Source organism: Hippocampus zosterae, chromosome 11 (genome assembly GCF_025434085.1).
Source record: "Hippocampus zosterae strain Florida chromosome 11, ASM2543408v3, whole genome shotgun sequence".
Lineage (NCBI taxonomy): Eukaryota > Metazoa > Chordata > Actinopteri > Syngnathiformes > Syngnathidae > Hippocampus > Hippocampus zosterae.
In genome coordinates this window covers 14,705,840-14,833,840 of record NC_067461.1, presented here as the reverse complement: position 1 = coordinate 14,833,840, position 128,001 = coordinate 14,705,840, and the positions used below count along the sequence as shown (strand labels likewise).

General features: G+C 41.1%; 2 protein-coding genes across 3 annotated transcripts; both read right to left on the bottom strand.

Moving 5' to 3' along the window:
* Window positions 1–12,947: 12,947 nt before the first annotated feature.
* npas4l (neuronal PAS domain protein 4 like) lies at window positions 12,948–23,087 on the bottom strand. The gene is made up of 8 exons (XM_052080465.1): window positions 18,772–23,087; window positions 18,559–18,704; window positions 18,363–18,468; window positions 17,308–17,566; window positions 17,104–17,213; window positions 16,109–16,250; window positions 13,768–14,951; window positions 12,948–13,685 (listed from the first exon to the last, which is right to left on the bottom strand). The coding sequence occupies exons 1-8, from the start codon at window positions 18,947–18,949 to the stop codon at window positions 13,657–13,659; spliced, it is 2,154 nt and encodes a 717-aa protein (XP_051936425.1). The 5' UTR covers window positions 18,950–23,087; the 3' UTR covers window positions 12,948–13,656.
* A 155-nt stretch (window positions 23,088–23,242) lies between these two features.
* klhdc3 (kelch domain containing 3) lies at window positions 23,243–52,633 on the bottom strand. Of its 2 annotated transcripts, XM_052080487.1 has the most exons (12): window positions 52,496–52,633; window positions 50,338–50,427; window positions 47,513–47,733; window positions 46,095–46,271; window positions 45,003–45,118; window positions 44,785–44,856; window positions 43,622–43,835; window positions 43,411–43,497; window positions 41,028–41,136; window positions 30,633–30,706; window positions 27,570–27,648; window positions 23,243–25,934 (listed from the first exon to the last, which is right to left on the bottom strand). In XM_052080487.1, the coding sequence occupies exons 3-12, from the start codon at window positions 47,664–47,666 to the stop codon at window positions 25,868–25,870; spliced, it is 1,149 nt and encodes a 382-aa protein (XP_051936447.1). In that variant the 5' UTR covers window positions 47,667–47,733; window positions 50,338–50,427; window positions 52,496–52,633; the 3' UTR covers window positions 23,243–25,867. The 2 variants fall into 2 exon arrangements, with proteins under 2 accessions (XP_051936447.1, XP_051936449.1); XM_052080489.1 differs by lacking the exon at window positions 27,570–27,648.
* Between the last annotated feature and the right edge of the window lie 75,368 nt (window positions 52,634–128,001).

Below are 128,001 nucleotides of genomic sequence, written 5' to 3'. Positions count from 1 at the left end.
ACACATGTAGACTGGTTAGGCGAATTCCCACATACCCTCAAGGACCCTGCTAAGGGTGTAGAGCTGGTCCACTGTTCCACGGCCGGGACGAAAACCACACTGCTCCTCCTCAATCTGAGGCTCGACTTCCCGACGGACCCTCCTCTCCAGCACCCCTGAATAGACCTTACCAGGGAGGCTGAGGAGTGTGATCCCTCTGTAGTTGGAACACACCCTCCGGTCCCCCTTTTTAAAAAGAGGGACTACCACCCCGGTCTGCCAATCCAGAGGCACTCTCCCTGTTGACCATGCGATGTTGCAGAGGCGTGTCAACCAGGACAGCCCCACAACATAGCCCCAGAGCCTTGAGGAACTCCGGGCGGATCTCATCCACCCCTGGGGCCTTGCCACCGAGGAGCTTTTTAACCACATCGGTGACTTCAACCACAGAGATAGGAGAGCCCACCTCAGAGTCCTCGGGCTCTGCTTCCTCCAAGGAAGGCGTGTTGGTGGAGTTGAGGAGGTCTTCGAAGTACTCTGCCCACCGGTTCACAACGTCCCGAGTCGAAGTCATCAGCGCCCCATCCCCACTGTACACAGTGTTAGTGGTGCACTGCTTCCCCCTCCTGAGCCGTCGGATGGTGGACCAGAATTTCCTCGAAGCCGTCCGGAAGTCGGCTTCCATGGCCTCACCGAACTCTTCCCACGCTCGGGTTTTTGCCTCGGCGACCACCGAAGCCACGGTCCGCTTGGCCAGTCGATACCCGTCAGCTGCCTCTGGGGTCCCACAGGCCATAAAGGCTCGATAGGACTCCTTCTTCAGCTTGACGGCATCCCTTACTGCTGGTGTCCACCAGCGAGTACGGGGATTGCCGCCACGACAGGCACCAACCACCTTACGGCCACAACTCAGATTGGCCGCCTCAACAATAGAGGCACGGAACATGGTCCACTCGGGCTCAATGTCCCCCGCCTCCCCCGGAACATGGGAAAAGCTCTGTCGAAGGTGGGAGTTGAAACTCCTTCTGACAGGGGATTCCGCCAGACGCTCCCAACAAACCCTCACGATACGTTTGGGTCTGCCAGGACGGACTGGCATCTTCCCCACCATCGGAGCCTACTCACCACCAGGTGGTGATCAGTTGACAGCTCCCCCCCTCTCTTCACCCGAGTGTCCAGAACATGCGGCCGCAAATCCGATGATACAACTACAAAGTCGATCATCGAACTGCGGCCTAGGGTGTCCTGGTGCCAAGTGCACATATGGACACCCTTATGTTTGAACAAGGTGTTCGTTATGGACAATCCGTGGCGAGCACAGAAGTCCAATAACAAAACACCACTCGAGTTCTGATCGGGGGGGCCGTTCCTCCCAATCACGCCCCTCCAAGTCTCACTGTCATTGCCCACGTGAGCATTGAAGTCTCCCAGCAGAACAAGGGAGTCCCCAGCAGGAGTACTCTCCAGCACACCCTCCAAGGACTCCAAAAAGGGTGGGTATGCTGAGCTGCTGTTTGGTGCATATGCACAAACAACAGTAGGGACCCGTCCACCCACCCGAAGGCGGAGGGAGGCAACCCTCTCGTCTACCGGTGTGAACCCCAATGTACAGGCACTGAGCCGGGGGGCAATGAGTATGCCCACACCTGCTCTGCGCCTCTCACCGTGAGCAACTCCAGAGTGGAAGAGAGTCCAACCCCTCTCGAGAGAACTGGTACCAGAACCCAGGCTGTGTGTGGAGGCAAGTCCGACTATATCCAGTCGGAAATTCTCTGCCTCACACACCAGCTCGGGCTCCTTCCCTGCCAGAGAGGTGACATTCCATGTCCCAAGAGCTAGCTTCTGCAGCCGAGGATCGGACCGCCAGGGTCCCCGTCTTTGGCTGCCGCCCAGCTCACATAGCACCCGACCCCTTTGGCCCCTCTCATGGGTGGTGAGCCCATGGGAAGGGGGACCCACGTTGCCTCTTCGGGCTGTGCCCGGCCGGGCCCCATGGGTGTAGGCACGGCCACCAGGCGCTTGCCAACGAGCCCCACCTCCAGGCCTGGCTCCAGAGTGGGGCCCCGGTGACCCGCGTCCGGGCAAGGGAAACCTTGGTCCATATATTGTAGTCATCATAAGGGTCTATGAGCCATGCTTTGTCTGGTCCCTCACCTAGAACCTGTTTGCCATGGGTGACCCTGCCAGGGGCATAAAGCCCCAGAAAACTTAGCTCCTCGGATCATTGGGACACGCAAACCCCTCCACCACGGTAAGGTGACGGCTCACGGAGGGGCAGTTAGAACTAACACTTGAGAAATAAAAAATATAGAGGGTCAATCAGTGGGAGGATGGAACATTGTGACGCCTACTGAGTCGATTCATTTGCCGCTTTTTTACCTTTTATCCCTCTGTATGAGCATCTGACGATAAATTTGTGGTCATCGGATCTACTATGTATTAAATGAAGCAACAACAACAACAACAAAAAAATCAAAATCTATATCTACACTCTGATTTGTGAGAGGGTCCACAGATTTGTTTTTGCAACAAAGTTGTGCAAAACTCCAAGAGGCAATATATCTCAATACAAATCGTAACAAAGACGACCCCCTGTTTTTCAAGACTCAAGTTTGAAGAAAGACTTTTTGAACACCAAATTAATTTTTATACAGAAAATAATTACAGGACATCTGAAACAAATGATTATAACAATATATTTGAGAGAAAAAGCATGTTATTTTGCCTCAGTCAAATCTAAAGTCTAATCACATTCGAAAATGAATGGCTTCTGTTTTTTGAAATGTAAATGACATCATAACTTCTCCTCAGCTGCCGGTTCACCTGGCCGATCTTCGACCCACTTTTTTCCAGATTGTCACTACGTTTCTCCATTTTCTGTTATCTCTCCTCTTATTTTGTTCTCTTTTCCTTCTTACCGCTATTTTTCATTTTTCTTCTTCGTGCTACCGCTATTTTTATTCTTCGTGGCAGGGGTTCACTTTGGCCTGGGGAGTCAAGTTCAGCATTCGGTTCAATGATATCTGGCGCTATCTAGCATTGTAAATGGGTATAATGTCTTGACCCCGAGTATATGACGACCCCCACTTTTTCAGTCTTATTTCAATGCAAAAAACACCATCTTATATTCGGGCCAATAGGGTATTTTCCACGTTTCCACATTTTTTTCCCATTGTCTCAAAACAATTGATTAAAAAACAGGAAACGCCTGAATGGTTTGGACAGCTTTTCCAAAATGCCCCACCCCAAGTTCTGTTTCTTACTTGTCCTTAAATGTTCACAATTCGCATTGTCTCAAAACAAGTGTTAGTATCCGTGACCTGAACTAAACTGTGACGTTCGCCTACCTTTCTGTGGGTTTTGTAATGACAAATGACAATTGAACTTGCCGTCGTGTCTTCATTCCGCAACTTATTCGACATTGTTGCAAAATCTTTGCACTATGACATCAACAGAATTCGGAAACCACAGAACCTACATGGGGAACCCTTTCATGCCCCCTGAAACCGGATAACATGAGAAGCTGTCCACTGTTGTAACCGCTGCCCCTGAAAGGGTTAAAGTAGAATTGCTCAATACTGCACTTAGTGGATATAAGCTCAGTGATTTCGCTAGTGACCAGTTCGGAGTGTACCAAGATCCACTCAAATTCAGATGGGATAGTCTCAAGCTCAGCCAAGTTCTGTAGCTCAAAGCTCTACACAATGACACAAGCAATTAACCAATGATCATCAATTCATGAGCTGTGTTTTTTCACATCTCATATTGGAATTAGTCGTGTATTGTATAACTAGTGTTTTGACCCAAACACTGATAAACAGTTCGAGCCACTAAAATGTACGCACGAAAGATATATATCTTTAGTATCGCACCACTATTCCCTTTACAAAGTTCTAGTCGTGATTTGCAAAAGAAAAAAAAGGCATGTCATTGAAGCGTGCAGTGACATTCTCGTGTCGCACGTCATTCATCATTTCACATCCTCATCCTCCAAACAGCAACTGGGTCATCCTCACGGTGACCCCATCAGGCTGAGTGTTTCACCCGACTCGAACGACTCTCAGAGTGACATGTTTGTCTTTGAAGTACACGGTCCCAAAGCACCTACGGTAGCTGCCATTCCACATCATCCATATGAGACGGATGTACTCAGAAGTATTTAAATCATCATCTAGATATACGTAGAAACAATACGATATGTTTTCGTTTCACACATTTGAATCATTTGCAACCAAAAATCAAGAACTTTTTTTTTTCAGCAGAATCGATCAATTTGTTGGGTATATGTTGTCATTTGATGAGACAATTATACATCGATATTGTTTCACAGTCATAACGGTCCTTTGAGGGAAACCATAACTACAATGTGGCCTGCAGCAAAAAAAATGAGTTTGACACCCCTGGAATCACAACACCATGCGTAGAGCATTTTGCAGCACCAGATCTGTCTGCTCAAGAGTGCCATTAAATTAATTAATCAAATGATAATTTTCTCCCTCTTGTGATTGTTTCTCATCATTGATCAATGGGACATTTTCAAGTTGCATTCAGCTGCTGAGCTGGTTTTTTGCAAAATTGGACGGTGAAATTGACTGTAGAATTCGGCTAATTTGATAACTCTTAATTTGTTCTTTTATGAGCCCTTTAAAGTGGACTGGGGAAATCAGTTTTTCTATTGAGGCCCAACTGGGTTTGTGTTCTTCCATTTTGACCAAAATGTTTCTGTGCATGTGATTGTGCGGAACTGATGAGGTCACTAAGTTCTCCTGCTAATATGCATCGTATGTATGCATGAGCTCTTAAACACCCAGACCAATATCGCCATATAAGTGTAGGACGTTGACGCATACGTAATTTTGATTGGACATGCGAAATGCAGTCGTATGTATACATGCCCGCGCAGTGATCAAGAGTAGTTTCCTCACAACCAGTGGGGGATTGTGAAAAGTAATAAAAAAGACGGCGTTTCCGTCAGCAAAGCCGAATTAAGTCTGTTTGAGAAAGAACTTGTTTGTGGGGTGTCATGGAAGGGAAGTCAACCACTGGCCATGATAAAGAGAAGTTTGCTCAGTGATCTCTGGCCTCTCGCTTGTTCAAAGGTCTCCATCTGAGACCAGTGATGTCAACAGCTTTGGAAAGAGTTTATCGATCCTTTTGGTGTCCCTGACATTGATGCTGCTCTCCCAGCAGGCAACAGCATAGTAGAAGGCACTTGCTAAAACGTATCCAACATCTTGCTGCACACATTGAAGGACCCGAGCTTCCTTGGGAAGTAGTTTGCTGATTCTCCTAAACAGTGTCCATGTTGGTGCACCATTAAGTGGACTTTCAGGTAGAGGTAAGATCGGGCCAAAAAAAATCCAGCCCGACCTGACCCGGCCCACGGGTATTAAAACCCGACCCGGCCCGAGCCCGACCAATTAGCTTGATTTGCAGGCCGGAGCCCGAAGCAAACACGAAATTTCATATTTTATTTGTCAGGACTCGGGAGGAGGGGATGATTTTTGATAACAAATTAAAGCCTGTCTTTAGTAACGAAATCAAAGTTAAACAAGACTGTATAAACATTTACATCTTTTATATTTCTGTTTCTGCAGAGGGTAGATTAACCGACAATTTTCCATCATTGACGGATTTTTTAAAGAATTGACGGGAAAAATTTAAGGCCGTCGGCCATTGTGACGGGTTGAAAATTGGGCCATTTACCGCAGTATCAGTACGTCCTTGAGAATCTAGCGCGGCACTTTAAGAGAGAGAAGAGAGACAAAGAAGAACAATGACGGGTGGATCATAGACAGAGACAGGAAGGAGTTCTTTGAATTGTCATTGCAAGAGTTTAGTATAGGATGTGTTGTGATGAGGCGACTGCTGTTTTGTTTTTGTTTTTTTTTGCAAACCACGGTCTCTCGTGGCCAAAACTATTCACGGCCTTGAAACGCCTCAGTGCACTGTGTGATGTTTGGGTAGCAACATCACAGTGCATTGTTATATATTTATTAAAAAATGTCAGCGAGTGAGAAACCCCGGCCCGACCCGAAGCAATGATTGACATTTTAGGCCCGACCCGGCCCGAACGGGTCAGGTTCGAGCTTCAGAGATTACCTCTACATCCAAGTAATCCCATTGATCCCCCCCACGACAGTGGTCCTCTTAAAGTCCACAACCAGTGTCTTTAGTTTTCCTATTGTTCCAGCTGAAATTCCTTTCTTTGGTATTGGTACTAGGGAGGAGGGTTTTTACTTCATAAAGCTTAGGTGTATTTTCTCCAGCTGTTTTCTCACCTGGACAGCTGTCACTGTGAGGGTTTGCCACTCTGGTGGAGGGGGACTGAGATGGGGAGGCTCAAGGATGGTTTAATTGTTACTTTGGAGAATGGGCGAGGAGGGATGAAGGTAATGTGTGTGTGTGTGTGGAGGGGGGGGGGGCACATGAACAGCAGGGGAGCCGAACTATTGAAAGTAATTCAACCGATTAGCCCTCTCCAGAGTGCTTCCCTGCTGCAGCTGGCCTTTACAATCACAGCAATGCATTCACCCCTGGAGGTGAAATTAAAGAAGATAGGATGTATTTTTGGGACTCATGGATCAACAATTACACAACACTTTACACACTCTATTTCTTGTCTTTCTGTCCTTTTTATGAAACCATCCTGTTTCAAGGGGTCAGCCTTGTCATCCGCAATTAAACCAGTCATCATTCCGCCACGTATGCTGCTGTTTCTAATGGCAAGTCCAGCTTTCATTTCCATTAGGCTCAGAGACAGAGGCAGAGTTCTACGACTGCTGAGGTGTTGCAGGCTGCCTCTCGTCATCTTGCCAGCGACTGTATTTATGACAGTGGTCTGTATTTTCCCCAAAAAATGTCTGCAATTTGGTCCCCTCTACCTCGTCACCCAACAAGCTGGCTCCCACCGGCATGTGTGCGCTGCGGCTCGCTGCTTCTACTTGTGGAAGCAGAGGCCAATGTGTGTATTCACACTTGATGGGTGGGCAGGCATTCTAGAGAGACCTAAATATTTTTGTTTAAACCAGTTGTCACCAAACTACGGCCAGCGGGCCGCATCCGGCCCACCTCCACATTTGGTCCGGCCCCCCTGAACAATACTAGAGTCTTTTGATTTATTTTTCATCTATGTATATTTGTATTTTATCATAAAATGTGGCTTTCGCCAAATACAATAAATTATTCTTTAGTTATGAACTATTTTCATGATTAACTATTAGCTAGTAACAATTTCATAAACACATATAACGTGACATTTGTTCCATCCTTCGGCGGTCTGTGCCGTTATCTGGCAACGCCAGAAAAAAAAAATCCTAAACCCGTCCCTCTCAAAGAGAACGTAATCATGGCGAAAAGGTGAGGTAAGAGAAAAACAATTATTCAGAATACAGGGAATTTAACCCAAAATGGAGAAACAATTTTTTTTTCAATGCAAAGAAAAGATTGTCTATCTCATCTGTGGCGGTATTCCAAGAATACAATCTGCGGAGACACTATGAATCCCGTCACGACAACAAGTACGATTTTTTGCATGGCCAAATGATAGCAGACAAACTGTCAACGCTAAAAAGAGGAACGTTAGCTCAGCAAAATACATTTGTACGCCAAGCTCAGCTGAACCAGCCATCTGTTGGGGCTAGCTTTCGGTTTGCTCAACTGATAGCAAGCAGCGGTAAGGAGAGTTTGTCAAGAAATGCATGAATGCTGTCGCGGAGGTGGTGTGTCCCGAGAAGAAAGACGTCTTTAGTACCGCGAGTGTATCAAAAAAAGTTATTTGATTTTGTGTGGGTTTCTGGGAAACAATACATTTTTACGTGTAGGTACTCTTGCAGTCACACTTTTGCTGTTACAAACTGACCCCGGCCCCTCCATTAGAGAAGCAAAAAGTTATGTGGCCCTCACAGGAAAAAGTTTGGGGACCACTGATTTAAACGATAAAAAGTTCAATGCCCATCATGTTGCCTTAAAATGAACACTACATGGACACATTGGCAAAGAACAGTAGCCGAACCATTTTCAGCGCATGAATACAACACCGACTCCTGATGTCTCTCACTCGGGCACGCCCATTCCAAGCGCTCATCCAACAAACGAAAACTACATATATATAGTATATGAATTACATTTTATACAATGAGTTTGTTCATTATAATTCACTTTAATTGTTTTATTGTTTTGATATAGTACAGTGGTGAGATAGGAGTTTAATTTGCTCCGTGACCATGCTTATGAATTAAGACTTGCATCTCAAATTCTATCGCTTGTCAATAACCTGTTCCGACCTCCACCCAATAAACAATCAAAATGTTTCTCACTCTATCATATTGTAGACTAAATAATTTTTTTGACGGAACATATATTTTATGAAAAGCTTTTGCATCGAGCTGATTGCCGGCTATAGACATCAAACATTAATGTGCAGGTAAGAAGCACTCTAGGGCTGTTTGTTTTCATCTCCCTCCCGCAAACGTGAAGTGTTGATTCTGCACGACTGGAATCCGGTGTTAAATGGGAGCTGCGCTTTCAGGCATGGTGACAAGAGGAACTCGCAGGATCCTGCAGGAAGAGGCTGTAGCCTATTTTGGGTCTTTGTGTTTAACCCAATTAGAGCGTCTACATGCACCGGCTGAATCGACAGCAGCCACGCGACTTGAGAAGTGGGACAGAAGCATAATAGGCACGTGATTGAGCCAAGACAATGGCTTGATGTTTGTGGAAACACATGCGCCGACTGTTGTCTTATGAGAAGCGCGAAGAGGCAAATCGTGCAATAACACCAAGGGACGGCATGCCGTACTGCGCCGCGACCTTGGCGTCACGCGCACCGGTCCTACGATCCCACAGCAATTCCCTTTTGCAGCAAAGCTGTCAATAAGGCCCGCAGGCTTCGATGAAACCCCAATAAAAAACATGAAGCCGCTAAATAAACGAAGCGACGTGAAGGAACACTGGGGCACTGCTGCGTGGGAGCTTGTCCAAACACAATAAAGTACATGTTTGTGAACGGACAGCAGGGAGGTGGCTGATCAAAACCGGACTGATCTTAGTAAAGAAAACTCATTCGTTGAGCACCTTTGTTTTAAGTCAGTGTAAAGTGAAATCATGGATTTGGATAATAATACATTTTGTATACTTACTGAAAACTATGTAGGAGTGAATTGTGGAAATATAGGCTTAAACAGCATTAGTCGACCCTTCCCTGCTAAAGACGAGCTTGAGGTGCCCAGTGACGTAGTTGGTCAACCAGTCAGCAGTCAAACTGTCCCAACGAATGTGCACGGTGACTTGCATGTCTATTTGATTGACTATCTTCCACAGAAACTATTCAATGTTGAATCGTTGTGTGATCATCTTTTAAGCTGCAATCGTTACCAAATTGCATGCTTGCACTGCTATTTACAGTAATTGCACAGTGAAGTTAGCAAGATTTGTGTTTCTGAACAATTTGAGTAACGTACGCACAAATTTTCCATTAAAAAAAAAAAACAACAAAACTACTGCATCTTGCTAAGTGCTAGTTTTGGTGTCTATTTGTGGAAGGAAGAAGAATGATCATCTTTTAGTGTCTTATCTTAAGCTTTTTTGAGTGGTTACCCTGTGGTGGCCCTGTCAGAATTGTTACAGGCCCCGTATAGTCACGATATACATTTCATATTTTGTGTATTTGTCATTCAAAACAATGCCAGTTTTGCCTGTCTTCCTTTTTATTCCATTTCCCTGGGATAGTGGCAAAAGTTAACAAAAGAAATATTTTTTCTTGCTTTCAGTGGGCCAACCCCATCCATTCAACACATTCAGTGGAACATGTACGTGCCCGTACTGCATGTCCAGTACATTTAAAAAGTGTAAAGCATTGACATGAAACACAGGGTTTGAAATGAATGGTGGCCTCTGCCAACAAACACACGTGAAACATGCGCTGCGCATTTCTGTCAGTCGTCAGAGAAACGGAAGTCCGCCAGTGATGGACTTAGAAGGTCGATACCAACCCGGTTAGTGACAATTACAGTGACTGACACTTCCGCCGGTGCTTAGGCCGTTACTTTTTCATAGTTTCCCGTCATTTGTCATTTTTGCCAGCAAAACGAGCAGCCGTCAATGACGGATTGATGGACCTTTTGTCAAAACTTACGGAATGCCCAACTCTGTTGAATACATCTCTGGCAGTATCAGTCGTAAGTGAGCAGAATGTTTGATGCACTCCTGAATTCGTTTGATCTTCTCTGTTTTTCAGAATTTTCGATCAAACCACTGCCCGCACTATCCAAAACTAATGCACTCGTCTTTTCATGCCAGTTTAGCGGGAAAACAAACACCATGGAGACACACGGTAATGGCAGTTGTAATTTTCCTCCTAGTATCTTTTCTTTTGTGGTGTCTAATCTTACACCTGGCAGGTGGAGAGAGCGCGTGTGTGAGATGATGTGTATATATGCGTGTGTGCCGAGCTGCGTCGATTAAGAGTGAGTCCCGGTGCCTCGGAGAAATCCCTGCAGTGACTGAAGCAACAGATGTGGATGCTCGTTGGGAAGTTTATTTGCTATTTTACCCTTCACAGAACATCACTCCTAATTAGCTCTCCATGGATGCGAGTGGGCTGCTGGACTGTTGCCTCATCAATTGAATCAATGGCGTGCCTTCATGCGGAATGCTCATCCACACACACTATAAACACACCCAAAATCAGATGTGAGCGGCTTCAGCTCAAACATGACCCCAATGAGGAAAAGCAGTCGCCCTAAAGCAAATGGATGACATATTTCAATCGCACCTTCATAAATGGTAAACTGAAGACAGATTCACCATCAAACTAAATTTTTTGCACTTTACGCCATCTGGTGGTCATTTCATCTTGACTCATGGGGGAAGTCCTTGTTTTGTATCAATATCTGGCCAATTCCTGCTTTTGTTTGACCGTGTGTTGCTAACCGAGGGGTAAATCATGCTGCCAAGTCAACTGAGGCTGTTTTAGGTGTTTTGTTGGAAAATTGCACACTCTCTTAAATTTAATCTAACGTGCTTGTTCATTGAATTTTGGAGGAAGCCATAGATAGCATCCAGAGAAAATCCACAGAAGCACAGGAAGAACTAGCAAACTCCATACAGGAAGGCCTGAGCCTAGATTGCAAACCCTAATCACAGAAGTGTGTGGAAGATGCATGCTAATGTCTCTTCCATTCTCATTAAATCCATGCCTCTGAGACTGCGGGCTGTTTAAATAAAAAAAAAAAGGCCAGAGATTGTGTTGACGTCTTCTTTTTCATGATTCCAACAATGTTTCCTACTTGGGGTTTCTTTCCTCAACATTTTTTAAAATTATTGCAGTGTAAATAAAGCTTTTCTCCTTCTATGCTGACAAATGAGTCTTTTTGTGTGTGCACTCCTGTCAGGTGTCCGTAAAGAATCCGGACAGAACAAGGATTCCACAAGCATACATGGAGATAAGAGGCTTTGAACAAAAACATCTTTATAAAAACGCAAGACCGACAAAATACAACTAAGGACGCTGGTAACAAAGAACGAGGAAAAGGTGAGAACAAACCAAAAATGCTTGAGCAAGAAAAACGTAATTGATTGTGAACTCAAAGGACAAGAAATCCAATACACAGAGAACATACATCAAGAATACATAATGAGAAAAATAGAACAACAACAAAATTATTGGCAAGAACATCATTCACACTTGGCAACAGATTCATGTTCGTCAGTGAAGCTGGCTTTTTAAAGGCAGTCGATAACGACGCCTGACATGGAACAGGTGTGACTTGTATGACGCCTTACCTCCAATTGAAGACTGAAGAAAAAAAAAACAAGGTAGAAGTATGACAACTCCTCTGTCATGACAGCACTCTGTTCACGGTTTGTTGATCGTGGATACAATTGGACACGATATAACTGCTGCATAGAAGCACTGTGCCATCATTTTGACAAATGTCCCGTTTGCTAATCCTGATTCAAAATCAGTGCCGTTAAATGGGACTTTGTTCCTCCAACTACACCTCTGTTGTTGCAGTCAAACACCGCATAGCAACTCATCATTCTTTTGGGCTCAGATATAGGTCATCTATTCAAACACTCAATAAGCACATGAACAAAAGATTGAACGCACTGCGGCTGCGGCCATGTCCAGAGGTCTGTGATGTCGTGGGAAAACAATCATGAGGGGATTGTTTCACAACTCTCTGCAGCATTTCTACAGTTTCTTACCTTCTGACCCACACCAAACAAGAATGAAGAGCTGTCAAAACAAATCAGGGACAAGACTGTAGAACAATCAGCAAAAGATTTTCTGAAAAGTCAAGTCAAGTCAACAGTATTTATAGATCACTTTCAAACAGCCATCGCTGCATACAAAGTGCTGTACATAAGGGCGATTTAACATACACAATAAACAGTAAGACGAAATGGTAATAAAGGCGGTAGAAAGCACCAAGCAGTAAAATCATGCTGAGTCGAACGCCAAAGAATACAAGTGGGTTTTGAGGAGGGCTTTAAAGATGGGCAGCGAGGAGGCTTGCCGAATGTTCAGTGGGAGGTCATTCCAGAGAGAGGGACCAGCAACAGAAAAGGCTCGATCCCCTCTGAGCCTCAGTTTAGTTCTTGGTACTTCTAACAAAGACTGGTCCAAAGACCTGAGGCGCCGGGCAGGTGTGTAGGGGCGGATGAGTTGAAAATGATTGTCTCCATATCCTCAAAGTACGAAGCAGGAACTTGTAAATGAGCCGACGGCAATTGAGATAGATGTCAGCCACCAAGAAAACAGGAACAGAAACATACTCCTCCGTATTAGACGGAAATATTTCAGTGGCTGCAAAGAACAAGAAGGCACATGGACAGACTTGCCTTAAATTTGCTAGTGAACCTCTAAATTACTTAAAGAAGACACGGGGGAAAAATTGTGGTCAAAGCAACACCTTGTCAAAGAGTCGTAGAACAATGACATTTGTTTTCGTCTTGTTTTATTTACATTTAAAAACACAAAGCACGAACAAAGGGTGAGCATTTATTTATAGTACCGTTTAAGATGTGAAACAAGATACACCAATCACAGTTTGCTTTGCTTTAAACAGTTAAGGGGTTCAACTAAATGAATACAATTCAGTTTTGGGGGAAATCCAGAATTGGAATGCAATGAGACGTACCGCTGAGGTAGGTTGTAGAAACAATCGTTATTTTGATCACGGCATGAAAAATGAAAGATATTCTTATCTCCCAGTTTCACACAAACATAATGACAATAAATGCTCTCCGCTAAAAGGTTTAATATAAAAATAAATTAAAAAATACATTGAAATGAGCACTGTTTTCTTTCGAACCCTCTCGTGGCAATGACAGTGATAAAGTGCTCAATAGTGAAGCGTGGCCACTTAGGAGACAATATTTCCTTTCTGATGTTTTGTTTTCACTGTGGTCAGACATTTTAAAGTACCTTTTTCATTAAAAAAAATAAAGACATTAGTTGGAAGAGAAAGAAGACAGCATTTTGCAGAAATTAAGACAAATCTCAAACTGTGGAGATACTTGACATTCAGACATGCACATTGGGGAAAAATGATCTTTTAGTACAACATGTCCTTCAAACATCTTTGCGGTGCTTTTCTAAGAATCCGCCGAAGGACAATTTTCCTGACAATATGTCATACAAAGGGCAGCGTCGTAAGTCACAGACTTATTTCAGTACAGGTTTTCCTCAGCAAGTCTGTCTGAAATAAAAAAAAAAAGGTAGAAAACAACATTAGCCAAGATTAACAATGAGTCTTCATGAGTGCCCCTGACAGAACTTACCTTGCTGCAGGTTACTCTGCAATGAGCAATTGAGTTGATGCAACTCAGTGTTTTGGTCATGACATCCCAACTGCAAAGTGAAAGGATCTAAAGCGACGTTTGGAGCCAGTGAATTCTCTGAGGTCGTCAGGCTGGGACCTCGCAGATCAAAGTGTTGTGAGGCGCACGCGGTATCCCGAGGGCAGTTGAAGTCGGGAATAGCAGAGCCTATCTTTGCGACCATATCCAGATCATCGAGGAGGCTCTCTAAAACGCCGTCATTCAGCAATTTGTTATGTAGGGTAGAGGGGATAGCAGCCTGGATAGGCCACTGATGTGAGCAGGAAGAGGAGGAGGAGGAGGAGGAGGAGGAGGAAGAGGATGGCAGGCAGTCAGCGCTTTGGAGCAGATCGAGGGGACCAACCATGTCAAAAGTAGAAGCCAACGAGGAGATCTGCTGAGCCAGAATGCTGATCTCCGCCTGCTCCATCTGGCTGTACTGCTCAGATGTCATGGACAGAGGGGACTGGCTGGGGGTTGGAAGACTGGCAGGTAACATGTACTGGGGAACAAGGTGCACTTGTTGGAGGCTGCCCTCTTGTGGCTGCTCCAATAGGCTAAAGTCATCTTGATGCAGGGCGCAATCCCCGGAGCTCTCACTCATGTCTGACGTTGCCAAGCCGTCTGGAACTAATCTGGCATCGGATGCGCAAGCCGGGAAATCATAGCCTGTGGATGAGGGGGAGGCCAGAGACAGAGGATTGAAAGTGAGGAAGACTCCCTGATCAAAGGTGTGCTGCGAGGGGAGGGAGCCGTGAGGTGAAAGGTGACAGGCAAGCGCAGCTTCCGGGTAGGAGTAGGAGGAAGGGGAAGCCTCCGGGCAGGACAGCAGCTGATCGGCGTATGTGTGCACATCCATGTGGAAGACGAGGTTCAGTTCCTCCAGCTGCACAGGAGAGCTCGAGGACGCGGGGCTGTACGGAGGGGTGAAGAACGCAGGGCTGCCCCCTAAAGGAAGGGGTGAAATATCGCCATGGTGGATCTCTTCATCAGACTCCGCCCTGACTTTCAAACACGTCTCCTGGCTTTGGCTGTTGGGAGAGCCCTGCTTCTTACAGCTTCTGGGAGGATAACTGTCTGTCGGGGATGATGGCCTTAAAGCATCGTCACTCATTCTCCTCTCCAGAAATTTGGCCTCTGTTTCACTAAAAGATGGCAGGATGAATTTTAGAAAAACAACTAACAAAATTACAAACACAATTACAAAAGACAAACAAACCAGGCAAGAATAGCACCGAACCTCATCTGATTTTGTTGCGACGCACTATAGAAAATCCTTTCCTAATGTCACATCTGCATGAAAATACTATTCAAGTTCCCTGCGGTCTTGCAGAAGCGAAATTCCAGTGCCACTATCACTGTGATGTGAAACGACCACAAGGCCGCAGCAATTTGAATGAATAATTGTGCTGTTCGATCACTGTTTTCTTTTATTTTATTTTCTGCTAATTTATTACTCTATTGCATATATGTTCAATAAAAAACCAAACATTACTTAATGTTATTAATTATTTAGTAATTAATTTAGGGTCAGTGTGCAATTTGTCTTTTTGATTGATCTGAGTAGTTCTTGGCTTCCTCAATGACGTTTTAGAGTTAGCCTTTAAATTTGTCTTCCCCCTCGTATTTGGCCCCAAAAATAAACCTTGGGCTAAAGAAAATGGCACTAAATTGGTTTAACATGGTATGAATGATAAAGGCCTATTTTGATCTCCTACACGCGACAGAACATGGAAAAACATTTTCATGCAAACAATAAAATGGATGCCGGTTAATAACTCCAACTATATTCAAAGACGTTGTATGTCATGTATTTTCTGTTTGTGTTTACACAGGTATTTTCTATGTAGTTAGCAGACACTTGAAGCTAGTTTGCGTAGCAGTTTGAACACCCTAGGTCAGGCATGTCCAGCTGCGGGCCTGGAGGGCCACTGTCCTGCCTGTTTTCCAGCTCTCCCGGCTGCAACACACCTTATTCAGATGATCAGCTCATCAGCCAGCTCTGACGCAGCTTGAGAACATTCTTGATGATTTGAATCAGGTGTGTTGCTCTTGGGAGAGCTGGAAAACAGGCAGGACAGCGGCCCTTGAGGACCGACTTTGAACACCCCTGCCCTAGGTCAATAGAATTCAAAGTTAGAGACACAAAAATGTTGCAATTGTCACCGGTCCCCTCAATGTCAAAATATTGCTTTACTGGAAGCCAGAGCCCAAAACCAAAAAAAAAAAAAAAAAAAGGTCTGAGGATTGTTGTTTTTAACAACACATTGACTTTTAATAACAGTGGAAACATTTGCCACACCTGATGAGGACGTTAGTGCAGCAAATATGTGCAGTCTGGCACTGAGACTCTTTGGTAGCACAAATGTAGCTCCAGGCCCATGAAAGATCTTTGCACTGAAGCCTCATAACCATCTGCACCTTCAGGCTCTCGTCTGCTTGTACTGGAAAAAAAAGCACATATACTGTATTTATTATTGTGCACAGTCACAAACACAAATCTGCTCCAAATCACAATTGAGGGGTTTGGATGAAGGACGCAAGAGCCTAGCAGGCAAACTTGATGTAATTCCATCACTTATCCAAAACAAATTAAATCTGAATTCATTCTTGAAGTGTTTGACAAGTATGTAACAATGCTTTGTCATGTAGACTCGAAAGGGAGTACCGTGCAAAAGAATATTGCTCTATTCCTAATGCACACATATGCTGTCGCAGAGATTCTAAATTGTGGCTCGTTGAAAAACAACCAAATCAGAAATTTTGTAACCCAAGTAACCCACTGGTGTTGATGCACTTACAGTATGTGCATCACTTTTTAGCAAAATCATTGAATTTGATTACAAAAATATGTGAATGTACATTGTTGCATTTTTTTAATGTCATGTTTGTTTGTTTTTTTGTTTTTTACATTTTACATTTTTTACATACATTTTTTTCAGGAATAAATGTACAGGTGTACCTCACTACATATGAATATTGGGAATTTATTATTAATATTATTTTACTACATACAGAGTGAAATATTTTTCTTTTTATTTTAAATATAATTTTGATGATTATAGTGTTAGAATATTTTATGAAAATTTTATGTGACTAATGAAAGCAACGTAGCCTCTGATTGTCTTTGATTAGCTTACCGGTACATTCCTGCCGGGCCAAAACTGTTGGAGAAATACAGATTTCAAATAGGACCCTAACGCAAAGAACTGTTTGCTGAACAAGAACGCTGACACTGTTTTCCTCCTTAGAGCATGATGAATAATTAATAATAACGCATTAGGCCTTGTCACTTACATAAACGTCTGTGATGGTTCACACTTAAAGATAGATCTTCAGGGTGGACAAGGCTGTACCATGAGCGGCCAACCATTTCTTCCGCCGAGTACCCCATAAAATACAAAACACTGAAAGAAATAAGCACAATATTTTTTTGTAAAAAAATAAAAATATCATGACTTGATATTATTCATTCCTCGAATAGACGTGGCCCGCTTGTACCTGTCTGACAGCCGAGTGAAGCTCATATCAAGTTCATGCACACTGTGGAAACTGGGGCACAAGTGTGACTCAACACCCCCGAGACGGTCCACTGTGGGGGTGCACAGGGCCAGAAAGAGGGTCTTGCCAGCGGTACTGATGGAGGAGAATGGAAAAGGCTCCGGAAAGGATTGGAAGCTGCCTCGAACCAGCATTGAGCAGCTTCTTTGCTGCTGTTTGAAGGTCTTGGAGGTCTGCATGCTGCATACAAAACTCCTCTCTACGGGAATAAATAGACCAGTTGGAAGTAGTAGTGTGCAGTATTTGCTACACGGTGTTACTTTTTTTTTCTTTTTATGACCTTTTAGCTGTTTTTCCTCCACAAATTGTGGCTATTTTATATTGGGGGGGGGGGGCGGGGAGAGGGTGAGAGGGGGGACATGATAAGTCATACCATTGCTGTCAAATCAAAAACATGTAAAGTGGATTTCGAAATTGTCTTTACACCCCTGCTCAAATGCCAGGATTTTGCGATATTAAAAATAAGATCCAAAAATACAGTTTGTGGTTACTTTGTTGTTTACTTCAAACTTTTTGTTGTAGGGTTCAGAGAGTGGCACTTCTATCCAAACATTGTGAAATACTTAATGAAAAATCTAATATGGTAGGAGCACCTATGCATGTATTATGTCCCTATTTGAAGTGGCATTTTTGTCATTCATCTGGTTCAGAAGTGGGTGGTCCTATGTGCCCACCCCCACCCCAGTAGCACTGATGAAAAATTGTGGCCGAATTCAGCATTAAAGTTGGTCCTCCGCAATGTACATTTTTGATATTCATCAAAAAGCAACATTGATAAGTAGGTTTCATGTTAAAATGTAATTAAAATGTAAACAGTTCATTGTTACATTACATCTTTCAATTATCTGGATGTAGAGTCTTGAGTCATTTTTTGGGTCCATAGTAGGTTTGCGAGCTTTGTTATACACACGCAAAATGTGAACGTCGTAAATATCTGTGTTAAGCATGTACACAAATCTCTCTGATGGACAAGGAGTTCAGTTTTCCTCAATTACCTGATGATGACGTCTTTTCATCGTGCCCCTTCAGGATGGGCTCAATAATATCAATGTCCTCACATTCCACCATGTCGTATATGGTGTCTCCTTGAAGCACGTCGACCTGAGAATAGAATGAAACGTTTTACCAATTCAGGAATAAAAGGGAATCATTCTGTTTATAACACGACACCCTATTGAAGCTCAGACTCACCATGGAAAGGCCCAGATATTCCGATACATTTTCCGACACGTAGACCAGCTTCCCTTGGACAGTAGTGACGAGGATGAAACCATGCAAGGCTTGGAGAAAGGCCTCATAAGCGAATGAGCAGGGGAGGGCATCTCCGCTGGGAAGCCCTAAAGGAAGAAACGTCTGAGTTCATCCTCAACACTTTATGAAAGAAGGGAGCTCTTCTCCACTCACCCTGCAAGAGAACCGACTTCCTGATGTAAGTGCACACGGCAGCCATTGAGTGCAGGTAGGAGAGGCGCTTCTGGTCTACCAAGGGGATGGGGAGCAGGGCTCGCATATTCCTGATCTCATGATTGATGTGGTCCCGCCGTGCTTTGGATGCGCCTTTGGTGGATCTGTGAGGAACCATGCTGGCCAAGTTGAAGGAAACTAAAATGGGCAAACTCACCAGTGCCTCCCTTGCATCCCAAAAATGATGTGAGCGTTCATCATTGGCTTGCGTCAAAAGAGAAAAAGACCACCAATTGCCTCAACCAACCCACTTTTAAAAAAGAAGCAAGCTGAGTGAGAGTGCTCGGGTCTCTTTTCCCTCCATACGACGGCAGAATTTGAACATGAATGGTTCCTATGGAAACTACGGTGATGAGAAGCCGTCACGTCTGTAGTGGAGGATGAGGGCTCTCAGCAGAGTTGGTGCGTGTGTTGTGTGTGCGTGTGTGATCGGTATCTGTCCTGAGCCTTTTTATAGCTGCCAAGGGACTTCAGTGTGGGGGCGTCAACACTCAAAAGTGGAGGCTGGGCTTGTGCTGAACCAAGTGGCCACAATGGGGAGAGGGCACCCCGCGTCACGAGGATACGTACAAAAAGGAGAATCATGTTTTTTTTTTTTTTTAAATCCGACGCCTCACGATAAAAAGAGAAATAATTACTTAATTCATGGCAAATTGCTTGAGGAAGCATTGTATAAGGAACAGGATAATGGCTCTTTTATGTACTGTACTCCACAGTATGCCTTGAATGGATTCTTTTTCATTTGGCGGGATGCCCCAGATTACTTAATAAATGAATGAAATGAACTAATCAATGCTTTCGATAATGTCCACTCTCACACCTCATAATCTCATCAATTGCGATCCGGGGCTGTCAAATACACCTTTAGAAAGTGAAAGAAAAGAACGCTCAGTTTTGAATGATACTTTCATTTAACAATGTGTTTATGGTTTATTTGTAAATGTGTAGTTGCTATTCACAATATTTTTTTCAGTCTCTCGTGTCACTATTTTGTACCACTTGGAATACATAACACGGCTCTCATGACGATGCAGCGCCAACAACAAAAAACAACAAACAAAAAAACTGAGCACAAGCAACTTTGTTAATGTGAACATTTGATACAGTTCATATTATGGAAGTCATTACAGGTATATTGCAAGCAGTAAAGAAAATGGATGGCTGGTTGGGGTATATTCATTATAATGCCTGAATTAGAACTGGCCAGCACCACATGGAGAACTGTTTGACTATTTTGGATACCTCATTTAACTACGAGAGGTGAGTAAAATAGCAACTCGCTTCGATTACTACTTTTCTATTGTCAAGCACAATTAAATGAATTCATATTTGGACATTATCAGATTCTACGGATGTAAATCACAAAGTCAACAAACGTGCAGACGTGTCGTTTTGTGAACATCTTTTAACAACCAAAAAAATCATTAAGTTGTATTCAGTGTTTGGGTAACAATACAAGCTGTTTGGTAACAAGTCAAATGAATGTTATTGTTGTTCCGCCAATTTGCAACACAAGTTATCTCAAGTCACTTTCCATAGGGAGCAGCTACAAGTAGGATCGCGCTCCCCACACTTTGAAGGAGCCCAGCTGAAGACGACCTCAGCAAGTACTTTGGAGACAATGAAAAACTTCCCTTGACAGGAAGAACGGAAATAGAGGACGGAGAACCCCTTTTTTCCAAGATTTAATAAACCACTATAAGTCATTTGAGAAAAACAACAAGTCTCACCTCCTGCCTGCCAAATACTGAGTGCGGAATTGACTTTGTCTTTGTTAAAACTGTTGTACCTGCACTAATTATACAGAGGGCCAACTACAGCTGATCCCTTTTGCCATTTATAGTATAATTGGTAGATGTTCATCGTGATAACAGTCAGGCGTGGCGGAAACGAATACATTGTCTTACAAATCGTTTATTGAGAATTCATAAGGTCATCTGAGATTTACAAGCACTTTTCTAAAGTGGTACCAGTATTTGCCTGAGCCTGATTCCTTTAAAGTTGTTTGTTTTCAACCCTGTGTCATCATATTCTACATTGAATCATTGTCATACGCGATAAACCTTTTTGGTGTTAGACTAAAATAGAAGTGTTTGAAATAGTCCAGCAATACTGTATTGTTGAAGAGTCTGCAGTACACAACGTGTGTATGCATCACTGATTTGTGAGGAGTCGTGTGAGCCAATCAGCTGTTTCAGTTTGGCTTCACAGGGTGCATTAGTCACTCAATTAATCCCCCGATGCAAGCTAACGGGTTTGAATCCGGAACACACCGAGCCTAGTTACTTTAAATGAGATCCTTTAGCAGATGAAGAGATTATGGGCATCACACCCCATGGCAATATGACTAAAGCACCTTCACACGCAGGAAGCATGTTGTTCTCGACATTGAAACGTGCTCTCTATCAACTGCAGCCATGGCAGTACATGTGGCCCTTCCTTGAAATGTCAGATGTTTTTTCAGGCTCCAGCTTCTATCCCCTTGGGGCTCTTTAAATGCCTCTTTTCACAAATCCCCAAATTTAGCGGCCGCGCGCCGAAAACTAGAACTTGAGTGATGGAATCGGAGCGGGACGCGGCGAGACAAGACAAAACAAACCACTCTGAACAAATCCTCAGTCTGATTCTCAAGGACCGATGGGATCGTCTGAGTCCTAAAGGGAAATTAGAGAGTCATTTGGCCGAGGCTTTCCCCGCATTAACGCCTGCGTCGTGGAGCGAGGAGGGCTCCGGGGCCAGACAAGGGACCCGGCGCTGTCCCGCTTCCTGTGTTCCGTGGGGCCAGGCGGGACAGGGTGTCTCTACTGCCTCACTTTGAGCTCACCCTCCGTCTGTGGCCCGCACTTAACTGTGGAGATAACAGTGACTTTATAGCTGAGGGCTGGTGACAGACAGGAACACACTGCCAGGACACTCCTACTGGTGGCGTAGGCAACGACTGCAGCTGGGTTTCACGCACTCATAACGGGGACGCCTCAGTGCAGCCGCACGCGTCCCAATGAAAGTCGTTTGGCGTGTGAGGTTGGGGGTGCTCGATGTTGTAGACATTGAGGGCTATCAGACAGGGTGACCGGGGGAAGATACAACGCTCCCAAGTTGAACAGGAAACATTAAATTGAGAGGCCAGGGCTTCAACGTCTCAAAGTGATACAAATGGAGTTGAAACAGGAATAGCCAGTCATGAGTTAAAGCTTCCACAAGATGCGAGGTTCATTACCTAAATGGAAGTGATGTATATTTTCAAAATTGTTAAGCTGTCATGTGTTCCATTAGTGTAACCTTGACAGTGACAATAACTACTGGAAATTATATTCAAGAGCGCAACTGGAAATTTTCAGGCAATTTCCAGTTTGGCAGTGAATACAGGAAGACTATGGGCCAAGATTTCTGCCAGTACATGAACAAAATCTGACCGCATTATACATATTTAGGTGCATGGTCCCTTCTCCACTCTCTGACACATTCAAATTATTGATGGCGCTGCTAACCAATTAAAATTTTGCAAAATTCTTGGAAGAATTTAATTTTTGATGTTAAGGTGTTCAAACTTGGTCACCTAGGGCAGTATAACACGGTCATGAAAACACACACAAGGAAGACTTTAACAAATACCTGAAGTGACTAACTGCAGTAATGTGTCACTTTTTGCAGAGGATAAAGAAAACACGCCTGTGAGTGTTATTGTATTGTCTTCTTACGTGTGTTCATGCACCATTTCAAATATCCATTGCCTAAGTTAGAACACTAGACTAATGACGCGTTTCACTTGCCTGTAAGGCGTTTTGTATTGTGTTAGCATTAAGCTGGTGGAAGATAAATTCTGAGTTTGGTTACTTCGACTGGGAGTAGCATTAAACAGCCGAAGCTTCTTTTTTGAAGAATTGTTCAATATCTGGCAAACGTTTGCGTGTTGTGAAGTGACTGGAGTCAAGTGAATGGGGTCAGTCACATCCCAAGGAACCACTATATTGCAAGTGCAGTGCAGTTGCTACGCAAAGAATGATATGCAGGAAATTAAGGAAAAATAGAAAAAGACCCAATGACATCAGTGAAACATGCTTCAAATGGTATGTTGCGTTTCATTGTGCACTCATGCACTGAGCTTATGTAAATATATGGTATACTTATCAAAATTTCTACGGGGTAGCTGTCATACAATATTTGAAAAGGTTTGAAATTAGTTCTTTGCATCAGAAAAGTGTAATACTTTAACACTGGTGTGATCTCCTTATACGGATAAGGAGGAAAAGGTTGCAGTAAACCTTTAGCACCAACAAAAAATGGTTGTAAGGCTTTTGTAGAAAGTGAGAGGAGCTATTGTCATTGTGATACGGTATTTAGGTCGCATTACTATTTTTAAGTAAAGTGAGAGAGGTGCAATTTTTCTCCCCTCACAAAAACACAACTGGAGTCAAATTGTATCAGATTTATTACTAAATCATATTGCACAGTAAGTCCTGACCAAATTTTACAATCTCCACTCAAACAGTAATACCCCCAAAAAAGAAAAAGGTGAGCATGTACGTGGATAATTGAACATTGAATACACTTTGCTCAGTTATCTTAGAAGGTTGAATAAGTAACAAATTGATACAATAAACTACGATACCATGTCACTGGCCACAATGCAGTCGCTGGTACCACAGTCTGACAGCGTTAGCCATTTGGGAAAGCAAGGCACACCCCTTTATCGTCTTTTCAAATGATACCTTAAAGGGTGGGTGAAATCACAGCCATTAAAAAAGATTAGGTCAAAATATTCAAACAAACACACCTGTAGCATCATTAGCGTTGCCTTACTGGAGGTGTAAGCATCATTATCAGAGAAAATGTGTTGCCCGACAGTGTCCTTAACGATGTATTTTTGTCCCTGAAGAGTTCCATCACCCATAGTCTTTACACACACACACACACACACAAAGGAAAAAAACACCCATCGCCGCACAATAGAGTTAGAAATAATATCGAATCACTGATGGCCATTTGGTGTGACATCAGTTTGACATGCTTTCAGTGGCTAGTGTGCACGGATTGGGTGACTGAGTATTGTGTGTGACTTGTCCATGTGAGTGTGTGTGTGAATGTGTGTGTGTGTGTGTGTGAGAGAGAGAGAGCATTAGAATGCATCTGTGCTCGGTGGTAGATCAGCACGTTGTCTCCTCTCGGACTGTCCTGATATGCTTTAGTGCCGTAGTCTGTCGTCTTGAACCTGCAATTTAACATACTACGCTCATTTGTAAACATTTACGGTACAGGCCAGTTAAGTCTGCACTGCGAGGGCCCAGGTTGCCGCAGGTTCCATTTTGTTGCCGTTATTTCTTCTTATAAAGAAAACAACACAAAGATCAATATCAAGATCCTATTGCCCTTGATGCAAAAGCCTCACAGCACTTCTTGCCCGCCATTCAAAGGTAACACAGTGAGTTGAGGCTGTAAATATAGACCTGACAACTGAAAATAGTCTTCAATAAATGGATTTTAGTTCAAATTAGGTGACACAAAAGGAGAGTGAGGCAGTGATCCCCTTCCTTAATACATACAGTACTGTGCCAAAGTCTTTGTAATGACAATCATGCATGAAAAGAAGTCTGTGCTTGGCCATGTTTGCTTAAAATGTGTGACAATAACTACTTCCCGTTAGGGGGTAGATCACATAGCCAGGAGGTGCCATTGTAATTCATAACATCATTGTAAATAACATAATAATAATTATGACGTAATAAAAATACCATCACACCAAAAGCACCACCCTTTTATATTTCCTTTTTAATGGAAATGGGGTTTGTGGTATTCATGTAATCATTCTAAATGTAGCTGTCACACTATGTACTGGTTTACAATGTCAAAATGAGCGCTGTGACAAAGGTTTGTGATCAAGCAAAGTGATTGACAGCCCAAGATATTTGTCCTGTATATCTTGAGAACAAATAGGCTTGGGACTTCTGTGAGTTATTATTTATTTATTTTTAAAAGAGCAGCTGTTTAATGATTTCAAGTGACTTGTTAAAACATAAAGGGTATTAGAATATACTATTAAACATGAAGAAAGTTTGTTCAAGAAAGTGGAAATTTAAGGCAGCCCTTATGCATTTGTATCCGGTCACTCGTAGTGGCGCAGAAGACGTGCATGCACGCTCTCCTGGAGTCAATAAGCAAGTCATGAGGAAAGTTGTCTTGACACCACGTGGATTGTCTAAAGGAGCAGGAGCTTGGTGATGCATATTCAACAAAAGTGTCTGTAGATGGCAAATTATACAATGATTCATTTCTTGAATTTGGCACAACAAAGCACACTGGCGGTTGGGGGCGGGGAGGCTAGTTCAGCAGGTGAGCAACAGCACAGCCACAGAATTTCATGAAGTAAGATGGGTAAGTCTTATTCAAAACATTGAGACAAACTATGGGGGAGGGAGATGGACAAAGTGATCACAACTGCCTAGTACAGAAGCGGTGCGTCACTGTGGGGCACTGGGGTGCGCCTTGGGTGGTGATGAAGCAAGACCAAAAAGTTAAGCGTCTCAAATAGTCTTTTTTTAAGCCAGTACAGCACCCAATAATCAATGTTCCTGAACATCAGAATGTAAAGTCTATTGACCCCATTAGCTGCAAACGGACATGGTATGCGTTTACATAAATGTACATTCTAATTCGAGATTGTGTTCAGATTTGTCTCTTAAAGCTTAGTTGTGTTTAATGACATCAACATCAGCTTTTGTTTTTTTCCCCCTCTTGTTCATCCTGTGCTTCAAAGTCTATGATTATCATAGGCTGATTGAAATTTCAACAAACAAACGAACAAAATAATAAAAATAATAATACAGAGAGAGGGTGAGCGGGTCGAACCCATTTTTCTTTTCCTCCTGTGAAACACCCTGAGCATGAGAAAGTCCACTGAGTCCAAACAAGTCCTTTGTGGGACATTTTGGATAAATGAGATTAAATCCAGCACATATTTGTATTTGACAAAACAGTCCCTCCATGCTCAGCTGGATCTGGCAGAAAAAAAATAATAATCAGCTTCATATTCAGCTAAATGTCAGCCATGGGGCGAGACGATAGGCCTGCTGATGTTGCTGTTGGTGGTCATGGCAGACAATTCCCACCTGGACGGAGGAGGAAGAGAGTTGAATGGTTCTGTCATCATCATGAAAGTTTGAATACATCTTTTAAAAATCTTATTATACAGCAGTTTTACTTGAACATGTTTACAGTTGAGCGGTTAAACACGAGCCTGTAAAATTCCCAAAGGTTTTGTTTTTACTTTATTTGGAAGAAATTGATTTTATTTACTTATTTTTAGAATTAAAACAGGTTGGACGTCAACCAGTGTCACAGAAAGGATGTTTACACTGTATTCAACAGATTACAATCCAAGTCACTTTTCATCCAACCTGACACAGTTGACCGCCACACTCTTTTCCACATTTTTATGTTTCAATGAGACCACTTAAAGTTCCCAAAAATATTGAACTCGTGTATCATCCCTCAATCAAGAAACTGTGTGACATAAGCGAGATGAGGATGAGGGGAAGGCTGTGATGTAACTTGAGAACCAGGAGCAGGGGCTGACAACGGGGTCTAGTACTGACCTGATGACAGGTCAGAGGTTGAGCTCCAGATTGTTATCACTGGCTCTGGTTTCAACACTCAGTCCCTCTCAATGGCTTTGTTCGTTTTTTTGTGTAGTGAGTACGTGTGTGCCGCAGAGCGGAGATTGGCACAGCGACAGAAGATGGCGAAGAAGATGCTAACAGGAGTTAACCAGACTCTTGTGACTTCACAATTTCTCTCCCACTCACCCAACATGTACACGCAAAACACTTGATAAGTTATAAACACGACTCAAAAGACTAAAAGGGATCTGATGCAAGGTGGCAGTGATGATTCGAGACAAATGAGGCTCATAGTCAAGTTACACATAATTGCAAAAATAATTTATGTTTATGTAGTGTTATGAAAAATACGATTTGAAAGATGTGCCATGAAAATTATGGATGGTTATTTTACTGTATCAAATACATCAGCCACAACATGAACAATTTCCAATGCAAGAGCTGCCATTCTATTTATATATCAGAGTCATAAAGAAGTGGTTAACAATGTTGCGACTTGCTCCAATGTTTTCTGTATTTTTAAATTTTGGCTCTTTGTGGGCCAGGCTGGTCCGCAAGAAGTTGTAATTAACTCTTGACTAAATTGATTTGATAAAACGCTCCATCTTTTGATCGGATTGATTTTCACTCGCGGTTGGGTTCCAAAATCCTGATCGCGTAAAGCCGAGTGATTAACCACAGCTGACCCAAAACGAAAGGGTCACCCAGAGGTTTTTTTTTCTGTTTTATTAACATTCATGTAACTCTACCATTCTCTTTCTCAACACTTTTGTCAACTTGTAACTAATGCCTGTTTAATTAGTCGCTCAGGGAAAAAGATCATAGCTTTAATGCATGGATCGTTCATCAAACAAGTATTCTTGTAATATTTTTGTCTTACGTACATAGATTAATTACTTCCATCATTCAAATTAAGAAGAGCTTCAAGACAACAGTGACAGAAAAACTTGGGCAAAACCTTCAGAACCCACAGGAGGTGTCACTATTTTTGGAAGTCCCTACGATTAAATAGTGCTAAAAGCACAGAACAACAGCACGGACAAGTTTATCTCAATTTAATGAACACACACACACACAAAAAAAAAAAAACAGAGCCCATGTTTTCGAAAAGGATGTTTGTCAGACCTGATATCATGCGGAAGGCCCGACTGCTCCAGACGGTACTGAATTACAGCTATTTTGCATAATGTCTTCAAATTAGGACCTGAAATAAAGAAAGTGGGTGACTCATAGGGATAGGGACATTAGTGAATCACAATTTACAACAGCGCCACGTCACAAAATGAAAAGCAGTCACATTTATGTCATGAAAATCACCATATTCAAGTGTCACTATAAACATAATATGAGGCTTCTGTGACTGAATGATTCATTAACATGATAAAAACGTACCTATCTACGCAGAAATCGCCCACGCCATCCATTCTCGAAAAATGTGCATCGGAGCTGAATTTGTTGCGATATTTCACCAAAAACGATCATGACCAATGACACAACTGAACTGAATGGATCAATGAGCGCTATCGTTATTGAATTTAATCAAAGCCTTTCACCTGGGAACTGGAAGAAAGTATTACTGTAGCTTTGTTTTTCATTCTAAGAGCACAAGGTCAAGTGAAGCATTTTCCTCATTATGTACAGACAGAACTTTCCTCAATATTATTTGATATTCATTGGAGAATCGTTCAAATGTACTGAGAAGTCCCTGGCGATCAAAGCCTTCATCTGACACTACAATATCGAATATATCAACGCCCAATCTACAGTCTGGCGAAGACCAGCAAACAACTGCGTAGTGGTTTCTTGTGGAACTCTCTACTTGGTTATAAAAAGATACTACGCCGACACACCTAACCACTTCGAAAACAATCTCAAGTCAACTTTATTGTCAAATGTGCTCAATGTGCAACATACAGCACAGATGAAATTTCTTTCCTCTCAACCACAGGAGACAGAGAGGAGCCGCTGCGGGTGCCCGCGCCGCCATCAACAGAACAGTTTAACATAAAATGACAAAATAATACAACACGACATATGAGACACAGACAGTCGTGCAATCTTAACCACTTTTTCTGCATACACATTGTTGTTTGAAGCAGTTATAGACGAAAGGGCAAACCGTAAGAGCTACAGCCACAATCAAACCAAAATATGCAACAAATGCACTTCAAACGCTTCACTTCACACAAGGCCAAATGAGCTAGGACACATCCGCGTGACGTTCACAAAGTACAACAATGATGGGAATGAGCAGAGTAAGGAAAATGAAAGGAACAGCACTTGATCCAAAGCATTATCTGTCACCCACGGCGAAGGCGTCTGTAAGTGCATGGCTGACAACGGAAAAGCCTTGAGTGGCCAGATGAATGCGATCTAAGTATACAATGTTCAACCAAATCCATTTCGAGTGATGCAGACGAGTTTGAGCCAAGTTTGAGGTATAAAGCGAAAGGTAGCATTGAGCTGGGAGATGGATTATACTTCAGTCAATGGCCACGTCAGTCCTCAGGCTTCAAACGGCAAACAAAAAGGGTACACAGAAGGGGTGTTCACACAGCACCCATCCATTTGCATCGGTGCTGTACTGATGTATTTTGTTGCAATATATCCTACACCGGTGTAAACCATGTGGAGCGTTCACACGTAAAAAGCTGCTCACTAAAGAGATGCATGTTAACCCCGGTGCAGCCCCATTTGCGTTCACACGGCAGTTTCTACGGCCGTGCAATCCGATAGTAATAATACGGAAATAAAACGTGTGCATGCATAAAGTGTACTTCCTTTTCCCCGCCTTGTTTATAACATATTGAAAAACCATGGTTTATACTTCTCCGGACAAATCAAAGCCGTGATCTAACAGACATCGTAAAAGGATGAGAGAAGAGAGAAAGGAAAGATGACGGAAGTCCAACACAGCACGAAAGCAACGCATTCAATACCCGTATGTAATCAACTCTTCTCACGCGCCGTAGCGAGTCTATTAGCGTTCACACGTCCAATTTTATATTGGTGCTGCCCCGCAAACTAGCATTTATTCGGGAGTAAATTTTTAAACCACCTCTTGAGCAGGGTTAAATTTGCTCCAGTTTAAGCTATTTTCAGGTGCTACACCGGTATAACGTACGTGTGAACGCTCTATGGGGGCAGCCTCGGTACTTCACCGGGGTAAAAGTTGCAGTGTGTACACCCTTATAGACATAAAAAAACATTCACGCATACACTCACACCTAGGGACAATTTAGAGTGTCCGATCAACCTACCTTGATGTTTTTGGACTGTGGGAGGCAACCGGAGTACTCGGAGAAAACCCACGCCGTTACGGGGAAAACGTGCAAAGTCCACACAGGAAGTCCGGATCCTGCACCTCTGCACTGTGAGTCGGACGTGCTAAGCAGTCAACCAAAAGTCAACTGCGTGTGTATAATGTAATAATGTATGGCATAGAAGCCTTTATTCTTAACATTTTAAGACATAACCCCCTTTTTGTATTCCATATCTTGTATGTATTTTTTGAAATGTCTTCTATGGAGATCCGACAATGTTATGAGAAAATAAGTTGAAAAATCAAGGCAAAGTCTCAATCAAAATGCATCACCAAATGGAATCAGATTGTTCCACCCAATTGAGAAATGGGATCAGTTTACAGTTGTTGCCTCGGAAATTGTCTTGCATAATTCCACCATCAAAACTTTAAATCCATAGCCATTCGCTCTTACAGTTCACTAATTTGAGTGACAGCGTAAAAGCATAAGCAATCGGCACATGGCAATGTAAGCCACACGGGACTCCAATGGGCATTGCCAGATGCCAGGGAAATATAAATGGCTTGTGTCCCACTCCAGACCAAAGTTTTGTCCCCCGACAAGGTTTCTCATTCACACTGCGACTGCCTGGGCAAATTCGGGCTGAGAATCCCTGGCAAGCACATCCTTGCTCTCGTCACATTTGCTCATCTGGTCTCCCTGCATTCTGTTAAGGCCATCCCGTTTTGTTCAAGGTGGCCCAATATATGAGTGCAGAGGAATGTAAACAGCAGGTAGGTGTTCTTTTAAGGATGGTCTTAAGACTACATTCATCAGCCATCATTTCTGCTAATAGCCAGACAATGCCCATGTACAGTTGTTACAATATTACATGTTATTTACAATTATTTCACAAAAACAGATAATTGAGCTCAGGGATACTCACTAAAATCCAAGATGTAGAGGTCCGAATGATCCATGAGGTCAAATTCATCACCCATCCCTTGCTCAGGACAGGGACTGCAAAAAAAAAAGAACAAAGACAAGAGTTGGTAGTTATCAACAAAAATAACATAGTTCAACATCCTCTCCTACTTTATATCTCCACAAGCCTGTACTACAAACACCAGATTTTAACATCATTAATCCCCATGTTATCCAAAAAAAGCACAACTGATTAAAAAAATAATAATGAAAAAAAAAACCTGCAAAAAAAAGAAAAGGCGTGCCAGTCACACAACATCATTCAGCTCTCCTTATCACGGCCAACTTGATTTAAGCCCACAGGAAGTCGAGCAATGCAGTAAGACAAGCTGGCCCATACAGATAGCCACCCAGACATGTGCTGCCGTTTATATCACTTCACATCTGTTTCCTGCCATGGAAAGATGCACACACACAAGAACAGGCAGAGACACCTGTGACACATGATTTATTGAATTAAAAGTTAGCATTCCCTGGTGCTATTAAAATAGTCCAACCCCCTAAAATAAAACTGCTGATATTTTTAATGAAAACAGCACAACTGGCTTTTCAGGTGCGTTTTCAGTGATTCATTTAAATAACTATGTATATGACTTGATTAGCATATTCCGATTCTGTTTTCAAGCGCAAAAAAAAAAAAAAAGAAAGCAAGTGCATTCATTTCAATTTATCAGATCTCAGAAGTCAAAATTAACATACAGCCATTTCCTATCATTTTTTTCTGTAATACAAATGAGCCCAAATGTGAATAGCAATCGCTCACTTCTTCAAGAACACAAAAATGAAGCGGATATTGCAAACATTTCACAGAGGTCTTTTTCGTTTTGTGTTGGTGCTGATCGCAGGTCTATAATTTAGGCATTTTTGTCACACAGAACAGTAAACATGGAGGGAGGGAGATAAATCATGCACAAAGAGGTAATCAAAATGCAGGACTGCAATTAGCTGGTAGGGTCCAAGTTTTTACCTTTGGGCAAAGTCATGCCTTCTAGTGAATGTACCGTTCTTACCGCACACCCCAACATTGAAGTGTGTGTATTGCGATAGAAAAAGTGGAATGCCTGTATCCCTACTTGGGAGTTGATGAAATTGTTTCAGGATTCCCCCCCCCCCCCCACCCCTTCTACTCATCAATCTCTATTTCTCTTTCCCGCTGTCTCCACCATCGAGTCTCCCTCTCGCTGCGTGTTCAGGATGTTGTAAGGGGTTTACGTTGCTAATCTTCCCCAAACAAACATGTTTGAGTCTTAAAGCGGCCAGGAGATGTGCAGAGCACGAGCACGGTCGTCCCAGAGGGCCAGCTGTGGAAGTCATTACGCCCCCAGCCCCCAGGAGGTGATCCACCCGGGCTTATAGGGAGCTGTCAACCGAATACCCTCAACCACCCAGTACCATCATCGGAAGACCGGTGACTCTTATCTCTGCTTCCCGTCCTTCATATAGGCCTACTGGCAGTGCCATCACTCAAAGTCATGCATAAAACGTTGAGGGCTGGTGGCAATGTTAGTGTCGAAAATGGCACGGAAAACTAGATTGAGGGAATGCATGTTGACACACCGAAACCAAGTCAGGGAAATATTTGCATACCTGTCAACTCATACGGTTTAGCCATAGTTCATACGGATTTTGTAGTGAATATTACGTATATGGCCGTATCGCACAGATCATACGTATTCTGAAACTTTCCGTTTGTTTTTTTTTCCCCCCTAACAGGTAGTTCCGTTTGCTTTTGTCTACTCGAATGCTTTCATTTCCGGTTACTTGCCAGTAAATTACGTGGTTCCTAGTTTAAAATATTCATTGCATACTTCGGTAGTGTACAAGCAAGTTCTACAAGGAAACAAATATATCGTTCATATTGCGCAATGGAACCAACAAGAAAGAGACGTAAAACGAAGCACAGTGGAAGGTTTCTTCAAGAATGTATATCGCAGTTCAATGGCGCAATAATGCCTCGTAAGACAGAAGAATATACTCATTGCACAATTTGCAAACGCGAAGTAAAAGTTCTTCCGTCTGGAGTTCATGATGTGAAAGAATATTTGAAGTCTAACTTGTACCAAAGGAATGCCCGAGAATCAGCCAAGTATGATGCAATTCACGGAGGATAACACAACCAGTGCTCCAAAGGTTATACTTAGTAAATATCATTAAAAATGTTGTGGTTTTTTTGACATATAAAATGCTTTGGTATGTTATATGGAGTTTTTGCTCTTTATAAGGATTTTTTTGGTAGTTTATACAGATTGGCGCTCCGAAAAGTTGACAGGTATGTATTTGGCATACTTGTTGCCCTAATAATTGTTATACTTTTAATTAGGTTTACAGTAAACAGAGTAAGATGGAAACTGCTTCTTTTGCCTGTTAGTGCAGTGAGGCATGTAACACGTGCAGTGAGGCATGCAACAAGCAAAATTTGCAACAAGTGACAAATTTCACAAGGAATGTTAGAAGAGAGTCTACTTTTTTTCTTTTTAAAAGGGTCACAACAATGCACTGATATGGCCACTATGGAACACTTAAGCATCCAACACACAAATATAAAGTGCATACATGATACATGAAAAACAAACTTGGTATTGTGTCGATGTAACAATAAAAATCAACCTACTTTTTTATGCATCTATTTGCAGTGTACCCCTGAAATGTGCCAAGTTAAGACACCACAGAACTAATATAAAGTCCATGAATTATTCACCACAAGCCGCTCACCAGATATTGTGCAGAGAAATCTATATTTCAATAGGTCTCCTGCTACTGTCTGTCAAATCCACCTTTCTTTTCTTCTTGGTCAGATGCTCTTGTATTGTTTCACCATTCACCACTTGCCCCGTTGCAAAGAAACTCTCCAAATACATCTTTTACTCATTTTGCTAGCTTGTGGGTTCAATATTAGTGCTATGCGACCAAGATTTGATATGTGTCAAGAGTCTTATATGGATGCAACAGAGAGAATCCGGTAGCTTTTCCAATGAAAATATGTTTCGGTCTCGGCTAATAAATCAGCCAGAAGTGCTATCAGTCATTTATTTAGACCACTTCCCTAAGGTCATACATGCCCTATGGTAGAAAACAGAAGGGCCCAATCGATAGCCTGTTTAACTTTAAAGGGTACACTAATTCTATCCTTGAGGGTACTGCCCCAGTGACAAGCCACAGGACGCTTAAAGATATAGATTTATCACCCTTTTTATGACAATGTATCCAGGATTCAAGAGCTGCAGAGAGAAGTAAAGGAAGTGGAATAGGTCAAAAAACAAAAAACACATTTGAGCCAGCAACCTTAGCTTTCAGCAGATCAGGAAGCAAAACCAATTAATGTGACATAATCCTCAATGTGCTCTTGGCACTTTCTTTCTAACCATCAACTTAATGTCTTTAATTCTTACCACTGCCTCAAATCTGTTGCTGAAGGTTATGAAAAGTTGAATTCGTGGGAATAACAGCATTAGTAGTAACTCCGCTATCTTGACAACACAATGCAGTACGGTCGCTGTCAACAACTCACATGGCGAGAGTCTCGGCCTTGGATGCTGATGCGAGAAAAAGCCAGAGATAAGGAGATGCTTTCAGGAGAGCAGCAAGAGAAATGACAATTTTCTCGCATACTCATGGACAATATTAGCCTGGGTGTGAAATCCAGCAGCACATTAATGTTTTATTGGTCTTTGTAAAACGAGCCGAAAAAGATCTTAGAAGCAGGGGAAGGAAAAGGGGGGTTGATGGAAGCGGGAAAGTCACAGTGTTTGACTTTATGTGGCGTCCTGGTGTTTGATGGTTCACTTTGTCACTACGTGTGAAAGAGGTTCCCCCAACCCTGCAGCTTTGGTGGTTCCCAATCTAAAAGAAGCCCGAGTGATACTCCCCCCCCCCCTAAAAAAACAGTGCTTGCTATTTGAAACAACACTCAATGAAGGTGTCTAATCACCCCATTGCCACCCTCTCTAGTAATGCACTGACTTTTCCCCCTAATTAGCTTTGAAAGTAGGCCGCTGAAACAGTAGAAAATCAACTACTGTCCTAAAACTAATGAGGGAAACCCCGAGAGCCGAGGAGCAGACCAAATTGGGAATTCGCATGTGAACACCAAAACATTCAGCAAATACATCAGCAAGACAAGCAAGTGTTCAATGGGAAAGTTACAGATGAGGTTCTTAGAAATGTTGTGAGCAGTGGACATATCGATCGGAGCATTTTGAGTAATTTCATTGCCGATATCCTCATTCTTGGAGTGATACGATGTGCATCCTGTTCCTTTCGCTGCATCCTATTGAACTTTGCTCCTTCAGGACCATCTACCTCACAGGAACTTATCACACACTACAACTTCCTGTAAAAGACCTTATCATATTGAGCAGAAACATGTAATTATTTTTGTTTGCTTTTCAAGGAAGGCAAAAACAGAAAACTAATTGAATTGACCGGGCAAACGGACAACTCGAGCAAAAAAACATTGGAGATTATTTCAATTAAAACACAATCTGGATTACATATTCCGCCATATAGTATAAAACTGCATTTTGAGCCTCAGTTTTTGACATTTATGCACGGCATCCTGGCGGCAAGTACAACTTTGTGCGTGTGAACCCGTATTTAAATCTTATATTCAATGGCCTACTGGACTGATGAGCAATGGTTAGTGAAGGTATTAACAGATTCTTTTACTTACCTATTTAAAATGGCATACTGTATTGTTAACAATTCATTTGTTATCACTGCTTCTCAGATTCTCGTCCATTCTTTTTTCTGCCTTAATCTTTTCTGTCTCACCTAGTCTAACCAACATATCTGTGCCCCCTCCTGAGCAGTGGCTGGAAGGTGGATTAAGGCCTGCAGCCCCATGATGAGAGTGAGACACCAATTTCTGCTGGCTCCTGAAGATGCCTGTCTTCAGATTAGACTAAAATACCAGGTGCTAATTAAACCTAAATCTCAAATTCCATGCCTTTTGTACAAAAAGTAATTCACATCGGTAATGGAACTAAGGCATAGATTGGCACTTGTACATACAGTATATACTCTGCTAATTTTGCAGGTTTTCTTTTTTTAAATAATATGCTGACAGAAACCTAGAGCTGATGAAAAGAAGGAAGACGTGAATTAGTCTTGTGGGCCTTGAACACAGCTGGCTAACGTCTATAGGAGACAAGAGAGATGGCATATTAATTTTTTTTTTTTTTTAAAACTGTTGCCACACTCTCCAGCCGCACTTTATAAAATGGTTGTCAAGGCCAAATGCGTTGGACACTCAATGATGATAGTGTAAGACTGAATAATGCACAGCGGTAAGAAGCTGTTCTTTTCATGGTTCTTATCACTGACCATATTATGGTACGTCTTTAAACCCCGAGTTTTATAAAGTCACAATCGGTTAAAAACAAAATCTGTCAATACGGAATACATTAAGCATTGTTCTAGAGAGTGCATCTAGAATCAATACAATTAAATTCTTGGCCCACTTGTGACAAGTACATGAAATCAAATGTTGGACTTCTATTTCACACAATTTTTACTAGAACAACATTACATGGTGTCACCTATGCAGGGTGTTTATTTGAGCTGCCGTGGAGCACTCACCCCTATGACACCAGAATGTATACAGGCTGTTGGTGGGTTAAGGAGGGTTAAGATGCAGATGAAATACTAGCATGCTAATGTCTTTGAAGGGTAAATCACAGAGTTGCTGTGCTGTCCAAAGGTCTCGTGCCGCACGCGCGAGATGCCCCAAATCCATCTCAGGTCACCTCGCTGTTTGACAAGTTTTATCTCAGACATATGAAACACACACACAAGCGGAGTGACAATTCTGAAAAGGAAACCTCTGCAACCTACCCTTTGACACCAATGACAACATGTGCATAACTGAAGACTTGATAATTGTGTTTGCATGGAGCCAAGTGTCTTCGGCAACATCTCTTAAAACTGCAAGCAACAAGTGCAGCTGGAATGGCCAATGATGTAGTTTGACCGTCAATTCAGTTAAACTTTACGGCAAGTCTTTTGCGTTTCATTAAATACATTGGGAAAGGAAAACCAAAAAGCGCTCGATAGTCGACTGACTGAATGCCATGTTGTGTTTAGTCTAAAAATTGAACTATCGGGTTCAATGGTGATAAGATACGCTTTGGCCAGCTGGGCTATCATAACAGCAGCCCCTTCAGCCATTGATAAGGTGCTAAATGGCATTATATGTGATATCGAGGCACCAGGCTTTTGACCTCCTGATCAGCAAAACAAGATCACTTGACAAGACAGAAAATCACTGGCTGAGCAAATTGCTGTTTTAAATTCATTAGTAAAATTCCAGCCAGATTAAATATCAGGGTGAGATTTGGGTGGAATAAACAAGAGGTTTTGTGCTGGGATGTTTTGGCTACCAGTGAGATTACCTGCTATGTGGTCTCCCTTGAGCTGAGTCTGAAGCAACCATATAGTCTCTCGAACTGGAAGCATGGGCCAACAACTTGAAAACCATGTACAGATTTTGATACCAATCAAAGATCTTGTTTCTGTTTTACTGCTTGCCCTATGACATGACGACAATTAATTGCTTTAAGAATAAATATGTCAAAATCTGTTTGAAATCTATTCTTGTTCTCATCCGACAATTAAAGGCTCTGTTAGTTAAGCCCCTGTCCGACTGAGGGGTGAACAATTGCAACTGTTGGTGAAGGTAGCAAAATATGCGCTCATGTCAGATTGCATCAGGGTTCATTCAAGGTTGCAAATGTTTGCTAACAGTTTTAGCAGGGGGGTTCTTGTCACATGGGGATGTTGAATATGTTCAGCCCTCTTTTGCAACAAGAAAAATAGAGGCAAACGCCTGGCGACCGTTTGGCGAACATTTGTGACCTTGAAAGAATCCTGATGAGAACGCAGCATCGGCTGCCTTTATAAAAACTCACAATTGTTGTTGTACAGGATCAGGACTTTGGAATGAAAAAATCAGTGGGCACCACCAAGGTGTAGAGACAAAGAACAAAAAATCGTAACTTACCACACTTGGGATGAGTCACGTCTTAAAGTTAAATAAGACACAAGATATATTTTTATTTCACTTCAATCATCATTATTGCAATCTTGAAGGCATTAATTGCACTAATAATAATTTATATTTGATGTCAACCAAACTCATAATATTTATGGCACCAGATTCTCCTTCACAGCTTGGAATCTGTCTGCTCAAAGCATGCCAATCTGCCATGCCCTTTTCCCACTGTACGGCACAGATGATGCCCAATTCTGAGCCTTAAAATAATTTGCAATTTAGCCATACCATAACATGTGGTTCGTTCATCTTAGCTGTGACACTCAAAGTCCAGCAAGATATCGATATAAAGCTGGACTACATACATTAATTCGCATGGATGTAGATTTTTTTTTTTTAACGGACATTTTAGTTTGCAGGGTATGCGGTTAATTGCTTTCGTAGGTGAAGGTCAGTGCAGGTGGACTTAGTCATGCATGGGTCGTCCTTCGTGGGGCAATGAGCAGGTCTCAGCAAATGAGTGTAACAGAGGTGGAGAGGGCAGATCAAATTGCACTCCGTGAGAAAGAATACTCCCTCAGGTCATAAATCAGAGATGGGGCAGAATTACGCGCCTCTCTGGAGCTCAGCATGCCTGTTTACACTGACGTAAGTGGCACTACATATAATACCGCGAATAACCGGCCAGTCAGTTCACTCACAGACAAACTGCACATTTTTCCAAAGTAATGTGTACCGGTCCACCCCATTTGTGAAGCATGCTCTAAATTGGGTCAATTCTTGTGTGAAAATTGTAATCAGAGTAACCTGAATTGAGGATTCCTCTTTTTTGGTCTAAAATCTTTGTTTTCTTTTTATTATTATTATTGACAGCCTATATACACGTAGTTACTCTCCTGCTGCATTTAGGGCAAACTGATCATTTCACACATTAAAATGCCTTTGAAAGCTGGGCAATTTGGAAGTTTCTGAGTTTTATTGTAGCTCACGGAAGTAATAAATAATGCCCACACAAATCTAGGACTGAGAATAAATATCAACAGAAGGGTTCTGTTTAAGATCAGTGTGAAAGGACAACCAACCCGGGAAAACAAAATGTGTGCCATAAATTTGAACACAATTTCCTTGGGCCGACCTACCAAATGAGCAGACTCCCAAAAAACACAAGCAAGTGTCAATAATTCATGGGGCCTGTGGAAGCATTCGTCAGCAGCGTAGAGACAGATCCCAATAACTTTTTAGGCCTGTTAACTGCCCTCCTGTTGTTAGGTCGTGTTAAAACAAACACACGGTCCAAGTCGCTTGAAAATAGATTGGTCTTAAACAGAAAAGGACCTTTTCATTACCATGTAGTACAAATTAAAAAAAATGATGGTAGTAATAAGGGAAAGAAAACAAATGGATGACTTCGAAGTCACTTAGTGTTCATTTGTGCGTCTTACTACGTGTGCGCTCGTGCTTATGGGAGTTCCTGTGCGTAAGAAGCTTACAGGCACCCATTTAAAAAAACATTCAATGCCAGTCAATAGAACTGTGTGGTCAACTTGTTTCCGGACTATTGAGATCACACTTATTTGTACAGTAACAACAACAACAACAACAACAGCTTGGGCTAGACATTAGATCAAGTAAATGTGGACCAAAATGAGAACCTTCCTGATTTGAAGAACAAATTAATAATGATTTAATTCACTTATAATTGTGGTGTTTGATCGCTTTCCAGGCTCGATCAACATCTTTGATTGTTCAGGTGATTCCAACCACACTGACCAACAAATTGTGACCCATCCAAGGCCTATCTGGTCTCGACAGGAAATAAAGACTCTTGTGAAATCCAACTTGGGCTAATCCAAAGGGGCATGGACATCCAGGGGAATCAAAGCAGTGCTTAACCATTTTCTACAACACAAATTGCAGGCTTGCATTTCTAACTTCGCAAGATGCAACACCACAATTGATTATCTCTGGTCAAATGTCTTACAGTGGTGATCAGTACTTCTGGTTCAATTAAAAATTATATTGCTGTGACACACATCTTCACTGTTGTTACAGCACGGCTTTATATCAATTTAACACATTCCACTACACTCACTGGTAGTTCATTTAATTGTGCACTTGCGAAAGTTACTGTAAAAAAAAAAGATGTGTGAAGTGCATCAAAGACGTGATTACATCCTACACACTTGCTGTTAAAGTTAAGTCTTTTACTGTTGAATAAATGCATAAAAGTAAAATGGTGAGACCTTATTTGTAGACTTGCATCACCATTAATAATATGAAAATGTTTTTCCAAACATGGACTGTACAATTAATATATTTTTTATCATGGAAAGTTTAACTCTCCATTCACTCTTTTAAAGTTAAAGGAAAATGTTTGATTGCAGGGATTGCCGCAAAAAGTTGCGCAACGACATATGAAGTCAAGGGTGCCATCACCATTTTTTCCAAGTATTGAACCACAATTCAAAAGAAATGTCTAATTTTCATTAGTTGATTTTCACTCAATTTATAGTTTCACGTTAATTATGTGACAATTGTGGGATTTTAACAAGAGGGTTCCCAACAATTTTATCCATGTATCTAGGTGATGTAAGTTGTACCATAATTAAAGCGATGATACTACGGCAATGTAGACGGAGTTATCATGATTTGAAGTCTGAAGGACTTTGGGCCTGTAGACGTAGTGGGCCTGAGAGGACTCTTATCCACAACCTTCCCATCTGCACTATCAAGTTATCCCAGTGGGGTTTTGACTGATAACTCAGGCTCGTGATAACAATAGCCCAGGTCCCGACTACGCTGGGCCATCTAAAAGCCGTTAGCTACCTCATTACTCCACTGGCTACTGCCCTACATAAAGCACAGTGGCACCTTAGTAGGCACCAGTTATCATTACTGCCTTATGACCACCAATGAAATTATCCCAGGCTACCGTCTACAGGAACCAGACCGTCACATTGGCATGTCGGGCGGAGAGAGCAGTCATTCCACCCAGAAAAGAAAACAAAAAACCTATTCAAACACAATTCACAAATATCCAGTGGAAATATTCTTATTCTTCATACAGTATTTAACAAGTATTTTGATGACTGTGTAGAACAGCGACTTCTGGCAAGCTTCCCTCTCTAAATTGTATTGCCGTTACGCACCATCTAATCCCACTAAATGGGATAAAATTTAAATTAGAAATGAATCTAATCTATGCATCACATGAGAATAATAAGAGGGTGAGTAGTTGTATATCCAGGCTGATATATATATATATATATATATATATACACACACACACGATTAGTGATAACTAACAGTGAAAAGCTGTATCGACTGTACTGTGTATGGAGCAAAATATTTCAGTATTTTTTGCTTTACCTGGTTCCTCCAAAGAGGATGATTCGATCCCCAACCATGCAGCAGCACTGTCGTCTTCGAGGACATGGGCCTTTTCCCTTGGGTTCTACTTTCGTCCATGAAAAGGCTTCTGCACAGTTTGAATGTAAATAACAGAACACACTGATGATGATGTTAATTATTTGGGAATACAACATGTACAATACAGTATTGACACATTACACATGCAAACCCGAAGACTGAGCTTCACTGCTTTCTGCACTAGATTAATCATGAAGAGTTGACTTTCTTTAGTGCAACTTCCAACATTTACCTCAATGTACAGGTGCACCGATTAATCATCAACTAATGGATTATCAAATCAAACAATAGCTCATTTGATAATAAAATAAACATTTAGATGAGTTAATTTAAAAGTGTCCGAATTCTCTGAATTTTAGCCTCTCAGGGGTAAATATCAGATTTCTGAAGCCTTCCGTGGAATCAGACTGCAACCAGCTTACATTTGTGTTTTTTCAAACCAAGACATTTTACTTTGGAAAACAACGACCTTCAGATTCCTCAATTAATAATCGAGAGATGAGTCCATTATTGAACTATTCATTACTTGTCCTACTTAGGTGTCCAAAGATGAAAATAAATAAAGAAACACAAATATCACCAGGCGTACCCACAAGTCAGCCCTTTGAATTGCAAAATTCTATACAAGAGTGAGAGGGGTGTTCAGAATTCATTCGAAATCGGTTCCCTTTGATTTAGAGGATAGTTATAGTTAAGAGGCATCACGAATAAATCAAAATATGTCCATAAATATATTCTTAAATTAGTTTGATATGTCTTTTTTATTGAATATTTTAACATATTTAATATATTACCCCCTACACTGCCCGCAAACTTTTCACCATCCTGGTACATAGGGATGAAATAATTCCCGTGGGAGACTGTGCTTTGAGAGATAGAACATACACACATGCTCAGCAAAACATCCGATTTACTGCATTAAGTATCTTTACATGCAGACTTTTAGCACGACTTGACATTGAAATAAAATAAAACAAAAACATAGGCCCTCGCCTTAATAGCACCGCACTCTGCCCCATGTTTCCGGTGCTTGGTTGTGTCTGTGTTGTGCAATATTTTCTCCACTTTATAATGAGTGTCTTCACTGTGTTACATGGTATATTTAACGCAAGGTAAATTCTTTGACACCCTTCTCCTGAGTGATACCTCTGAACAATGAGCTGACCCCGATGCTGTGGAAGCTCTCTGCGGACCATGACTTGTGCTATAAGATGTGACTATAAAAATGTCAGGAAAAGCCCACTTCAGTAGCCCTACTTTATTTGGGATTAATGAGAGACACTTTAAAGTGTTCCAGGTATCTGTAACATTTGTTTAAAGGTGGTCGGCTTATTCTGAACACAGTCATATCCATAGACATTAGAGGGTGAGCACACTTGTAAAACCACATGAGCCTCGGTTATGTGTATTTCCCCTTTCTAGACGTTTTCTGTTTTTGTTTTATCCAAATGAGTTGGAGATGTGATAGTTTACATTGGCGGTAGAAAAGGTTTTGAAATTCTTTAGCTTGGTCTAATTTTTCTTAACATAGACACTTGGCATTTGAACAGGAGTGTGAAGTCTTAATATGCAGTGTAAGGTTGCGCATGTCAAACAAATGCACTGAACGGTATCATGCCATCGCTATGGTAACAGGCCCTTAAAACCTGTAGAGAGAATTGGGATTGGAACTAAGATGCTGCCATCTAGCGGCTATGACTTCCAAAGCAGACTTGTAATTCAGCCGACAAAGTTGGTTAGCGGTTTTATTCATACTGTACAACCCGACCGCTAGTGTATGTAGTACAGCACGTCGAATATGACCTTTTGTGCATTGCACAGCTAAGTGCAATGAAATTATTGGTTTAATATGAAGGAGAGGCTTGAAGAAATAAGAAAGTTGGTTAATACAATCTTAAAGGCTCAATCAAATCAAGCATTTTCTTTACAACAATACGTTATATACAGCCCCACTAGCCCAGCATGGTATTCAAATTAGTGTTGCATTTGTGGAATATGAATTAAACATCAGCATGTACTTGTTTTTATCCATCCCAAGGTGAAGATAACCTATGTCATTTTCAGTTAATAAAAAGTGACGAAATGGCTGCCCCCTAGGATGGGTGGATTTTACTGCTTGATTCATTTTCCACACATGCAAGATTAATCAGAATCTTGTGTTTAGTATAGCGGAGGTGCATAGAGCATAATATTGTCGAGAACATTTTTGACTTGACACTTTAAAGTGACACTATTGAACGCCATCGCTGAAAATGGGTCACAATTATATAGAACTATAGGAAATGCAAACATGACCCCAAGTGAAAAAAAGCAACTGAGATACCTGGAGTGAATTTCCAGAGATCATTGAAGTGCTGGTCCAAATCTGCGTTGTAGCCTCCAAATATGTACAGCTCCCCCTTGTAGCAAACTACACGTTCACGGAGACAAGAGAGAGACATTTACATTAATAACATAACGCCCCGCCAAGATGAACTTCAAGAATTGTAGCTAAACAGCAGTACAGTGCTCTGCAAGTTGAAAGAGTTCCTTACAAGCTGAGTGACTCCTGCGTCCATCGGGTAAGAGCTGTGTTGCTGGAGAGCTCAACCAGGTATTGGTCTGTGTATCAAACACTTCTATTTTGTTGCAGTAGATCTCATTATTGGAGTGGAATGGACCAAAGTGGTCCCCCCGTCCTCCAAATACAAACATTTTTGTCCCGATGATGGTTGCTGAGTGGAAGTCCCGCCAGCTTGCTGGAATGCCCTGAAATGCAAAAAATAAAATTAAAAAAATAGAGCACATTTGTTAAAAATAAAATAATCATTTAATAGGGACAATTTTGATTTCCTATCTTTGAACACCACATCACAGTTAATTGGCCTCGACACTGAGATGAAACTGGAAGGGAAGTTCTGCCACCTAGTGGACATTACTAAGTCAAGTCAAGTCAACAGTATTTATAGAGCACTTTCAAACAGCCATCGCTGCATACAAAGTGCTGTACATGGAGCGATTTAACATACACAATGAAGAGTAAGACGAATCCGTAATAAAAGGCGGTAGAAAGCACCAAGCAGTAAAATCAAGAACAAATCTAAGTCATGCTGAATCAAACGCCAAAAAATACAAGTGAGTTTTGAGGAGGGCTTTAAAGATGGGCAGCGAGGAGGCTTGCCGAATGTTCAGTGGGAGGTCATTCCAGAGAGCGGGACCAGCAACAGAAAAGGCTCGATCCCCTCTGAGCCTCAGTTTAGTTCTTGGTACTTCTAACAAAGACTGGTCCACAGACCTGAGGCGCCCGGCAGGTGTGTAGGGGCGGATGAGCTCAGAGAGGTAAGGTGGCGCGAGATTATTCAGAGATTTGAAAACAAAGAGGAGGATCTTGAAAATAACTCTAAAATGAATGGGGAATTAAAGGAAACTAAACCTGCATAACGAGACTTGGGGAAAAATATCTGACGGCGCGACTATTGTGAACTACAAAAAGGTCGTGTAGCTTGAGAAGGCCATAACTGAGGCGCGCAAACATTGCACCTCATGAGCCAGAGGGTGGAGTTTGTGCCTTGCTCAAGTGCATCTCAAAAGTAGTCAGGAAGAAGACCAGTATCACTCCAACATTTATTTATTTTTTCTTTCTGCGGCAGGACTTGACCCATGAAACTCCTGATTTTCAATTACTGATCGAAAAATAGAAACTTGTTTTTAAACTCACCATGACATCAATCAAAGACCAATGCATGGTAGTGGTGTCCAGCTTGTGGATATCATTAGAGAAGCAGTCAGCCTAAAGCGCAGGAGAGGAAATGAATTAAATACCTTAATTTTCACGTGTGACAGTGTGTTTACCCAAAATTCATACTGAACTCAATTTGCCAACTTTCACAACAGATATATTTCCATGACTGAAAAGGAAGCTAGTCAAAGACTTACCAGCTGCTCGTATCCTCCAAATATATACATTGCCTTGAACAGAACGCAGGCTGAGTGACCATCTCTTGCCCCTGGAACTGTCCCAGAAATTCTTGGTGTGAACCATCTGTGGGTATCTGCAGCGCAAGGAGAACTTACATTAATTCCCACCACTATGCGTCAAACTGCTGGTAACAAGTAAGATATTTAGTGAGCGTTTTACACTATGCCATTTTGGTCCGTTTCTGTACAGGCAGCCAAAATGTCTCTATTTGCGTAAAATAGTTTATCCGATTAAAAGGGTAGCATACAAAACGTTTGTTTTACAAACAGCACAACTCAACATTGACAAAACACGCAAACTCCATCCGTAGGTCCATTTTCTGTAATGCTTACCGGTCGTCCCATGAGGATCCAGGGCGAGATGGACACTACTCCTGCTGTTTTATTTTGATACAACATAATCAATCTGCTTCCATGGAGGACTACAGAAATCTGAGAATATTTACTGTTGAGAAGCTGAAATTCTGGGGATTTCTACAACGATCGATTTGACAACTGGTTCATTGTTGACCAATTGTTGCACCTCTAAATTATTTGTTTTTAACATTTGTCAAAGAAAACTTTCTGTGCCAAATAAATGAAAAGCATGTTGACAGCATTAGCTCTTACAACCACAACCTTACCTAGTTTTAACCTCAGACTGTCAGAATCATGTGTCGTGAAATGTCTGAAATGTCATGTGACATTTCAGACTGCCTCTTAGTTTTAATTTTAACCTGCCCATACAAGAAATAATTGATTTTCCTCACAGTCAACATAGACCGAACCCAATTGAAAACTGTGGTATGAAATAAACTGGGGATTTTCTGAACCACGCCACCCCTAATTCATAGCTATGGACACTTTGGTATGTTCAAATCAACCAATATACTACATCTCTCTCTTTCTCTTGAAATAGAGAGCGAGAGACAGAGAGACAGAGAGACAGATAGACAGATAGCTAGTAAAGGAAACTGCTAAGATTTGTGATCTTCATTATTACCCTGATGGAATTTGCATTACATTCCCTATGGACAGTTCGCAGACATATTGTGAGTCGTATCTACTTACTGACATCGAACGCATACAGCACATTGCAGGCTCCTTCAGTGTCATTGCGTCCCCCCCACAAGTAGATGGTCTCATCCAGTAGCACTGCCGTGTGACCATAACGCATGTATGGCACTTCTCGTGCACGCTCATGTCCAACGGGCCTCACCGGGGGCAAGTTCATCCAGCGCATTGACACTATGGAAAAAAATGGTAGAGAAATAATATCGTAAAACAGTGTGGGAGAGTTTAGACTTCTCTTGTGCTCCAAGAGGATGAAGTTGATACATTTTACTAAAATGTGTTTTTTATGTTTGCAATGCTGTTTCATTCTTGTATAATATTTTACCAATTACTGTACTCATTTGCATATGTCTACGACAGAAGGTGGAAACACATTTTAAAAATCAATCACAAGGTAGAGCGGTGTGACAGCAGGCAATGCTGCAGAACAGACATCAAAGGGAAGAATTACAGAGCAAGCAAACTGATGAAATAATGAAACAATAGCTGAGATGCTCTCATTTCCATTTCAAATGAGCCAACTGCATCTTCATGAACGTTTGCTTGCGCCGATCTTTTGGCACTCACCAAATAAGGCGGCTCAAATTACTCAACCTACAGATGATAATGGACAAGTATTGTGGAAAGACTTCATTAATACTCAAGCAATTTGGAATTCAAACCAAAACAGGCTTTCAAGTAAAAAAAATTGAGGTCACAAAAGTCAGCATATCACGCAAGACTTGAGTACCTGTAAATCTTGCAAGACCTCACCAAACAACTGCTATTGTTAGCTGTTAGTGAATCACTGACTGGCTCGCTGCACTCACCATTGCCACGAGTTAACATTTTAGAGTGAATAACTTTTACTTTACAGAAACGGTTACTGAAATCTTCCATTCACGAGGTACCTCAGGGTTGTGCCTTTTATTAAGACCTCCTTTTAGGGATTCAAGTTAGGAGAGTGCTTATGTGTCTTTTTTAAAGGGATATGGTCTTGCTTTCTAAGTGTCCTTGGGTGCATTGAAAGGTGCTATGCAAATCAAATTTAAACTTATTATTATTATTATTTATTTTTACCTTATTTACACAACTGTTTAGCTATTAATAAGTTATGTATGCAAATTATTGCCTGTGCAGGTAAAAGGACATATCATATCAATTTATTATTTAGGGGGAAACTGCTTAGAAATCCCAACTGAATTTACACTTAGCATTTTAATTAAATGGACATTAAAAAAAAAATTTCATCAAGCACATTCTTGAGCATGACTTTTGACTCTTCAGCCGGGCTTTTTTCGAATTGGCTTTAAAAGTCAAAAGAAGCTTCCATATAGCCGCAACAGTAGACATTTCAAATACTATTTGACAACTTGATAGCTGTCAAAGTGCAACCCATGGAAACACAGAGTGTATGGTTATCCATTCTAACTTACCAGTGTTGAAAACATGCACGTCAATCTGACGTAGCGTCTCATAGTCCTCCCCGGAGCAGTAGCCCCCAAAGGTGTACACCTTGTGCCCCACGGCCACAGCGGCATGATTGACTCTCCGTGGCCCTCCTTCAAGGTGGACAGACCAACGCAACATTCCACTTGGCTGCACCTCTGCAGAGTTGATCACTTCGCCTCCATTAGGCCAATTTCCACCATTTAACCTGTGAACACAATAAGAGGAGTTCAGGAAAAAAATACTCCTGGCAATGGCGGTGACAATAAAAGAACTGGTCCTGGACTAGCTTAGCCTTGCTGACAAGAACGAGAACATAAAAAGAGCAAGAAAAAATTCAAAAGTGGGCATCACATCCTGCAGTGTGAACGCTACCCATCTGATCGCCACAACCAGCTGCCGGAATTAAAACTAAATGTGAATGTAAAATTCTCACCCTTATCTCAGCGAACTGCTTTCAATTCCGCTGAGAGCTTTGAAATCCGCAGCAAATTCCGCGATCGGGGGATCACAAATTATTTAACTTTGGAGGTTTCTCTGTATATGCATAAAAGCCAGGATAAAATTGAAGGTTGCCTTCCAAAGAAAGAAAATAGCCATAACTGATATAACTGGAATTTGACAAAATGTATGTATGACAGGCCACAATGCTTCTGAAAAAAATGTTGCTTTTTGGTCACATCAGCTCTAATGTATGTTTACAGACACAAAACTGTGGCATACAAAGAAACTAACACAATACTGTAAACCAGGGGTGCCCAAACTTTTTGGACCGAAGATCTACTTTTCGATCAACTAACCTTACGGGATCTACCCTTACCGGCGCGCGCACACGCACACGCGCACACACACGCACATACACGCACACAAACACACACACACACCATGATGAGAAACAGCCTGAAACTGAGGCAGGCGATGCACTTTTTCAGCCTGTTAACTGTCGTAGCTCACACGTACCGTTTTAAAGTGTTTCCCTGGGCCCTCCTAGGTTCCTATTCTTTGCCCGTGCCCTCGGTGAATTGTGCACGAAGCAAACCCTGAATGAGAATAATGTCGATAAAAGATAGATCGCAACAGCTTTGGTCAGAAGCTGCAATTGCAGAGTGCTGAGCGCAAACAACCTCCGTCATCACGCGCCACCATAAGATTTACCTGCTTTATTTTATTTTTTAGATATTTATTTTGTGAAAAGGAGACTGATAGGATGATTGTGGTGCAGCGTACATTAACACAAAAAATATATTACTAACATGTACAAAGACACACAAATGGTTGATTAGTTTTTTTCTCCTCGACACTCTTGGGATCTACTTGGGACCTGTTTTAGATCTACCGGTAGATCAGGATCGACGTAATGGGCACCCCTGCTGTAAACCATGGAGGTGGCCCGATTATGTTGGAATGGGTCTAGCATTGGGTGCCTTGGATCGGTGAAGGCTAAAATGAAATGTGAAGATCAACTGGAGCTGGGCATTATACTGTATGTAGAACACCCAAAAAATCACAACTATTTTTTTCATATCCTCTGATATAGAATATCATCATATTAATTGCCAGTTTGAAAGCATTTGTACTATATTTGAAAACTATATGCAAAAGATGAACACAGAAAAACGTGAAAATATTTTTACTCAACAGAACAACAAATGTTGAACACTAAAATAACACAATGAACTACTTTACTGTCTTGTGTGTTTTAGCAGGTTGGAAAAATAAACAATGTTACCCTGCGGAAGTAATAAAAACGTAGGCGAAGGTCAACTAATTGGCTATTGTAGCAAACATTTCCACCGTGTTGGACAAAGGGAATTCGCTTGCAGTGATTTCCGTAATCATTCTGAAACTGATCACGGTCTCAAATGTTGATCATATCATTGCCCAGTTCTACTATCAAAACAATCAAGTCAAGTCAAGTCAACAGTATTTATAGAGCACTTTCAAACAGCCATCGCTGCATACAAAGTGCTGTACATGGAGCGATTTAACATATACAATAAACAGTAAGACGAATCAGTAATAAGTAATAAGTAATAAGGCGGTAGAAAGCACCAAGCAGTAAAATCAAGAGCAAATCTAAGTCATGCTGAGTCAAACGCCAAAGAATACAAGTGAGTTTTGAGGAGGGCTTTAAAGATGGGCAGCGAGGAGGCTTGCCGAATGTTCAGTGGGAGGTCATTCCAGAGAGATGGACCAGCAACAGAAAAGGCTCGATCCCCTCCAAAAGCAAAGCATCCTGCCCAGTGTCAGAAAGCTTTGTCTCAGTCTTAGTTTGTGGGTTATTCAACATAATGACCCAAAATACACAGCTAAAAACACCCACGTATAGCGAAGAACACAGAGGAACACATCAGACTATTCTGAAGTGACTTCCCATGAGCCCACATCTAAATCTTACTGAACGTCTGTGAAAGGTGCCGAAAGTTGCAGTCAGGAAAAGACACCCTTCAAATGTTTGCTCATGAGAAGTGGGCCAAAATACTTTACTCACATTGCAAGTCTCTGTGAGTTACAGAACCCGTTTGATCGCAGTGTTTGGCTGAAAAGGCTTGCAGTGTTTTTCTGAAAACCAAAATATTAAGTTGAGGGTAAAATCATTTTTGTCCAGATCAGTTTCATTGGTGCGTTTTTGACCCATTATTCCCATTTTAAAACAGTTATCATGTTCCTTAACAGGTCTCTGACAGTCTTTGGTGTCAATACACAAACGACAAAGGATTGCATCAACCCTAACTGGTAACGCCACCCTGGGTGAATGGTTTTGGGGTGGAGTTGGATCTCATGCAAATGAGGCACGGCACATTCCACCTACCTGTACGATTCCTTGGTCAGAATGCCATTGGGAGGCAGAGCTAGAAGCGACAACTGGGTGAGAGGCTAAATGTTCTCTGCAGCTCGGAGTCTAAAAAGAAAAGTGTGCATAAAACTCGCATTAAGATTTTCACTCGTGGTGGAAGGACTTCATCATCAAGCAGTCAAATCACACAACTGATGTGTCAATTCATGCGTGTGTTACACGGATTGATAAACACAACTACCAAAACCCACAAGCAACACCGTGACAACTTCACCAAATATTTGAGTATGTGCCAGTTATTAGAAGTTGATGCTGATCCTGCTCTTGAGCTACTAGTAGAAAGTGGTAACGCAACATTTTGCTTATTATACAAGAAACCTTCTGTGTACCGGTATTTTGGTGGCTGGATTCTGACCATCTCTTGACAATGGCAGAAATATCCAAAGGTCACATCAAACCTCTTCCACCGCAGAAATATCAATCCAAAGGTCACATCAAACCTCTTCCACCTAGTGGAAAATGGGAAAGTCAACCCCCCCCCCCCCAAAATGTGTTACAATAAATTGTATGCAACCCTATTAGTTTAAACACTGCATTCTGATTGATTCTGATCTGTTCAGACTAGTGAAAGCACATCAAACCTAATACTGTAAAAAAAATTGAGGGGTTGACTTCCCCTTTAAAATTGCATTATCCATATACTGGAATGGAGAGTATGATTTTTTTAAGTGGCTGCCTTGATTGCCTGTACTTACGTGCATTTTGGCAACAGAGAGTACAGGCTTCACTATTTCATCCACATGTCGGCCTGTTCTAAGCAGGGCGACCAAAACTTAGCACCACCCAAAGCTTAATGTGGGACCCTGCTCTAGGTACAATGCAATGCCGTTCTACCCCACTGTAAACAACAACCACAAAAAAAATAAAAAAAATTGAAACTTAAGGCCAAAAACAAACCGAAATTGAATTTATCAAATGAATATTGACTTCTTACTAATCCAAGGAGGAACCATCCATTCATCCATCCTTTCACTACCACTTGGGTCGCAAATGTGTTAGAGCCTATCTCAGCTGACCAGAGACAGCGGACACCCTGGATTGGTCGACATTTGCAAGGCACAAACAAAGATTTCCACTCACATTTATGGACGATTTGGAGTTGAACAAGGACAGTCTTGGAATGTTGGAGGCAACTGGAGTACCAGGAGAAAACCCACACAAGCAGAACATGCAAACGCTACACAGGAAGACCATAGCCTGGATTCGAACCCTCCCTCAGAACTCCAAGGGGAGACCCAGTTACAGCAAAACAGTTTGCAGCCCCCACTCTCCCCATTCTGTTCAATGACCCACTTTCTTGTTGACCTCCAACCTTTGTTTGCACTTAAAAATACATCCCCAAGGGACCTCATCTATTTTGAGGGGAGCACCAGATCTTGGCGACGATTCTTTTATTTCATCACACATACTGTTTATGCGTGCCTGTGTACAATGCACATCCACCTTTGCACAAAGTACAATACAATACATGCTGATTTATATAGCGCTATCACAACAGCGGTAACTGTAACAAAGCGCTTAACAAGACAGTTACATAAAATAAAATAACAAACACAACACTTAACATAAGGCATTAAGTAGAAGCAAGTCAAGGCAATATCGGGTTTGCACAACAGCATGCGTAAACTATGTGTCGTCACCTTCACTATGTTTATGTACAACGACCTCTTGAGAGGCGGTGAAAAAGATCCACATACCAAGGTGTCATAGGAGATCATGTGTCCGATTTAGGAACATGAACATTATTAGCTAATTAGAGTCATTGGAACAGAGCAAAAAGCAGCAACACCTTCCCACAGCCTCGTCCTGCACCTCGTTATCGTTAACAGTACCTTTTCACTGTCGTATCTGTGAAGGACAGTTAGGTGGTCACAAACAACTTAGACGAGGTTATCGCTATCTTGTTCCACATTCATGCGATAGTGTGGGACTCTTGCCGACTTGGCTAGGCTAAAGCTAAACTACGCTACCATAGTGAGCGCATGGCCCTAAGCCGACAATAGAATGACACGATTTACAACAGCGACATTTATTTGCATATGAGGCAAGGCTGGTCAGTGGACACCGCAACAACCATTGTGTTCACAGTGTTAATAAGTATCGTATAGCTTACCTTGGAGCAGAGACGTAGGCGGTTCTCCGATGTTTTTGGACGCAGGCAGGCAGACAGGGACGTTGTGACGTGTCAGTGGGTGAGGGAGCGCGCCCCCTAGCGCCCGAGTCACGACAAATCTGTCACGCGCATCTCATAGGAGTCATGTGACAGACACTGCAATAAACTGCCTACTTACTGTTCCGGTTTTACAGTTCAGTAATCTGGTCCAGGCACTGCCACTGAGAATGTTAATTGTTCAGAGTCAACCTGCATTGCCGGACAAACTTGATCACTTTCATAGAAGGTGAAACAGGCCGTCTACTGCTTGCCGGTGTGGATAACGTCGTCAGGCCTCATGTTTGTATACAATGTGGATATGTCCAAGTCATGTATCAGGGGTCCCCCGACAGGGAAGATTTTTATTCCTAATTAAACATCACCACTCGCAGGTCTCTGGGTTGTGCAGTGCATGTAATTTAATTACTTTTGGATTACATCAAATACCAGATGGTAGAAGGTATTGTGGTTGACCTCACAGTGCTGAGGTTGTGGGTTCGATCGTTTGCATGTTCTCCCAGCGCCTGTGTGGGTTTTCCTCGAGTCCTCCGGTTTCCTCCCACATTCCAAAAACATGCATGACAGAATCAGAATTAGAATCAGAATCATCTTTATTGGCCAAGTATGTAGAACACACAAGGAATTTGTCTCCGGTATAACACGTTGCATTAGTAACAGGCTGATTGAACACTCAAAATTGTCCCGTGGTGTTAGTGTGCGCAGATGGTTGTTCATCAATGTGTGCCCTGCCTACTGCCCGCAGTGAGGATAAAGCGGATCAGATATCTATATCTATATATATATTGTGCGTCGTCCCGCACGCGGGCTGTCCTTCCGTCTGTCCCTTTTCAAAACGTACCTACTTCACCGCGCCGCTGCGCGCCGCCACTGCGCCGCTCAGGCAGTGGCTCACTACGATCGCGCGGGCATCTTAGCGAAAAAATGTTGTCTACCCACAAGCATTGCAATGAAATTGTTAGCTATTTAGTAGAGCTAAACATCTCTTTATTTTCGCGATAAGCAATGAAGATGAACAAAAAGTTGAACCAAGCAACAACACTTTTGTGGGCCGAAGGCCCACCTTACCAGCCTTCCGCAGGAACTAGCTGATGAGCAGCCCTGAGGGCGGCGAACCAGCTAGTATATTTATATACATTATATTTGTCAGAGGGTGGCACGGTGTCGACTGATTAGCACATCTGACTCACATTGCAGATGGGTAGGGTCCAGCTGCGGCCTTCCTTTGTGGCGTTTGTATGTTTTCCTTGTGCCTGTGTGGGCTTTCTCCGAGTACCCCGGTTTCCTCCCACGTTCCAAATCATGCATGGCAGTTTAATGAACACTCAAAATTGTCCCTAGGTGTGATTGTGAGCGTGAATGGTTGTTGGTCTATGTGTGACTTTCGGTTGGCTGCCGGAAGACAGCTGGGATAGGCTCCAGCACGCCCACAGCACTTGAGAACAGAGATGGGCATTCATAATTGCACCATATAATTTTATTCAAAATTGCGCCATATAATTGCTGATGCAAATGAAGGTGCTCAAATTCTTATGTAATAGGGGAGCGTCGACTCAGAACAGATTCCAAAATAGCCAAACACAAAAAAATTTCGAAAACTGAAATGATAAAAAACCTTTTCATATGTCACCACAAATGAGTTGTACATATATCTCAGTCTTTGCAAATCTTTTCAGAAATTATCTTCAAACATGTACTGGATAAGGCATTTATAAACTATTTGTGAATTCACTTTACAGGGTCTTTTATACAAAGATGAAGCACTTGATTAAATTGTAATTCTAAACAAAAAAGCTTGTATTTGGATAGTAAAATAATTATGAAAAAGTGACAAAAGGTGTTGGTGAGAAGAAGTGGTCTCTCATTACCATCAACAGAGGGCGCCCACCAATTCATCCTTGCTCCTAGGTTTTGTAGAAGAGCAGCGGTTCCACTGTTACCGAGTAGATGTAACATAACACCTCATCTAGTTTCGGGCAAATAACATGAGCAGAAGCTCCAGTTGGCTCGGATACACTTTTGAGCATTCCAATTTAACTATTCATTTTAAAAAAGAAAGAAAGAAATAAAAAAACCTGGAATAAAAAATATGCCAGGCATAAGTCATGAAGCTGTCAGGAATAGAGTACAGTTCATTCTAGACTTTACAACCATTTGGGAACCTTAAAGAAGGTTCATATTAGATGTGCTGCATTTATTCCCCTCTGTTTGGTAGCTTTTTCTAACACTGCTCTCAATGTTTAGCATTACATTAAATTTTCCTTTCTCTAATGGCTATGGTAATTAAATGAACAACTGACTTTATTAAGTTTGGTATTCATATCTGCCTTTTCTTTTCTTTTTTTGCTTGTGGTTTAAGGAATTCATCATAATTAACACTTAGGAAACAGTTTTATTGACAATTAACATGGTTTTATGCATTAAAACATTAAAATCACCTGAAACATACATGACACACCCTAAATTCAGGGTGATTCGCGCTTTAATTTTACAAAGCATGACATTGCCAAGGGGTTGGGTTGGTTGAAGGTACATCAACCTGGTTTCAAATGCAGGGAAGTAGAGACTTGTCCAAAGATTGTGGCACTAAGAAAACATATTACAACTGCCATGGGACTGCCTGCATCACTATTGAGTTTGATCCTCTGTCGCGGCGCTTTGATTGATACGTTGTGTGCAGGCATTTTGTCCCGATGCTAGTTGCATGTCATGGACAATAGCCAGACTGCAAACTCTCTTAACCCTCATATTATGTTGAAAAAAAATCACATTGATTATGTTGTGGGTCATTTTGACCCGCACTGTAAAAATCCACACAAAATAGTCAAAAAACAGGTTACACCAGTAACAACTTTGTTTAAGATGATGTAAACATTCAGATAAGAGACAGACAACAGATTTTAATCCCAAAAGTATATTTAAACTCTTTATAGGTGATTGATTACATACAAAAGATGGACATGAGCGAAAAAGCTGGAGACCCGTACAGATCTTAGGTGGATGAGACTGAGTCTGCATAAATAAAGAGGCTTCTCACGCCTGACGGCTAAAATACACACAAAGAAGCTTATGCAAACCGTGATCACTCAAACTTTCCAAAACCTGTCCACACAGCAGAACTTTTCACACTGTTGATATTACACAATTGCAGTTAGATGATATTATTGTCTGGAAGACGTCCCGAAAATTTGGGGATGTGGCAAGTACAACAATCTCGTCTGGGTCGATTGCTTTGCGTTTGAGCTGTTACATGTAAGCCTCATTTATCTTCATGATACTGATACTGAGGTGTTCACACGCTGTTAGCGTGAACATTCATCTTAAGTGTGTTAAGAAACTTGGAGGGTCATGGAGAACCACAATGTATTCCTGCAGACATTGTAACCCCCATTTTGAGTGTTTCTCTTTGTTGTATTTTTGAATGGCTGTATTTGTTTTCTTCTCATGCATCCTTGCTTTGAAAGGGACAAATCCTTTTTGACCAATTACATATGCATGGACAACAGCAAACTTTAGTCAGAGATGCCTCGATGTGTCCCTAAATGTATTTTTGACAATGATTTTAAAAATGCCTCGACTTATTTCGTTGCACATCACGATTTTGAGGTAATTATTGTTTTGTGTGTTTAAGTGTGAATTGCAAAATACAGATTTGACCATGTGTTCCAAGTTATGACATTGTGGTATAGAAAATGGATGCTGGCTTTTTCGATTGATAAAATGTCACACTTCTGCTATTGTACTATCTCAAAAAAAGACAATGTCAAGAATGCCTCAGTAAGTTCTTCTTGAGGTGCTCAGCGAATGTTTTGTTTCAAAACGGTCTGTGGTGCCTCCTTTTTTAAAAGGCTAGCCTGATCGTCACACCTGTCAGCGTTTGCACACATTGCGTCATCCATCTGATCCCGCAGTGTCCACATTTGCTTAGTGGTGTGTTTCACAGCTTTAATAGCCAGCACATGTGGTGTCTGTCTGTTGTTGGGACTGACACGGAGAACAGGAGTTGTCCAACTGCAGAATGACTCTGCGTTAACAACAACTGCTACAAACCAACTGCCGTTTGGTATTTTGTGGGCAGGAATAGCGATGGAAGAGCTTTACAATGTTTGTCTGCCATGAAATCGATAGCACGTAGCCATTTTCCTTATCGGTTCACATCAAAACCATCCATCTGTTGAGATGACAAGCAGCACAACCACCATTGTACGAAATAAAGTACTAAGTGAAAGGAGAAGTGTGTGTTGGTATTCTCTTGAAATATCAAGTATCAAGTACAACTTTATTGTCAAATGTCAAATGAAATTTCTTCTCTCACAAGACAACATATAAGGGGAGCCACTGCGGGTGCCCGCGTCGCCATCAAACTGTATGCACAGTAGAATTGCTGGAATGAGGCACACTCTTGGAATTGATTGATCTCCAAATTCTGCATTATTATTGACCCTCTCCTGAAATGACTCTCCAACATGCAGGCTTTCCATTGCATAATCTCAAAATAAAGTAAGCAGTCCTGCCGTGAAACACAGTCAGGCTTGTATCAGTCAAGGCCACGATCTGTTTATACGATCACACGAAAGGACAAGGAGCTGCAGAATGGGAATGTGCAGACATATTCCCAGGATGTTAAATACTCTGATTTGACTTCCGCAATAGCTGGATAAAGTCAACAGCTACATGCAGTCCAGCATGATGTCATAGTACATGATCTAATTCTGCGGCCAGATGATTGAATCATGCATTTTCCTTTAATTTGTTGCTTATTTAATGAACAGAGCTCTTTGTGAGTTTCTTAAGATGAAGATTGGTATGCACATGTGCTGATTTTCTTGCTTGTGGTTCACTGAAATAGCGCAGCATTAAGAGAAATTAGGACTTGTATAGCAGCTTTTATTGACCAATTACGTGTGAACCAACAAGCGATGCTTTGTAAGGAAATTCTTTCAGCGGGGCTATGGATTGAACAAAAATTAGTAATTCCACATCTTGCTTATGGGGTATAAAAAGTTGGGATCAGACTGGGTGAAAGCTACCCAAATTCAATTTTAAAATATTACGCGGTATTTGGACTGAGACTGAAAGCTTAGTTCAGTGAAAACAAAAACTAATGGACCAAGACCAAGCTCCAGGCATTCGTCCCCAAAATGTCCCTGTCAGTGTATGAATACAGTATGTGTGACGTAACATTGTAAGGCATTCAAAAGCACCGCTGTGGTGAAAATAGACTTCATAAATGCAGTCCATTTAATATTAACCATACAAATGTAGCTCTGTGGTTTGTCATCTTTGTAGTTTATTCCGAGTGCCTTTAATGCACATACCAGTTGTTTAGTGTATGCGGTGCGCTTGTGGCTTTGTGTGTCAATTGGCCTTGTGTGTTCATTTGAATGAGCAAATGTGTCCAGGAAAGTGCTTCGAAGTTAAGTTAAAGATAATGTGTGCATTATCATTATGCTGGACTCGTTATGCTTTCTTTCAGGCCGTGACACCTTTTTTTCCGTGTAGTAATCTTTTTTACATTTCCCGTACTTTTCAAGCGCTATTTAATTTTTACAATCCTAATATACCCCGCATAGCGTACGTGTAAAGCCCAGTGTGTACAAGTCTCGCCCGAGTTGCTCAGATTGACTGCAACAGGAGAGACAACTGGTAGCATTTTGTCCTGAATGACTTTAATTATGTGGCTTACTTTCTATTTTTGCCGAAAGGCAGCCGCACTTCTCCCTCCTTCCTCTAAAACAGTTGGGACATTGCTTCGTGATTGCATGACAACTGTTTGAAAGCCAATTGTTTTTTTCACGTGCCGTTGAACGACACTTGCCTATAAACACGCGTATGATGCTCCGTCTCTATATGCGTCATACTTTATCTCTCCAGTGTTATATGCACTGCTTATTCTTGCGCTGACTCATCCAACTGCCTTTCCTTGACTGGTAACATTTATGATCAACAACACACACCTGTTGTTGGCGATATTGCACCTTGCCATCTAATCACCAGGAAATATTTTGATACTGTCAATAGTTAGGTGCATCCACATTGCCTTCAATTATACATATTCGCAATTACCGGTAGTGGAAGTAGTGCTTTAAAATAGCTTGTAACAACATTCCATTGCCTGTACTGTACTTGTACAATACAAAAAAAGTGATCCTAATCTCTTTGTCATGATGTTGCTAAACAATGAACTCGTTGTTGAAACACTAGAAAAAAAAGGTAAACTGTAAAATATTGGCATAGCCTCCTGACTACCAGTAGTTCAAATTTGTCCTCTGTAGAGGACATTTTTTAACCTAAATATCTCCCACCCAGTGCCTCCAATCGCATTAACTCCTTTTGTTACTCGAAAGAGAACATTCAGTGCTTTCCAATGATACCAAATTTGTAGGGGTTCGAAAGAGTAAGAAAATGGCTTCCCTCAATGCAAGCACTTTTTTATGGGAATAGGAAAAGTAATACTTTTTATCAAGCACATTTTGTCTTGAAATGCTGTTGTCATTTTAATTATAAGACTCTTATTAACACGTTAAAGTGTTGTTTGAGTTCTTTTAAGTGTATTTGAGCCTGTTTAAAAAATGTAGTGAGATTTCAAAAAATTCTTTTGGAGTAGTCCAATTACTTCACATAGATTGGGGAATTTCCAAATAAGTGTGATTGGAAAACATATTTTTTTCCTGGTAGTCAGGAGGAGAGGCTAATTAGGCTCACTTATAACCCTTTCCCACTGCCGCAAAACCACGGGTAAACACGCATTTTTGGGCAGTGGGAATGACTCACTGGCCAGTGTCAATCCGTGTCCACCAGCACGCCATGGGAGGTGGGTTGTGATTGCCTCCGCTCCGTATCGCTTGCAGTTTAAAAGACTGACACGGTAGATGCCCGGTAATTACGTGATGACATAGGGCGGTACGTGATGCGTCATAACATCGCTCGCCATCGCCCTCGTATATAGCACGCACCCCCGCAATTTCGGCCAAATATTCACGTCGTCTACGTTGTCTCAGTAGTAGCAAAGAGTTGATCCTCTGCTGATTTTCGACCATTTTAAGGACGGTAAAAAGCATGATAAGAGAAAGAAGACTCGCTTCCATGTTACTTTGTTTACCACCAAGAAATCTGCCGCACTATCATCTACGCAATCAAAGTGTGGTGACGTAACCAGACACAAAGTGGTGGAGGGGGGCGCAGAATCACCTTGTGTTGGTCAGTGGGAAAGAGACAATATGCCAATTGGTTGCGTGTCGCCACGGATCACTACTATCCACTAGTTTCAGTGGGAAAAGGGTTCCTATGACGTTAACCAGTAAATGCACGGAACACATATATTTTTTCATAGCACTTGCACTCATTAGATGAGCTAACTCTGGACCTGTCACCCGCCAATCACAGGGCACATAGACAAACCATCATTCGCACTGACATTTACGCAGAATTTTAACAATTAGCATGTGGGTGGAAGCGAGTGTACCTGGAGAAAACCCACTCTCGGCCGGGGAGAACATCAAAACTTCATAAAGGTACCGAGATTCAAATGCTGAAACTCGAACCTTTAAGTGCGAACCACATGCTGCCCTCATGGGATAAATGTAAATGTTTATTCATTGAAATTCTAAACAAGTTAAAACTCAATGTGCTTCGTCACGTTTTTGTCACAGTGACAACTTATTTGTCATCTTATTGTCATCTGAGGTTACACATTTACAAGCACGCATTGCTCAGCGTGTTGTCAACAATGAGCTCATCCATTCCTCTAATGGGAGGTGACATGAGTGAGACGAACAATAAAGCCCAACTCTCAGGTGGGTCCAAGGTGTTACGTAATGCCCCTGAGGCTACTTTGAATTTTAAAGGAGAAACCATTTATTTGCCTGTCTTCAATTAAACCCATGCTGTGATGAGATATCAAGTGTTGACCAAAGTTCATTTCAAAAGGGTCTGCTAATTATTGCTCATTTCTTATTCACCCCATGCACAGAAGATGACAGGGAAGAATTACCTCATCTAAAACATTAAGCTAATGTTGAAAATGAAGTCAAGATGTAGATTGTCTCACTTATTATTATTTACTTACTTTATTTATTTACTTTACTTATATAAAGTTATTTTTAACAGAGCAGCCCCAAGTATGTAAATGTACAAATGCTTGTCAATGTAAATGTATTCAACTTCAAACCTTTCTTGTTTGTTTCTGTATGTTTTTTGCATTAAAAATGCTCTATCCTTGGGAAAGTGGAGTGACTCAGATGTGCAGTAATGCGCCCCAGGCAGACCGCAGCACCAGATAAGAATCTGTTCATGTGATTAATTCATCGCACTACACCGGGTCAACACAACTTCCACAATAAGACTCGAAGGCAGCCAACCTTCCGCTGGAATAACACCACAGGTTAAAGGTTAAGACTCTCTCGAGGTGATTGATACCTTTAGGGGAGTAAAAATAAGACACACGACATTTTCTGTTATACGGGCCTTTGATATGACTAGATTGCTTCCTGCTGCTGTTGCACCATCACCATGGGAACCAACGCTGTTATACATGACTGTGTGACCTCATCCCGGCAGCCTAACTGCCACCTGAGGGTTTCTTGGAACCAAACTCAAAGAAAAGTATGTGCGTGTCCCTGATCTGAACACCGATTTGGAACACCAGCACCAACCATAGTCTTGCACCAAAAACAAAATATTAGTTCCTATTTGATGTTTCAACCTACAAATTACTTTTGGGCAACAAATTAAGGACATAAAAGGAATGATTCATTTTACAGTAACAAGAAGAAAAAAAACAAGATGACAGCCTGCTCATTTAATATTCATTTCGCGAACAATTTTGCAGTCAAAGATGGTGGAATGGTTGCCTTCCACTGACTACAGTGCAGGCAGCATGAGTTCAGTTCCCTCTCAGTGACGGTGTCAATGTGAGTGTAAATTCTTGTCATGTGTCCTGCGCCTGACTGATGAGCTGTAGTCTGCCTTTCACCACAAATCAACTGGAATAGGCTCCAACTGCCCTGAACAGTATAAACACTAATAGAATGAATAGATGGAAGTCCATGAGCACTATGGGAATGGTTGAACGTCGACTATCGTAACCCGCCTTTAGTTGTGTATTAACTCTATGTCATCATAGGATTATATTTTTACATTTGCCTCAGGAGAACAGGTTAGATGTATGCTTCAGGGCAAAATATTCCTTTGTCGCTGCTTGCCTTTTTCTGCTATGTGAGGATCCTGGCAGTCTTCCTTTAAAAACAGTGACTAATTTGGTATTTAATTTCATATGATGTCATTCAACACTTGAGTTTTTGTGCGATAAGAATGGACGTGTTTTTAAGAAATGTGAATCAGGACTCAGACGATAATCAAAGTAACGCTGGTGTTAGTGTGCATAGGTGTGTGCGTGTGCGTGTGTGTGTGTGTGTGTGTGTGTGTGTGTGTGTGTGTGTGTGTGTGTGTGTGCGTGTGCGTGAGAGCGAGCATGTGTGCATGTGTTAGCGAGAGAGAGCGGAGACTCTGTTCTCTTTGAACTGCTTCCCAGTCTGAACGGGTTGACACAATAAAGCCCTTTCAAAACAGGAAATGTTGAAGGCCATAAATCTGGCATCGATGGTAAGATCTTTTTCATTTGTGTTTTGCAGGAACTCTTAAATGGGTGGGTACAAAATGGTAGAAGAGTAGTAAGCAAGTTGCAGTTTTTATTATATTGTAGCTTTGTATTTTGTGGTGCAGTATGTCAATACTTGATTGAGGATTCTCATCATAAAATCTCATCAGACTGAGGGGGCTCTCCAATTATGTTGCTCACCGAGAGGTTTGGTGCCTTCTTTTTGGGTACCTCAACGTTTGCTCATGTTTTAAAAACTATGACGGGCTTCAAGAAGTCTCCATCAAACAACATGCCACCATTATAGATCACACAACTGCTGTTAACATTTCTTAGGAATGATACAAAATAAATAAATACATGTAAAAAAAATACCCTCATGATGGAACAATATTTTTTTTTCTTTTCCCCAAATCTTAGCACCTCTGTTTGGGGTTTTCAAGTTCTCCTTTTGCTTGTGTGTGTCTCTCTCACATTTTTTTAAACGTGCATGCTCATCTGAAGACTGATTTACAAGGCCAGATTTATTTATTTTTTGGCAGACTTCCATAACTTTAGAGACCCCAAACATTAAGATAAAAATTTTAAAAAATCACGGTTACAACAGTTTTGAACATGCGGTGTGTGATGTGCAGCCACATGGCAAAATGAACACATCATGGACAAACCAATTTCACTCATGAATATTCAAAGTCAGACGTCAAAACCTCTCAAGACTAAATGTTACTTCAGAGTAAACGAACATGTGTATTTTATTCGGGGGGGGGGGGGGGGGGTTCCACAGGGAGAAAAAAAATGTGACATAAAAATAAAAGGTGTTGGTGAAAGCAGTGGAGACAGCATGAGCACAGACTTTCTGTTGTTTTGATTTTGGATTCCCCACCGTGCTTCCTCGCTGTCTTATCAACTCACTTTCTGACTGGCTGCACGTCACTGTCAACAGGCTGTGTGCTCCTTTTTCCCCCAGGCACACCATGCATGGGGAGATGTGGGGCCAAAAGAATCCAGCATGTTGAATATCCCCGATATGAGATTTGAACCGCCCTAAAACATCCCTCTGAGTGGTCGAGATCAGCCTGAACACACCACACGTTACAGGGATATGTGATATTATCTTTGGAGCCATTGCAAGAATTAGAGGATCTTTACGATTGTCAGGAGAGAACAATCAGGACTAAAGTCAGCCGAAGTATTCTGCCATTTAAACCAGGCTTTAATGAAAAACTCAAATTTGCCCAGGTTGTGAAAGTGCCTGCATGATTGTTGTTGTTGTCGTTTTAGGCCTGTGACTGATTGGGAACCAATCGTGAATGTAACCTGCCTCTTCTCTCTTGATCAGGATAAGCAGTAGAAAATGGATGGATGGCTCGATGATCAATGTATAAATCTTCAACTCAAATTGAGTGTCAAAATTGACATTAAGCAGAAAAAGTATTCTGATTTAAATGTGACAAAAAATGTAATCTGTCCTCGGTGAAGTCTGCCTGTTGTTCAAAAAAAATTCTGGAATAGGCTTCAACACTCCACTATGCTGAAAAAAGTGGGACAACAAAACGGTATGATGGATCTTAGTCTCATGCCTCAACACCACTGATATTCCCACCTACCTATGATAATTTTAAAATGCTAGAAACCATTTGTAATAGAATAATAAAAAATATATACAGTATAGCATATAACAGAAATGAACCCCCCCCTCATATTTTTGTAATTAATTATTCAGTTTCGTGGGACAATGTTCCACTGAAGAAATGACACCCTACCACAGCGTTAAATAGTCAGTGCACACCGACAGCAGTATGACTGCATAAATTTACTGTCCTCTCAAAGTAACTCAATACATGGACTTTATTGTCTAAATTGGTGGCAACAAAAGTGAGTACACCCCGAGATGAAACTATCCAAACTGTGTTTTTCACACAGGGTTAGATTTTTTTTCCTTTTTTCAGAAAAAGCCTTAATTTAAAAATTGCATTCCATCTTTTCTGGAATGTGTTGCAGTCATGAAATTCAAAGTTAATGATTATTTGCTATAACAAAGTATATTCGTTTGAATATTAAATATATAAATATATTTGAAGTGTATTCAACTAAATATAGGTTGAACATCATTTGCAAATGAGCAGCCTGGTGGTTGACTGGTGAGAGTGTCCGCCTGACGGTGCAGAGGTGCAGTGTTTGATTCTTATCGCAAGCCATTTGAGCACTTATTCCAAATCCCTGATATCAAACATAAGTGTGTGTCACTAGTTCGATATCTTTCAGCACTAGTTCGACACTTGGCCACACTAGTGACACACTTTGACGAACTAGTTGCATACAAACTCCAACTAGTCATTCATTTTCAGCAACATGTCAACTTGTCAATCATGGATTATTCTAACGTGAACTTGTGACACGTGATTTCCTGCACTAGTAAACAAGTGAGAGCTAAAATACTCACTAGTTTACTAGTGGTGGATACAACAGTAGCTAGTTCACTAGTTAAAGCCCCTTGACGCCTTGATATCTAACTAGTGAATGTCAAAAATGTTACTTGTTCACTGGTGATGCCCCAAATATTTACTAGTTGCACTAATGTGACATTTAATGTCGCACTAGTTTAACTAGTGAGGTCTAAAATGTTCACTAGTAGAACTAGTGGATGCCAACCTGCTCACTAGTAATCTAGTTGCACAAAATATAATGAGGAGGTGGGGCAGAAATGTGGCTGCAGGATTCCTATTGGATCTGCAGCTAAAATACACCAATCGGGATTCAGATTTTGTCATAATCACACCCACTTCATTTGCATGTTTTACACTAGTTTACAAGTTGTCCTGAGGATGTGCAGCTAGTTCACTAGAGGATGCCCATTATTGGTTACATGTCGACGAGTGAATCCAGGAATACAAACTAGTAAACTAGGTGAAATCAATTTGACCTTACACGTTAACTAGATGGTTTCAAAATGTGAACATGTTCACAGGTCAATGTAAAGATATCCACTAGTTACACTAGTTGGGCTCATTTTCACTGTACCTGTTAACTAGTGATACACATGTTTCCTCACTAGTAAACTAGTTGGGTTCAGTGTGACACACTAGTAAGCCAGTGACACAGATTTTCGTATCACTAGATAACTAGTGGAACGTATTTTGTCTCACTTGTCAGGCTCAATACTGAACATGTATAGACTTTGACTGAACATGTTTGACAAAACAGGGCACTAGGTGACATGTGCACACATCAAGTTTACTAGTGAAATAATCACATTTGGCTAGTTTACATGTTTGGCAGTTACAAAACTTTACAAGTTCACTAGTTGTGCACACATTAATTATCCAGCCATCCATTTTGTGATCCGCTTTAACCTCACAAGGGTTGCCGGAGGGGGGTGATGGAGTCTATCCCAGCAGTCTTCGGGCAGTTGGCGGGGGACACCCTGAACCGGTTGCAAGCCAATTTCAAGGCACAGAGGGACGAACAACCATCCGCACTCACACCCTGGGACAATTTAGAGTGCTCAATCAATCTGCCATTCATGTTTTTGGAATGTGGGAGGAAACCGGAGTACCTGGAGATTTTGCACTTGTAATTATTACGATTAACACTGTGTGGATACTATACAGCATACGTGTCAAAGTCAAGGGCCCAGATCTGACCTGCCACATTATTTTATGTGGCCCGTGAAAGCAAATCAAACATGGCAACATTCATGATGATTGCTAAAATATATACCAACATTTAAAATTCTCACATATAATAAATAAAAGAGACACTGTAAGCATTTTGTTGTGATTTTTCATTTGCAATTTCCCTTGCCGTTTGCAAGAACTTTTTGTTACCCTCATTCTTATCCTGGTAATTTTGTTACCAGCGTTTTATGTGGTACTTTATTGGTCGTGTTACCTTATTTTGTAACTAAAGAATTTTTATAATACAATTTCTTTTGGTATACGTTTGAGGGATCCGCTCCTATTCCGGATTAGTCAGGCACCCAAATCGGCTGAAAGTAGACGTCTCATACGCAGCGAAGTTATTTGGCAGGCCTCTTGCAGATATGAGTGGCAATTCAGCTGAATCTGCCACCGAAAGTGGTGTCAGTGAAGTTCTTAATCGCGTCTGGAACGCTCTTAACGTTGCAAAACGAGCATTGTCGGTGCAGATGGACGACAATAATCTATTGCGAGCCACAAGAAGCACTTTTCGGAGACGAAGAAGAGCACGCCCGACGGCAGGTAGGCTAACTTTGACAAATCTTATTGGCTCTATAAATGTTGCTATTGCATGAGTTTCAATCAATGTTATGAATAATACGATAAAAATGAAATAGTTTGGGCCATATGCCTTTTATTTGGTACTGTGAAACTGAGTGTAAGTATATAATAATGAGAGGGGAATCGAAGATTATATGCCCGAACGTCTTTGGCTATTTTGAGATTAGAATACCTGTACCCAATTTGCTGAAGGTACTATTGACAGTTGCATATTCTGTTCCTGTATACAGAAACGCAAACACTTGTTCATGGGATACACGGAGTCTGGAGAGTAAGGCTATTCCTGTTGCCGAATTCCGATCATCTTGTACTCCCGCCTCATTCGGAATGCTGCAAACCGACCAGAATTGGTTTGGGTAATGCATAAATGGCAGTTTTTCACAGTGAGATTATATTTTTACCCCCGACCCCCATTTGTTACTGTTATTGCTTCATTGGATGTGTAGTCCTGAACTGGTTGCCAGCCATATCACTAATGTTCAAAAGTTCGGGGTCACTCAGAAAATCCTCATGCTTTAAAGAAAAGCAATGTTTGTTTGTATTGTTTTAAAAAAACACTAGCGATGTCAAGATTGGTATTTCCAATTAACTTAATGTTATTGTCATGGATAAAACGGTGGGTAAGGGTATAAGTGACCTCAAACGTAGGAACAGTACATACCCTTCTGCTTTTATTGTAAAAATTATGCTCATATGTTTGATTTTTCTTTTTTTCTGGGGATGGGTATTTATTTTCCAGGGATCCCAAGTCATGATCTGCAAGGGACAAACTCCCCCGAGTGTTATGCACAACTTTCATGGAGTCTCGCAGAGTTTAATAATTACATCTGTCAAAGCTTCCCATCAGTTAGCCTAAATGTTTTTGGATTTCATCTCGCAAGAGCTGATAAGTCGAGGCGTCTGACTAGAATTCAGGCAAACACTTTAAAGGACCTCAAAACAGCAGTTGGCAGAAGCAGAATATATATTCTTCCCCAGACCAATATTACACTGCCGTTAGAGGTTAGTCTTTGTATTGATCAAACATTCCTTTTGGATATTAGCACTCTGACTGATTAATAAGACTTTGTCTTGACAACATAGATCACTGAATTTGAAAATACTCACGCTGTACCAGAGAGATCCTAACCAACTGAACACGAGAGCATTCCCCAGTATTTTCCTCCTCCACCATCCACAACATTGATGGCTTCACCTACTGCTACCTCAACAGCCACCAGACCTGAGGTCTCACGCAGTACCCAATCTCGACCCCCTGCATCATCAGGTATCATATCTCTGCCCTCACCTGCAGTCCCTCAGGTCATGCCCTCTGCTCCTGCAGTACCAGTTCACTTGTCATTTGTCACATCTAACAACAATTCCGATGCAAGTTCTCAGTCTTTGAAATCTGAAAAAACTGCATTTTTTTATGCAGGTATGAAGAGGAACAACCCAACATCCCCGTGACGGCTCTCACTGTAAAGCCCTGAGTGAGGAGCAGTTCAATTTGATCCCTTGCAATGTCAAGTGCTGGTCTTGCTCGTCAACCTAAAGTATGGAAATAAAAGGATTAAGGAATTCAAGCAAATGAATCACTACGTGTTTTTTATATACTGTATACAGTACAGGCATATAGACACAGATGTACATAAAAGTATATGCAGCTTCAACACCACGAGCAGCTATTTTCTCTAACCATTTTACTCAAGAAAAAAATAATTCAAACTTATAATTGAATAACTAAAAGATCACTAGTTATTGCTTAAAAGTGTATAGCCATAGCGTTACTTAATAGTCTACTGATTTGCAGGAAAACCACTGGTATAAAACGACGTTTGACAGGGTGATAGAAGGTAAGTCACAGCAAGTCATCAGTAAAACCCGTGTGTAGTTCGAATAAAAATACATACAAAAAAGCAATGACAAAAAATGGTAGCCATTTTACCTGTGTGCAAACGATGTGCCACATGGGAACAAACATGTCCACCATTAGGAGCGGGTCCCGCAATGATGACAGATCGGAGATCTATTAAACTTTGAATCAAATTTTGAATAGTATCAACGCTAAACTGGTCACTAACTCTTCTTAAATTAGCAATTGAAATGTTTATCGCGCGTGCTTCACTTTCACCGGCAGACCCTTTACGACAGGCACTCTCTATTGCCCTGCACCTTCGCCGAATACGTCTCAGGACGCTGTCCGCCATTGTTGTTCTAAAAAACTAAGTGGGCACAGAAGTTCCAAAATCATGAGCCCTGACTGGTGGGATGATACTATTTTGAAACGTACAGCCAATAGGATACCGTTACATGTTTTCGTAGTCATCCTTATTTGCATGTAATGCTAGTAGAGTGTAATGTCACCAGCACTACAAGTGGGCCCATTACGGCCTTATATGTTCACTAGTAAGCGTCAAAATGATCTTACTAGTGAACTAGTGGGCACATTTATGGCCTTACATGTTCACTAGTAAGCGTCAAAATGATCTTACTAGTGAACTAGTGGGCGTATTGCGGCTTACATGTCAACTAGTAAGCCTCAAAATGATCTTACTGGTGAACTAGTGGGCGTTTTGCTGCTTACATGTCAACTAGTAAGCCTCAAAATGATCTTACGAGTGAACTAGTGGGCGTTTTGCAGATTACATGTCAACTAGTAAGCCTCAAAATGATCTTACGAGTGAACTAGTGGGCGTTTTGCGGGTTACATGTCAACTAGTAAGCCTCAAAATGATCTTACTAGTGAACTAGTGGGCGTTTGTGGCTTACATGTTCACTAGTAAGCGTCAAAATGACCTTACTAGTGAACTAGTGAGCGTTTTGTGGCTTACATATTCACTAGTAAGCGTCAAAATGATCTTACTAGTGAACTAGTGGGCGTTTTGCGGCTTACATGTTCACTAGTAAGCGTCAAAATGATCTTACTAGTGAACTAGTGGGCGTTTTGTGGCTTACATGTCAACTAGTAAGCCTCAAAATGATCTTACTAGTGAACTAGTGGGCACATTTATGACTTTACATGTTCACTAGTAAGCGTCAAAATGATCTTACTAGTGAAATATTGGGCACATTTATGGCCTTACATGTTCACTAGTAAGCGTCAAAATCATCTTACTAGTGAACTAGTGAGCGTTTTGTGGCTTACATGTTCACTAGTAAGCGTCAAAATGATCTTACTAGTGAACTAGTGGGCGTTTTGTGGCTTATAGGTCAACTAGTAAGCCTCAAAATGATCTTACTAGTGAACTAGTGGGCACATTTATGGCCTTACATTTTCACTAGTAAGTGTCAAAATGACCTTACTAGTGAACTAGTGAGCGTTTTGTGGCTTACATGTTCACTAGTAAGCGTCAAAATGATCTTACTAGTGAACTAGTGGGCGTTTTGCGGCTTACATGTCAACTAGTAAGCCTCAAAATGATCTTACTAGTGAACTGGTGGGCGTTTTGCGGCTTACATGTCGACTAGTAAGCCTCAAAATGATCTTACGAGTGAACTGGTGGGCGTTTTGCGGCTTACATGTCAACTAGTAAGCCTCAAAATGATCTTACTAGTGAACTAGTGGGCGTTTTGCGGCTTACATGTCAACGAGTAAGCCTCAAAATGATCTTACGAGTGAACTAGTGGGCGTTTTGCGGCTTACATGTCAACTAGTAAGCCTCAAAATGATCTTATTAGTGAACTAGTGGGCGTTTTGTGGCTTACATGTCCACTAGTAAGCGTAAAAATGACCTTACTAGTGAACTAATGAGCGTTTTGTGGCTTACATGTTCACTAGTAAGTGTCAAAATGACCTTACTAGTGAACTAGTGAGCGTTTTGTGGCTTACATGTTCACTAGTAAGCCTCAAAAAGATCTTACTGGTGAACTAGTGGGCGTTTTGTGGCTTACATGTCAACTAGTAAGCCTCAAAATGATCTTACTAGTGAAGTAGTGGGCACATTTATGACTTTACATGTTCACTAGTAAGCGTCAAAATGTTCTTACTAGTGAAATATTGGGCACATTTATGGCCTTACATGCTCATTAGTAAGCGTCAAAATGATTTTAATAGTGGACGTTTTGTGGCTTACATATTCACTAGCAAGCCTCAAAATGAGCTTACTAGTGAACTAGTGGGTGTTTTGTGGCTCGCATGTTCACTAGTAAGCCTCAAAATGATCTTACTATTGAACTAGTGGGCATTTTGTGGCTTACATGTCAACTAGTAAGCCTCAAAATGAACTTACTAGTGAACTAGTGGGCACATTTATGGCCTTACATGTTCACTAGTAAGCGTCAAAATGATCTTACTAGTGAACTAGTGGGCACATTTATGGCCTTACATGCTCATTAGTAAGCGTCAAAATGATTTTAATAGTGGACGTTTTGTGGCTTACATATTCACTAGTAAGCCTCAAAATGATCTTACTAGTGAACTAGTGGGCATTTTGTGGCTTACATGTCAACTAGTAAGCCTCAAAATGATCTTACTAGTGAACTAGTGGGCACATTTATGACTTTATATGTTCACTAGTAAGCGTTAAAATGATCTTACTTGTAAACTAGTGGGCAAATTTATGGCCTTCCGTGTTCACTAGGAGGCGTCAAAATGATCTTACTATTGAACTAGTGGGCGTTTTGCGGCTTACATGTCAACTAGTAAGCCTCAAAATGATCTTACTAGTGAACTAGTGGGCGTTTTGCGGCTTACATGTCAACTAGTAAGTCTCAAAATGATCTTACTAGTGAACTAGTGAGCATTTTGTGGCTATCATGTTCACTAGAAAGCGTCAAAATGACCTTACTAGAGAACTAGTGAGCGTCTTGTGGCTTACATGTTCACTAGTAAGCGTCAAAATGACCTTACTAGTGAACTAGTGGGCGTTTTGTGGCTTACATGTCAACTAGTAAGCCTCAAAATGATCTTACTAGTGAACTAGTGGGCAAATTAATGGCGTTACATGTTCACTACTAAGCGTCAAAATTATCTTACGAGTGAACTAGTGGGCGTTTTGCTGCTTACATGTCAACTAGTAAGCCTCAAAATGATCTTACGAGTGAACTAGTGGGCGTTTTGCAGATTACATGTCAACTAGTAAGCCTCAAAATGATCTTACGAGTGAACTAGTGGGCGTTTTGCGGGTTACATGTCAACTAGTAAGCCTCAAAATGATCTTACTAGTGAACTAGTGGGCGTTTGTGGCTTACATGTTCACTAGTAAGCGTCAAAATGACCTTACTAGTGAACTAGTGAGCGTTTTGTGGCTTACATATTCACTAGTAAGCGTCAAAATGATCTTACTAGTGAACTAGTGGGCGTTTTGCGGCTTACATGTTCACTAGTAAGCGTCAAAATGATCTTACTAGTGAACTAGTGGGCGTTTTGTGGCTTACATGTCAACTAGTAAGCCTCAAAATGATCTTACTAGTGAACTAGTGGGCACATTTATGACTTTACATGTTCACTAGTAAGCGTCAAAATGATCTTACTAGTGAAATATTGGGCACATTTATGGCCTTACATGTTCACTAGTAAGCGTCAAAATCATCTTACTAGTGAACTAGTGAGCGTTTTGTGGCTTACATGTTCACTAGTAAGCGTCAAAATGATCATACTAGTGAACTAGTGGGCGTTTTTTGGCTTATAGGTCAACTAGTAAGCCTCAAAATGATCTTACTAGTGAACTAGTGGGCACATTTATGGCCTTACATTTTCACTAGTAAGTGTCAAAATGACCTTACTAGTGAACTAGTGAGCGTTTTGTGGCTTACATGTTCACTAGTAAGCGTCAAAATGATCTTACTAGTGAACTAGTGGGCGTTTTGCGGCTTACATGTCAACTAGTAAGCCTCAAAATGATCTTACTAGTGAACTGGTGGGCGTTTTGCGGCTTACATGTCGACTAGTAAGCCTCAAAATGATCTTACGAGTGAACTGGTGGGCGTTTTGCGGCTTACATGTCAACTAGTAAGCCTCAAAATGATCTTACTAGTGAACTAGTGGGCGTTTTGCGGCTTACATGTCAACGAGTAAGTCTCAAAATGATCTTACTAGTGAACTAGTGAGCATTTTGTGGCTATCATGTTCACTAGAAAGCGTCAAAATGACCTTACTAGAGAACTAGTGAGCGTCTTGTGGCTTACATGTTCACTAGTAAGCGTCAAAATGACCTTACTAGTGAACTAGTGGGCGTTTTGTGGCTTACATGTCAACTAGTAAGCCTCAAAATGATCTTACTAGTGAACTAGTGGGCAAATTAATGGCGTTACATGTTCACTACTAAGCGTCAAAATTATCTTACGAGTGAACTAGTGGGCGTTTTGCTGCTTACATGTCAACTAGTAAGCCTCAAAATGATCTTACGAGTGAACTAGTGGGCGTTTTGCGGGTTACATGTCAACTAGTAAGCCTCAAAATGATCTTACTAGTGAACTAGTGGGCGTTTGTGGCTTACATGTTCACTAGTAAGCGTCAAAATGACCTTACTAGTGAACTAGTGAGCGTTTTGTGGCTTACATATTCACTAGTAAGCGTCAAAATGATCTTACTAGTGAACTAGTGGGCGTTTTGCGGCTTACATGTTCACTAGTAAGCGTCAAAATGATCTTACTAGTGAACTAGTGGGCGTTTTGTGGCTTACATGTCAACTAGTAAGCCTCAAAATGATCTTACTAGTGAACTAGTGGGCACATTTATGACTTTACATGTTCACTAGTAAGCCTCAAAATGATCTTACTAGTGAACTAGTGGGCACATTTATGGCCTTACATTTTCACTAGTAAGTGTCAAAATGACCTTACTAGTGAACTAGTGAGCGTTTTGTGGCTTACATGTTCACTAGTAAGCGTCAAAATGATCTTACTAGTGAACTAGTGGGCGTTTTGCGGCTTACATGTCAACTAGTAAGCCTCAAAATGATCTTACTAGTGAACTGGTGGGCGTTTTGCGGCTTACATGTCGACTAGTAAGCCTCAAAATGATCTTACGAGTGAACTGGTGGGCGTTTTGCGGCTTACATGTCAACTAGTAAGCCTCAAAATGATCTTACTAGTGAACTAGTGGGCGTTTTGCGGCTTACATGTCAACGAGTAAGCCTCAAAATGATCTTACGAGTGAACTAGTGGGCGTTTTGCGGCTTACATGTCAACTAGTAAGCCTCAAAATGATCTTATTAGTGAACTAGTGGGCGTTTTGTGGCTTACATGTCCACTAGTAAGCGTCAAAATGACCTTACTAGTGAACTAGTGAGCGTTTTGTGGCTTACATGTTCACTAGTAAGCCTCAAAAAGATCTTACTGGTGAACTAGTGGGCGTTTTGTGGCTTACATGTCAACTAGTAAGCCTCAAAATGATCTTACTAGTGAAGTAGTGGGCACATTTATGACTTTACATGTTCACTAGTAAGCGTCAAAATGTTCTTACTAGTGAAATATTGGGCACATTTATGGCCTTACATGCTCATTAGTAAGCGTCAAAATGATTTTAATAGTGGACGTTTTGTGGCTTACATATTCACTAGTAAGCCTCAAAATGAGCTTACTAGTGAACTAGTGGGTGTTTTGTGGCTCGCATGTTCACTAGTAAGCCTCAAAATGATCTTACTAATGAACTAGTGGGCATTTTGTGGCTTACATGTCAACTAGTAAGCCTCAAAATGAACTTACTAGTGAACTAGTGGGCACATTTATGGCCTTACATGTTCACTAGTAAGCGTCAAAATGATCTTACTAGTGAACTAGTGGGCACATTTATGGCCTTACATGCTCATTAGTAAGCGTCAAAATGATTTTAATAGTGGACGTTTTGTGGCTTACATATTCACTAGTAAGCCTCAAAATGATCTTACTAGTGAACTAGTGGGCATTTTGTGGCTTACATGTCAACTAGTAAGCCTCAAAATGATCTTACTAGTGAACTAGTGGGCACATTTATGACTTTATATGTTCACTAGTAAGCGTTAAAATGATCTTACTTGTGAACTAGTGGGCAAATTTATGGCCTTCCGTGTTCACTAGGAGGCGTCAAAATGATCTTACTATTGAACTAGTGGGCGTTTTGCGGCTTACATGTCAACTAGTAAGCCTCAAAATGATCTTACTAGTGAACTAGTGGGCGTTTTGCGGCTTACATGTCAACTAGTAAGTCTCAAAATGATCTTACTAGTGAACTAGTGAGCATTTTGTGGCTATCATGTTCACTAGAAAGCGTCAAAATGACCTTACTAGTGAACTAGTGAGCGTCTTGTGGCTTACATGTTCACTAGTAAGCGTCAAAATGACCTTACTAGTGAACTAGTGGGCGTTTTGTGGCTTAAATGTCAACTAGTAAGCCTCAAAATGATCTTACTAGTGAACTAGTGGGCAAATTAATGGCGTTACATGTTCACTACTAAGCGTCAAAATGATCTTACGAGTGAACTAGTGGGCGTTTCGCGGCTTACATGTCAACTAGTAAGCCTCAAAATGAACTTACTAATGAACTAGTGAGCGTTTTGTGGCTTACATGTTCACTAGTAAGCATCAAAATGATCTTACTAGTGAACTAGTGGGCGTTTTGCGGCTTACATGTCAACTAGTAAGCCTCAAAATGATCTTACTAGTGAACTAGTGGGCGTTTTGTGGTTTACATGTTCACTAGTAAGCGTCAAAATGACCTTACTAGTGAACTAGTGAGCGTTTTGTGGCTTACATGTTCACTAGTAAGCGTCAAAATGACCTTACTAGTGAACTAGTGGGCTTTTTGCGGCTTACATGTCACCTAGTAAGCCTCAAAATGATCTTACTAGTGAACTGGTGGACGTTTTGCGGCTTACATGTCGACTAGTAAGCCTCAAAATGATCTTACGAGTGAACTAGTGGGCGTTTCGCGGCTTACATGTCAACTAGTAAGCCTCAAAATGAACTTACTAATGAACTAGTGAGCGTTTTGTGGCTTACATGTTCACTAGTAAGCCTTAAAATGATCTTATTAGTGAACTAGTGGGCGTTTTGGGGCTTACATGTTCACTAGTAAGTGTCAAAATGACCTTACTCGTGAACTAGTGAGCGTTTTGTGGCTTACATGTTCACCAGTAAGCATCAAAATGATCTTACTAGTGAACTAGTGGGCGTTTTGTGGCTTACATGTTCACTAGTAAGCCTCAAAATGATCTTACGAGTGAACTAGTTAGCGTTTTGTGGCTTACATGTTCACTAGTAAGTGTCAAAATGACCTTACTCGTGAACTAGTGAGCGTTTTTTGGCTTACATGTTCACTAGTAAGCGTCAAAATGATCTTACTAGTGAACTAGTGGGCTTTTTGCGGCTTACATGTCACCTAGTAAGCCTCAAAATGATCTTACTAGTGAACTGGTGGACGTTTTGCGGCCTACATGTCGACTAGTAAGCCTCAAAATGATCTTACGAGTGAACTGGTGGGCGTTTTGCAGCTTACATGTCAACTAGTAAGCCTCAAAATGATCTTACTAGTGAACTAGTGGGCGTTTTGCGGCTTACATGTCAACTAGTAAGCCTCAAAATGATCTTACGAGTGAACTGGTGGGCGTTTTGCGGCTTACATGTCAACTAGTAAGCGTCAAAATGATCTTACTAGTGAACTAGTGGGCGTTTTGTGGCTTACATGTCAACTAGTAAGCCTCAAAATGATCTTACTAGTGAACTAGTGGGCACATTTATGACTTTACATGTTCACTAGTAAGCGTCAAAATCATCTTACTAGTGAAATATTGGGCACATTTATGGCCTTACATGTTCACTAGTAAGCGTCAAAATCATCTTACTAGTGAACTAGTGGGCACATTTATGGCCTTACATTTTCACTAGTAAGTGTCAAAATGACCTTACTAGTGAACTAGTGAGCGTTTTGTGGCTTACATGTTCACTAGTAAGCGTCAAAATGACCTTACTAGTGAACTAGTGAGCGTTTTGTGGCTTACATGTTCACTAGTAAGCGTCAAAATGACCTTACTAGTGAACTAGTGAGCGTTTTGTGGCTTACATGTTCACTAGTAAGCGTCAAAATGATCTTACTAGTGAACTAGTGAGCCTTTTGTGGCTTACATGTTCACTAGTAAGCGTCAAAATGACCTTACTCGTGAACTAGTGAGCCTTTTGTGGCTTACATGTTCACTAGTAAGTGTCAAAATGACCTTACTCGTGAACTAGTGAGCCTTTTGTGGCTTACATGTTCACTAGTAAGCGTCAAAATGACCTTACTAGTGAACTAGTGAGCCTTTTGTGGCTTACATGTTCACTAGTAAGTGTCAAAATGACCTTACTCGTGAACTAGTGAGCCTTTTGTGGCTTACATGTTCACTAGTAAGCGTCAAAATGACCTTACTAGTGAACTAGTGAGCCTTTTGTGGCTTACATGTTCACTAGTAAGTGTCAAAATGACCTTACTCGTGAACTAGTGAGCCTTTTGTGGCTTACATGTTCACTAGTAAGCGTCATTTTGACGCTTACTAGTGAACTAGTGAGCCTTTTGTGGCTTACATGTTCACTAGTAAGCGTCAAAATGACCTTACTAGTGAACTAGTGAGCCTTTTGTGGCTTACATGTTCACTAGTAAGTGTCAAAATGACCTTACTCGTGAACTAGTGAGCGTTTTGTGGCTTACATGTTCACTAGTAAGCGTCAAAATGACCTTACTAGTGAACTAGTGAGCCTTTTGTGGCTTACATGTTCACTAGTAAGTGTCAAAATGACCTTACTCGTGAACTAGTGAGCGTTTTGTGGCTTACATGTTCACTAGTAAGCGTCAAAATGACCTTACTAGTGAACTAGTGAGCCTTTTGTGGCTTACATGTTCACTAGTAAGCGTCAAAATGACCTTACTAGTGAACTAGTGAGCCTTTTGTGGCTTACATGTTCACTAGTAAGCGTCAAAATGACCTTACTAGTGAACTACTGAGCGTTTTGTGGCTTACATGTTCACTAGAAAGTGTCAAAATGACCTTACTAGTGAACTAGTGAGCGTTTTGTGGCTTACATGTTCACTAGTAAGCGTCAAAATGATCTTACTAGTGAACTAGTGGGCGTTTTGTGGCTTACATGTTCACTAGTAAGCGTCAAAATGATCTTAGTAGTGAACTAGTGGGCGTTTTGGGGCTTACATGTTCACTAGTAAGTGTCAAAATGACCTTACTCGTGAACTAGTGAGCGTTTTGTGGCTTACATGTTCACTAGTAAGCGTCAAAATGACCTTACTAGTGAACTAGTGAGCGTTTTGTGGCTTACATGTTCACTTGTAAGCGTCAAAATGACCTTATTAGTGAACTAGTGAGCGTTTTGTGGCTTACATGTTCACTAGTAAGTGTAAAAATGACCTTACTAGGTAACTAGTGAGCGTTTTGTGGCTTACATGTTCACTAGTAAGCGTCAAAATGATCTGACTAGTGAACTAGTAGGCGTTTTGTGGCTTGCATGTTCACTAGTAAGCCTCAAAATGATCTTACTAGTGAACTAGTGGGCGTTTTGCGGCTTTCGTGTCAACTAGTAAGCCTCAAAATGATCTTACTAGTGAACTAGTGAGCGTTTTGTGGCTTACATGTTCACTAGTAAGCGTCAAAATGATCTTAATAGTGAACTAGTGGGCGTTTTGCGGCTTACATGTCAACTAGTAAGCCTCAAAATGATCTTACTAGTGAACTAGTGGGCGTTTTGTGGCTTACATGTTCACTAGTAAGCGTCAAAATGATCTTACTAGTGAACTAGTGGGCGTTTTGTGGCTTACATGTTCACGAGTAAGCCTCAAAATGATCTTATTAGTGAACTAGTGGGCGTTTTGGGGCTTACATGTTCACTAGTAAGTGTCAAAATGACCTTACTCGTGAACTAGTGAGCGTTTTGTGGCTTACATGTTCACTAGTAAGTGTCAAAATGACCTTACTAGTGAACTAGTGAGCGTTTTGTGGCTTACATGTTCACTAGTCAGCGTCAAAATGATCTTACTAGTGAACTAGTGGGCGTTTTGTGGCTTACATGTTCACGAGTAAGCCTCAAAATGATCTTATTAGTGAACTAGTGGGCGTTTTGTGGCTTACATGTTCACTAGTAAGCCTCAAAATGATCTTATTGGTGAACTAGTGGGCGTTTTGGGGCTTACATGTTCACTAGTAAGCGTCAAAATGACCTTACTAGTGAACTAGTGAGCGTTTTGTGGCTTACATGTTCACTAGTAAGCCTCAAAATGATCTTATTGGTGAACTAGTGGGCGTTTTGGGGCTTACATGTTCACTAGTAAGTGTCAAAATGACCTTACTCGTGAACTAGTGAGCGTTTTGTGGCTTACATGTTCACTAGTAAGTGTCAAAATGACCTTACTAGTGAACTAGTGAGCGTTTTGTGGCTTACATGTTCACTAGTAAGCGTCAAAATGACCTTACTAGTGAACTAGTGAGCGTTTTGTGGCTTACATGTTCACTAGTACGCGTCAAAATGACCTTACTAGTGAACTAGTGAGCGTTTTGTGGCTTACATGTTCACTAGTAAGCGTCAAAATGATCTTACTAGTGAACTAGTGGGCGTTTTGGGGCTTACATGTTCACTAGTAAGTGTCAAAATGACCTTACTCGTGAACTAGTGAGCGTTTTGTGGCTTAGATCTTACTAGTGAACTAGTGGGCACGTTTATGGCCTTAGATGTTCACTAGTAAGCGTGAAAATGATCTTACTAGTGACCTAGTGGGCGTTTTGCGGCTTACATGTCAACTAGTAAGCCTCAAAATGATCTTACGAGTGAGCTAGTGGGCGTTTTGCGGCTTACATGTTCACTACTAAGCGTCACAATGACCTTACTTGTGAACTACTGTGCGTTTTGTGGCTTACATGTTCACTAGTAAGCGTCAAAATAATCTTACTAGTGAACTAGTGGGCGTTTTGTGGCTTACATGTCAAATAGCAAGCCTCAAAATGATCTTACTAGTGAACTAATGGGCACATTTATGGCCTTACGTGTTCACTAGTAAGCGTCAAAATGATCTTACTAGTAAACTAGTGGGCGTTTTGTGGCTTACATCTTCACTCGTAAGCCTCAAAATGATCTTACTAGTGAACTAGTGGGCGTTTTGTGGCTTACATGTCAACTAGTAAGCCTCAAAATGATCTTACTAGTGAACTAGTGGGCACATTTATGGCCTTACATGTTCACTAGTAAGCCTCAAAATGATCTTACCAGTGAACTAGTGGGCATTTTGCGGCTTACATGTCAACTAGTAAGCCTCAAAATGATCTTACTAGTGAACTAGTGGGCATTTTGTGGCTTACATGTCAACTAGTAAGCCTCAAAATGATCTTACTAGTGAACTAGTGGGCACATTTATGGCCTTACATGTTCACTAGTAAGCCTCAAAACGATCTTACTAGTGAACTAGTGGGCGTTTTGTGGCTTACATGTTCACGAGTAAGCGTCAAGATGATCTTACTAGTGAACTAGTGGGCGTTTTGCGGCTTGCATGTCAACTAGTAAGGCTCAAAATGATCTAACGAGTGAACTAGTGGGCGTTTTGCGGCTTACATGTCAACAAGTAAGCCTCAAAATGATCTTACTAATGAACTAGTGGGCGTTTTGTGGCTTACATGTTCACTAGTAAGCGTCAAAATGACCTTACTAGTGAATTGGTGAGCGTTTTGTGGCTTAAATGTCAACTACTAAGCCTCAAAATGATCTTACTAGTGAACTAGTGGGCGTTTTGTGGCTTACATGTTCACTAGTAAGCCTAAAAATGATCTTACTAGTGAACTAGTGGGCACATTTATGGCCTTACGTGTTCACTCGTACGCGTCAAAATGATCTTACTTGTGAACTAGTGGGCGTTTTGCGGCTTGCATGTCAACTAGTAAGCCTCAAAATGATCTTACGAGTGAACTAGTGGGCGTTTTGCGGCTTACATGTCAACAAGTAAGCCTCAAAATGATCTTAGTAGTGAACTAGTGGGCGTTTTGTGGCTTACATGTTCACTAGTAAGTGTCAAAATGACCTTACTAGTTAACTAGTGAGTGTTTTGTGGCTTACATGTTCACTAGTAGGCGTCAAAATGATCTTACTAGTGAACTAGTGGGCGTTTTGTGGCTTACATCTTCACTAGTAAGCGTCAAAATGATCTTACTAGTGAACTAGTGGGCGTTTTGCGGCTTACATGTTCACTAGTAAGCGTCAAAATGATCTTACTAGTGAACTAGTGGGGACATTTATGACTTTACATGTTCACTAGCAAGCCTCAAAATGATCTTACTAGTGAATTAGTGGGCACATTTATGGCCTTACGTGTTCACTAGTAAGCGTCAAAATGATCTTACTAGTAAACTAGTGGGCACATTTATGGCCTTACATGTTCACTAGTAAGCCTCAAAATGATGTTACCAGTGAACTAGTGGGCATTTTGCGGCTTACATGTCAACTAGTAAGCCTCAAAATGATCTTACTATAGAACTAGTGGGCATTTTGTGGCTTACATGTCAACTAGTTAGCCTCAAAATGATCTTACTAGTGAACTAGTGGGCACATTTATGGCCTTACATGTTCACTTGTAAGCCTCAAAATGATCTTACTAGTGAACTAGTGGGCGTTTTGTGGCTTACATGTTCACGAGTAAGCGTCAAAATGATCTTACTAGTGAACTAGTGGGTGTTTTGCGGCTTACATCTTCACTCGTAAGCCTCAAAATGATCTTACTAGTGAACTAGTGGGCGTTTTGTGGCTTACATCTTCACTAGTAAGCCTCAGAATGATCTTACTAGAGAACTAGTGGGCATTTTGTGGCTTACATGTCAACTAGTAAGCCTCAAAATGATCTTACTAGTGAACTAGTGGGCACATTTATGGCCTTACATGTTCACTAGTAAGCGTCAAAATGATCTTACTAGTGAACTAGTGGGCACGTTTATGGCCTTAGATGTTCACTAGTAAGCGTGAAAATGATCTTACTAGTGAACTAGTGGGCGTTTTGCGGCTTACATGTCAACTAGTAAGCCTCAAAATGATCTTACGAGTGAACTAGTGGGCACATTTATGGCCTTACATGTTCACTAGTAAGCGTCAAAATGATCTTAAAAGTAAACTAGTGGGCTTTTTTTGGCTTACATCTTCACTCGTAAGCCTCAAAATGATCTTACTAGTGAACTAGTGGGCGTTTTGTGGCTTACATGTCAACTAGTAAGCCTCAAAATGATCTTACTAGTGAACTAGTGGGCACATTTATGGCCTTACATGTTCACTAGTAAGCCTCAAAATTATCTTACCAGTGAACTAGTGGGCATTTTGCGGCTTACATGTCAACTAGTAAGCCTCAAAATGATCTTACTAGTGAACTACTGGGCGTTGTGTGGCTTACATGTCAAATAGCAAGCCTCAAAATGATCTTACTAGTGAACTAGTGGGCACATTTATGGCCTTACATGTTCACTAGTAAGCGTCAAAATGATCTTAAAAGTAAACTAGTGGGCTTTTTTTGGCTTACATCTTCACTCGTAAGCCTCAAAATGATCTTACTAGTGAACTAGTGGGCGTTTTGTGGCTTACATGTCAACTAGTAAGCCTCAAAATGATCTTACTAGTGAACTAGTGGGCACATTTATGGCCTTACATGTTCACTAGTAAGCCTCAAAATTATCTTACCAGTGAACTAGTGGGCATTTTGCGGCTTACATGTCAACTAGTAAGCCTCAAAATGATCTTACTAGTGAACTAGTGGGCATTTTGTGGCTTACATGTCAACTAGTAAGCCTCAAAATGATCTTACTAGTGAACTAGTGGGCACATTTATGGCCTTACATGTTCACTAGTAAGCCTCAAAACGATCTTACTAGTGAACTAGTGGGCGTTTTGTGGCTTACATGTTCACGAGGAAGCGTCAAAATGATCTTACTAGTGAACTAGTGGGCGTTTTGCGGCTTGCATTTCAACTAGTAAGCCTCAAAATGATCTAACGAGTGAACTAGTGGGCGTTTTGCGGCTTACATGTCAACAAGTAAGCCTCAAAATGATCTTACTAATGAACTAGTGGGCGTTTTGTGGCTTACATGTTCACTAGTAAGTGTCAAAATGACCTTACTAGTGAACTAGTGAGCGTTTTGTGGCTTACATGTTCACTAGTAAGCGTCAAAATGACCTTACTAGTGAACTAGTGAGCGTTTTGTGGCTTACATGTTCACTAGTACGCGTCAAAATGACCTTACTAGTGAACTAGTGAGCGTTTTGTGGCTTACATGTTCACTAGTAAGCGTCAAAATGATCTTACTAGTGAACTAGTGGGCGTTTTGGGGCTTACATGTTCACTAGTAAGTGTCAAAATGACCTTACTCGTGAACTAGTGAGCGTTTTGTGGCTTAGATCTTACTAGTGAACTAGTGGGCACGTTTATGGCCTTAGATGTTCACTAGTAAGCGTGAAAATGATCTTACTAGTGACCTAGTGGGCGTTTTGCGGCTTACATGTCAACTAGTAAGCCTCAAAATGATCTTACGAGTGAGCTAGTGGGCGTTTTGCGGCTTACATGTTCACTACTAAGCGTCACAATGACCTTACTTGTGAACTACTGTGCGTTTTGTGGCTTACATGTTCACTAGTAAGCGTCAAAATAATCTTACTAGTGAACTAGTGGGCGTTTTGTGGCTTACATGTCAAATAGCAAGCCTCAAAATGATCTTACTAGTGAACTAATGGGCACATTTATGGCCTTACGTGTTCACTAGTAAGCGTCAAAATGATCTTACTAGTAAACTAGTGGGCGTTTTGTGGCTTACATCTTCACTCGTAAGCCTCAAAATGATCTTACTAGTGAACTAGTGGGCGTTTTGTGGCTTACATGTCAACTAGTAAGCCTCAAAATGATCTTACTAGTGAACTAGTGGGCACATTTATGGCCTTACATGTTCACTAGTAAGCCTCAAAATGATCTTACCAGTGAACTAGTGGGCATTTTGCGGCTTACATGTCAACTAGTAAGCCTCAAAATGATCTTACTAGTGAACTAGTGGGCATTTTGTGGCTTACATGTCAACTAGTAAGCCTCAAAATGATCTTACTAGTGAACTAGTGGGCACATTTATGGCCTTACATGTTCACTAGTAAGCCTCAAAACGATCTTACTAGTGAACTAGTGGGCGTTTTGTGGCTTACATGTTCACGAGTAAGCGTCAAGATGATCTTACTAGTGAACTAGTGGGCGTTTTGCGGCTTGCATGTCAACTAGTAAGGCTCAAAATGATCTAACGAGTGAACTAGTGGGCGTTTTGCGGCTTACATGTCAACAAGTAAGCCTCAAAATGATCTTACTAATGAACTAGTGGGCGTTTTGTGGCTTACATGTTCACTAGTAAGCGTCAAAATGACCTTACTAGTGAATTGGTGAGCGTTTTGTGGCTTAAATGTCAACTACTAAGCCTCAAAATGATCTTACTAGTGAACTAGTGGGCGTTTTGTGGCTTACATGTTCACTAGTAAGCCTAAAAATGATCTTACTAGTGAACTAGTGGGCACATTTATGGCCTTACGTGTTCACTCGTACGCGTCAAAATGATCTTACTTGTGAACTAGTGGGCGTTTTGCGGCTTGCATGTCAACTAGTAAGCCTCAAAATGATCTTACGAGTGAACTAGTGGGCGTTTTGCGGCTTACATGTCAACAAGTAAGCCTCAAAATGATCTTAGTAGTGAACTAGTGGGCGTTTTGTGGCTTACATGTTCACTAGTAAGTGTCAAAATGACCTTACTAGTTAACTAGTGAGTGTTTTGTGGCTTACATGTTCACTAGTAGGCGTCAAAATGATCTTACTAGTGAACTAGTGGGCGTTTTGTGGCTTACATCTTCACTAGTAAGCGTCAAAATGATCTTACTAGTGAACTAGTGGGCGTTTTGCGGCTTACATGTTCACTAGTAAGCGTCAAAATGATCTTACTAGTGAACTAGTGGGGACATTTATGACTTTGCATGTTCACTAGCAAGCCTCAAAATGATCTTACTAGTGAATTAGTGGGCACATTTATGGCCTTACGTGTTCACTAGTAAGCGTCAAAATGATCTTACTAGTAAACTAGTGGGCACATTTATGGCCTTACATGTTCACTAGTAAGCCTCAAAATGATGTTACCAGTGAACTAGTGGGCATTTTGCGGCTTACATGTCAACTAGTAAGCCTCAAAATGATCTTACTATAGAACTAGTGGGCATTTTGTGGCTTACATGTCAACTAGTTAGCCTCAAAATGATCTTACTAGTGAACTAGTGGGCACATTTATGGCCTTACATGTTCACTTGTAAGCCTCAAAATGATCTTACTAGTGAACTAGTGGGCGTTTTGTGGCTTACATGTTCACGAGTAAGCGTCAAAATGATCTTACTAGTGAACTAGTGGGTGTTTTGCGGCTTACATCTTCACTCGTAAGCCTCAAAATGATCTTACTAGTGAACTAGTGGGCGTTTTGTGGCTTACATCTTCACTAGTAAGCCTCAGAATGATCTTACTAGAGAACTAGTGGGCATTTTGTGGCTTACATGTCAACTAGTAAGCCTCAAAATGATCTTACTAGTGAACTAGTGGGCACATTTATGGCCTTACATGTTCACTAGTAAGCGTCAAAATGATCTTACTAGTGAACTAGTGGGCACGTTTATGGCCTTAGATGTTCACTAGTAAGCGTGAAAATGATCTTACTAGTGAACTAGTGGGCGTTTTGCGGCTTACATGTCAACTAGTAAGCCTCAAAATGATCTTACGAGTGAACTAGTGGGCACATTTATGGCCTTACATGTTCACTAGTAAGCGTCAAAATGATCTTAAAAGTAAACTAGTGGGCTTTTTTTGGCTTACATCTTCACTCGTAAGCCTCAAAATGATCTTACTAGTGAACTAGTGGGCGTTTTGTGGCTTACATGTCAACTAGTAAGCCTCAAAATGATCTTACTAGTGAACTAGTGGGCACATTTATGGCCTTACATGTTCACTAGTAAGCCTCAAAATTATCTTACCAGTGAACTAGTGGGCATTTTGCGGCTTACATGTCAACTAGTAAGCCTCAAAATGATCTTACTAGTGAACTACTGGGCGTTGTGTGGCTTACATGTCAAATAGCAAGCCTCAAAATGATCTTACTAGTGAACTAGTGGGCACATTTATGGCCTTACATGTTCACTAGTAAGCGTCAAAATGATCTTAAAAGTAAACTAGTGGGCTTTTTTTGGCTTACATCTTCACTCGTAAGCCTCAAAATGATCTTACTAGTGAACTAGTGGGCGTTTTGTGGCTTACATGTCAACTAGTAAGCCTCAAAATGATCTTACTAGTGAACTAGTGGGCACATTTATGGCCTTACATGTTCACTAGTAAGCCTCAAAATTATCTTACCAGTGAACTAGTGGGCATTTTGCGGCTTACATGTCAACTAGTAAGCCTCAAAATGATCTTACTAGTGAACTAGTGGGCATTTTGTGGCTTACATGTCAACTAGTAAGCCTCAAAATGATCTTACTAGTGAACTAGTGGGCACATTTATGGCCTTACATGTTCACTAGTAAGCCTCAAAACGATCTTACTAGTGAACTAGTGGGCGTTTTGTGGCTTACATGTTCACGAGGAAGCGTCAAAATGATCTTACTAGTGAACTAGTGGGCGTTTTGCGGCTTGCATTTCAACTAGTAAGCCTCAAAATGATCTAACGAGTGAACTAGTGGGCGTTTTGCGGCTTACATGTCAACAAGTAAGCCTCAAAATGATCTTACTAATGAACTAGTGGGCGTTTTGTGGCTTACATGTTCACTAGTAAGCGTCAAAATGACCTTACTAGTGAATTAGTGAGCGTTTTGTGGCTTACATGTCAACTACTAAGCCTCAAAATGATCTTACTAGTGAACTAGTGGGCGTTTTGTGGCTTACATGTTCACTAGTAAGCCTAAAAATGATCTTACTAGTGAACTAGTGGGCACATTTATGGCCTTACGTGTTCACTAGTACGCGTCAAAATGATCTTACTTGTGAACGAGTGGGCGTTTTGCGGCTTGCATGTCAACTAGTAAGCCTCAAAATGATCTTACGAGTGAACTAGTGGGCGTTTTGCGGCTTACATGTCAACAAGTAAGCCTCAAAATGATCTTAGTAGTGAACTAGTGCGCGTTTTGTGGCTTACATGTTCACTAGTAAGTGTCAAAATGACCTTACTAGTTAACTAGTGAGTGTTTTGTGGCTTACATGTTCACTAGTAGGCGTCAAAATGATCTTACTAGTGAACTAGTGGGCGTTTTGTGGCTTACATGTCAAATAGCAAGCCTCAAAATGATCTTACTAGTGAACTAGTGGGCGTTTTGTGGCTTACATGTCAACTAGTAAGCCTCAAAATGATCTTACTAGTGAACTCGTGGGCACATTTATGGCCTTACATGTTCACTAGTAAGCCTCAAAATGATCTTACCAGTGAACTAGTGGGCATTTTGCGGCTTACATGTCAACTAGTAAGCCTCAAAATGATCTTACCAGTGAACTAGTGGGCATTTTGCGGCTTACATGTCAACTAGTAAGCCTCAAAACGATCTTACTAGTGAACTAGTGGCTTCTTTTGTGGCTTACATGTTCACTAGTAAGCGTCACAATGACCTTACTTGTGAACTAGTGAGTGTTTTGTGGCTTACATGTTCACTAGTAGGCGTCAAAATGATCTTACTAGAGAACTAGTGGGCATTTTGTGGCTTACATGTCAACTAGTAAGCCTCAAAATGATCTTACTAGTGAATTAGTGGGCACATTTATGGCCTTACATGTTCACTAGTAAGCGTCAAAATGATCTTACTAGTGAACTAGTGGGCACATTTATGGCCTTACATGTTCACTAGTAAGCCTCAAAATGATCTTACTAGTGAACTAGTGGGCGTTTTGTGGCTTACATGTTCATGAGTAAGCGTCAAAATGATCTTACTAGTGAACTAGTGGGCGTTTTGCGGCTTGCATGTCAACTAGTAAGCGTCAAAATGATCTTACTAGTGAACTAGTGGGCGTTTTGTGGCTTACATCTTCACTAGTAAGCCTCAAAATGATCTTACTAGAGAACAAGTGGGCATTTTGTGGCTTACATGTTCACGAGTAAGCGTCAAAATGATCTTACTAGTGAACTAGTGGGCGTTTTGCGGCTTGCATGTCAACTAGTAAGCGTCAAAATGATCTTACTGGTGAACTAGTGGGCGTTTTGTGGCTTACATCTTCACTAGTAAGCCTCAAAATGATCTTACGAGTGAGCTAGTGGGCGTTTTGCGGCTTACATGTTCACTAGTGAGCGTCACAATGACCTTACTTGTGAACTAGTGAGCGTTTTGTGGCTTACATGTTCACTAGTAAGCATCAAAATGATCTTACTAGTGAACTACTGGGCGTTTTGTGGCTTACATGTTCACTAGTAAGCCTCAAAATGATCTTACTAGTGAACTAGTGGGCGTTTTGTGGCTTACATGTCAAATAGCAAGCCTCAAAATGATCTTACTAGTGAACTAATGGGCACATTTATGGCCTTACGTGTTCACTAGTAAGCCTCAAAATGATCTTACTAGTAAACTATGTGGGCGTTTTGTGGCTTACATCTTCACTCGTAAGCCTCAAAATGATCTTACTAGTGAACTAGTGGGCACATTTATGGCCTTACATGTTCACTAGTAAGCCTCAAAATGATCTTACCAGTGAACTAGTGGGCATTTTGCGGCTTACATGTCAACTAGTAAGCCTCAAAACGATCTTACTAGTGAACTAGTGGCTTCTTTTGTGGCTTACATGTTCACTAGTAAGCGGCACAATGACCTTACTTGTGAACTAGTGAGCGTTTTGTGGCTTACATGTTCACTAGTAAGCGTCAAAATGATCTTACTAGTGAACTAGTGGGCGTTTTGTGGCTTACATGTTCACTAGTAAGCCTCAAAATGATCTTACTAGTGAACTAGTGGGCGTTTTGTGGCTTACATGTCAAATAGCAAGCCTCAAAATGATCTTACTAGTGAACTAATGGGCACATTTATGGCCTTACGTGTTCACTAGTAAGCGTCAAAATGATCTTACTAGTAAACTAGTGGGCACATTTATGGCCTTACATGTTCACTAGTAAGCCTCAAAATGATCTTACTAGTGAACTAGTGGGCGTTTTTCGGCTTGCATGTCAACTAGTAAGCCTCAAAATGATCTTACTAGGGAACTAGTGGGCGTTTTGTGGCTTAGATCTTCACTAGTAAGCCTCAAAATGATCTTACTAGAGAACTAGTGGGCATTTTGCGGCTTACATGTCAACTAGTAAGCCTCAGAACGATCTTACTAGTGAACTAGTGAGCGTTTTGTGGCTTACATGTTCACTAGTAGGCGTCAAAATGATCTTACTAGTGAACTAGTGGGCGTTTTGTGGCTTACATCTTCACTAGTAAGCCTCAAAATGATCTTACTAGAGAACTAGTGGGCATTTTGTGGCTTACATGTCAACTCGTAAGCCTCAAAATGATCTTACTAGTGAATTAGTGGGCACATTTATGGCCTTACATGTTCACTAGTAAGCGTCAAAATGATCTTACTAGTGAACTAGTGGGCACATTTATGGCCTTACATGTTCACTAGTAAGCCTCAAAATGATCTTACTAGTGAACTAGTGGGCGTTTTGTGGCTTACATGTTCACGAGTAAGCGTCAAAATGATCTTACTAGTGAACTAGTGGGCGTTTTGCGGCTTACATCTTCACTCGTAAGCCTCAAAATGATCTTACTAGTGAACTAGTGGGCGTTTTGTGGCTTACATCTTCACTAGTAAGCCTCAGAATGATCTTACTAGAGAACTAGTGGGCATTTTGTGGCTTACATGTCAACTAGTAAGCCTCAAAATGATTTTACTAATGAACTAGTGGGCACATTTATGGCCTTAAATGTTCACTAGTAAGCGTCAAAATGATCTTACTAGTGAACTAGTGGGCACGTTTATGGCCTTAGATGTTCACTAGTAAGCCTCAAAATGATCTTACGAGTGAGCTAGTGGGCGTTTTGCGGCTTACATGTTCACTAGTAAGCGTCACAATGACCTTACTTGTGAACTACTGAGCGTTTTGTGGCTTACATGTTCACTAGTAAGCGTCAAAATAATCTTACTAGTGAACTAGTGGGCGTTTTGTGGCTTACATGTCAACTAGTAAGCCTCAAAACGATCTTATTAGTGAACTAGTGGGCACATTTATGGCCTTACATGTTCACTAGTAAGCGTCAAAATGATCTTACTAGTAAACTAGTGGGCGTTTTGTGGCTTACATCTTCACTCGTAATCCTCAAAATGATCTTACTAGTGAACTATTGGGCGTTTTGTGGCTTACATGTCAACTAGTAAGCCTCAAAATGATCTTACTAGTGAACTAGTGGGCACATTTATGGCCTTACATGTTCACTAGTAAGCCTCAAAATGATCTTACCAGTGAACTAGTAGGCATTTTGCGGCTTACATGACAACTAGTAAGCCTCAAAATGATCTTACTAGTGAACTAGTGGGCATTTTGTGGCTTACATGTCAACTAGTAAGCCTCAAAATGATCTTACTAGTTAACTAGTGGGCACATTTATGGCCTTACATGTTCACTAGTAAGCCTCAAAACGATATTACTAGTGAACTAGTGGGCGTTTTGTGGCTTACATGTTCACGAGTAAGCGTCAAGATGATCTTACTAGTGAACTAGTGGGCGTTTTGCGGCTTGCATGTCAACTAGTAAGCCTCAAAATGATCTAACGAGTGAACTAGTGGGCGTTTTGCAGCTTACATGTCAACAAGTAAGCCTCAAAATGAACTTACTAATGAACTAGTGGGCGTTTTGTGGCTTACATGTTCACTAGTAAGCCTAAAAATGATCTTACTAGTGAACTAGTGGGCACATTTATGGCCTTACGTGTTCACTAGTACGCGTCAAAATGATCTCACTTGTGAACTAGTGGGCGTTTTGCGGCTTGCATGTCAACTAGTAAGCCTCAAAATGATCTTACGAGTGAACTAGTGGGCGTTTTGCGGCTTACATGTCAACAAGTAAGCCTCAAAATGATCTTAGTAGTGAACTAGTGGGCGTTTTGTGGCTTACATGTTCACTAGTAAGTGTCAAAATGACCTTACTAGTTAACTAGTGAGTGTTTTGTGGCTTACATGTTCACTAGTAGGCGTCAAAATGATCTTACTAGTGAACTAGTGAGCGTTTTGTGGCTTACATGTTCACTAGTAAGCCTCAAAATGATCTTACTAGAGAACTAGTGGGCGTTTTGTGGCTTACATGTCAAATAGCAAGCCTCAAAATGATCTTACTAGTGAACTAATGGGCACATTTATGGCCTTACGTGTTCACTAGTAAGCGTCAAAATGATCTTACTAGTAAACTAGTGGGCACATTTATGGCCTTACATGTTCACTAGTAAGCCTCAAAATGATGTTACCAGTGAACTAGTGGGCATTTTGCGGCTTACATGTCAACTAGTAAGCCTCAAAATGATCTTACTAGTGAGCTAGTGGGCATTTTGTGGCTTACATGTCAACTAGTAAGCCTCAAAATGATCTTACTAGTGAACTAGTGGGCAAATATATGGCCTTACATGTTCACTTGTAAGCCTCAAAATGATCTTACTAGTGAACTAGTGGGCGTTTTGTGGCTTACATGTTCACGAGTAAGGGTCAAAATGATCTAACTAGTGAACTCGTGGGCGTTTTGCGGCTTGCATGTCAACAAGTAAGCCTCAAAATGATCTTACTAATGAACTAGTGGGCGTTTTGTGGCTTACATGTTCACTAGTAAGCGTCAAAATGACCTTACTAGTGAACTAGTGGGCGTTTTGTGGCTTACATGTCAACTAGGAAGCCTCAAAATGATCTTACTAGTGAACTAGTGGGCGTTTTGTGGCTTACATGTTCACTAGTAAGTGTCAAAATGACCTTACTAGTTAACTAGTGAGTGTTTTGTGGCTTACATGTTCACTAGTAGGCGTCACAATGACCTTACTAGTGAACTAGTGGGCGTTTTGTGGCTTACATCTTCACTAGTAAGCCTCAAAATGATCTTACTAGAGAACTAGTGGGCATTTTGTGGCTTACATGTCAACTAGTAAGCCTCAAAATGATCTTACTAGTGAACTAGTGGGCACATTTATGGCCTTACATGTTCACTAGTAAGCGTCAAAATGATCTTACTAGTGAACTAGTGGGCACGTTTATGGCCTTAGATGTTCACTAGTAAGCGTGAAAATGATCTTACTAGTGAACTAGTGGGCGTTTTGCGGCTTACATGTCAACTAGTAAGCCTCAAAATGATCTTACGAGTGAGCTAGTGGGCGTTTTGCGGCTTACATGTTCACTAGTAAGCGTCACAATCACCTTACTTGTGAACTACTGAGCGTTTTGTGGCTTACATGTTCACTAGTAAGCGTCAAAATAATCTTACTAGTGAACTAGTGGGCGTTTTGTGGCTTACATGTCAAATAGCAAGCCTCAAAATGATCTTACGAGTGAACTAATGGGCACATTTATGGCCTTACGTGTTCACTAGTAAGCGTCAAAATGATCTTACTAGTAAACTGGTGGGCGTTTTGTGGCTTACATCTTCACTCGTAAGCCTCAAAATGATCTTACTAGTGAACTAGTGGGCGTTTTGTGGCTTACATGTCAACTAGTAAGCCTCAAAATGATGTTACCAGTGAACTAGTGGGCACATTTATGGCCTTACATGTTCACTTGTAAGCCTCAAAATGATCTTACTAGTGAACTAGTGGGCGTTTTGTGGCTTACATGTTCACGAGTAAGGGTCAAAATGATCTAACTAGTGAACTCGTGGGCGTTTTGCGGCTTGCATGTCAATTAGTAAGCCTCAAAATTATCTTACGAGTGAATTAGTGGGCGTTTTGCGGCTTACATGTCAACAAGTAAGCCTCAAAATGATCTTACTAATGAACTAGTGGGCGTTTTGTGGCTTACATGTTCACTAGTAAGCGTCAAAATGACCTTACTAGTGAACTAGTGGGCGTTTTGTGGCTTACATGTCAACTAGGAAGCCTCAAAATGATCTTACTAGTGAACTAGTGGGCGTTTTGTGGCTTACATGTTCACTAGTAAGTGTCAAAATGACCTTACTAGTTAACTAGTGAGTGTTTTGTGGCTTACATGTTCACTAGTAGGCGTCACAATGACCTTACTAGTGAACTAGTGGGCGTTTTGTGGCTTACATCTTCACTAGTAAACCTCAAAAGGATCTTACTAGAGAACTAGTGGGCATTTTGTGGCTTACATGTCAACTAGTAAGCCTCAAAATGATCTTACTAGTGAATTAGTGGGCACATTTATGGCCTTACATGTTCACTAGTAAGCGTCAAAATGATCTTACTAGTGAACTAGTGGGCACATTTATGGCCTTACATGTTCACTAGTAAGCCTCAAAATGATCTTACTAGTGAACTAGTGGGCGTTTTGTGGCTTACATGTTCACGAGTAAGCCTCAAAATTATCTTACTAGTGAACTAGTGGGCGTTTTGCGGCTTGCATGTCAACTAGTAAGCGTCAAAATGATCTTACTAGTGAACTAATGGGCGTTTTGTGGCTTACATCTTCACTAGTAAGCCTCAGAATGATCTTACTAGAGAACTAGTGGGCATTTTGTGGCTTACATGTCAACTAGTAAGCCTCAAAATGATCTTACTAGTGAACTAGTGGGCACATTTATGGCCTTACATGTTCACTAGTAAGCGTCAAAATGATCTTACTAGTGAACAAGTGGGCACGTTTATGGCCTTAGATGTTCACTAGTAAGCGTGAAAATGATCTTACTAGTGAAATAGTGGGCGTTTTGCGGCTTACATGTCAACTAGTAAGCCTCAAAATGATCTTACAAGTGAGCTAGTGGGCGTTTTGCGGCTTACATGTTCACTAGTAAGCGTCAAAATGACCTTACTAGTGAACTAGTGAGCGTTTTGTGGCTTACATGTTCACTAGTAAGCCTCAAAAAGATCTTACTGGTGAACTAGTGGGCGTTTTGTGGCTTACATGTCAACTAGTAAGCCTCAAAATGATCTTACTAGTGAACTAGTGGGCACATTTATGGCCTTACATGTTCACTAGTAAGCCTCAAAATGATCTTACCAGTGAACTAGTAGGCATTTTGCGGCTTACATGACAACTAGTAAGCCTCAAAATGATCTTACTAGTGAACTAGTGGGCATTTTGTGGCTTACATGTCAACTAGTAAGCCTCAAAATGATCTTACTAGTTAACTAGTGGGCACATTTATGGCCTTACATGTTCACTAGTAAGCCTCAAAACGATATTACTAGTGAACTAGTGGGCGTTTTGTGGCTTACATGTTCACGAGTAAGCGTCAAGATGATCTTACTAGTGAACTAGTGGGCGTTTTGCGGCTTGCATGTCAACTAGTAAGCCTCAAAATGATCTAACGAGTGAACTAGTGGGCGTTTTGCAGCTTACATGTCAACAAGTAAGCCTCAAAATGAACTTACTAATGAACTAGTGGGCGTTTTGTGGCTTACATGTTCACTAGTAAGCCTAAAAATGATCTTACTAGTGAACTAGTGGGCACATTTATGGCCTTACGTGTTCACTAGTACGCGTCAAAATGATCTCACTTGTGAACTAGTGGGCGTTTTGCGGCTTGCATGTCAACTAGTAAGCCTCAAAATGATCTTACGAGTGAACTAGTGGGCGTTTTGCGGCTTACATGTCAACAAGTAAGCCTCAAAATGATCTTAGTAGTGAACTAGTGGGCGTTTTGTGGCTTACATGTTCACTAGTAAGTGTCAAAATGACCTTACTAGTTAACTAGTGAGTGTTTTGTGGCTTACATGTTCACTAGTAGGCGTCAAAATGATCTTACTAGTGAACTAGTGAGCGTTTTGTGGCTTACATGTTCACTAGTAAGCCTCAAAATGATCTTACTAGAGAACTAGTGGGCGTTTTGTGGCTTACATGTCAAATAGCAAGCCTCAAAATGATCTTACTAGTGAACTAATGGGCACATTTATGGCCTTACGTGTTCACTAGTAAGCGTCAAAATGATCTTACTAGTAAACTAGTGGGCACATTTATGGCCTTACATGTTCACTAGTAAGCCTCAAAATGATGTTACCAGTGAACTAGTGGGCATTTTGCGGCTTACATGTCAACTAGTAAGCCTCAAAATGATCTTACTAGTGAGCTAGTGGGCATTTTGTGGCTTACATGTCAACTAGTAAGCCTCAAAATGATCTTACTAGTGAACTAGTGGGCAAATATATGGCCTTACATGTTCACTTGTAAGCCTCAAAATGATCTTACTAGTGAACTAGTGGGCGTTTTGTGGCTTACATGTTCACGAGTAAGGGTCAAAATGATCTAACTAGTGAACTCGTGGGCGTTTTGCGGCTTGCATGTCAATTAGTAAGCCTCAAAATTATCTTACTGGTGAACTAGTGGGCGTTTTGTGGCTTACATGTCAACTAGTAAGCCTCAAAATGATCTTACTAGTGAACTAGTGGGCACATTTATGGCCTTACATGTTCACTAGTAAGCCTCAAAATGATCTTACCAGTGAACTAGTAGGCATTTTGCGGCTTACATGACAACTAGTAAGCCTCAAAATGATCTTACTAGTGAACTAGTGGGCATTTTGTGGCTTACATGTCAACTAGTAAGCCTCAAAATGATCTTACTAGTTAACTAGTGGGCACATTTATGGCCTTACATGTTCACTAGTAAGCCTCAAAACGATATTACTAGTGAACTAGTGGGCGTTTTGTGGCTTACATGTTCACGAGTAAGCGTCAAGATGATCTTACTAGTGAACTAGTGGGCGTTTTGCGGCTTGCATGTCAACTAGTAAGCCTCAAAATGATCTAACGAGTGAACTAGTGGGCGTTTTGCAGCTTACATGTCAACAAGTAAGCCTCAAAATGAACTTACTAATGAACTAGTGGGCGTTTTGTGGCTTACATGTTCACTAGTAAGCCTAAAAATGATCTTACTAGTGAACTAGTGGGCACATTTATGGCCTTACGTGTTCACTAGTACGCGTCAAAATGATCTCACTTGTGAACTAGTGGGCGTTTTGCGGCTTGCATGTCAACTAGTAAGCCTCAAAATGATCTTACGAGTGAACTAGTGGGCGTTTTGCGGCTTACATGTCAACAAGTAAGCCTCAAAATGATCTTAGTAGTGAACTAGTGGGCGTTTTGTGGCTTACATGTTCACTAGTAAGTGTCAAAATGACCTTACTAGTTAACTAGTGAGTGTTTTGTGGCTTACATGTTCACTAGTAGGCGTCAAAATGATCTTACTAGTGAACTAGTGAGCGTTTTGTGGCTTACATGTTCACTAGTAAGCCTCAAAATGATCTTACTAGAGAACTAGTGGGCGTTTTGTGGCTTACATGTCAAATAGCAAGCCTCAAAATGATCTTACTAGTGAACTAATGGGCACATTTATGGCCTTACGTGTTCACTAGTAAGCGTCAAAATGATCTTACTAGTAAACTAGTGGGCACATTTATGGCCTTACATGTTCACTAGTAAGCCTCAAAATGATGTTACCAGTGAACTAGTGGGCATTTTGCGGCTTACATGTCAACTAGTAAGCCTCAAAATGATCTTACTAGTGAGCTAGTGGGCATTTTGTGGCTTACATGTCAACTAGTAAGCCTCAAAATGATCTTACTAGTGAACTAGTGGGCAAATATATGGCCTTACATGTTCACTTGTAAGCCTCAAAATGATCTTACTAGTGAACTAGTGGGCGTTTTGTGGCTTACATGTTCACGAGTAAGGGTCAAAATGATCTAACTAGTGAACTCGTGGGCGTTTTGCGGCTTGCATGTCAATTAGTAAGCCTCAAAATTATCTTACGAGTGAATTAGTGGGCGTTTTGCGGCTTACATGTCAACAAGTAAGCCTCAAAATGATCTTACTAATGAACTAGTGGGCGTTTTGTGGCTTACATGTTCACTAGTAAGCGTCAAAATGACCTTACTAGTGAACTAGTGGGCGTTTTGTGGCTTACATGTCAACTAGGAAGCCTCAAAATGATCTTACTAGTGAACTAGTGGGCACATTTATGGCCTTACATGTTCACTAGTAAGCCTCAAAATGATCTTACCAGTGAACTGGTGGGCATTTTGCGGCTTACATGTCAACTAGTAAGCCTCAAAACGATCTTACTAGTGAACTAGTGGCTTCTTTTGTGGCTTACATGTTCACTAGTAAGCGTCACAATGACCTTACTTGTGAACTAGTGAGCGTTTTGTGGCTTACATGTTCACTAGTAAGCGTCAAAATGATCTTACTAGTGAACTAGTGGGCGTTTTGTGGCTTACATGTTCACTAGTAAGCCTCAAAATGATCTTACGAGTGAATTAGTGGGCGTTTTGCGGCTTACATGTCAACAAGTAAGCCTCAAAATGATCTTACTAATGAACTAGTGGGCGTTTTGTGGCTTACATGTTCACTAGTAAGCGTCAAAATGACCTTACTAGTGAACTAGTGGGCGTTTTGTGGCTTACATGTCAACTAGGAAGCCTCAAAATGATCTTACTAGTGAACTAGTGGGCGTTTTGTGGCTTACATGTTCACTAGTAAGTGTCAAAATGACCTTACTAGTTAACTAGTGAGTGTTTTGTGGCTTACATGTTCACTAGTAGGCGTCACAATGACCTTACTAGTGAACTAGTGGGCGTTTTGTGGCTTACATCTTCACTAGTAAGCCTCAAAATGATCTTACTAGAGAACTAGTGGGCATTTTGTGGCTTACATGTCAACTAGTAAGCCTCAAAATGATCTTACTAGTGAACTAGTGGGCACATTTATGGCCTTACATGTTCACTAGTAAGCGTCAAAATGATCTTACTAGTGAACTAGTGGGCACGTTTATGGCCTTAGATGTTCACTAGTAAGCGTGAAAATGATCTTACTAGTGAACTAGTGGGCGTTTTGCGGCTTACATGTCAACTAGTAAGCCTCAAAATGATCTTACGAGTGAGCTAGTGGGCGTTTTGCGGCTTACATGTTCACTAGTAAGCGTCACAATCACCTTACTTGTGAACTACTGAGCGTTTTGTGGCTTACATGTTCACTAGTAAGCGTCAAAATAATCTTACTAGTGAACTAGTGGGCGTTTTGTGGCTTACATGTCAAATAGCAAGCCTCAAAATGATCTTACGAGTGAACTAATGGGCACATTTATGGCCTTACGTGTTCACTAGTAAGCGTCAAAATGATCTTACTAGTAAACTGGTGGGCGTTTTGTGGCTTACATCTTCACTCGTAAGCCTCAAAATGATCTTACTAGTGAACTAGTGGGCGTTTTGTGGCTTACATGTCAACTAGTAAGCCTCAAAATGATGTTACCAGTGAACTAGTGGGCACATTTATGGCCTTACATGTTCACTTGTAAGCCTCAAAATGATCTTACTAGTGAACTAGTGGGCGTTTTGTGGCTTACATGTTCACGAGTAAGGGTCAAAATGATCTAACTAGTGAACTCGTGGGCGTTTTGCGGCTTGCATGTCAATTAGTAAGCCTCAAAATTATCTTACGAGTGAATTAGTGGGCGTTTTGCGGCTTACATGTCAACAAGTAAGCCTCAAAATGATCTTACTAATGAACTAGTGGGCGTTTTGTGGCTTACATGTTCACTAGTAAGCGTCAAAATGACCTTACTAGTGAACTAGTGGGCGTTTTGTGGCTTACATGTCAACTAGGAAGCCTCAAAATGATCTTACTAGTGAACTAGTGGGCGTTTTGTGGCTTACATGTTCACTAGTAAGTGTCAAAATGACCTTACTAGTTAACTAGTGAGTGTTTTGTGGCTTACATGTTCACTAGTAGGCGTCACAATGACCTTACTAGTGAACTAGTGGGCGTTTTGTGGCTTACATCTTCACTAGTAAACCTCAAAAGGATCTTACTAGAGAACTAGTGGGCATTTTGTGGCTTACATGTCAACTAGTAAGCCTCAAAATGATCTTACTAGTGAATTAGTGGGCACATTTATGGCCTTACATGTTCACTAGTAAGCGTCAAAATGATCTTACTAGTGAACTAGTGGGCACATTTATGGCCTTACATGTTCACTAGTAAGCCTCAAAATGATCTTACTAGTGAACTAGTGGGCGTTTTGTGGCTTACATGTTCACGAGTAAGCCTCAAAATTATCTTACTAGTGAACTAGTGGGCGTTTTGCGGCTTGCATGTCAACTAGTAAGCGTCAAAATGATCTTACTAGTGAACTAATGGGCGTTTTGTGGCTTACATCTTCACTAGTAAGCCTCAGAATGATCTTACTAGAGAACTAGTGGGCATTTTGTGGCTTACATGTCAACTAGTAAGCCTCAAAATGATCTTACTAGTGAACTAGTGGGCACATTTATGGCCTTACATGTTCACTAGTAAGCGTCAAAATGATCTTACTAGTGAACAAGTGGGCACGTTTATGGCCTTAGATGTTCACTAGTAAGCGTGAAAATGATCTTACTAGTGAAATAGTGGGCGTTTTGCGGCTTACATGTCAACTAGTAAGCCTCAAAATGATCTTACAAGTGAGCTAGTGGGCGTTTTGCGGCTTACATGTTCACTAGTAAGCGTCACAATGACCTTACTTGTGAACTACTGAGCGTTTTGTGGCTTACATGTTCACTAGTAAGCGTCAAAATAATCTTACTAGTGAACTAGTGGGCGTTTTGTGGCTTACATGTCAAATAGCAAGCCTCAAAATGATCTTACTAGTGAACTAATGGGCACATTTATGGCCTTACGTGTTCACTAGTAAGCTTCAAAATGATCTTACTAGTAAACTAGTGGGCGTTTTGTGGCTTACATCTTCACTCGTAAGCCTCAAAATGATCTTACTAGTGAACTAGTGGGCGTTTTGTGGCTTACATTTCAACTAGTAAGCCTCAAAATGATTTTACTAGTAAACTAGTGGGCACATTTATGGCCTTACATGTTCACTAGTAAGCCTCAAAATGATGTTACTAGTAAACTAGTGGGCGTTTTGTGGCTTACATCTTCACTCGTAAGCCTCAAAATGATCTTACTAGTGAACTAGTGGGCGTTTTGTGGCTTACATGTCAACAAGTAAGCCTCAAAATGATCTTACTAGTGAACTAGTGGGCACATTTATGGCCTTACATGTTCACTAGTAAGCCTCAAAATGATCTTACCAGTGAACTAGTGGGCATTTTGCGGCTTACATGTCAACTAGTAAGCCTCAAAATGATCTTACTAGTGAACTAGAGGGCATTTTGTGGCTTACATGTCAACTAGTAAGCCTCAAAATGATCTTACTAGTGAACTAGTGGGCGTTTTGTGGCTTACATGTTCACGAGTAAGGGTCAAAATGATCTAACTAGTGAACTCGTGGGCGTTTTGCGGCTTGCATGTCAACTAGTAAGCCTCAAAATTATCTTACGAGTGAACTAGTGGGCGTTTTGCGGTTTACATGTCAACAAGTAAGCCTCAAAATGATCTTACTAATGAACTAGTGGGCGTTTTGTGGCTTACATGTTCACTAGTAAGCGTCAAAATGATCTTACTAGTGAACTAGTGAGCACGTTTATGGCCTTAGATGTTCACTTGTAAGCGTGAAAATGATCTTACTAGTGAACTAGTCGGCGTTTTGCGGCTTACATGTCAACTAGTAAGCCTCAAAATGATCTTACGAGTGAGCTAGTGGGCGTTTTGCGGCTTACATGTTCACTAGTAAGCGTCACAATGACCTTACTTGTGAACTAGTCAGCGTTTTGTGGCTTACATGTTCACTAGTAAGCATCAAAATGATCTTACTAGTGAACTAACGGGCACATTTATGGCCTTACGTGTTCACTAGTAAGCGTCAAAATGATCTTACTAGTAAACTAGTGGGCGTTTTGTGGCTTACATTTCAAATAGCAAGCCTCAAAATGATCTTACTAGTGAACTAATGGGCACATTTATGGCCTTACGTGTTCACTAGTAAGTGTCAAAATGATCTTACTAGTAAACTAGTGGGCGTTTTGTGGCTTACATCTTCCCTCGTAAGCCTCAAAATGATCTTACTAGTGAACTAGTGGGCGTTTTGTGGCTTACATGTCAACTAGTAAGCCTCAAAATGATCTTACTAGTGAACTAGTGGGCACATTTATGGCCTTACATGTTCACTAGTAAGCCTCAAAATGATCTTACCAGTGAACTAGTGGGCATTTTGCGGCTTACATGTCAACTAGTAAGCCTCAAAATGATCTTACTAGTGAACTAGTGGGCACATTTATGGCCTTACATGTTCACTAGTAACCTCAAAATGATCTTACCAGTGAACTAGTGGGCATTTTGCGGCTTACATGTCAACTAGTAAGCCTCAAAACTATCTTACTAGTGAACTAGTGGCTTCTTTTGTGGCTTACATGTTCACTAGTAAGCGTCACAATGACCTTACTTGTGAACTAGTGGGCGTTTTGTGGCTTACATCTTCACTAGTAAGCCTCAAAATGATCTTACTAGAGAACTAGTGGGCATTTTGCGGCTTACATGTCAACTAGTAAGCCTCAGAACGATCTTACTAGTGAACTAGTGAGCGTTTTGTGGCTTACATGTTCACTAGTAGGCGTCAAAATGATCTTACTAGTGAACTAGTGGGCGTTTTGTGGCTTACATCTTCACTAGTAAGCCTCAAAATAATCTTACTAGAGAACTAATGGGCATTTTGTGGCTTACATGTCAACTAGTAAGCCTCAAAATGATCTTACTAGTGAATTAGTGGACACATTTATGGCCTTACATGTTCACTAGTAAGCGTCAAAATGATCTTACTAGTGAACTAGTGGGCACATTTATGGCCTTACATGTTCACTAGTAAGCCTCAAAATGATCTTACTAGTGAACTAGTGGGCGTTTTGTGGCTTACATGTTCACGAGTAAGCGTCAAAATGATCTTACTAGTGAACTAGTGGGCGTTTTGTGGCTTACATCTTCACTAGTAAGCCTCAGAATGATCTTACTAGAGAACTAGTGGGCATTTTGTGGCTTACATGTCAACTAGTAAGCCTCAAAATGATCTTACTAGTGAACTAGTGGGCACATTTATGGCCTTAAATGTTCACTAGTAAGCGTCAAAATGATCTTACTAGTGAACTAGTGGGCATGTTTATGGCCTTAGATGTTCACTAGTAAGCGTGAAAATGATCTTACTAGTGAACTAGTGGGCGTTTTGCGGCTTACATGTCAACTAGTAAGCCTCAAAATGATCTTACGAGTGAGCTAGTGGGCGTTTTGCGGCTTACATGTTCACTAGTAAGCGTCACAATGACCTTACTTGTGAACTACTGAGCGTTTTGTGGCTTACATGTTCACTAGTAAGCGTCAAAATAATCTTACTAGTGAACTAGTGGGCGTTTTGTGGCTTACATGTCAACTAGTAAGCCTCAAAATGATCTTACTAGTGAACTAGTGGGCACATTTATGGCCTTACATGTTCACTAGTAAGCCTCAAAATGATCTTACCAGTGAACTAGTAGGCATTTTGCGGCTTACATGTCAACTAGTAAGCCTCAAAATGATCTTACTAGTGAACTAGTGGGCATTTTGTGGCTTACATGTCAACTAGTAAGCCTCAAAATGATCTTACTAGTTAACTAGTGGGCACATTTATGGCCTTACATGTTCACTAGTAAGCCTCAAAACGATCTTACTAGTGAACTAGTGGGCGTTTTTTGGCTTACATGTTCACGAGTAAGCGTCAAGATGATCTTACTAGTGAACTAGTGGGCGTTTTGCGGCTTGCATGTCAACTAGTAAGCCTCAAAATGATCTAACGAGTGAACTAGTGGGCGTTTTGCAGCTTACATGTCAACAAGTAAGCCTCAAAATGAACTTACTAATGAACTAGTGGGCGTTTTGTGGCTTACATGTTCACTAGTAAGCCTAAAAATGATCTTACTAGTGAACTAGTGGGCACATTTATGGCCTTACGTGTTCACTAGTACGCGTCAAAATGATCTTACTTGTGAACTAGTGGGCGTTTTGCGGCTTGCATGTCAACTAGTAAGCCTCAAAATGATCTTACGAGTGAACTAGTGGGCGTTTTGCTGCTTACATGTCAACAAGTAAGCCTCAAAATGATCTTAGTAGTGAACTAGTGGGCGTTTTGTGGCTTGCATGTCAACTAGTAAGCCTCAAAATTATCTTACGAGTGAACTAGTGGGCGTTTTGCGGCTTACATGTCAACAAGTAAGCCTCAAAATGATCTTACTAATGAACTAGTGGGCGTTTTGTGGCTTACATGTTCACTAGTAAGCGTCAAAATGACCTTACTAGTGAACTAGTGGGCGTTTTGTGGCTTACATGTCAACTAGGAAGCCTCAAAATGATCTTACTAGTGAACTAGTGGGCGTTTTGTGGCTTACATGTTCACTAGTAAGTGTCAAAATGACCTTACTAGTTAACTAGTGGGCGTTTTGCGGCTTACATGTTCACTAGTAGGCGTCAAAATGATCTTACTAGTGAACTAGTGGGCGTTTTGTGGCTTACATCTTCACTAGTAAGCCTCAAAATGATCTTACTAGTGAACTAGTGGGCGTTTTGTGGCTTACATGTTCACGAGTAAGGGTCAAAATGATCTAACTAGTGAACTCGTGGGCGTTTTGCGGCTTGCATGTCAACTAGTAAGCCTCAAAATGATCTTACGAGTGAACTAGTGGGCGTTTTGCGGCTTACATGTCAACAAGTAAGCCTCAAAATGATCTTACTAATGAACTAGTGGGCGTTTTGTGGCTTACATGTTCACTAGTAAGTGTCAAAATGATCTTACTAGTGAACTAGTGGGCGTTTTGCGGCTTACATGTCAACGAGTAAGCCTCAAAATGACCTTACTAGTGAACTAGTGGGCGTTTTGTGGCTTACATCTTCACTAGTAAGCCTCAAAATGAACTTACTAGTGAACTAGTGGGCGTTTTGCGGCTTACATGTCAACTAGCAGGCCTCAAAATGATCTTACGAGTGAGCTAAGGGGCGTTTTGCGGCTTACATGTCAACTAGTAAGCCTCAAAATGATCTTACTAATGAACTAGTGGGCACATTTATGGCCTTACATGTTCACTATTAAGAGTCAAAATGATCTTACTAGTGAACTAGTGGGCACATTTATGGCCTTACATGTTCACTAGTAAGCGTCAAAATGATCTTACAAGTGAACTAGTGGGCGTTTTGTGGCTTACATCTTCACTCGTAAGCCTCAAAATGATCTTACTAGTGAACTAGTGGGCGTTTTGTGGCTTACATGTCAACTAGTAAGCCTCAAAATGATCTTACGAGTGAACTAGTGGGCGTTTTGCGGGTTACATGTCAACTAGTAAGCCTCAAAATGATCTTACTAGTGAACTAGTGGGCGTTTGTGGCTTACATGTTCACTAGTAAGCGTCAAAATGACCTTACTAGTGAACTAGTGAGCGTTTTGTGGCTTACATATTCACTAGTAAGCGTCAAAATGATCTTACTAGTGAACTATTGGGCGTTTTGTGGCTTACATGTTCACTAGTAAGCCTCAAAATGATCTTACCAGTGAACTAGTGGGCATTTTGCGGCTTACATGTCAACTAGTAAGCCTCAAAATGATCTTACTAGTGAACTAGTGGGCACATTTATGGCCTTACATGTTCACTAGTAAGCCTCAAAATGATCTTACCAGTGAACTAGTGGGCATTTTGCGGCTTACATGTCAACTAGTAAGCCTCAAAACGATCTTACTAGTGAACTAGTGGCTTCTTTTGTGGCTTACATGTTCACTAGTAAGCGTCACAATGACCTTACTTGTGAACTAGTGAGTGTTTTGTGGCTTACATGTTCACTAGTAGGCGTCAAAATGATCTTACTAGTGAACAAGTGGGCGTTTTGTGGCTTACATCTTCACTAGTAAGTCTCAAAATGATCTTACTAGAGAACAAGTGGGCATTTTGTGGCTTACATGTCAACTAGTAAGCCTCAAAATGATCTTACTAGTGAATTAGTGGGCACATTTATGGCCTTACATGTTCACTAGTAAACGTCAAAATCATCTTACTAGTGAACTAGTGGGCACATTTATGGCCTTACATGTTCACTAGTAAGCCTCAAAATGATCTTACTAGTGAACTAGTGGGCGTTTTGTGGCTTACATGTTCACGAGTAAGCGTCAAAATGATCTTACTGGTGAACTAGTGGGCGTTTTGCGGCTTGCATGTCAACTAGTAAGCATCAAAATGATCTTACTAGTGAACTAGTGGGCGTTTTGTGGCTTACATCTTCACTAGTAAGCCTCAAAATGATCTTACTAGAGAACTAGTGGGCATTTTGTGGCTTACATGTCAACTAGTAAGCCTCAAAATGATCTTACTAGTGAACTAGTGGGCACATTTATGGCCTTACATGTTCACTAGTAAGCGTCAAAATGATCTTACTAGTGAACTACTGGGCACGTTTATGGCCTTAGATGTTCACTAGTAAGCGTGAAAATGATCTTACTAGTGAACTAGTGGACGTTTTGCGGCTTACATGTCAACTAGTAAGCCTCAAAATGATCTTACGAGTGAGCTAGTGGGCGTTTTGCGGCTTACATGTTCACTAGTAAGCGTCTCAATGACCTTACTTGTGAACTAGTGAGCGTTTTGTGGCTTACATGTTCACTAGTAAGCATCAAAATGATCTTACGAGTGAACTAGTGGGCGTTTTGTGGCTTACATGTTCACTAGTAAGCCTCAAAATGATCTTACTAGTGAACTAGTGGGCGTTTTGTGGCTTACATGTCAAATAGCAAGCCTCAAAATGATCTTACTAGTGAACTAATGGGCACATTTATGGCCTTACGTGTTCACTAGTAAGCGTCAAAATGATCTTACTAGTAAACTAGTGGGCGTTTTGTGGCTTACATCTTCACTCGTAAGCCTCAAAATGATCTTACTAGTGAACTAGTGGGCGTTTTGTGGCTTACATGTCAACTAGTAAGCCTCAAAATGATCTTACTAGTGAACTAGTGGGCACATTTATGGCCTTACATGTTCACTAGTAAGCCTCAAAATGATCTTACCAGTGAACTAGTGGGAATTTTGCGGCTTACATGTCAACTAGTAAGCCTCAAAATGATCTTACTAGTGAACTAGTGGGCACATTTATGGCCTTACATGTTCACTAGTAAGCCTCAAAATGATCTTACCAGTGAACTAGTGGGCATTTTGCGGCTTACATGTCAACTAGTAAGCCTCAAAACGATCTTACTAGTGAACTAGTGGCTTCTTTTGTGGCTTACATGTTCACTAGTAAGCGTCACAATGACCTTACTTGTGAACTAGTGAGCGTTTTGTGGCTTACATGTTCACTAGTAAGCGTCAAAATGATCTTACTAGTGAACTAGTGGGCGTATTGTGGCTTACATGTTCACTAGTAAGCCTCAAAATGATCTTACTAGTGAACTAGTGGGCGTTTTGTGGCTTACATGTCAAATAGCAAGCCTCAAAATGATCTTACTAGTGAACTAATGGGCACATTTATGGCCTTACGTGTTCACTAGTAAGCGTCAAAATGATCTTACTAGTAAACTAGTGGGCACATTTATGGCCTTACATGTTCACTAGTAAGCCTCAAAATGATCTTACTAGTGAACTAGTGGGCGTTTTGCGGCTTGCATGTCAACTAGTAAGCCTCAAAATGATCTTACGAGTGAACTAGTGGGCGTTTTGTGGCTTACATGTTCACGGGTAAGCGTCAAAATGATCTTACTAGTGAACTAGTGGGCGTTTTGTGGCTTACATGTCAACAAGTAAGCCTCAAAATGATCTTACGAGTGAGCTAAGGGGCGTTTTCTGGCTTACATGTCAACTAGTAAGCCTCAAAATGATCTTACTAGTGAACTAGTGGGCACATTTATGGCCTTACATGTTCACTTGTAAGCCTCAAAATGATCTTACTAGTGAACTAGTGGGCGTTTTGCGGCTTGCATGTCAACTAGTAAGCGTCAAAATGATCTTACTAGTGAACTAGTGGGCGTTTTGTGGCTTACATCTTCACTAGTAAGCCTCAGAATGATCTTACTAGAGAACTAGTGCGCATTTTGTGGCTTACATGTCAACTCGTAAGCCTCAAAATGATCTTACTAGTGAACTAGTGGGCACATTTATGGCCTTACATGTTCACTAGTAAGCGTCAAAATGATCTTACTAGTGAACTAGTGGGCACGTTTATGGCCTTAGATGTTCACTAGTAAGCGTGAAAATGATCTTACTAGTGAACTAGGTGGCGTTTTGCGGCTTACATGTCAACTAGTAAGCCTCAAAATGATCTTACGAGTGAGCTAGTGGGCGTTTTGCGGCTTACATGTTCACTAGTAAGCGTCACAATGACCTTACTTGTGAACTACTGAGCGTTTTGTGGCTTACATGTTCACTAGTAAGCGTCAAAATAATCTTACTAGTGAACTAGTGGGCGTTTTGTGGCTTACATGTCAAATAGCAAGCCTCAAAATGATCTTACGAGTGAACTAATGGGCACATTTATGGCCTTACGTGTTCACTAGTAAGCGTCAAAATGATCTTACTAGTAAACTAGTGGGCGTTTTGTGGCTTACATCTTCACTCGTAAGCCTCAAAATGATCTTACCAGTGAACTAGTGGGCGTTTTGTGGCTTACATGTCAACTAGTAAGCCTCAAAATGATGTTACCAGTGAACTAGTGGGCATTTTGCGGCTTACATGTCAACTAGTAAGCCTCAAAATGATCTTACTAGTGAACTAGTGGGCATTTTGTGGCTTACATGTCAACTAGTAAGCCTCAAAATGATCTTGCTAGTGAACTAGTGGGCACATTTATGGCCTTACATGTTCACTTGTAAGCCTCAAAATGATCTTACTAGTGAACTAGTGGGCGTTTTGTGGCTTACATGTTCACGAGTAAGGGTCAAAATGATCTAACTAGTGAACTTGTGGGCGTTTTGCGGCTTGCATGTCAATTAGTAAGCCTCAAGATTATCTTACGAGTGAATTAGTGGGCGTTTTGCGGCTTACATGTGAACAAGTAAGCCTCAAAATGATCTTACTAATGAACTAGTGGGCGTTTTGTGGCTTACATGTTCACTAGTAAGCGTCAAAATGACCTTACTAGTGAACTAGTGGGCGTTTTGTGGCTTACATGTCAACTAGGAAGCCTCAAAATGATCTTACTAGTGAACTAGTGGGCGTTTTGTGGCTTACATGTTCACTAGTAAGTGTCAAAATGACCTTACTAGTTAACTAGTTAGTGTTTTGTGGCTTACATGTTCACTAGTAGGCGTCACAATGACCTTACTAGTGAACTAGTGGGCGTTTTGTGGCTTACATCTTCACTAGTAAGCCTCAAAATGATCTTACTAGAGAACTAGTGGGCATTTTGTGGCTTACATGTCAACTAGTAAGCCTCAAAATGATCTTACTAGTGAACTAGTGGGCACATTTATGGCCTTACATGTTCACTAGTAAGCGTCAAAATGATCTTACTAGTGAACTAGTGGGCACGTTTATGGCCTTAGATGTTCACTAGTAAGCGTGAAAATGATCTTACTAGTGAACTAGTGGGCGTTTTGCGGCTTACATGTCAACTAGTAAGCCTCAAAATGATCTTACGAGTGAGCTAGTGGGCGTTTTGCGGCTTACATGTTCACTAGTAAGCGTCACAATGACCTTACTTGTGAACTACTGAGCGTTTTGTGGCTTACATGTTCACTAGTAAGCGTCAAAATAATCTTACTAGTGAACTAGTGGGCGTTTTGTGGCTTACATGTCAAATAGCAAGCCTCAAAATGATCTTACGAGTGAACTAATGGGCACATTTATGGCCTTACGTGTTCACTAGTAAGCGTCAAAATGATCTTACTAGTAAACTAGTGGGCGTTTTGTGGCTTACATCTTCACTCGTAAGCCTCAAAATGATCTTACTAGTGAACTAGTGGGCGTTTTGTGGCTTACATGTCAACTAGTAAGCCTCAAAATGATGTTACCAGTGAACTAGTGGGCACATTTATGGCCTTACATGTTCACTTGTAAGCCTCAAAATGATCTTACTAGTGAACTAGTGGGCGTTTTGTGGCTTACATGTTCACGAGTAAGGGTCAAAATGATCTAACTAGTGAACTCGTGGGCGTTTTGCGGCTTGCATGTCAATTAGTAAGCCTCAAAATTATCTTACGAGTGAATTAGTGGGCGTTTTGCGGCTTACATGTCAACAAGTAAGCCTCAAAATGATCTTACTAATGAACTAGTGGGCGTTTTGTGGCTTACATGTTCACTAGTAAGCGTCAAAATGACCTTACTAGTGAACTAGTGGGCGTTTTGTGGCTTACATGTCAACTAGGAAGCCTCAAAATGATCTTACTAGTGAACTAGTGGGCGTTTTGTGGCTTACATGTTCACTAGTAAGTGTCAAAATGACCTTACTAGTTAACTAGTGAGTGTTTTGTGGCTTACATGTTCACTAGTAGGCGTCACAATGACCTTACTAGTGAACTAGTGGGCGTTTTGTGGCTTACATCTTCACTAGTAAGCCTCAAAATGATCTTACTAGAGAACTAGTGGGCATTTTGTGGCTTACATGTCAACTAGTAAGCCTCAAAATGATCTTACGAGTGAACTAATGGGCACATTTATGGCCTTACGTGTTCACTAGTAAGCGTCAAAATGATCTTACTAGTAAACTAGTGGGCGTTTTGTGGCTTACATCTTCACTCGTAAGCCTCAAAATGATCTTACCAGTGAACTAGTGGGCGTTTTGTGGCTTACATGTCAACTAGTAAGCCTCAAAATGATGTTACCAGTGAACTAGTGGGCATTTTGCGGCTTACATGTCAACTAGTAAGCCTCAAAATGATCTTACTAGTGAACTAGTGGGCATTTTGTGGCTTACATGTCAACTAGTAAGCCTCAAAATGATCTTGCTAGTGAACTAGTGGGCACATTTATGGCCTTACATGTTCACTTGTAAGCCTCAAAATGATCTTACTAGTGAACTAGTGGGCGTTTTGTGGCTTACATGTTCACGAGTAAGGGTCAAAATGATCTAACTAGTGAACTTGTGGGCGTTTTGCGGCTTGCATGTCAATTAGTAAGCCTCAAGATTATCTTACGAGTGAATTAGTGGGCGTTTTGCGGCTTACATGTGAACAAGTAAGCCTCAAAATGATCTTACTAATGAACTAGTGGGCGTTTTGTGGCTTACATGTTCACTAGTAAGCGTCAAAATGACCTTACTAGTGAACTAGTGGGCGTTTTGTGGCTTACATGTCAACTAGGAAGCCTCAAAATGATCTTACTAGTGAACTAGTGGGCGTTTTGTGGCTTACATGTTCACTAGTAAGTGTCAAAATGACCTTACTAGTTAACTAGTTAGTGTTTTGTGGCTTACATGTTCACTAGTAGGCGTCACAATGACCTTACTAGTGAACTAGTGGGCGTTTTGTGGCTTACATCTTCACTAGTAAGCCTCAAAATGATCTTACTAGAGAACTAGTGGGCATTTTGTGGCTTACATGTCAACTAGTAAGCCTCAAAATGATCTTACTAGTGAACTAGTGGGCACATTTATGGCCTTACATGTTCACTAGTAAGCGTCAAAATGATCTTACTAGTGAACTAGTGGGCACGTTTATGGCCTTAGATGTTCACTAGTAAGCGTGAAAATGATCTTACTAGTGAACTAGTGGGCGTTTTGCGGCTTACATGTCAACTAGTAAGCCTCAAAATGATCTTACGAGTGAGCTAGTGGGCGTTTTGCGGCTTACATGTTCACTAGTAAGCGTCACAATGACCTTACTTGTGAACTACTGAGCGTTTTGTGGCTTACATGTTCACTAGTAAGCGTCAAAATAATCTTACTAGTGAACTAGTGGGCGTTTTGTGGCTTACATGTCAAATAGCAAGCCTCAAAATGATCTTACGAGTGAACTAATGGGCACATTTATGGCCTTACGTGTTCACTAGTAAGCGTCAAAATGATCTTACTAGTAAACTAGTGGGCGTTTTGTGGCTTACATCTTCACTCGTAAGCCTCAAAATGATCTTACTAGTGAACTAGTGGGCGTTTTGTGGCTTACATGTCAACTAGTAAGCCTCAAAATGATGTTACCAGTGAACTAGTGGGCACATTTATGGCCTTACATGTTCACTTGTAAGCCTCAAAATGATCTTACTAGTGAACTAGTGGGCGTTTTGTGGCTTACATGTTCACGAGTAAGGGTCAAAATGATCTAACTAGTGAACCCGTGGGCGTTTTGCGGCTTGCATGTCAATTAGTAAGCCTCAAAATTATCTTACGAGTGAATTAGTGGGCGTTTTGCGGCTTACATGTCAACAAGTAAGCCTCAAAATGATCTTACTAATGAACTAGTGGGCGTTTTGTGGCTTACATGTTCACTAGTAAGCGTCAAAATGACCTTACTAGTGAACTAGTGGGCGTTTTGTGGCTTACATGTCAACTAGGAAGCCTCAAAATGATCTTACTAGTGAACTAGTGGGCGTTTTGTGGCTTACATGTTCACTAGTAAGTGTCAAAATGACCTTACTAGTTAACTAGTGAGTGTTTTGTGGCTTACATGTTCACTAGTAGGCGTCACAATGACCTTACTAGTGAACTAGTGGGCGTTTTGTGGCTTACATCTTCACTAGTAAGCCTCAAAATGATCTTACTAGAGAACTAGTGGGCATTTTGTGGCTTACATGTCAACTAGTAAGCCTCAAAATGATCTTACTAGTGAACTAGTGGGCACATTTATGGCCTTACATGTTCACTAGTAAGCCTCAAAATGATCTTACTAGTGAACTAGTGGGCGTTTTGTGGCTTACATGTTCACGAGTAAGCCTCAAAATGATCTTACTAGTGAACTAGTGGGCGTTTTGCGGCTTGCATGTCAACTAGTAAGCGTCAAAATGATCTTACTAGTGAACTAGTGGGCGTTTTGTGGCTTACATCTTCACTAGTAAGCCTCAGAATGATCTTACTAGAGAACTAGTGGGCATTTTGTGGCTTACATGTCAACTAGTAAGCCTCAAAATGATCTTACTAGTGAACTAGTGGGCACATTTATGGCCTTACATGTTCACTAGTAAGCGTCAAAATGATCTTACTAGTGAACTAGTGGGCACGTTTATGGCCTTAGATGTTCACTAGTAAGCGTGAAAATGATCTTACTAGTGAACTAGTGGGCGTTTTGCGGCTTACATGTCAACTAGTAAGCCTCAAAATGATCTTACAAGTGAGCTAGTGGGCGTTTTGCGGCTTACATGTTCACTAGTAAGCGTCACAATGACCTTACTTGTGAACTACTGAGCGTTTTGTGGCTTACATGTTCACTAGTAAGCGTCAAAATAATCTTACTAGTGAACTAGTGGGCGTTTTGTGGCTTACATGTCAAATAGCAAGCCTCAAAATGATCTTACTAGTGAACTAATGGGCACATTTATGGCCTTACCTGTTCACTAGTAAGCTTCAAAATGATCTTACTAGTAAACTAGTGGGCGTTTTGTGGCTTACATCTTCACTCGTAAGCCTCAAAATGATCTTACTAGTGAACTAGTGGGCGTTTTGTGGCTTACATGTCAACTAGTAAGCCTCAAAATGATTTTACTAGTAAACTAGTGGGCACATTTATGGCCTTACATGTTCACTAGTAAGCCTCAAAATGATGTTACTAGTAAACTAGTGGGCGTTTTGTGGCTTACATCTTCACTCGTAAGCCTCAAAATGATCTTACTAGTGAACTAGTGGGCGTTTTGTGGCTTACATGTCAACAAGTAAGCCTCAAAATGATCTTACTAGTGAACTAGTGGGCACATTTATGGCCTTACATGTTCACTAGTAAGCCTCAAAATGATCTTACCAGTGAACTAGTGGGCATTTTGCGGCTTACATGTAAACTAGTAAGCCTCAAAATGATCTTACTAGTGAACTAGAGGGCATTTTGTGGCTTACATGTCAACTAGTAAGCCTCAAAATGATCTTACTAGTGAACTAGTGGGCGTTTTGTGGCTTACATGTTCACGAGTAAGGGTCAAAATGATCTAACTAGTGAACTCGTGGGCGTTTTGCGGCTTGCATGTCAACTAGTAAGCCTCAAAATTATCTTACGAGTGAACTAGTGGGCGTTTTGCGGTTTACATGTCAACAAGTAAGCCTCAAAATGATCTTACTAATGAACTAGTGGGCGTTTTGTGGCTTACATGTTCACTAGTAAGCGTCAAAATGATCTTACTAGTGAACTAGTGAGCACGTTTAAGGCCTTAGATGTTCACTTGTAAGCGTGAAAATGATCTTACTAGTGAACTAGTCGGCGTTTTGCGGCTTACATGTCAACTAGTAAGCCTCAAAATGATCTTACGAGTGAGCTAGTGGGCGTTTTGCGGCTTACATGTTCACTAGTAAGCGTCACAATGACCTTACTTGTGAACTAGTCGGCGTTTTGTGGCTTACATGTTCACTAGTAAGCATCAAAATGATCTTACTAGTGAACTAACGGGCACATTTATGGCCTTACGTGTTCACTAGTAAGCGTCAAAATGATCTTACTAGTAAACTAGTGGGCGTTTTGTGGCTTACATTTCAAATAGCAAGCCTCAAAATGATCTTACTAGTGAACTAATGGGCACATTTATGGCCTTACGTGTTCACTAGTAAGTGTCAAAATGATCTTACTAGGAAACTAGTGGGCGTTTTGTGGCTTACATCTTCACTCGTAAGCCTCAAAATGATCTTACTAGTGAACTAGTGGGCGTTTTGTGGCTTACATGTCAACAAGTAAGCCTCAAAATGATCTTACTAGTGAACTAGTGGGCACATTTATGGCCTTACATGTTCACTAGTAAGCCTCAAAATGATCTTACCAGTGAACTAGTGGGCATTTTGCGGCTTACATGTAAACTAGTAAGCCTCAAAATGATCTTACTAGTGAACTAGAGGGCATTTTGTGGCTTACATGTCAACTAGTAAGCCTCAAAATGATCTTACTAGTGAACTAGTGGGCGTTTTGTGGCTTACATGTTCACGAGTAAGGGTCAAAATGATCTAACTAGTGAACTCGTGGGCGTTTTGCGGCTTGCATGTCAACTAGTAAGCCTCAAAATTATCTTACGAGTGAACTAGTGGGCGTTTTGTGGTTTACATGTCAACAAGTAAGCCTCAAAATGATCTTACTAATGAACTAGTGGGCGTTTTGTGGCTTACATGTTCACTAGTAAGCGTCAAAATGATCTTACTAGTGAACTAGTGAGCACGTTTATGGCCTTAGATGTTCACTTGTAAGCGTGAAAATGATCTTACTAGTGAACTAGTCGGCGTTTTGCGGCTTACATGTCAACTAGTAAGCCTCAAAATGATCTTACGAGTGAGCTAGTGGGCGTTTTGCGGCTTACATGTTCACTAGTAAGCGTCACAATGACCTTACTTGTGAACTAGTCAGCGTTTTGTGGCTTACATGTTCACTAGTAAGCATCAAAATGATCTTACTAGTGAACTAACGGGCACATTTATGGCCTTACGTGTTCACTAGTAAGCGTCAAAATGATCTTACTAGTAAACTAGTGGGCGTTTTGTGGCTTACATTTCAAATAGCAAGCCTCAAAATGATCTTACTAGTGAACTAATGGGCACATTTATGGCCTTACGTGTTCACTAGTAAGTGTCAAAATGATCTTACTAGGAAACTAGTGGGCGTTTTGTGGCTTACATCTTCCCTCGTAAGCCTCAAAATGATCTTACTAGTGAACTAGTGGGCGTTTTGTGGCTTACATGTCAACTAGTAAGCCTCAAAATGATCTTACTAGTGAACTAGTGGGCACATTTATGGCCTTACATGTTCACTAGTAAGCCTCAAAATGATCTTACCAGTGAACTAGTGGGCATTTTGCGGCTTACATGTCAACTAGTAAGCCTCAAAATGATCTTACTAGTGAACTAGTGGGCACATTTATGGCCTTACATGTTCACTAGTAACCTCAAAATGATCTTACCAGTGAACTAGTGGGCATTTTGCGGCTTACATGTCAACTAGTAAGCCTCAAAACTATCTTACTAGTGAACTAGTGGCTTCTTTTGTGGCTTACATGTTCACTAGTAAGCGTCACAATGACCTTACTTGTGAACTAGTGGGCGTTTTGTGGCTTACATCTTCACTAGTAAGCCTCAAAATGATCTTACTAGAGAACTAGTGGGCATTTTGCGGCTTACATGTCAACTAGTAAGCCTCAGAACGATCTTACTAGTGAACTAGTGAGCGTTTTGTGGCTTACATGTTCACTAGTAGGCGTCAAAATGATCTTACTAGTGAACTAGTGGGCGTTTTGTGGCTTACATCTTCACTAGTAAGCCTCAAAATAATCTTACTAGAGAACTAATGGGCATTTTGTGGCTTACATGTCAACTAGTAAGCCTCAAAATGATCTTACTAGTGAATTAGTGGACACATTTATGGCCTTACATGTTCACTAGTAAGCCTCAAAATGATCTTACTAGTGAACTAGTGGGCGTTTTGTGGCTTACATGTTCACGAGTAAGGGTCAAAATGATCTAACTAGTGAACTTGTGGGCGTTTTGCGGCTTGCATGTCAATTAGTAAGCCTCAAGATTATCTTACGAGTGAATTAGTGGGCGTTTTGCGGCTTACATGTGAACAAGTAAGCCTCAAAATGATCTTACTAATGAACTAGTGGGCGTTTTGTGGCTTACATGTTCACTAGTAAGCGTCAAAATGACCTTACTAGTGAACTAGTGGGCGTTTTGTGGCTTACATGTCAACTAGGAAGCCTCAAAATGATCTTACTAGTGAACTAGTGGGCGTTTTGTGGCTTACATGTTCACTAGTAAGTGTCAAAATGACCTTACTAGTTAACTAGTTAGTGTTTTGTGGCTTACATGTTCACTAGTAGGCGTCACAATGACCTTACTAGTGAACTAGTGGGCGTTTTGTGGCTTACATCTTCACTAGTAAGCCTCAAAATGATCTTACTAGAGAACTAGTGGGCATTTTGTGGCTTACATGTCAACTAGTAAGCCTCAAAATGATCTTACTAGTGAACTAGTGGGCACATTTATGGCCTTACATGTTCACTAGTAAGCGTCAAAATGATCTTACTAGTGAACTAGTGGGCACGTTTATGGCCTTAGATGTTCACTAGTAAGCGTGAAAATGATCTTACTAGTGAACTAGTGGGCGTTTTGCGGCTTACATGTCAACTAGTAAGCCTCAAAATGATCTTACGAGTGAGCTAGTGGGCGTTTTGCGGCTTACATGTTCACTAGTAAGCGTCACAATGACCTTACTTGTGAACTACTGAGCGTTTTGTGGCTTACATGTTCACTAGTAAGCGTCAAAATAATCTTACTAGTGAACTAGTGGGCGTTTTGTGGCTTACATGTCAAATAGCAAGCCTCAAAATGATCTTACGAGTGAACTAATGGGCACATTTATGGCCTTACGTGTTCACTAGTAAGCGTCAAAATGATCTTACTAGTAAACTAGTGGGCGTTTTGTGGCTTACATCTTCACTCGTAAGCCTCAAAATGATCTTACTAGTGAACTAGTGGGCGTTTTGTGGCTTACATGTCAACTAGTAAGCCTCAAAATGATGTTACCAGTGAACTAGTGGGCACATTTATGGCCTTACATGTTCACTTGTAAGCCTCAAAATGATCTTACTAGTGAACTAGTGGGCGTTTTGTGGCTTACATGTTCACGAGTAAGGGTCAAAATGATCTAACTAGTGAACTCGTGGGCGTTTTGCGGCTTGCATGTCAATTAGTAAGCCTCAAAATTATCTTACGAGTGAATTAGTGGGCGTTTTGCGGCTTACATGTCAACAAGTAAGCCTCAAAATGATCTTACTAATGAACTAGTGGGCGTTTTGTGGCTTACATGTTCACTAGTAAGCGTCAAAATGACCTTACTAGTGAACTAGTGGGCGTTTTGTGGCTTACATGTCAACTAGGAAGCCTCAAAATGATCTTACTAGTGAACTAGTGGGCGTTTTGTGGCTTACATGTTCACTAGTAAGTGTCAAAATGACCTTACTAGTTAACTAGTGAGTGTTTTGTGGCTTACATGTTCACTAGTAGGCGTCACAATGACCTTACTAGTGAACTAGTGGGCGTTTTGTGGCTTACATCTTCACTAGTAAGCCTCAAAATGATCTTACTAGAGAACTAGTGGGCATTTTGTGGCTTACATGTCAACTAGTAAGCCTCAAAATGATCTTACGAGTGAACTAATGGGCACATTTATGGCCTTACGTGTTCACTAGTAAGCGTCAAAATGATCTTACTAGTAAACTAGTGGGCGTTTTGTGGCTTACATCTTCACTCGTAAGCCTCAAAATGATCTTACCAGTGAACTAGTGGGCGTTTTGTGGCTTACATGTCAACTAGTAAGCCTCAAAATGATGTTACCAGTGAACTAGTGGGCATTTTGCGGCTTACATGTCAACTAGTAAGCCTCAAAATGATCTTACTAGTGAACTAGTGGGCATTTTGTGGCTTACATGTCAACTAGTAAGCCTCAAAATGATCTTGCTAGTGAACTAGTGGGCACATTTATGGCCTTACATGTTCACTTGTAAGCCTCAAAATGATCTTACTAGTGAACTAGTGGGCGTTTTGTGGCTTACATGTTCACGAGTAAGGGTCAAAATGATCTAACTAGTGAACTTGTGGGCGTTTTGCGGCTTGCATGTCAATTAGTAAGCCTCAAGATTATCTTACGAGTGAATTAGTGGGCGTTTTGCGGCTTACATGTGAACAAGTAAGCCTCAAAATGATCTTACTAATGAACTAGTGGGCGTTTTGTGGCTTACATGTTCACTAGTAAGCGTCAAAATGACCTTACTAGTGAACTAGTGGGCGTTTTGTGGCTTACATGTCAACTAGGAAGCCTCAAAATGATCTTACTAGTGAACTAGTGGGCGTTTTGTGGCTTACATGTTCACTAGTAAGTGTCAAAATGACCTTACTAGTTAACTAGTTAGTGTTTTGTGGCTTACATGTTCACTAGTAGGCGTCACAATGACCTTACTAGTGAACTAGTGGGCGTTTTGTGGCTTACATCTTCACTAGTAAGCCTCAAAATGATCTTACTAGAGAACTAGTGGGCATTTTGTGGCTTACATGTCAACTAGTAAGCCTCAAAATGATCTTACTAGTGAACTAGTGGGCACATTTATGGCCTTACATGTTCACTAGTAAGCGTCAAAATGATCTTACTAGTGAACTAGTGGGCACGTTTATGGCCTTAGATGTTCACCAGTAAGCGTGAAAATGATCTTACTAGTGAACTAGTGGGCGTTTTGCGGCTTACATGTCAACTAGTAAGCCTCAAAATGATCTTACGAGTGAGCTAGTGGGCGTTTTGCGGCTTACATGTTCACTAGTAAGCGTCACAATGACCTTACTTGTGAACTACTGAGCGTTTTGTGGCTTACATGTTCACTAGTAAGCGTCAAAATAATCTTACTAGTGAACTAGTGGGCGTTTTGTGGCTTACATGTCAAATAGCAAGCCTCAAAATGATCTTACGAGTGAACTAATGGGCACATTTATGGCCTTACGTGTTCACTAGTAAGCGTCAAAATGATCTTACTAGTAAACTAGTGGGCGTTTTGTGGCTTAGATCTTCACTCGTAAGCCTCAAAATGATCTTACTAGTGAACTAGTGGGCGTTTTGTGGCTTACATGTCAACTAGTAAGCCTCAAAATGATGTTACCAGTGAACTAGTGGGCACATTTATGGCCTTACATGTTCACTTGTAAGCCTCAAAATGATCTTACTAGTGAACTAGTGGGCGTTTTGTGGCTTACATGTTCACGAGTAAGGGTCAAAATGATCTAACTAGTGAACCCGTGGGCGTTTTGCGGCTTGCATGTCAATTAGTAAGCCTCAAAATTATCTTACGAGTGAATTAGTGGGCGTTTTGCGGCTTACATGTCAACAAGTAAGCCTCAAAATGATCTTACTAATGAACTAGTGGGCGTTTTGTGGCTTACATGTTCACTAGTAAGCGTCAAAATGACCTTACTAGTGAACTAGTGGGCGTTTTGTGGCTTACATGTCAACTAGGAAGCCTCAAAATGATCTTACTAGTGAACTAGTGGGCGTTTTGTGGCTTACATGTTCACTAGTAAGTGTCAAAATGACCTTACTAGTTAACTAGTGAGTGTTTTGTGGCTTACATGTTCACTAGTAGGCGTCACAATGACCTTACTAGTGAACTAGTGGGCGTTTTGTGGCTTACATCTTCACTAGTAAGCCTCAAAATGATCTTACTAGAGAACTAGTGGGCATTTTGTGGCTTACATGTCAACTAGTAAGCCTCAAAATGATCTTACTAGTGAACTAGTGGGCACATTTATGGCCTTACATGTTCACTAGTAAGCCTCAAAATGATCTTACTAGTGAACTAGTGGGCGTTTTGTGGCTTACATGTTCACGAGTAAGCCTCAAAATGATCTTACTAGTGAACTAGTGGGCGTTTTGCGGCTTGCATGTCAACTAGTAAGCGTCAAAATGATCTTACTAGTGAACTAGTGGGCGTTTTGTGGCTTACATCTTCACTAGTAAGCCTCAGAATGATCTTACTAGAGAACTAGTGGGCATTTTGTGGCTTACATGTCAACTAGTAAGCCTCAAAATGATCTTACTAGTGAACTAGTGGGCACATTTATGGCCTTACATGTTCACTAGTAAGCGTCAAAATGATCTTACTAGTGAACTAGTGGGCACGTTTATGGCCTTAGATGTTCACTAGTAAGCGTGAAAATGATCTTACTAGTGAACTAGTGGGCGTTTTGCGGCTTACATGTCAACTAGTAAGCCTCAAAATGATCTTACAAGTGAGCTAGTGGGCGTTTTGCGGCTTACATGTTCACTAGTAAGCGTCACAATGACCTTACTTGTGAACTACTGAGCGTTTTGTGGCTTACATGTTCACTAGTAAGCGTCAAAATAATCTTACTAGTGAACTAGTGGGCGTTTTGTGGCTTACATGTCAAATAGCAAGCCTCAAAATGATCTTACTAGTGAACTAATGGGCACATTTATGGCCTTACCTGTTCACTAGTAAGCTTCAAAATGATCTTACTAGTAAACTAGTGGGCGTTTTGTGGCTTACATCTTCACTCGTAAGCCTCAAAATGATCTTACTAGTGAACTAGTGGGCGTTTTGTGGCTTACATGTCAACTAGTAAGCCTCAAAATGATTTTACTAGTAAACTAGTGGGCACATTTATGGCCTTACATGTTCACTAGTAAGCCTCAAAATGATGTTACTAGTAAACTAGTGGGCGTTTTGTGGCTTACATCTTCACTCGTAAGCCTCAAAATGATCTTACTAGTGAACTAGTGGGCGTTTTGTGGCTTACATGTCAACAAGTAAGCCTCAAAATGATCTTACTAGTGAACTAGTGGGCACATTTATGGCCTTACATGTTCACTAGTAAGCCTCAAAATGATCTTACCAGTGAACTAGTGGGCATTTTGCGGCTTACATGTAAACTAGTAAGCCTCAAAATGATCTTACTAGTGAACTAGAGGGCATTTTGTGGCTTACATGTCAACTAGTAAGCCTCAAAATGATCTTACTAGTGAACTAGTGGGCGTTTTGTGGCTTACATGTTCACGAGTAAGGGTCAAAATGATCTAACTAGTGAACTCGTGGGCGTTTTGCGGCTTGCATGTCAACTAGTAAGCCTCAAAATTATCTTACGAGTGAACTAGTGGGCGTTTTGCGGTTTACATGTCAACAAGTAAGCCTCAAAATGATCTTACTAATGAACTAGTGGGCGTTTTGTGGCTTACATGTTCACTAGTAAGCGTCAAAATGATCTTACTAGTGAACTAGTGAGCACGTTTAAGGCCTTAGATGTTCACTTGTAAGCGTGAAAATGATCTTACTAGTGAACTAGTCGGCGTTTTGCGGCTTACATGTCAACTAGTAAGCCTCAAAATGATCTTACGAGTGAGCTAGTGGGCGTTTTGCGGCTTACATGTTCACTAGTAAGCGTCACAATGACCTTACTTGTGAACTAGTCAGCGTTTTGTGGCTTACATGTTCACTAGTAAGCATCAAAATGATCTTACTAGTGAACTAACGGGCACATTTATGGCCTTACGTGTTCACTAGTAAGCGTCAAAATGATCTTACTAGTAAACTAGTGGGCGTTTTGTGGCTTACATTTCAAATAGCAAGCCTCAAAATGATCTTACTAGTGAACTAATGGGCACATTTATGGCCTTACGTGTTCACTAGTAAGTGTCAAAATGATCTTACTAGGAAACTAGTGGGCGTTTTGTGGCTTACATCTTCACTCGTAAGCCTCAAAATGATCTTACTAGTGAACTAGTGGGCGTTTTGTGGCTTACATGTCAACAAGTAAGCCTCAAAATGATCTTACTAGTGAACTAGTGGGCACATTTATGGCCTTACATGTTCACTAGTAAGCCTCAAAATGATCTTACCAGTGAACTAGTGGGCATTTTGCGGCTTACATGTAAACTAGTAAGCCTCAAAATGATCTTACTAGTGAACTAGAGGGCATTTTGTGGCTTACATGTCAACTAGTAAGCCTCAAAATGATCTTACTAGTGAACTAGTGGGCGTTTTGTGGCTTACATGTTCACGAGTAAGGGTCAAAATGATCTAACTAGTGAACTCGTGGGCGTTTTGCGGCTTGCATGTCAACTAGTAAGCCTCAAAATTATCTTACGAGTGAACTAGTGGGCGTTTTGCGGTTTACATGTCAACAAGTAAGCCTCAAAATGATCTTACTAATGAACTAGTGGGCGTTTTGTGGCTTACATGTTCACTAGTAAGCGTCAAAATGATCTTACTAGTGAACTAGTGAGCACGTTTATGGCCTTAGATGTTCACTTGTAAGCGTGAAAATGATCTTACTAGTGAACTAGTCGGCGTTTTGCGGCTTACATGTCAACTAGTAAGCCTCAAAATGATCTTACGAGTGAGCTAGTGGGCGTTTTGCGGCTTACATGTTCACTAGTAAGCGTCACAATGACCTTACTTGTGAACTAGTCAGCGTTTTGTGGCTTACATGTTCACTAGTAAGCATCAAAATGATCTTACTAGTGAACTAACGGGCACATTTATGGCCTTACGTGTTCACTAGTAAGCGTCAAAATGATCTTACTAGTAAACTAGTGGGCGTTTTGTGGCTTACATTTCAAATAGCAAGCCTCAAAATGATCTTACTAGTGAACAAATGGGCACATTTATGGCCGAACGTGTTCACTAGTAAGTGTCAAAATGATCTTACTAGGAAACTAGTGGGCGTTTTGTGGCTTACATCTTCCCTCGTAAGCCTCAAAATGATCTTACTAGTGAACTAGTGGGCGTTTTGTGGCTTACATGTCAACTAGTAAGCCTCAAAATGATCTTACTAGTGAACTAGTGGGCACATTTATGGCCTTACATGTTCACTAGTAAGCCTCAAAATGATCTTACCAGTGAACTAGTGGGCATTTTGCGGCTTACATGTCAACTAGTAAGCCTCAAAATGATCTTACTAGTGAACTAGTGGGCACATTTATGGCCTTACATGTTCACTAGTAACCTCAAAATGATCTTACCAGTGAACTAGTGGGCATTTTGCGGCTTACATGTCAACTAGTAAGCCTCAAAACTATCTTACTAGTGAACTAGTGGCTTCTTTTGTGGCTTACATGTTCACTAGTAAGCGTCACAATGACCTTACTTGTGAACTAGTGGGCGTTTTGTGGCTTACATCTTCACTAGTAAGCCTCAAAATGATCTTACTAGAGAACTAGTGGGCATTTTGCGGCTTACATGTCAACTAGTAAGCCTCAGAACGATCTTACTAGTGAACTAGTGAGCGTTTTGTGGCTTACATGTTCACTAGTAGGCGTCAAAATGATCTTACTAGTGAACTAGTGGGCGTTTTGTGGCTTACATCTTCACTAGTAAGCCTCAAAATAATCTTACTAGAGAACTAATGGGCATTTTGTGGCTTACATGTCAACTAGTAAGCCTCAAAATGATCTTACTAGTGAATTAGTGGACACATTTATGGCCTTACATGTTCACTAGTAAGCGTCAAAATGATCTTACTAGTGAACTAGTGGGCACATTTATGGCCTTACATGTTCACTAGTAAGCCTCAAAATGATCTTACTAGTGAACTAGTGGGCGTTTTGTGGCTTACATGTTCACGAGTAAGCGTCAAAATGATCTTACTAGTGAACTAGTGGGCGTTTTGTGGCTTACATCTTCACTAGTAAGCCTCAGAATGATCTTACTAGAGAACTAGTGGGCATTTTGTGGCTTACATGTCAACTAGTAAGCCTCAAAATGATCTTACTAGTGAACTAGTGGGCACATTTATGGCCTTAAATGTTCACTAGTAAGCGTCAAAATGATCTTACTAGTGAACTAGTGGGCATGTTTATGGCCTTAGATGTTCACTAGTAAGCGTGAAAATGATCTTACTAGTGAACTAGTGGGCGTTTTGCGGCTTACATGTCAACTAGTAAGCCTCAAAATGATCTTACGAGTGAGCTAGTGGGCGTTTTGCGGCTTACATGTTCACTAGTAAGCGTCACAATGACCTTACTTGTGAACTACTGAGCGTTTTGTGGCTTACATGTTCACTAGTAAGCGTCAAAATAATCTTACTAGTGAACTAGTGGGCGTTTTGTGGCTTACATGTCAACTAGTAAGCCTCAAAATGATCTTACTAGTGAACTAGTGGGCACATTTATGGCCTTACATGTTCACTAGTAAGCCTCAAAATGATCTTACCAGTGAACTAGTAGGCATTTTGCGGCTTACATGTCAACTAGTAAGCCTCAAAATGATCTTACTAGTGAACTAGTGGGCATTTTGTGGCTTACATGTCAACTAGTAAGCCTCAAAATGATCTTACTAGTTAACTAGTGGGCACATTTATGGCCTTACATGTTCACTAGTAAGCCTCAAAACGATCTTACTAGTGAACTAGTGGGCGTTTTTTGGCTTACATGTTCACGAGTAAGCGTCAAGATGATCTTACTAGTGAACTAGTGGGCGTTTTGCGGCTTGCATGTCAACTAGTAAGCCTCAAAATGATCTAACGAGTGAACTAGTGGGCGTTTTGCAGCTTACATGTCAACAAGTAAGCCTCAAAATGAACTTACTAATGAACTAGTGGGCGTTTTGTGGCTTACATGTTCACTAGTAAGCCTAAAAATGATCTTACTAGTGAACTAGTGGGCACATTTATGGCCTTACGTGTTCACTAGTACGCGTCAAAATGATCTTACTTGTGAACTAGTGGGCGTTTTGCGGCTTGCATGTCAACTAGTAAGCCTCAAAATGATCTTACGAGTGAACTAGTGGGCGTTTTGCTGCTTACATGTCAACAAGTAAGCCTCAAAATGATCTTAGTAGTGAACTAGTGGGCGTTTTGTGGCTTACATGTTCACTAGTAAGTGTCAACATGACCTTACTAGTTAACTAGTGAGTGTTTTGTGGCTTACATGTTCACTAGTAAGCGTCAAAATGACCTTACTAGTGAATTAGTGAGCGTTTTGTGGCTTACATGTCAACTACTAAGCCTCAAAATGATCTTACTAGTGAACTAGTGGGCGTTTTGTGGCTTACATGTTCACTAGTAAGCCTAAAAATGATCTTACTAGTGAACTAGTGGGCACATTTATGGCCTTAAGTGTTCACTAGTACGCGTCAAAATGATCTTACTAGTGAACTAGTGGGCGTTTTCTGGCTTACATGTTCACGAGTAAGTGTCAAAATGACCTTACTAGTTAACTAGTGAGTGTTTTGTGGCTTACATGTTCACTAGTAGGCGTCAAAATGATCTTACTAGTGAACTAGTGAGCGTTTTGTGGCTTACATGTTCACTAGTAAGCCTCAGAATGATCTTACTAGAGAACTAGTGGGCGTTTTGTGGCTTACATGTCAAATAGCAAGCCTCAAAATTATCTTACTAGTGAACTAATGGGCACATTTATGGCCTTACGTGTTCACTAGTAAGCGTCAAAATGATCTTACTAGTAAACTAGTGGGCGTTTTGCGGCTTGCATGTCAACTAGTAAGCCTCAAAATGATCTTACCAGTGAACTAGTGGGCATTTTGCGGCTTACATGTCAACTAGTAAGCCTCAAAATGATCTTACTAGTGAACTAGAGGGCATTTTGTGGCTTACATGTTCACGAGTAAGGGTCAAAATGATCTAACTAGTGAACTAGTGAGCACGTTTATGGCCTTAGATGTTCACTTGTAAGCGTGAAAATGATCTTACTAGTGAACTAGTCGGCGTTTTGCGGCTTACATGTCAACTAGTAAGCCTCAAAATGATCTTACGAGTGAGCTAGTGGGCGTTTTGCGGCTTACATGTTCACTAGTAAGCGTCACAATGACCTTACTTGTGAACTAGTCAGCGTTTTGTGGCTTACATGATCACTAGTAAGCATCAAAATGATCTTACTAGTGAACTAACGGGCACATTTATGGCCTTACGTGTTCACTAGTAAGCGTCAAAATGATCTTACTAGTAAACTAGTGGGCGTTTTGTGGCTTACATTTCAAATAGCAAGCCTCAAAATGATCTTACTAGTGAACTAATGGGCACATTTATGGCCTTACGTGTTCACTAGTAAGTGTCGAAATGATCTTACTAGTAAACTAGTGGGCGTTTTGTGGCTTACATCTTCCCTCGTAAGCCTCAAAATGATCTTACTAGTGAACTAGTGGGCGTTTTGTGGCTTACATGTCAACTAGTAAGCCTCAAAATGATCTTACTAGTGAACTAGTGGGCACATTTATGGCCTTACATGTTCACTAGTAAGCCTCAAAATGATCTTACCAGTGAACTAGTGGGCATTTTGCGGCTTACATGTCAACTAGTAAGCCTCAAAATGATCTTACTAGTGAACTAGTGGGCACATTTATGGCCTTACATGTTCACTAGTAACCTCAAAATGATCTTACCAGTGAACTAGTGGGCATTTTGCGGCTTACATGTCAACTAGTAAGCCTCAAAACTATCTTACTAGTGAACTAGTGGCTTCTTTTGTGGCTTACATGTTCACTAGTAAGCGTCACAATGACCTTACTTGTGAACTAGTGGGCGTTTTGTGGCTTACATCTTCACTAGTAAGCCTCAAAATGATCTTACTAGAGAACTAGTGGGCATTTTGCGGCTTACATGTCAACTAGTAAGCCTCAAAATGATCTTACTAGTGAATTAGTGGGCACATTTATGGCCTTACATGTTCACTAGTAAGCGTCAAAATGATCTTACTAGTGAACTAGTGGGCACATTTATGGCCTTACATGTTCACTAGTAAGCCTCAAAATGATCTTACTAGTGAACTAGTGGGCGTTTTGTGGCTTACATGTTCACGAGTAAGCGTCAAAATGATCTTACTAGTGAACTAGTGGGCGTTTTGTGGCTTACATCTTCACTAGTAAGCCTCAGAATGATCTTACTAGAGAACTAGTGGACATTTTGTGGCTTACATGTCAACTAGTAAGCCTCAAAATGATCTTACTAGTGAACTAGTGGGCACATTTATGGCCTTAAATGTTCACTAGTAAGCGTCAAAATGATCTTACTATTGAACTAGTGGGCACGTTTATGGCCTTAGATGTTCACTAGTAAGCGTGAAAATGATCTTACTAGTGAACTAGTGGGCGTTTTGCGGCTTACATGTCAACTAGTAAGCCTCAAAATGATCTTACGAGTGAGCTAGTGGGCGTTTTGCGGCATACATGTTCACTAGTAAGCGTCACAATGACCTTACTTGTGAACTACTGAGCGTTTTGTGGCTTACATGTTCACTAGTAAGCGTCAAAATAATCTTACTAGTGAACTAGTGGGCGTTTTGTGGCTTACATGTCAAATAGCAAGCCTCAAAATGATCTTACTAGTGAACTAATGGGCACATTCATGGCCTTACATGTCAACTAGTAAGCCTCAAAATGATCTTACTAGTGAACTAGTGGGCACATTTATGGCCTTACATGTTCACTAGTAAGCCTCAAAATGATCTTACCAGTGAACTAGTAGGCATTTTGCGGCTTACATGTCAACTAGTAAGCCTCAAAATGATCTTACTAGTGAACTAGTGGGCATTTTGTGGCTTACATGTCAACTAGTAAGCCTCAAAATGATCTTACTAGTTAACTAGTGGGCACATTTATGGCCTTACATGTTCACTAGTAAGCCTCAAAACGATCTTACGAGTGAACTAGTGGGCGTTTTGCGGCTTACATGTCAACAAGTAAGCCTCAAAATGATCTTAGTAGTGAACTAGTGGGCGTTTTGTGGCTTACATGTTCACTAGTAAGTGTCAAAATGACCTTACTAGTTAACTAGTGAGTGTTTTGTGGCTTACATGTTCACTAGTAAGCGTCAAAATGACCTTACTAGTGAATTAGTGAGCGTTTTGTGGCTTACATGTCAACTACTAAGCCTCAAAATGATCTTACTAGTGAACTAGTGGGCGTTTTGTGGCTTACATGTTCACTAGTAAGCCTAAAAATGATCTTACTAGTGAACTAGTGGGCACATTTATGGCCTTACGTGTTCACTAGTACGCGTCAAAATGATCTTACTAGTGAACTAGTGGGCGTTTTGTGGCTTACATGTTCACGAGTAAGTGTCAAAATGACCTTACTAGTTAACTAGTGAGTGTTTTGTGCCTTACATGTTCACTAGTAGGCGTCAAAATGATCTTACTAGTGAACTAGTGAGCGTTTTGTGGCTTACATGTTCACTAGTAAGCCTCAAAATGATCTTACTAGAGAACTAGTGGGCGTTTTGTGGCTTACATGTCAAATAGCAAGCCTCAAAATTATCTTACTAGTGAACTAATGGGCACATTTATGGCCTTACGTGTTCACTAGTAAGCGTCAAAATGATCTTACTAGTAAACTAGTGGGCGTTTTGCGGCTTGCATGTCAATTAGTAAGCCTCAAAATGATCTTACGAGTGAACTAGTGGGCGTTTTGCGGCTTACATGTCAACAAGTAAGCCTCAAAATGATCTTAGTAGTGACCTAGTGGGCGTTTTGTGGCTTACATGTTCACTAGTAAGTGTCAAAATGACCTTACTAGTTAACTAGTGAGTGTTTTGTGGCTTACATGTTCACTAGTAGGCGTCAAAATGATCTTACTAGTGAACTAGTGAGCGTTTTGTGGCTTACATGTTCACTAGTAAGCCTCAAAATGATCTTACTAGAGAACTAGTGGGCGTTTTGTGGCTTACATGTCAAATAGCAAGCCTCAAAATTATCTTACTAGTGAACTAATGGGCACATTTATGGCCTTACGTGTTCACTAGTAAGCGTCAAAATGATCTTACTAGTAAACTAGTGGGCACATTTATGGCCTTACATGTTCACTAGTAAGCCTCAAAATGATGTTACCAGTGAACTAGTGGGCATTTTGCGGCTTACATGTCAACTAGTAAGCCTCAAAATGATCTTACTAGTGAACTAGTGGGCATTTTGTGGCTTACATGTCAACTAGTAAGCCTCAAAATGATCTTACTAGTGAACTAGTGGGCACATATATGGCCTTACATGTTCACTTGTAAGCCTCAAAATGATCTTACTAGTGAACTAGTGGGCGTTTTGTGGCTTACATGTTCATGAGTAAGGGTCAAAA

Excerpts from the sequence above, each read along its gene's own strand:
- npas4l (XM_052080465.1), bottom strand. The coding sequence starts at position 18,949 with ATGGTTCCTCACAGATCCACCAAAGGCGCATCCAAAGCACGGCGGGAC. Across the intron at positions 18,469-18,558 it reads AATATCTGGGCCTTTCCATG|GTCGACGTGCTTCAAGGAGA; the intron begins GTGAGTCTGAGC and ends TTCTATTCTCAG. Across the intron at positions 13,686-13,767 it reads GCAGAGTAACCTGCAGCAAG|ACAGACTTGCTGAGGAAAAC; the intron begins GTAAGTTCTGTC and ends TTTTTATTTCAG.
- klhdc3 (XM_052080487.1), bottom strand. The coding sequence starts at position 47,666 with ATGTTGCGTTGGTCTGTCCACCTTGAAGGAGGGCCACGGAGAGTCAAT. Across the intron at positions 44,857-45,002 it reads TTGGAGGATACGAGCAGCTG|GCTGACTGCTTCTCTAATGA; the intron begins GTAAGTCTTTGA and ends CCTGCGCTTTAG. Across the intron at positions 43,498-43,621 it reads ACGCAGGAGTCACTCAGCTT|TTTGCTACAAGGGGGAGCTG; the intron begins GTAAGGAACTCT and ends GTGAACGTGTAG.